This window comes from Malaclemys terrapin, chromosome 5 (genome assembly GCF_027887155.1).
Source record: "Malaclemys terrapin pileata isolate rMalTer1 chromosome 5, rMalTer1.hap1, whole genome shotgun sequence".
NCBI lineage: Eukaryota > Metazoa > Chordata > Testudines > Emydidae > Malaclemys > Malaclemys terrapin.
The window spans coordinates 36158472-36276020 of NC_071509.1; the positions used below are offsets into that span (position 1 = coordinate 36158472).

The 117549-nt window shown below is 40.7% G+C and overlaps 1 protein-coding gene across 4 annotated transcripts; it reads left to right on the top strand.

Annotated features, from left to right (window-relative positions):
* Nucleotides 1-34695: 34695 nt before the first annotated feature.
* Nucleotides 34696-113457, top strand: RBPJ (recombination signal binding protein for immunoglobulin kappa J region). 4 transcript variants are annotated; one of them, XM_054030012.1, is made up of 11 exons: nt 34696-35257; nt 82428-82466; nt 88105-88200; nt 97259-97424; nt 98082-98256; nt 101828-101914; nt 102169-102281; nt 104656-104796; nt 110973-111128; nt 112154-112257; nt 112440-113457. In XM_054030012.1, exons 1-11 carry the CDS (start codon nt 35097-35099, stop codon nt 112753-112755), a joined length of 1554 nt encoding a protein of 517 aa, XP_053885987.1. In that variant the 5' UTR covers nt 34696-35096; the 3' UTR covers nt 112756-113457. The 4 variants fall into 4 exon arrangements, with proteins under 4 accessions (XP_053885987.1, XP_053885986.1, XP_053885988.1 ...); XM_054030011.1 differs by having other exon boundaries at nt 34698-35257; nt 101828-101965; XM_054030013.1 differs by lacking the exon at nt 34696-35257 and adding an exon at nt 66395-66413 and having other exon boundaries at nt 101828-101965.
* Nucleotides 113458-117549: the final 4092 nt, after the last annotated feature.

The window sequence follows — 117549 nt, forward strand, 5'->3', positions numbered from 1 at the left end:
GAGCCACTGTTCTAGGCAGCTTGCAAAAATATTTCATCCAAAGCCACATGGCATATCAGTGGTGGAGCCATGGACAGGATTCAAGACCTCATGGCTCTTGGGCCCATGCACATTCCACAGGTCATGCTGCCCCATGTACTAATGAGATTTTCCCATTTGCTGTTTCTTTACATAATCCTCATCACAAAACCATGCTTTTTACATGTGTACTTTTCACTTATTTTTAAATCTAGCATGCTATAAGATGTTTCTGTAAAAGCCTTCAAACTGTCTGCTTTACTCCATAAGGTAAGAGTAGAGAAAAGTCAGTAAAGTTAGCCTGTTTTCATTTAATTTCTGCAAACTGACTCATACTCTCCAATCCCTTCCCCTTAGGGAAGATACAAGGAAATGATGTAATTCTTTTTGGATTTTTCGTGCTTTGAACTTTTTCTTTTGGCATAAGCTGTACGGGGCCTGTTTTGTAATTAGTCTGTGCTAAACTAAAATGCAGCCCTTTCTCTCCCTCTCTGTACACACAAACACACACACACACACACACACACACGTGTAAATGAAGCACACAATGTTTGTGATAAAAAAGCATTGATTTTAATGACTTATTGGATCACCCATTCATTGTACGCCCACTTTACAAATCTAACTTTAATAAACTGGCTACGGCCTACATGTAACATACAGCTATTGTAGGTCTTGCAATTGTGATGTGATTATTGCAGTTTAGAGACATTTTACCCTTTTCTGTTTTGTTGACTAGAGAGAAGCACAAATCAAACTACAGATCCAAACACTCAGCCAGATTGCAGGTATTCCAGATCTGGATCTGAATTTTGCTAACAGCCCCCTTGCCTTTTATTGGGTTGAAGTGAAACAGCAGATCTGCACTGTGAACCATCTGAAATCCAGATCCAAAGTGTGGCTTGAGGCTGTATCTAGTGTTTGATTCTGGGTGCATGTCAGTGGGTATGGAGGTCTTACATGAACTTTTCTCAATGTTTTTGGACTAGAAATTAGGCTGGGAATGTCAGAAGAACAGGTTTTGGCAGGGAAAGAAATATTCTTCTCTCCTGATATCTAGGTAATAATAATAAGCCATAAAAGCACATTGGTTCCAATCCTGCTCACAGTGGGGTACATGGCCAAGCTCTCAGTGACTTCAATGGGAGCATGTGACTGAGTGCTATCAGCAGCACCCTGATCACTGACATTGCTGCAGCCAGTCAAGGCCAATTATATGCTGTCTGTTGGGGGTGTCTGGGATTGTGAGCACCTGGGTGACAATCACAGGGCTAACAAGGTTGTTGGGGAGAATATAAGGGGAAGAAACAGGAAGTAAGGGGGCAGTTCAAGAGGTGCTCACAGGGTGAGCTGGGGAGTGAGGACTGCAGGGAAGCCAATCCTTGCTGTAAGTCTGTGTTGTTATGTAAGAGGGAAATAAATGCACATCTTGGTGAAGGATAAACAGTCCAGTTTGCATTTGTGACTGTGAAACCATTTGAACTGGCCAGGCAGTGAGGTCACTGAGTAGCGACAGAGGCGCCCTCTGACATGTGGGGGCTTCTCCAGGATCAGTAAGTCCCTCCGCAGAAGAGGATACATGAGGGGGGACCTGCATGAAGGCAGATCTGGACTGGCTAGTGGAGCAACAAAAGGAGATTCAGCAGACCCAGCAGGCAGAGAGGCAAGTACTCCTGAATTGACAGGCAGAGCAACAATAAATGCTGCAGGAATTCATCGAAGGGCAAGCCCAGGTACAGCAATAGCTCCTGCAGAGGCTGGTGAATGCCAGTGAGGGGACTGGGAATTGAACAATGGGCCTGGAACTATGTAAAACTATGTAAAATGGTGCCAGGGGATGACCATTATGCCTTTTTATTAACTTTTGAGCGGTGGCTAATAGCACCGGATGGCACAAGGGTGCATGGGCACTTCGGCTGGCTCCTTATCTGGCCAGTGAGGCTCAAGCAGCCTATATGGCCCTGAGTGAACATCAGGCGAAAGACTATGATACACCAAAAGCTGCTATTTTGGACAAGGTCAGCCTGTCAGCTGAGAAATGCCGCCAAAAGATCAGGGCGGCCAGATGGGATGATGGGATACGCCCCAGAGCCTTTGTGCAAAAATTGTTGGACTGGGCAACTCGATGGTTGCAGCCAAATAAAGACGACATTGAAACCCCAATGGACTCCATTATTCTGGAGCAGTTTATACAGAGTATTCCCAAGACTACAAGGATCTGGGTTTGGAGGCAGCAGCCAGATTGACTTGGTGCGGCCATGAAATTAACGGAGTACATGGAGGTGAGCTTTCCACGAAAAGAGCTCTGTCCTCTGATGACTAAGGGTGGGGGAGAGAAGGCTGAAGAACCCCAGACAGCAAAGCCCAGGAAGGAGATGCAGGGGGCAAAAGAGGGTGCCCCAGCTGCCCAAGTGGTAGTCTGCTACCTGGCAAAGGTCACATAAGGCAGGACTGTCCCTATATGGACTGTGAGTTTGTGGAGTTCTGAGGGTGTAAAAGGGTGCTAGGGAGAAAAATGATTACGATCTTTAGGGACCCTGACTGGTGGATCCGCTTGAAGGGCCGATGAGTACAGACAGAGCAGTATCAAACTCATTAATGAATCCTTACAACAGCTTTGTGAGAACGTTAAGTATGAATAGCTATAAGAGCTGAGCAAATACTGCAAAACTACTTTTTGCAAACTTGTTTGAATTTTTAAACAAATTCACTTTGGCTGAGTTTTTGCACCCTTTTTGTGTTTGCTGTGTGCAAACATGTGGGCACTCGAGCTTTAAAACCACAAATACTTGTGGAAAGCAAATGTGATGACCACACCCTCAAGTATTCACTGACACTGAATTTTAAACTTCTTTCCATGAACAATTGCACTAGAAAACTATTTGAGTTATGGTCATCCAGTCAGAGAACTTAAATGGCACTTCCTGACTTGTGTGACCAATCACAATAAAGCTACTCAATTCAAAGAGTAAGCCATCAAGAAGATGAAATTCAGGACAAATTTTTAATACATTAATGAAAGAAAATCAGAATTTATTCAAATATATTCTATGGAGAGAAAGAGGCAAAATGAGTTAAATTGTTAATTATTCTCTCCCTTCCTGGAAGCATTAATATCTCTGTTTCTCAGATGGGGGGGACCGAGTCATAGAAAATTGAAATAACTTGTCCAAGGCCACAGAGCAACCCATTGGCAAAGCCAGAATAGGCATTCGGGTGTTCCTGATTTCTAGACCCAGGCTCAATGACTGTACTTACTCTGCCCTGTGCTGTGCTCTCACAGACTGTCACCTCAGTTTCACTTCCTATCAGCCCCTCTTCTCCCCAGCCCTCCTTGCCTCCTGCTTTACCCTTTTCTTCCCATTTTAATTAATCCTCTGCTCACTAAACCCACCCTCCCAATACATAAATACATTTTAAAAAATTGTAGAACTAACATGATGTTTGCTTCCATACTACTGACTGCTCTACCCTTGTGTTCTACCCTTCCACGCCACCTTGTGCCTGTCCTAGTTACATTGTAAGCTCTTTGGGGCAGTGACTGTCTATTATTGCGTGTTTGTACAGTTCCTAGTACAATGGGGCCCTGCTTTTGGTTGGGCCTTAGGCACTACCATAATAAACACGTTAAATAATAATTTATTAGTGCACACTCTTTTCCAAGCATATGGTACCTGCATTTCTAATAGTACCTGAAATTGCCACTGGTAGAGATGAGTAAAAACAAATGAAGAGTTAACCACACTTCTTTTTTTCTCCTGACTTCAAATTCTGATTTGGGTCAATTCAAATTTTGAATGATGGCTTTGGCTAATTAATATTTTTTTCGGAACCCTTTTATTGACACATGACACATTTTACACTGTTTAACTTACACTCTTCATGAGCTTTAGAATACCTCAACTTGCTTTTCAGAATCAAACACCAGGCTAAGTTGGTGTATTACAGGAAACGCCCTGTTTTGTTCAGCTTCTAAAATTTGTTTACATGGTGTTTTCATTACTTAAAACCATAAATAAAACCAGAAGCCTGTGATAAAATCTAAGATGTGAAACAGAAACCTTGATCCAAGCAACAAAGAGAACTCTTCATGCAGGTGAATTTTTAAATGTCAACCTTTTATAAAACTCAAGTATTATCATTATTAGAGGTACTTGTGCAGATTTTTTCTGAAGATTGCCCTTAATAGGGCAATAGGTAATAGGTGCAGATTTTCAGCTGATGCAAATTGTCATAGCTCCATTGAAGTCAATAAAGTATCTGTGGATTCTCCCCAAAATTTTTTGCTTCTAAAACTGGCCAAATCAAATTTTATATTTCCCTGAAGAAATAAAAGAAACATCAGACTGAGAGGGGCAAGTGTGTGGTATTTACTGAATTTAACATTCCTTTACTTGAATACTGAAGGTTTTTCATACAAATTGTTTTCATTAAGTTTACATAATATTAGATTTTTTTTCTTCTCCTCTCCCTCTGTCTCTTTGAAATCTCATTTTCTGATGAAAGACAGTTATTCACATTTCCTCATTGGCAAACCTTTTTTTTTTTTTTTTTTTTTAATTTGGGTAAAACTTCCTCAATCAACACTGCAGTTTCCTCACGAAACAGCTTGATCGGAAAATAGCTTTTTATATTTAATTATATAAGGACCCCACTAGCTACCACTTTATAAAATACAAGTTACTTTTTTAAACTGCCCATTGAAGTACATGTTTAGGACCTCCATGACTACGTGATGATTCAGTATAGATGGTCTAGCTCAGGGGTGAGCAAACTACGGCCCGGGGGCCACATCCGGCCCATCGGGCATTTTAATACGGCCCTCAAGCTCCCGTGGGGGAGCGGGATCTGGGGCTTGACCTGCTCCAGCTGGGGAGCGGGGTCTGGGGCTTGACCCGCTCCAGCTGGGGAGCGGGGTCAGGGGCTTGCCCCGCTCTGTGCGTGCCATAGATCCGCGCGGCTCCCAAAAGCAGTGGCATGTTCCCCCTCCGGCTCCAATGCATAGGGGCAGCCAGGGGGCTCCGCACACTGCCCCGCCCCAAGCGCTGTCCCCGTAACTCCCATTGGCTGGGAACCACAGCCAGTGGGAGAGGCAGGGTCGGCACCTGCGGAGGAGCAGCGCGCAGAGCTGCCTGGCCGCGCCTCCATGTAGGAGCCGGTGGAGGGACATGCCACTGTTTACGGGAGCTGCTTGAGGTAAGCACTGCCCGGAGCCTGCACCCCGACCCCCTCCCACATCCCAACCCCCTGCCCCAGTCCTGATCCCCCCCTGCCCTCTGAACCCCTCGGTCCCAGCCTGGAGCACCCTCCTGCACCCCCAACCCCTCATCCCCTGCCCCAGCCCAGAGCCCCCTCCCACATACTGAACTCCTCATTTCTGGCCCCACCCCAGAGTCCACTCCCCCTGTCAGATCCCTCCCCCCACCCCAACCCCCAATTTCGTGAGCATTCATGGCCCACCATACAATTTCCATACCCAGATGTGGTCCACGGGCCAAAAAGTTTGCCCACCCCAGTCTAGCTGGGCCTTGGCAGTCATTAAGTATGAAGAACTTTCCAGAGTTTGCTGGCCGGTAAGGAATACAAGCCAAAAAATAAATTCATGAAAACTTATTTTTGCAATTTGGAAAAATCAAAACACAAAACAAACAAAAGATAATAAATGCTGATGACTCCAAAATGCCATTATGAAGCCATTCGACAAATACGTGATGCAAAGGAAAACCCCCAAAAGAATCAAAGGTTTTAGCACCTACGTTTTTGAGAAACTTCTCAATAGATTTGTGTTTATCATGTTGACAATTTTTCTGCTCCCCATGCTCCACATAGGTTTATTTTCTTCTCATAATGAGCAGAAGTGGGTGGCACTCTACATTAATGTAATCATTACATATTAGAGTTACTAACAAGTCAGAAGGACAGGACCTGAAATGCTTGTGGATAAATGTACTAACTGATAAATCACATAACAGAATACTGGCAGAGGTCTGCCATAGCCAAGGCATCAAGATGAGCAAATCCTGAAATATCTATGTACAATGTGCAGAAAGAAAAAATGCATTTTATTGGGGGATTTCAGTCTGGGGGACATATGCAGAAAGTCTCATGCTGTCACTGGTAAAAATCCTTGGAGTTTTTAAAAATGATAGAAAATAACTTTCTAACATTAAAAAGTATTGCAACCATCTTGGTAACGCTACATTAGATTCTCATTCTGACAAATAAAGATGAACTGATCATTGAAATAAACATTGATGTTACCTAGGTATAAGTGATGACTATGTACTTTAACTTGCTATGTACAAACAGAATATATCCCAAACTAGTTATACATATATAATATGTGGTGCTTTAAAAAGGATACTTTCCCAAAGCTGAAAACAATCATGAACAAAGTTGACTGGGGGGAAATATTTGTCACATTTTTATGTTTAATCAAGATTTTTTTCAGAATGCTTTATTAGCTGCCTAAGAAACCACAATCATGAACGAAGGCTTCTTTGGTTTAAATAAAATCTTGGTTCAGAGAGCCAAAGGCAGAATTTTTTAAAAATATATGAAACCCCACACCAAATAAAAAAATGGAGAAACTGAAAGAAACAAGTACAAGTACAAATTGACAGGAAATGCAGACATTTGATAAGGGCAGCTACAGGTATCAATGAACACTCTATGGCCAGTATGATTAAGGACAATAAGAAGCATTTCTTTAAATATATCACCAAAATTCTAGCAATGGTATAGTCTCAATACTAGACAAGTATAGTAAAATTATCAATCCAGATGTAGAAAAGGTAGAAACATTCAACAGATTTCTGTTCTGTATTCAGAAAGAAGCAGGATGATGAATCCTTATCTTACAGTGACAAAAAAATATGTTCTTACTTCTATCAGTAATTAGGGAGGATGTTAACAGCAACTATTAAAGTTAAACAGATCATTTGCATTCTAGAGTATTAAAAGAATTGGCTGAAGAACTCTCTGAACCATTAATGCTGATTTTTTTAAAAGAAATATTGGAATGGTGGGGTGATTCCAGAGGACTGGGGACAGGGGGAGCTAATGTTGTACTAACAGCGGCGGCTCCAGGAACCAGCGCTCCAAGCGCGTGCCTGGGGCGGCAAGCCGCGGGGGGCGGCCTGCCGGTCGCTGTGAGGGTAACAGTGAGGCAGCCTTCAGCGGCATGCCTACGGGAGGTCTGCCGGTCCCGTGGCTTTGGTGGCAATTCGGCGGCGGGTATGCCGAATTCGCGGGACCGGCGGACCTCCCAGAGGCATGCTGCCGAAGGCAGACTGCCTGCCATGCTTGGGGCAGCAAAAAATCTAGAGCCGCCCCTGTGTACTAATATTTTAAAAGGGTAATTGGGGTGGTCCAGGAAGCTATAGGTCAACTAGCCTGACATCAGTCCTGGGCAAAATCACAGAAAAGTTGATACAGGACACAATCACAAAACAATTAAAAGATTGTAGGATGATTAATGCCACTCAACATAGTTTATGGTATTCTAATAGAGGGGTTTCTATAGTGAGGTCCCACAGGGACCTGTTCTCAGCACAGTCCTATTCAATATCTTTACCAATGACCTAGAAAAAATGGGTACCTACCTTTCGTAACTGTTGTTCTTCAAGATGTGTTGCTCATGTCCATTCCATTCTAGGTGTGCGTGCGCCTGCATGCACAGGGCCAGATTAACCTTTCGTGGATCCAGCGTCAAACATATCTGTAGGCCCCCATGGAGGCAATGGTGCATAGCATGGGGAGGTTGGTCCCCAGAGTGAGGGGCCAGTCAAGGCAATGGGGCATGACATGGCAGGGCAGCCCCGCTCTGCCAAGCCCAGTGCAGGGTACTGTGTACAAACTGGCAGTTGCCAGACGCACAGTGTCCAGCCCGGCCCTGTGCTGCCAGCATGCCCCTTGCCCTTGGGGGCGGGCCCATGCCATGCCACACAGCCCCCTTCTTCCCCCACAACATCCTATCTGTGCCAACTCCATGAGTGCTCTGGGGCTGGAGCACCCACAGAAAAAAAAGTGTGTGCTGAGCACTCACCAGCAGCCCCACCTATCAGCTCCTCCCCCTTGCCCCCAGCACCTCCTGCCCACTGCTGATCAGCTGTTCAGCGGTGGGCAGGAAATGCTGGATGGGAGGGGGAGGGGAAGGAGCAGGGGCAGGAAGAGGCAGAGCGGGCGGCGCTCGGGGGAGGGTGCAAAAGAGGCGGGGTGGGATTGGGGTGGTAAGAGGCAGGGCGGGGTGGGGTCTTGGGGGACAGGTGGGGTGGGGGCAGGGCCTGGGGCAGGGCGGGGTGGGGCCTTGGGGGAAAGGGTGGAGTGGGGGCGGGGCCTGGGACAGAGCAGGGGTCAAGGACACCTGGGGAAAGCAGAAAGTTGGAGACTTTTTGCCTTAGCGGTATCCATAGGGTCAGCTGTAGCACCCTCTTGAGTGCCAGTCCCAGGCGTTGGTATATTAGGCGCTAAGCCCTCTCAGTTCCTTTTTGCCAGCAACTCTGACAGAGGGACAGGCGGGCGGGTAATGGAATGGACATGAGCAACATATCTCGAAGAACAACAGTTACGAAAGGTAGGTAACCATTTTTTCTTCTTCGAGTGCTTGCTCATGTTGCTTCCATTCTAGCTGATTCACAAGCAATATCCCAGGTGGCAGGCTCGGAGTTCACAGTCATGTGGCTTGCAACACTGCTCTGCCAAAGCCAGCATCGTCTTGGGCTTACTGGGTGAGCGCATAATGAGACGTAACGTGTGCATAGACGACCAAGTAGGGGCCCTGCAGATAGCCTGAATCAGTACTGGGCAGGATGGCTGCTGATGAAGCCTGCGCCCTAATCAAGTGGGCAGTCATGGTCGCCAGTCGAGGCACTTTTGACAGGTCATAGCAGTATTGGATGCAGGCCGTGATCCAGGACGAAATCCTCTGCACAGACACTGGGCGACCTTTCATCCTGTCTGCCACCGCAACGAACAACTGCATTGACTTACGAAACGGCTTGGTCCTGTCAATGTAGAGGGCAAGCACCCTCCTGACATCCAGGGTGTGCAATTTGCATTCCTCTTTTGATTTATGGGGCTTCGGAAAAAAGACAGGTAAGCATATGTCTTGGCCAGTATGAAACTGTGAAACTGCCTTGGGCAGGAATGCTGGATGCAGCCACAGCTGCACCTTGTCCTTCTGGAACACCATATAGGGCGGCTCTAAAGTAAGCGCCCTCATCTCAGAGACCCTACAGGCGGACGTTATTGCAACCAGGAAATAAACTTTCCAGGAGAGGAGGAGAAGGGAACAGGAACGTAGAGGCTTGAAGGGAGGACCCAGGAGCCACAACAGCATGAGATTCAGGTCCCAGAGGGGGACAGGATCCCTGATGAGTGGGTAGAGATGCTCCAGACCTTTCAAAAACTGGACCATCATGTCGTGAGTGAAGACCGACCTACCCTGGAGTGGAGGATTGAAGGCCGAAATAGTGGTCAAGTGGACTTTGATAGATGACAAGGACAAGCCCTGGAGTTTGAGGTGCAGAAGATAGTCCAGGATCACCTGCAGCGAGGCCTGCTCAGCCCAGATACCCCGTTCTGAGGCCCAGCACATGAACCTCTTCCACTTGGCCAGGTAGGTTGCTCTGGTGGAGGGCTTTCTGCTACCCAACAAGACCTGTTGGACCTGAGCCGAGCATTCCCATTCTGCATTTAGCCATACAGAAGCCACACTGTCAAGTGCAGCGCCGCCAGGTTCAGATACAGAAGACTGCCATGGTTCTGGGACAGCAGGTCCAACCAGAGAGGCAGCTACAGTGGGGCAGCTACTGAAAGGTCCATCAGCATGCTGAACCAGTGCTGCTGAGGCCATGCAGGAGCTATCAGGATCACCTTTGCCTTGTCCTGTTTGATCTTCATAAGGACCTTGTGGATTAGTGGCACTGGCGGGAAGGCAATCATCAGAGCTCCCGACCACGGGAGCAGAAAGACGTCTGACAGGGAGCCCCTGTCCAATCCCCAGAACGAGCAGACCATGTGGCATTTCCAGTTCTGATGGGATGTGAAAAGGTCCACCTGGGGAGTCCCCCACTTCCAGAAAATCACACTGACCGCCTCCAGGGGGAGCGAGCACTCATGGCAAGATGAGAACATCCTGTTGAGGTGATCTGCTAACACTTTCTTGGCCCCAGGCAGATGTGTGGCCACCAGATGGTTGGCATGCCGCACACAGAAACCCCAAAGGCGGAGAGCTTCTTGGCAAAGGGCCAATGACCTGGCTCTGCCATGCCTGTTTATGTAATACATCTCTGCAGTATTGTCTGTCAGGACTTGCACCACCTTGCCCTTCACGTGGGGCAGGAAAGCCTGGCAGGCCAGGCAAACCGCATTGAGCTCCCTGATGTTTATGTGGAGGGACAGATCGTCCCGTGACCAGTGGCCTTCCATGCTGAGCTCACCCAGGTGGGATCCCCAACCCAGGTCTGAGGCATTGGAAATCAGGGACAGAGCCGTGAAGGGAACTCCCTCCAACGCCAATTCGGGGCTCAACCTCCAATCCAGGGATGATCGGATGTGAACTGGCACCCTAGCCACCTGGTCTAGATCATAGATTCATAGATTATAGGACTGGAAGGGACCTCGAGAGGTCATCGAGTCCAGTCCCCTGCCCGCATGGCAGGACCAAATACTGTCTAGACCATCCCTGATAGACATTTATCTAACCTACTCTTAAATATCTCCAGAGACGGAGATTCCACAACCTCCCTAGGCAATTTGTTCCAGTGTTTAACCACCCTGACAGTTAGGAACTTTTTCCTAATGTCCAACCTAGACCTCCCTTGCTGCAGTTTAAACCCATTGTTTCTGGTTCTATCCTTAGAGGCTAAGGTGAACAAGTTCTCTCCCTCCTCCTTATGACACCCTTTTAGATACCTGAAAACTGCTATCATGTCCCCTCTCAGTCTTCTCTTTTCCAAACTAAACAAACCCAGTTCTTTCAGCCTTCCTTCATAGGTCATGTTCTCAAGACCTTTAATCATTCTTGTTGCTCTTCTTTGGACCCTTTCCAATTTCTCCACATCTTTTTTAAAATGCGGCGCCCAGAACTGGACACAATACTCCAGCTGAGGCCTAACCAGAGCAGAGTAGAGCGGAAGAATGACTTCTCGTGTCTTGCTCACAACACACCTGTTAATGCATCCCAGAATCATGTTTGCTTTTTTTGCAACAGCATCACACTGTTGACTCATATTTAGCTTGTGGTCCACTATAACCCCTAGATCCCTTTCTGCCATACTCCTTCCTAGACAGTCTTTTCCCATTCTGTATGTGTGAAATTGATTTTTCCTTCCTAAGTGGAGCACTTTGCATTTGTCTTTGTTAAACTTCATCCTGTTTAACTCAGACCATTTCTCCAATTTGTCCAGATCATTTTGAATTATGACCCTGTCCTCCAAAGTAGTTGCAATCCCTCCCAGTTTGGTATCATCCGCAAACTTAATAAGCGTACTTTCTATGCCAATATCTAAGTCGTTGATGAAGATATTGAACAGAGCCGGTCCCAAAACAGACCCCTGTGGTACCCCACTTGTTACGCCTTTCCAGCAGGATTGGGAACCATTAATAACAACTCTCTGAGTACGGTTATCCAGCCAGTTATGCACCCACCTTATAGTAGCCCCATCTAATTTGTATTTGCCTAGTTTATCGATAAGAATATCATGCGAGACCGTATCAAATGCCTTACTAAAGTCTAGGTATACCACATCCACCGCTTCACCCTTATCCACAAGGCTCGTTATCCTATCAAAGAAAGCTATCAGATTGGTTTGACATGATTTGTTCTTCACAAATCCATGCTGGCTGTTCCCTATCACCTTACCACCATCCAAGTGTTTGCAGATGATTTCCTTAATTACTTGCTCCATTATCTTCCCTGGCACAGAAGTTAAACTAACTGGTCTGTAGTTACCTGGGTTGTTTTTATTTCCCTTTTTATAGATGGGCACTATATTTGCCCTTTTCCAGTCTTCTGGAATCTCTCCCGTCTCCCATGACTTTCCAAAGATAATAGCTAGAGGCTCAGATACCTCCTCTATTAGCTCCTTGAGTATTCTAGGATGCATTTCATCAGGCCCAGGTGACTTGCAGGCATCTAACTTTTCTAAGTGATTTTTAACTTGTTCTTTTTTTATTTTATCCGCTAAACCTACCCCCTTCCCATTAGTATTCACTATGTTAGGCATTCCTTCAGACTTCTCGGTGAAGACCGAAACAAAGAAGTCATTAAGCATCTCTGCCATTTCCAAGTTTCCTGTTACTGTTTCTTCCTCTTCACTAAGCAGTGGGCCTACCCTGTCTTTGGTCTTCCTCTTGCTTCTAATGTATTGATAAAAAGTCTTCTTGTTTCCTTTTATTCCCATAGCTAGTTTGAGCTCATTTTGTGCCTTTGCCTTTCTAATCTTGCCCCTGCATTCCTGTGTTGTTTGCCTATATTCATCCTTTGTAATCTGTCCTAGTTTCCATTTTTTATATGACTCCTTTTTATTTTTTAGATCGTGCAAGATCTCGTGGTTAAGCCAAGGTGGTCTTTTGCCACATTTTCTATCTTTCCTAACCAGCGGAATAGCTTGCTTTTGGGCCCTTAATAGTGTCCCTTTGAAAAACTGCCAACTCTCCTCAGTTGTTTTTCCCCTCAGTCTTGATTCCCATGGGACCTTACCTATCAGCTCTCTGAGCTTCCCAAAATCTGCCTTCCTGAAATCCATTGTCTCTATTTTGCTGTTCTCCCTTCTACCATTCCTTAGAATTGCAAACTCTATGATTTCATGATCACTTTCACCCAGGCTGCCTTCTACTTTCACATTCTCAACGAGTTCCTCCCTATTTGTTAAAATCAAGTCTAGAACAGCTTCCCCCCTAGTAGCTTTTTCAACCTTCTGAAATAAAAAGTTGTCTCCAATGCAGTCCAAGAATTTGTTGGATAGTCTGTGCCCCGCTGTGTTATTTTCCCAACATATATCCGGATAGTTGAAGTCCCCCATCACCACCAAATCTTGGGCTTTGGATGATTTTGTTAGTTGCTTGAAAAAAGCCTCATCCACCTCTTCCACCTGGTTAGGTGGCCTGTAGTAGACTCCTAGCATGACATCTCCCTTGTTTTTTGCCCCTTTAAGCCTAACCCAGAGACTCTCAACACTTCCGTCTCCTATGTCCATCTCTACCTCAGTCCAAGTGTGTACATTTTTAATATATAAGGCAACATCTCCTCCCTTTTTCCCCTGTCTATCCTTCCTGAGCAAGCTGTACCCATCCACACCAACATTCCAATCATGTGTATTATCCCACCAAGTTTCAGTGATGCCAACAATGTCATAGTTGTATTTATTTATTAGCACTTCCAGTTCTTCCTGCTTATTCCCCATACTTCTCGCATTTGTATATAGGCATCTAAGATACTGGTTTGATCTTTCCTCCCAGTTTTGTCCTGACTCTCCTTTCTCTCTGCCAATATAGCCCACACTCCCTCTCGTTTCCGACCCATCTCCCCGGTCTCCATGTTCCCCACTTACCTGTGGGCTTTGCTCACCTGTCCCCGTCGAACCTAGTTTAAAGCCCTCCTCACTAGGTTAGCCAGTCTGTGTCCGAATAGGGTCTTTCCTCTCCTCGAAAGGTGAACGCCATCTCTGCCTAGCAGTCCTTCCTCGAATAGCATCCCGTGGTCTAGGAAGCCAAAGCCCTCCTGGCGACACCATCTTCGCAGCCAGGCATTCACCTCCATGATGCATCTGTCTCTGCCCGGGCCCCTACCTTTGACAGGAAGAATTGAAGAGAATACCACCTGCGCTCCAAACTCCTTCACCCGTACTCCCAGAGCCCTGTAGTCACTCTTGATCCGCTCAGTGTCACACCGCGCAGTATCATTTGTGCCCACATGGATGAGTAGCATGGGGTAGTAGTCAGAGGGCTGGATAATCCTCGACAATGCCTCCGTAACGTCTCGGATACGGGCCCCCGGCAGGCAGCATACCTCCCGAGATGAAATGTCAGGGCGACAGATGGGCGCCTCCGTCCCCCTCAGCAGAGAGTCTCCGACCACCACTACCCTACGTTTCCTATTCGCAGTGGTGGCAGCAGACTTTCCAGCCTTAGGGGTACGAGGCTTCTCCTCCTTTACTGTAGGGAGTGATTCCTTCTTTCCTGTATCAAGAAGAGCATAACGGTTACCTATAACCACGGCAGGAGGGTTCGGAGCAAGGGTGGAGCACTGCCTGCTGCCAGAAGTAACCAGCTGCCAGTGTCCACCCTGAGCCATCTCCTCCTCCACCAGTGGTGTATCAGCAGTCCTGTGTACTGGGACAGCTACCTCAGCTGTCTCCACATGGACACTGTCGAGGAATTGCTCGTGGATACGGATGCTCCTCAACCTAGCCACCTCCTCCTGTAGCTCTCCCACCTGCTGCCTGAGAGATTCCACCAGCAGGCACCTCTCACATTGGATGGTCCCCCCAGCCTGGATATCAGTAAGTGGAAATTGCAAGTTACAGTCTTTGCAAAACCACACCAGGATCTGGGTAGAGGCATCCATGCTTAGGCACTCTGTCTGGCTACAGGCACAGGTGGAGGAGACAGTAGCAGTGCTGGCACAGGTGTTGCGGGTCTTCCTAACCATCGTAAGCCTCCCTCTGTCAAACTCCCGTCTGCAGCCCCCTGTCAGCTGAAAGGGTTGTTTAAGCAAAAAGTTATGAATGTAGTTGCTTTATAGGTATTAAGGGGAATCAAGAGAAAACAGATGGAACTGGCAAGGGACCCTCGCCCCCTTCCTGCTCCCCTTCCAAACTCCCTTGCGAAACTCCCTGTTAGCAGCCCCTGGTCGCAAAGCTCCCTGGTCGCTTGTGCGCTGCTTTATAAAGCCCTGGCCTGTATGAATGCCCCGCCCACTGATGAAGGCTCAGCCACTTATCAGAGGCTTCTAGCTTTCAAACCTTCCAACTGCCAGCCACAGCACACGGTCCTTCAAACAACCAAACCCATCATGTCTGTTGGGGATGTAGACCAACACCAACCATGCTTGCAGTGGCCAGAGATGGAGCCGGGCATGCTGGACCACATATTTACATGCAGCCTAACAACCACAGGCAAGTGTGAGCAGTGGTGAGCAAGTAGTTTTTCACATGGGAGATCAGGTCCGACATGGCCTGGAAATGCGCCTCCAGAAGGAAGGCTCTGGCTTGTGTGGAGTTGAGAACCTCCCCAATGAACTCTATTTGTTGCACCAGCCTTAAGGTCAATTTCTTTTCATTTATCAACAGGCCCAGGTCATGGCAGATGGAACATGCCAGATTGAGGGCCTTTGCACCTGTTCCGGAGATCTGCCCTTGATGAGCCAATCATCAAGTTACGTGGTGCAGGTGGTGCTGGTAGAGGCCTCTGCTCTCTGGGCGCCAGGAGAGCCTTGGAAAGCATTGGCACTGCCACCTGTCTGCCACCCGTCTGAGTCCCCTACCACTCCCTGGAGTCGGTGGTGGATCCCTCATGGAGCTTGGGGGCAACATCAGGAAGACATCCCCATGTGGCTCCGATGTGGGCTGTTGTCTTGAACTGGGTCCTTTTCCCTTCTTGCTCGGTGCCGGGGTATCACTCTTCTTCGACCTCTTCTTAGGCACCGGTGACAGGAAGCAGTGATGGGCGGAGCCTGGTGACAGGGATGAGCTGTGCACCGAGGCTGAAGTGCTCGGGGCAGAGTCTGGCAAGGAAGGCTCGGACGCATACTTACTAACTAACTACTGTAAACAAACTATTTACAAGGCCTTAAGGCTCAAAGACTGAAGTAGAAGAACCGCTAGCCCTTGCAAGGCAAGGGAAAGGTGCTCCAACTAGCCGCCACAGGCGGTAAGAAGGAACTGAGAGGCGTAGGGCCAGTGGCGCCTAATATACCGACGCATGGGCGTGGCACTCAAAAGGGCGCTACAGCCAACCCTACGGATACCGCTATGGCAAAAAATCTCCGATGGCCGCACGTGTGCGTGTGCGTACACCTAGAATGGAATCAACATGAGCAAGCACTCGAAGAAGAAAAAATATATGCTAAATATATTGGTAAAATTTGCAGATGGCACAAAATGAGGAAAATGGTAGTCTGGTAAAAAATTAGGACAGGGTAGTTATACAGACCACCCTGGATTGCTTGGTAAAGTGAGCTCATTGAACATGTGTTTAACACAGCCAATTGTAAGGTCATATATCTAGGGACAAAGAATCTACATAGAAATCATACTTAGAAGATGGCGGGTATACCCTGCAAAGCAGAAAGCAGTTATTCTGAAAAGGACTTGAGGGATGATGGTGGGTAACCAATTGAACATGGACTCCCAGTGTGATGCTATAGCTAAGAGGATGGATGTGATCCTTGGATGTATATGTGGGGAATATCAAATAGGAGTCAGGAGGTGGTATTACCTCTGTATGGGAATGCCTACACTGCAGCTGGGAGCAAGCCTCCTAGTGCAGGTAGACAGACTCTCGCTAGTGAGGCTTGAGCTAGTGTGCTAAAAATAGCAGCATGGACAATGTGGCTCAGACTCTCAAGCCCACTCAACCCCCTGAGTCCGAACTCGGGTAGCTGGAGTCCACCAGAGCCTAGATGTGTCCACACTGCTCTTTTCAGTGCCCTAGCTCAAGCCTCACTAATATGAGTGTAGACCAGAGGTCCCCAAATTGTGGGGTGCGCTCCCCTAGGGGGGCATGGAGGAACATTTGGGGTGGCACAGAGGGCCCATGCCACCCACCAAAGGGGGGCATGGACGGAGCGCTGCCCAGCCCTGCCTGTCCCCAGCTCTGCTCCTGCCCCACCCCCAGCTGTGGCCTGGCCCTAGCACCAGTCTCGGTCATGGGCCCAGCTGCCAGCCCCCAGCCCCTGGCTGCAGCTCCATTCCTGACCCCAGACCCACTCCCAGCTGAGGCCCAAGCCTCAGCCGCCTTACCTCGGCCAAATTTCCTCTTCTGGAGCTGAAGCCCCAGTTCCAGGGTAGGGTGCAGGGGCACAGATGGGGTCGGGGAGGGTGCAACCCTCAAAAGTTTGTGGACCACTGGTGTAGACCCTCCCAGCTGCAGTGTAGACATACCCTATATGGCCCTACTGAGACAATTTCTTGAATATTGATCCCAGCTGTAGTATCTACATTTCATGACAAAAAATTGGAGAGGGTTCAGGAAAGAACTACAAGAATGATTTGAAGTCTGGAAAGTGTGCCATATAGTAAAGAAGTTCAATCTGTTTAATTTATCTGATAGAAGGTTAATGGCCAACTTGATCACTGTCTGCAAGTATCTACATGGTGAAAAGATTTTTGATAGGTGGCTCTTTAATCTAGCAGAAAAAGGCATAACAAGATCCATTGGCTGGAAGCTGAAGTTAGATAAATTCAGGCTAAAAATAAGGTGCACGTTTTTAACAGTGAGGGTAATTATCCATTGAAACAACTTACATAAGGATATGGTGGAGTCTCCATCACTTGAAATCTTTAAATCAAGCTGGATATCTTCTTAAAAGATACATAGCTTAAACAGAAGTTGTGGGCTTTATGCAGAAATTATTAGGTGATGTATCTCATCTTGTGTTATGTAGAAGGTCAGATTAGATGATCGTAATGGCCCCTGTGATCTTAAAGTCTATGAAGTCGTATACTTGTATGAAGCATAACACCCACCAGAAGAACACTGCATCTACAGGTTTCACTGCCTATTGGAACCAGCCCTAACCTGATTTTCAATTTACGGGTTTACATAGCTCTCAACACCATCTTATTGGAGTGCCTCAGAATCAGTAATTAATTTTAATCTCGCCACACCCCTGGGAATTAGGGAAGTATTATCCCCAATATACAGATGAACAGAAACACTGTGAAACTTGCTCAAAAAAACCTATAGCAGAGCCAGGAATTGAACATAAATGTCCTGAGTCCCCATCCATTGCCTTAATCCTTTCTCCAAGTGGTTCCCTGCTTCACCAGGCCATTTCTTTATTTGCTATATTTTCATGGAAGGAGGGTGTGGCAGAATATACCCCTGTGTTCACACCCTGCACGCTATTGTAGTTTTTTTTTGTATAAAGCATGTCTTGTAAGGTCTCACTTGAAAATTCATAATTTGCGGATCCATATTGCACTGAAAAAATGTGTGGCAACATTGTATGTACTGTTATAGGATTTCCCTGTATCATATTAACACATGTTCCAAACCCCACAGTGCTGCCCAAACAGAAGTCTGCAAACAGGTCAGTCCTAAACAAAGGAATGTGAGCTTCCTATAATTTGTATTTAAGCAGCAAATAGTCATGAAGCAGGGAGGGAAACAAAGACAGCTCAAACAGGTGAGGAAAAAGCCAGCAGGGAACATCCTTCCATATAGAATCTTTGTTCCCTAGTACCCAGCTAGAAATGTTTTTCAAGAGGGAGACTGAAACTATAAAAAGGAGGGACAAACACCCCAAGGCACCCTCCCTCTCTCCCCGCCTCTAGCATTCACTACATCTGAAGAGACACAGGAAGTAGGTGTTGGGCTTTGGGGGAGGGGTCCTGACCTGAAAGTTTGATTAGTAATCTGCTGGAGTACATGGTAAGAAACTTTGGTGGAATCTAATATAGTTTGTTAAGCATTGGTAAATATCTCATCTTTATTTTTCTTGTAACTGTTTTCTGACTTTTATACCTCCTTACTTGTTCTCACTTTAAAATCTATCTCACTGTAGTTAAACTTCTTTTACTGTTTCATCTAATCCAGTGTCTTTTAAACTGGTGTGTCTGAATAACTATTTGAGATAATAAACTGGCATATTATTCCCTTAAAGGAATAATGGATTTAAAATATCTGAACTGTCCACGGGAGGGCTGGGCAACACAGGACATACCTTTCTGGGGGGAAATCTAAGACTGGGGGTGTGTTGGGGTGGCCCTGCAGTATAACCAAGGCTGATGGGAGCCAGAGTGTAACCCAAGTGTGGCTGGCAGGCTGCAGTTACACACCAACATTCAGGGTGTGGCTTGCATGCTGGAAGGCTGTTCATGAGTGGCCCACATGGGAGTTCCTTCTGCAAGGCATCATGAGGCACCCAAGGTTGCAGGGCAGGTATGACACAGTCCCCCACTGGTCTGCACTGTACCCTGGTATGTCACAAAGGATGAGTCTATTTTGAATGTCTCAAAGCTGTTTGCGACGCTTTGGGGTTCAACCCAGAGCAGTAAGGGGTTGTCACCATCTGCCCTGCAACTCTGGGTGCCTTAAATGGTATGCTGTAGCTCACAGCCCTGACACCAACAGCCAGCCTACAAGAATGCAAGTCACACCCTAGCTTCCACCGTCCAGTTGCTTTTTGCAGGGTGACCCCAACACCCTCCACAAAACTATATCCCTACTGCACACTTATAGAAATTGTAAACGTTGTTGTTCCTTAAAGAAATGATACACTGCAGCCTGTTAACTTAAATGGGATTAACACACACTTTCCTTTAGTCAGTGCACTGAACTGGCTTACAGTAAAAGTAAAACAAGTTTATTTAACAAAAGGACATAGGGTTAAGTGATACCAAGGATAAGGAATAAAGAGAGAAAGGGTTACAAGCAAACAAAAGTAAAAATACATTTCTAAAACTAAAACCTGATTTAACAAATTAGACACTCTTGTGTCTCCTTTACAGTATGGCTGACCAAACTCTCTGGCCATGCCGCTTCACAGATCTCAAAGTGCTTGGTTCCTTTGTCTCTTTAGGTGAAGGAAGCCAAAATGGCTTTTTCTCTCTGCTTATATCTTCCCAAAGTTCATAGACCCTGCTTCAAGAGGCAGCAAGGCCTCCTGGGGTTGCAGTCTCCATCCCACATTGAGATTAGGTGGTCATCTTCCCACCTTGCTCTTCTGATGGCTTTATTTACCTCACATGTAAATGTGCTTTTCTTTGTCTTTGGGTCACACCTTGCTTAACTTACATTGGCGACAGGCACACAGCTGCATTCACTGCTGTCTGGGAGAGAACAAGTTTCTCCCTTTGTTTGGTCATAGAATATCAGGGTTGGAAGGGACATTAGGAGGTCATCTAGTCCAACCCCCTGCTCAAAGCAGGACCAATCCCGCACTAAATCCCCAAATGGCCCCTTCAAGGATTGAACTCACAACCCTGGGTTTAGCAGGCCAATGCTCAAAACACTGAGCTATCCCTCCCCCAAAAAACTGGTCACAACCTTTAAAGCTTAATATCAGTGAATAGCCATAATTCCTCCTATAATGTTAATACATACATTTCACAATGATATTAATCACCAGTGTGTCATCAGTTTTCAAATGATATATTACATGCCACATTTTAGATACAGATAATGACATCAGTGTGTTAGGTGTAGTGAGTATCTCAGGCCTGACAAGAGTTGCTGATACAGAGTTGTGACTAACCAATGGGCTTCTGTATCACAGAAGCAGACTCCTTTGTGTCTTCATAGCCAAGTTCTCCTCTCAACGGCGCCCATGCAGCCCCATTGATTTTAAAGGCGCTTTACTAGTGTAACTCATAGGAGAATTTGGCCTTAATCATACGTGGAAAAATAATCCAACTAAACAGCTGAAACTTGTGGAAAACTTGGCATGCCAATTGTTATGTTTATATTTTAAAAATCTCAACTGTGTGCTCTGGCATTACACAGCATCAGTTTCTGGAGAGTGTTGGGAGGTGGAAAGTTTGCTTCTATGTATTCAGCCAATTCAGACTTGGATAGACATGTACAGCTCCCATTGAAGTAAATGGGTGCATTTCTACTTCTATCTGTTTCTGATTTTTGTTGCAAGCGTCTCTTGACCCCTCCAAGAAGTGCTGAAGGACCCAGTAAAAACTGTAGAAATACAACACTTTATCAAGCAGTATTAACTCCTCTGTGTGCTCTGATCCCATCTTAGAAGGCTCACAGAGCAGAGAGCACCCAGGCAGCCAGTGGCAATATAGCTACTTATCTAGCCATGCTGCTGTAGTTGGTAGAGGAGATGGAGTCCCTCTGGATGGCTTTGCAATGTTGGGGCTTGGTCTATCTGTAATTCCCTGGCCTCTGCTGCTTTTGCTTACCCTGTTGACATTCTGGTCCCGCTTCCTATGACTGGGGAGGGAAGGTGAGAATGAGCCAATTCCATGGCCTTGTTTTCTGTTAGTTTGTTCCTCTCTGCACTTTTCTATGCAGGAGGGGCATATATTGGTCTTTGTGTTTCATAGATTTCTTCAATTATTTCTGCTTCTCTCTGGAACTAGACAATGTGTGCGGCGTGCGGCTAGAAGCTGGGAATTCCTACATTCTATTCCTGTCATTGACTCACTATGTGGCCTGGGGTAAGTCACTTAATTGCTTTGTGTTCCTTTTCCCCATGTGTAAAGTGGTGATTATAATACATATTCGCCTATGTTGCAGAGGTGCAGTGAGGATGACCGTCTGTAAAGCATTGCATTAAAGGTGAACTTCCTTATTATGATTATTTAATTTTATTAAGTTTAGGGCAATTCTTTTTCTTCTGACTGTGCTCTTTTACGTTGTTTCCTCCCACACTCCCATTTCATCTTCCCCCTCTATTCTTCTCTCTGCCTCTCTCAGGTCTCTTTCATTGTCACATTCTGTTCCCTCAAATGCAGCACACACTTTGTCAATGGTGCTTCTGTCATGGCTTGAAACTAACAAGACAGTGAACTGCTGCTTGCCTGGCAATAAGAGACCAGCTTTTTTGTCAGTTTTCAGCTGCTCTGGAGACAGTGTCCGTTAGTTTCTCTCTCTGCTACAGAAAAGACTGGCACATGGGGGGTAACAAATTCTGGCCTGTTTTCAGAGCAGAGACTGGAACCAATTTAATGCTGTCTCCTCAGCCAACCCCCATACTGTTTATTGCAGTGACAGTCTCTCACTCTACCTTTCCACCTCCTTTTCTTTCCTGTCTCTCCATTTTTCTCCTATAACATCTCTTCCCTCTCACTAGATTGTCGCCCCTTCCATCACTGCTGCTCTAAAATAGCCACTGTTTTTGTAGGACTTTAAAAACAATATTTTCTTTTCTTATGCTCCTGCAATAAAATGTAAACAGATGATGAGCAAACTCTATTCCATAGCTGTCTGTGTTCATACTAACAGCAGTTAACGTGGTGCGTGAATAAGGAAGTAAATAAACTAGTATTGGCGTCTTTTCCACTTTTACATAAAGGGAAAAAGCAAATGTTACAAAACTGATCAAAACAAAACAGCTAGAGTTTTTTCCCCAAAAGGATTCTACAAACAATGAAGGATAAAAAATATGGAAAATAAGAGGATAAAACTATGTCAAGGTGTTGATTGGGGAATGGCTGTTTAGTATGTTTAATACTCTACAACCTTTTTTTCCTTCCAGTGTTTTATTTATTTATTTATTTTTAGTATCCTGAAACCCCAGTCACGATGGCGGACTCTTTGGGCCAAGTGTTGTGCAGACATACAAAGTAAGAGGTGGTACCTGTCCTGAAAAGCTTTCCATTTAATTAAGACAAGATGCAACAAGTGGGTGTAATACTCAGTTGGAAAGAACAAGCAATAGTAGCACGTGGTTACATATTATACACAAAGTGTGCTCTTAGCTGGTTTTGAATCATTCAGAATTGTCTGTTTTTAAAATTACAAGATACCCATATGATTTTTCATTTGTTTTGTTATTTCAGTATTCCCTACTGGCCATTCACCAAGCCATTACCTGATGACATTCTTCTGTAGGCATTGTGGTAGAAGTGGGTCTTGCAAAGGGATTTGAAGGACAGAGTAGTGACATTTTGAATTAGTTCAGGGAGGGTGCAAAAGTATTGGCATAAGAGCAGCAAAAGGTGGTTGGGGAAAGAATGTGTGATCAAGGCTGATGCTGGCAAAACAATGAGGCAATACAAATTCCGGGCCAGATTTTCAAAAATGCACAACATGCACACTTTATGCTAGATTTTTTTTAAACGCCTCAGCTCCCATTTAGGTGCCTAAATGAATTGTTTTCAATGGGACTGCTGAGAACTGAGCTCTTTTGAAAATCTGATTACTTCATTTAGGTGTCTATGTGGAGCTCTTCTGAAAATCCATCCCTAGATTTATAAAATGGAGCCCTATCATATGGTTCAGCCACAACATGAAACTTTGTAAGTGATTTTTATTTAGATTCGTTTTAAGAGCAGACAAAGATGGAAGAGAACTTCACTGAAAACCTCATAAAAGAAAAAAATAGAACAGTTTAACAGGAGTGCACACAAACATCCCCACACACACCTGTGCATGAGAACGCACACATACTTTGTTTATTGTTTGCAGATATTTCAATTTTTATATGTAAAATTATTTTATGAAGCCAGAATGCATTCTTGCGTTAGCTTGTTTTGTTAGTTAATTTAGCACTCATGAAGTATTCCTGGATTGTTAAGTCCTACATTTATCTGAAGAACAGGTAACAGTAATCCTTGTTTCCCACAACATTGTCTGTCTGACAAATGTGCCTGAACTCTGTTCAGGAGGCATCACTTATGGGGGTGAGAATGTGATCTGTTCTCCACGCTCATTCAGTCCTTGGCCTCTCCGCTGAGGCTGCCAATAAGAGTGCAAGTGAGTGCCAAATGGGATGATTTCCATGACGTGGACACCTGTCTTCTAGGAACTAGACTGAGAGAACAACAAATAATGTCTCATAGGCTACTGGACAGTTATCAGATGGTCATGACTTTCAGTCTCTCACACTTCGACCAGATTTAGATCACTGACCTAGAGGTGAAAGGCTCTTCCTCCCTTTATCCCATTAGTAGTCCTCTGAAACATCCAGTCTGTCAGCTTTTTGTTGTTGTTGTTTTAATTTAAGGGGCACTCAAATTATTTACACTTTAAATGTTCAGCACTATCATATACAATCTATAAATGAACTACTGTTCTGACTCCATGTAGCTTTTATTTTTAAAATCAGTCCTTATAACATTGATTTTTTTTTTTTAAACAAATCCTGTCTTTAGCTCTGGCTACTAACATAAAAGCTACATGAATAGAACATGAACTTTGTGGAGCCCAATTCAGGACTGAGATATGCAGGTGCTTCATCGGTGCATCTCCTGAGCTAGTGCCAACGTACACTGCTTCTGGTGAAATTTTGCAGAGTGGAGTAAGTGTTTCTCCACATTCAGCAAAAGGCTGCAGAACCAGCTTCAGAGCTCCTGCACCATCTGGTGTGTACTACTGCATGTTAAGCCAACTGGGTGGAGTTTGGCAGGAAAGTAGGTGCAGCCAGCTTGAAGGTCTACTGCTACATATTATGTTCCAGGCAAAAATAGCGCACAGTGGAAACAGCAGGCACCACCAACCTTATAGCTGTTGCATAGGTGTAACCAGGGCCGGTTCCAGGCACCATCCCACCAAGCTTGTGCTTGGGGCGGCACCTGGAGGGGGGCGGCGCGGTGCGGTGCTCTGGCTCCGGCCGCCGGGGAGAGCGGGGCCACGGCCGGGCTCGCCGCCCTCCCCCCAGGGCTCTGGCCGCCCTCCCCCCCGCGCCCTCCCCTGCCGCGCTGGGGTGTGCGGCCGGAGGCTTTTTTGCCTGGGGCGGCAAAAGAGCCAGAGCCGGCCCTGGGTGTAACAGGCGTATGTGGACTTACCTCTGCCAAGGCTCAGGCAGGTGCAGCGAAGGAGGATTCCATCAGTATCTGGCCTGCATGGGTCCAGGCTAACGATTTGCTAACAAGACCATGCAGCTCAGATGAAATGTCAAGGTGGAATGTGAAAAACACTGTGTAGCAACACAAGACAGACTACAACTATTCCCACAGGCAAGGCTGTATATTCTCAAAGGATGGATATGTGGGTGTTATAGTTTTTGTACTGGGGCACTGGAAAGCCCTGTGTGTATGTTTTGCAACGATCACCATTATGCTATCTAGTGAGCCATGTTGCCACTCCTGCATCAGAGAGGTTTTTTTTTTTAGGTGAAAGTCAGTTTCTCACTGGCTGCCTTTGGGGCTGAACAACGGTTTAGGCTATGGCTACATTAAAGAGCTTAGAGCAGCACAGCTGCTCAGATGCAGATGCACTGCTGTAAGCACTCTAATGTAGCCGTTCTAAGCCAAAGGGGGAGAGCTCTCCCGTCGGCTTAATTACTTCAGCCCCCATTAGCAGCAATAGCTATGTCGGTGGGTGAAGCTGTCCTACTAGGTTGGTACTTAAGTCGGCATAAGTTATGTGTCTCAGGGGAGTGGCTAAATTATGTCGACTTAAGCTGTCGTGTAGCCATAGCCTTAAACTCTTAGATTCCTCAGAAGTACCCTGGTTGAAAAGCCTGACATGAAAAGCAGAGACACCTGGCCAGACTGAGGGGCATCACTCTAACACAAGAGAAGAAGTTATTTGTTTTCCCCCTCAGCCATCTCTGCTTTATGAGACATTTATTACACTCCCTGCTGGAAACCGAACTAAACTCAGCTTGGAAAGGCAGGCGAAAGGAAATTGTTAGTGAGAGCTAAACTCTGAGTTCACTCTGTGCAAAGCAGATTGTAAACTAGGAAGCTCAAAGGATCCTCTAGATAACATGCATTGCCACACAAAAATTCTGTTACTCCATTAGTTACTGGAGCTTGTTAAAGTGTGAAATAAGCAAAAATCCATCTAGTTAGAGACTGTTTGTGCACTTAAAGAAAGAGTCACAGATTGAACTATACAGACATACATGCAGATCAATGCACAGAAAGATATAGAGATGCATGAAAAGGTCTCGTTCTTTTTTTAAATTATGGAGAGCTTTCTGCCCGAGGCATCTTTTTCAAGGTCTCATGTCTCTGAATCCTTTACTATGTCTGACACAAATACACTGCTACGATCACTATTTTTTCAGCTGACTGGTGACTGTTTCACTCCACCCCCATTTGTGTTAGCAGCCTGAAATTACAAAGATGAGATCCCCAGTACGTCTTTTGTGATGCATATCAACTTTTGTTGTGTTCCTTTGTTTGGAATGTGACACAGTATTGTGTTGCCTGTGTCTAGGGAGCAGGTTTGCTTTATTGTTCTTGTAAATATGTACTGCCGGGTGCAGCTCAGTGGTAAGCATTTAGTTTGTGCATGACTGACGCCGACCCGGACAACTGCTCTGACCCCAAGCAGATGGTGGTGCAGGGACTCCAGTGATCTGGAACGAATAGCATGTGCCATTTCTTTTTGTTTTGAGCAGACAGCCAGGCCTTACATTTCCCTCCCCTATGCAGCAACAGCTGTATATACAGTACAAGCTGGCAAAACCCTAACTGTCACTTCAGTGCTCCTCCTCTGTCATTAATCATAGGTCCTAGGGTGATGAAACTTCATCAAAATGAACACTGCATGTACACAGCATGGCTCTTTCTACCATTAATAAAAATGATGTGAGCTGGAGGAGAATTCAGACCTCTAGCTGCCCATTTCAATTGAAATTTTCCTGGAAAAAGAAGTAAAATGGGTAATAAATATAAAAATCCTGCATAGGAAATAACACTCCAACTTTCATATATATCCTTAAAAGGACAGAGAAGTGGGTCAGGATTAATTATACCATTTGATTTTTCCAGCATGCAAACAAGAGACACTAAGATTTCATTAATTTTTCATCTCCATTTATTGTTTTTGTCAATGGGTCAAAATGAAGGACTATTTTGAAAATGATACATAGAACTGATGAAAGTCTCCAAACTGAAGTTTCTTTCCAGGGCCACAGAGGATTTATTTCTTCCAAATGACAGCAAAGCAGTGGTGTCTGTTTTTATAAATGAGGAGCTGCATTTTATATAAACTAGTGTCATTCATAGTGTGCAGGGCATCTTGTAGGCATGCAAACAACCTCCCTTCCTCTCCTTCCCCATTCCACATCCCTCCCCACCCCGACAGGTTTATAGCTCATTCAAGGCTTGATAGACAGGGTCCAATTTATGTTTGCCCAATGGTGTAAAGGGGTAATAGTTCTGGTATAACTGGACATCAGGGAATTCCTCTGGTGTGGGAGGACTCCTGCCTCAGTGTAGGGGTCTGGACTAGATGACTTCTCAAGCTCCCTTCCATCCCTACATTTCTATAATTCTATGACTACCTGGATCATACAGAGAAAGAGTAACCGCTCCCTGCTACTCCCCAATATAAGCAGGTATTTCAGAGAAAGGTTTATGGCTGAAGTGCAGCTGCACTCTAAATATTTCTGGCTGCCGCAATGTCTCCCTGGGGCCCTTGACAGCCAGGCAGAGGTAAAGCAGATCCTCAAGCTGCTCTAATTTTGCTAGGGGTCTATATAAATATTGTCGAGCCCCAGGATTTGGGAGATGCAAAGGTGATGTGACGTGACCTTTCCACCCCCTCACGTTGGAGTCAGCCTCAGCTCAGGCAATACTGATGAACTGGATCCTATGGATGACAAAATTAAAAATAAAGAAACCTGTTCCATACTCATAAACAGGGGAAGAAGGTAGCGTAGCTGAAAAGCAGACTAACGTTAAATTCAAGTGATAATGTCCATTTATAGGGAACTATAGACCTTATCCTTAAAGATGCTGAGCACCTGTAACTCCCATTGGAACTGAAAGTGCTCCCCATCTATCAGGATTAGGCCCAAGAGAAATTGTGTGAATGTATCTACATGTGAATGGCAAAGAAGATGATTCTGCTCAGTCTGAACTCCTTCCAGGAAAGGTTTCACAATCTTGACTAAATAAAGGTCGCCAGTGATACCGGCCCAAACCTGCAGACACTTAACCACGTAAGTAGCTTTACTCCTGAGACTAGTCCCATTAGTTTCAATAGGGTCTACTCACTTGAGTAAAATGATGCATGTGACTTAACTGCTAGCAGGATCTGGGCCAGAAATGAGCAGAAAAGAAAGCTGACAATTAAGCAATGAGTAATATGGGTGGCAGTCTACAAGATGCTGTAGAAAGGAGTATAGCTTGCTAGGCCATTTAAAAACTGAAAAGACAGAGTTAAGTGTAAAGAGCAAATAATGTTAGGTTAATTCTGAAACAAATATTGAGATAAACATTCACTAGAATTTCATTTAAAACTAATCAAAATTAATGACCTTTCCACTCACTTCAGCAATAAATATAAAGTCAGTACCTCAGCCACTAATGTGTTAGACAGTTACCAAATCATATTTCAGTCACTCCCCAAAGGGTTATTTTAATCATGAATGTCATAAACATTGCATAAAAGCAGTAAGATAATCTTATGTGTTTTGGAATTTACTTCCACTAATAGCTATTTCAGAGTCCAGTGGATTATCATTGATACACATTTTGTTGGGATGGGATGTAAGCAAAAGCGATACCGAAAAATAGAGATTCAAAATGAAAAAGTTATGGCATAGAAGTTAGATAGGCCCTGGAAAGGTCAAATTCGTACAACTATCCCTTCCACTACAAATAATCCAAAATGACATTGACTTGGCAGTATCACACACTAATTTTCTTCAGAATGAAGTTTCCTCAACAATGTCTTCAATTTATTCCCTTCTGATTAAAACAAACAAACAAACAAACAAAAAACTTCATTCGGCATGTATAACTTTCCCATTTTTTGCTCTAACTATAAAACCAAACTAATAGCAAAAATTGTCCTCCTAGACTGGGGACAAGGACAGTTTCTCTTATGTCACTGAGCACATCAGGTTAAATTTGCCCCTGTGCAGAGGACCAGCACAATGCCTCTACATCACATGTGTGACAAAGTAGGGTTTAAGTGGGACTAAAGTGGTTCTTCCACCTTGTCCTGCCTCCCGGCAAAGGGGTGAATGTCCTGGTTCTGCTCTGAAGTCATTATTGGGAAAATTCCTGTGTGCACATGTAACCCACACACCTTCTGGGTGTGGTGTTCTGTCCCATCTAGTAGCACTGAGACCACTTAGAGAGATTGATAAAATGAGTCTGCTCCACAGCCTTAGCTAAGAGCAAGTTGGCTTTTAGCTCATGCACTAAGTTCCAAAGTTCCCCAGTTCAATCCCGCCTGCTGACGACTGGGGTCTGTTGGCATTACACACATACAGTGGTAATAGTTTGTAGAATGGCAGGTTAAGAATTTCTGTTGGTATTTTATCCCATTCCTCATAGTATCTGCTTATGGTTGGGGCCCAGACTTTGCTACTATATAGTAAAATGGGTTGAATTATGTCAAAGAGTTTCAGCTGTAGTTTTATCAAGGGATTGTATGTGTCTAGTAACTTTTTTATGGGGTAGGTCTGCAGAAGTCTTCGTTGTAATATTTTTATAGCCAGTTTGAAACTCCCTCATGCACTAACTATGAGACCAAAGTATGTACAGTCAAGAGTGTGGTCTGCCTTTCCATCTGTAAAAATCAAATTTGAGTTATGGTTATTTCAGGGCTTTTCCTAGAAAATCGTGATTTTGAGCTTTTCCATGTTGACCTGCAGACTTCATGTGCTGAAATATGTAAGCATGCATTATTTCAAAGGATGTCTTTAATAGCAAGCATTTTAACTCACTTATTTAGGGACAGTCCTGGGTGTGAGATTTGGTCCAGCATGCAGGTAGGTCACTATTGTACATGATAAAAAGATTAGAGCTGAGGCAGCACCTCTGGTTAACTACTTTTTCCTGCATGAAGGCATCTGTTTTAAGTGTAGTTTATTTTTACCTTATAGGTGATAGATTGGTACATAGATTTAATTGTCATCTGTTTTCACATCAGTTCAAAATTGTAGCTGTTACAGATTCAATCCAGAGTGCAATTTTAATTATAGATAAAAAGCAAATGTCTTTTTTCTGGGATGCATTTTTTCTATGTTTATTATTAAGCATTCATAAAGATGTAATTCCATTAAAAATAAAATAAAAATGGACCAGTTAAATTTCTGTTGTAACGCCGTTGATTTTAGTTAGGTTAAATCAGAAATGAACTTGCTCCTATTAAACTATTCTCATCATCTCAGAAGCAATCCTATATGTAGAATAAAGAATGGCAAGCAGGGACACAGACAATATATCATCTCACTTTTCTCTAGCATATTTTGAAAGATTGGGGGAGATGCTACGGAATAAAATTCCAGAGGATATTTGTTATTTCTCTTTTCAGTACATTATTTTGTAATCATATCTAGTGTTTTCTTACTACTAGAACAGGTTGGGTGTGTATTACATATTTACCACTGCACGAAGCAAGTACTCTAGGAGCCACAGCCCCAATAGCTCCCTAAACTCCCAATAACACCAGGGCAGGGCCTTTACAATCTCAAGAGCCCTGAAAATGTCAGCAGTTCTGAACTTTGATTGTTGGGGGTGTGAGAGACGTAATGGGCACCCCATAGATGCACCTTCACAGTACTGGAATTCAATGAGTATGTCTACCCTGCAATTAAATACTTGTAGCTAGGTGGTGATGTGGGGGACAAATGGTAATACAGTATGAGGGATTGTGGTTTGATAGGGAATTTTTAAAATGATGCTAAAAAAAAGTAAGTGATTCAGAGCCATCAGGCTGTGCACACTGTTAACCTACATAACCACATGATATTAATACTGTTAACCTCATCCTCCCTCCCCCTCTTCCTTCCTATTGTTTGTTATGCTCACTTGTTGCATTTTGTCTTTAGATTGTGAGCTCTTTGGGCTGGGACTATCAACCTGGTTGGTTTTCTTTTTGCAGTGTGTAGCACAATGCAACCCCAACCTGACTCTAACTTTTGGGAGCTACCATAATAATAGTAAAATAATATATAGTAAGATATAACCTATTAGCATTAAGCTTTAGACAGATTATAGTTTTTTTCTTTTCTTTTTTTTGTCCCAGTGGCCTACTTGAGAATACAACACACAAGTGTAAACTGTTTAATTTCAAAAACATACCTTTTTGAGATTGCTAGTAATAACTATTCTTATTGATTAAAAGGAGATACTGTAATATCTCCTTCTTTTCTTTCAGCTATGCTGAATAAGAACTTCCATTTTAAACAGCAAAGGCACTTCTGAGATCTAGCTGTTATTCAGTTAGCAGTTTAAGTGATAACTTTTGTTGGCGTATACACACAAGCTTAGATGTAAGATATACTCTGTGGGCAACTGTATTTATTTTCTTTCCTAGAAAAGTGGTTAAACCATATTGCACATCCTGTGCTTATAAAATTCCAGAAAGGCTATATCATAGTAAGTACTAGTAGTTTATGTGATTTACATCCAGAAATGTAAACTGAAACATTGTGAGATGAAATGTGAGGTACTGGCATATATGTTGCTTGTTAGGGTGAGTATCTTTTATAAAGCAGCTAGGGCTTAAAAATACAATTATTAACTATTCTTATGTTTATTAAAGCAGTGCCTAAGGACCAACCAAGAATGGGACCCATTGTACTAGGCACTGTACAAACAGTAGTAGTAGTAGACAGTAGTTGCCACAAAGAGTTTATAAACTAGGTTAAAAACAGTACTTCCTTATTTAGTCACTTTTGAAAATTTTAATCCTACTGTTTTCAGGTGCCCAACTTGACACCTTGAAAGGGGGCTAAATTTTAAAGGACGGGTGATCAGCACTTTCTGAAATCAGTCCCCTTTGTGTCTCAAGTTGGGCTCCCAAAATGTAATCCCTAATACCCGATTTAGAACTCTTTCCGTTGAGTTCAATAGGGGCTGGTTAGATACAAGATTGTATACTGGATTGGCACAGACTAGCTAAAGCACTGACTTGTATAACAAATAAATCCAAAGTCCTTACTGCCCTATACTGTATTTAAAGTTATTCTTATTCCTCAAATCTGGTACTGTCTTCCATTAAGGATCAGACTTTAGGGCCCTGTCTCATGAAGTGCTGGGTGCTCTCAACTCCCATTGAAATCAATAGGAATTAAATACTCAGCACTTTGTGAAATAACAAAAAAATGGTCAGTACTAGCAATACTTTAAAAAAAATCCATACAAAAATTTAAATTTGCCTGAGGTTTATTTTCTTTCCAGAGACTGCCTTGTCTCCGATTTTATGAGTTGTGTTCCTGATTTTTAATTCTGGACTCTGAGGGTGAGTGACCTTTTACGCTACTACAGAATCCTTATAATTTTTTAAAAATAGTTTAATATGTATCCTGGGGTTTTTAAAAATGCATCTGAATCAGTGATAGGAAGCACTTTTCTCAAATTATTAATGATTAATCCTTGGAAACAATATACCTTCTTGGAATCCGATATTTTAAATAAAAATATGTCCTCTTTGGAAAATATTAAAGTGTTGACATATGGTACACAAGAATATTTTTAGATTTTCTAGTTTGATTCAAAACACACACAAAAAAGAAGAGGCCCTACAAAGTGACCATTTACAGACAAACTAGGGCAAAAATCCAGAAACCATTCTTACTGCAATGGAACTACCATGAACTGAGATCATTCATCAGTCCTGGAAAAAAAGATGTTTTCAGGAAGAGCTTTTTAAAAGGGGATTGTGAGTTACTGCTCCACAAACAATACAGAGGATTTGCAGTATGCATTGTGCTTCAGATGAGGAGCGTGCCTGTAAGGAACCAATCAAAATCCTTTTGGAACTAATGAGGTGGCAGAAATCATGGTGGGAAAAGAGTATTCGTAATGATAACTAACACTAGTTGTTTGTACAACTACAGCAAACTCTGTGGCAAAGCAGTCTTTTAAAATGCACAAGTTTAGTGTAGTTTGTCTAGGAAGGTGTTCTCCATTGCATTTTATTAGCATTAGCAGTACAGAGTGAGCTGAAGCAGACCAAAAATCATATAATGACAGAAAATTCAATCTTTTGTAACCATGTGAGCCAGACCTCCCAAAGTAGAGTGATAAGAATGAAGTAAACTTTAGAATCTCATTCTCATATTGCATTTTTTTTATTAATATGGAGGATTTGAGTGTTAAGCTAGATGAGTTACTGATACCACAGAAGCAGCAAAAGGAAGCTGAAGGGGTGAAAGAAGAGCTAGTAGTGAACTTGCACGCCAGCAGTCTACTTTTCAAATGTAGTCGACATCTGATGGATTTTCCAGTTCAGGGTCTGGATGTCTTAGTGCAGTTATGCAAATGACCTTTTAGGCTCCTAAATGCCAATTTCAGGGCCCCAAAGCAGGATTTCCCACTTCCTCTTCAATCCCTACTGCCAAGACTATTTTAGACTATAAGTTGGATAGAAAGCTAGCTAGATTGTCAGGCTCAATGGGTAGTGATCAACGGCTCGATGTCTAGTTGGCAGCTGGTATCAAGCGGAGTGTCCCAAGGGTCGGTCCTGGGGCCGGTTTTATTCAACATCTTTATTAATGATCTGGATTATGAGATTAATTGCACCCTCAGCAAATCTGCAGATGACACTAAAATGGGGGGAGAGGTAGATATGCTGGAGGGTAGGGATAAGGTCCAGAGTGACCTAGACAAATTGGAGGATTGGTCAAAAGAAATCTGATGAGGTTCAACAAGGACAAGTGCAGAGTTCTGCACTTAGGAAGGAAGAATCCCATGCACCGCTACAGGCTGGGGACCGACTGGCTAAGCAGCAGTTCTGCAGAAAAGGACCTGGGGATTACAGTGACGAGAAACTGGATATGAGTCAGCAGTGTGCCCTTGTTGCCAAGAAGGCCAATGGCACATTGGGCTGTATTAGTAGGAGCATTGCCAGTAGATCGAGGGAAGTGATTATTCCCTCTATTTGGCACTGGTGAGGCCACACCTGGAGTATTGCGTCAAGTTTTGGTCCCCCCACTACGGAAAGGATGTGGACAGATTGGAGCGAGTCCAGCGGAGGGCAACAAAAATGATTAGGGGGCTGGGGCACATGACTTCTGAGGAGAGGCTGAGGGAACTGGCTTATTTAGTCTGCAGAAGAGAAGGATGAGAAGGGATTCGATAGCAGCCTTCAACTAGCTGAAGCGGGGTTCCAAAGAGGATAGAGCTCGGCTGTTCTCAGTGGTGGCAGATGACAGAACAAGGAGTAATGGTCTCAAGTTGCAATGGGTGGGGGGGGGGTATCTAGTTTGGATATTAGGAAAAACAATTTCACTAGGATGGTGGTGAAGCACTGGAATGGGTTACCTAGGGAGGTAGTGAACTCTCCATCCTTGGAGGTTTTTAAGGCCCGGCTTGACAAAGCCTTGGCTGGGATGATTTAGTTGGTGTTGGTCCTGCTTTGAGCAGGGGACTGGTCTAGATGACCGCCAGAGGTCTCTTCCAACCCTAATCTTCTATGATTCTAAGAAGTTTGTCCATGTGAAGATCATTTAATATCCTGGTTACTGACATCGCTTCTCTTGCCTGCTCATTCTCCCGTCTACCTTTCCAGTGCAGCCAAAAGGCAGTTGCCAAGTTAACTGTATTGAACGAAGTGAGGCCCATGCTCACCACCAGGGCAGTTCTCTACTTATCTGTGTGTAACGGAGCGGGGGAAATGGGGATGTATGCAGAGCCCCTGGCGAGTTGGGGTGCGCTGATAACCCAGCATGGGGGGGGGTCCCATGGAGGCCCGGGAGGGGATGGGAGAATGGGGGAGTCTAGTGTGGAAGGAGGAAGGACGCACAGCCACTAGCAGAGGGTGGGTTTCAGCGAGTCACTGAAATGGAGGGGGATGGAAGGGGACGGGCGGGGAGCCTGGCGGGCCGCTAGGACATCAGCGGTTACCCAGCGTGCAATCCCCTACGGCGAGCGGCTGCCCGAGCCGGGCTGGGCCGTCCCGCCCCGCGGAGAGGGAGGCGCTGGAGGGAAGGCCGTGACTGCTCCCGCGACTCCTGCTCCCGCCGCGCCGGCTCCACGCCCCGCAGGAGCGCTCCCAGCCCCGCGGCCGGGCAAGAGGCAGAGAACCGCGCCGCTCCTGCCCTGTGGGAAGAGCCTGACCGCCTCCCGCACCTCTCCCCCGACTGGTTTGTTCCTCGCCTGCCGCCGGCTCAGGGACAGCCAGAGAAACAAGGACTACAAACGCGCAGCGCGGCAGCGAGAGAATCCCCCACCCTCTCCCTTCACTTTGTTCTCGCGATACTCATCTGGCTTCTCCCTTAGTGCCTGGCAGGCCGCTGCTGGAGTTCTCGCGAGTCTTGGGCAGATTCCCACGCCTGCTGCCGCTGTTGTGTCTAAGGGGAGAACCCGGGAATGAGGGGGCGGCGCGCTCCCCCATTCTCTCCCCTTCGCGACCGCGTGTGTGTTTCACGGGCCCGCGCACGCGCGCGCTCGGCCAGGGGAGGAGGAGACAGTTCTCGCGAGAGTAGGAGTTTTGGCGAGAGTTTGTGGAAGATGGCGCCTGTTGTGACAGGGTAAGTGCGGGGGGTTCGCAGCGCCGGGCTGGGAGTGATCCCTTTCTATGGGCACTGGGGCCCACCCACCGTCGTCCCCCGGTCCTGCTGCTTCCCCATCCCCCGTCCGGGGAGGCAGGAGCTCCTAGCCGGGCGATCCGGGGGAGGCCCCGAGATACAGTCCCTCAGGGGCTGGGACCCCCCAGGTGGCTGCACTGGAGAAGGGCCCCGGGCGATAGGCCGGGATCCCCAGGTGGATAGTCTGGGGGGCGGGTACGGGGCGGGCCGAGATCCCCAAACCCCAGGCGGGACGGGGGGAGGTGGGCTTAGTGCCGGACCCACTCCGTCGCCCCCCCACCCCCAGGAGGTGGGTACTGTTCGTGGGGTTTCCCAGCCCGGGTCCGGGCGGGGATCCCCTCAGTCACCGGCCCTGGGGCACCAGACAAAGGCTTCTGTCTGGTTGTGGGAAAGCCGACTGGTGCCTTCCTCCTTTCTGGCGGGGCGCAATGAGAGGAAGCAGAACACTCCTTCCCCGCGCGCCGTGCTGCGCTGAATTCACCAGGCTCTAGGTCCCATTCAGTAGGACCAGCCTCCTCCCAAGCAAGACCCCTGCTGCCTTGCAGAAGTGAGTGGAGTTCCCCTTTTCCTGCCTGGTCACCATTCTCTGGGTTACAAATGAATATTCTTAGCTGCCTCTCTCCCAACAGAAGAATAGCAGCCTTCCCACTCCATCTGCTCCACATTGACTCAGCATGAAAACTACTTGCCATCCCCATTAACGCCACTGGGTCATACTGAATAATGGCCTTCTACCTGTAAACTGTGTCATGGTAAACAGTGACATACTCCTAATCAGCTGCTGTTAAGTAATAATGGTAGATTCACTAGTGGTAGGGTGCATCAGCAGCTGTTTTGCACATCTCTACCACATCTTAAGTTACACTGCACGTAGCAGGCACCATGGGTCTTGGGTCACACTGAGTAGTTGCATCCACTCCACTGAACACACACTTGAGGAATGGTTCTGCAAGTACAATAGCAGGCCTTGTCTGCTCACCACCTGTTCGTTCAAAACAAAATCCTGGTTGGTAAAAATATTGCTGGGTATCTTTACATGGTGGACTTAGTTTGATATTTTCACAGTAAATGTCACAGACACACTAAGTATTCTTTTCCCGTGAGATTACTCTGTCTCCAGCCATGGCTATGTAGTTAGAGAGACCATCAGCCTGTTTGGAGGGTGGGGTTGGTGGTGGTTGCTTTTGTTCTCTTGGCAAAAGTGGCATTGTTTCATTTTGGCCTCGATGGACGTTCCATTTTTTCTCTTGATTGTTGAAAACAAGATCTAAGCTGCTGCCTGGATGTTGCCTGGTTTCTTTCATGTTCAAATGGAGCTTGCTGCTGTTGCTTGTTTTTCCTATTTAACATTCTTTAAGGCAGCAGGTGTTTGTTTCAGTTTCTGGCTGGAACTATTTAGATTCCTAAGGTTGGGGGAACAAGACAAAAAAGTGCTTTAAAATGTTTGTTTTAAACGTTGCTGTGGTGTTAGTTATAGATTAATTGTATTCCAGTTTATGTTCATTTTGTTTAATTGATCATTTGACAGTTATTTTCTTTGCTTGTTCATTAGCAAACTGCTGTCAATAATGCTCTAGGTCTGTGTCATCCTGTCTCTTCTTAAGAGAGATATACTACACTTTGACTAATTCATAATTCTAGAAAATTTCTTATGAATGATAAAACCATGCTAACAGTAGGAGAGAAGAAAATATGTTGTGCTTTAACATGAGAACAGAAAAGACTGTGTGTGCTTGAGGATTCTAAAATTGGTTGTATTGGTCAAAACCTGTATAAATGTACTAATTCCTATTAAAGGAGGGAGTTCATTGTTACTCCCTGAAACCCTGAATCATAATACTTAATAAAGGTGGGAGTTCATTTGTTACTACTTGAGACCCTGAATCATTTATTATTATGGATAATCACTTCAAACATATTTCTATCACACAGGTAAACTTTAAAGACATGCTAAAATGTATTAACAGGTGTGGCTTTATTGTGTTGAGGATTATATGTTAGTATATTGAATGATGGGTCTCTGGACCTGCTATCTGGTAGAACCTTGCTAAATGCAGATGACTAAATTTTGACAGGTGTAGTTTAGTTTGCCATGATTTATAATATTTCATATTATAAAGTGGAATGAGCTGATTGGTTTTTGTGAGAATTATCAGGTTTGTGGGTTAGCAATATTATACTCTAGTTTTGAATTAGCATTGTTATACTAATGTTATGCAATGTTATATCCTGTTTTCATTGGGGATATGTTAAAATTAAAATCTGATGTGTCCTTCAGTAAGTGAAAATTTTTCAGTGGTGGCTTGCAATTTCTATTCACACTGAGATTGCTAGACAAAGTATGTAAGTGATTGTTTTCTAGTCAATGCAAGTTGAATGTCTTTCTATAAAAACAATCTTTCTATGAAAACTGTGAATGCTAAAACTTTAAATTACAGTAAATAAACCTGCAAGCATCCATTCACTTGTGCCAGTAACTTATTCATGAAATAGCGAGGTTAGCACTTCACCACAGAAGTTGTTTTTTCGGTATGGCCAAAACATACCTGGTTTCTTATCTACACAAAGTTATATACTATACCATTTTATTTCAAATAAATTTTTATCAGAATAGGGAAGTATACATTCATTATTATGATTGAACCTAAATTACTCACTTTAAGGGCAGAGAGAGGGATAACGAAAAATATTTTGGAAATGTAGCAGACAAGTAACTGAAAATGTCTTATTCCCAGAAATATTTTACTAATGGAAATGGATAATTTAGGGACAGAATATGGTAAGCTTTTCTGTATGTGAATGATTGGGAAAACTTTAATCACTTTGAGGCTATGAAGTATTAATGAAAATGTCAACTACTAGAGATGCATAGATTCAATAGGAAACCTTCATTCTGATCAATTTTGTGTTATGCAAGTACCTAAAGGCCCCAGTTAGGTCAGGAACCCATTGTGATAAGCCTCCTACAAATATATGACATAATGAAAGACAGTTCCTGCACTAAAGAGCTTACAGTTTTGTTTAAAAAAAGATGAAACAGAAGGGTGGTATAAGCAAACGGGTGGATGGGGTAACAGTAATATGAACTTGTTTTTTCATAGACTTAGCTGTGTGAATAATGTATGGTTATACAGTTTTTAATTATACTTGTAAAATTATCAGATTTATTATGGTTTGTTACTGTAGTGCTTAGGAGCACTAGTTATTGTACTTGGGTGCTGTACACACACAGAACAAAGAGACGGTCCCTGCTTCAAAGAGCTTACATTTTAAATATAAGACAAGATGGCTATAAACAGACAGATGAGACAGTATCGGTCAGCATGATAGGCAGTGATATTAGTACATCAGCAGCATTTCCATTGTCAAGTTTTTTTGTAGGTATCACAAAAACGGTGTGACACAAACACACACACACACACTATGTGTATTTACAGAGGGAGAGTGTGCACATGACCACGTGTGAGCAAGACAAGCTTTTAAAAAACAAACCAATGCCAAAACAGCTAAATGGTCTTGAGCCAGTAAGTGGCCACTGAGTCAGCAGTGTTCACTATGGGAAGACCTCTGGGGAACCCAACACAAAAAGTGAAGCCATCCTGCACAGCATTAAAGGTACACAGATGGCTGTCCTTGATGCCCTAGTCATGGTCTGTCTTAGCATAGCGAACCATGCCACACCTAGACCTATTAAACTGTCTCCAAAGGTGGCATGGGAGCTCAAAGCCAGGTTGCTGTTCATCCAGCCTGGTGATGTGAGATTTACAGGTGGTGGGAGAGTTTCTCTCTTAATTCTGATCACCACGGTGAGCTGAGGATATCATTAGTTGGATAGAGAGTGTGCAGCACTGTCCAGATAAGATTTCTGCTATGCATTTGATGATGGGGTACATCCCATATATTCCTGAACGGTGGCAAGTATGGCATTTGCTATATCTTGATGTCTTGATAAAGGTACCTGGCACCCTGATCAGTTTATTGGCTATATTCTGATGCCAGCTGTTAGGTTGAGGATTTTTGGCTAGGATTGGTAACCATACAAGTTTTGTTGCCTTCAGTATGCCTGTAATAATTCTCATGGTATGATTGAGTTGTTTGTCTGATAGTGTAGCACGTGCAGAGCTTAACCAAACTGGCACAACATTCTCCAACTCAGTAGCATATGGTGAGCCCCAAACCACATAGTGCATTGACTCCCCAAGAGAAAACTACTAGTTTGTTCAGAAGACAGTTTCTGCTCTTGATCTTTAGTGAGGTGGCATTTGTATAGAAGTGTGTGACTTAGAGTGACCCCTTCATACACTGGTTTTAGAACATGTGCCAACCTCTGACCATTCAAAAACATATTTAAGCTCAAGTTGGCTCTGAGCATGATGTAAGAGGAAGCATGTTGATGCCGTGTTTCATGTACTTGGTTGGTCTCCATTTCTTACATTAGTCACCTTTGGCAGCAATATCACTGTTCAGGTTCTCTTCAGTCTTTTGGAAGTTACAGTCCTTTGAGCCAAGCAGGTATCATGGGACTACATGAATCTCCTGGAGATGGTGTATGGCAAATTGTTGGTGAATGCATAAAATAAATTTGATTCCAGCATGAAGCCTTTCTAGAGTCTATTCTTCTGGAATCTTCAAGTGCTGGTTTTATGGCCCAGAGCCACTTGCACATGTCTACCTTGGAGCAATAGCTCAGTTGCCGTGGCAACCCATCTAGGAAGAATTTTTGACATCTTGCACAGCAAACCTGTGTGCCAGATGGTGTCATAGGCTGCTGACCAAAAGAGAGTGTAGAGGAGGATGAGTGAGTTTTTGCACATGTTTACAGGGAGTTCCTCTCAAGCATGAGGGACAGCATATGAGAAGGCATCAAAGGTGTTTTAAAAATTGAACAAGTGCGTGATAGTGGCTGGCATCATGAATTGCTTGGAGGTAGGAGTTGATGTCTGTGTGGCATATATGAGTTAATAGGTAGGGAGGAGACAGACAATGAAGGGCCTTGAAAGTGAAGACAAGCAGCTAATGTTTGATTCAGTAGAGAAGAAGAGAGCCTGTTGAGGAATGCAGAGAGAGGGGTGACATGTTCGAAGTGCCGTGCTAGGAGAATGGTCTTTGCAGCAACATTCTGAATTAATATGAGTGGGGCAAAATTGCATTTGTCAAGGCCAGAGAGTAGGATAATGCAGTAATTGGGATGCTGGATGAAAGTTTTAGCTCTGTGGATGAATAGAATAGATTATATCTTAGAGATCTTATGCAGAAGCAATCAGCAAGATTTAGACATAACCTGGAGGTCAAAGACGACAGGTTATGAGCCTGAGTGACAGGCAGGATGGTGGTGGTGTCCATTGTAGCTAGGAAAGAAAGTAGCAGGGGGACTGTTGGGAGAGACTAGAAGCTTTGTTTTAGCCATGTTGAGGCTGTGGAGATGTTAGCGAGAGAGGCTGAGATTTTAGTGTAGACAAAAGGCATTTAGGGGAGAAAGAGAGGAGTAGAGAAGAAGCTGTGTGAATTGTCAGCATGGAGATGGTAGTGAATTTGTGTTTGTGAATGAGATTACCCAGAGACAAGATGTAGAAGGAAAAGAGAAGGGGGGGACCAAGAACAGAGCTCCGGGGAACTGCCATTGAAAGTTGGAGGGTGGATAAGGATATGCAAAAGGAGTGATTAGAGAAGTAGCAGAGGCAGCAGAGGACAGTCATGGAAACCAAGGGAGAACAATATTTCAATTAAGAGCATGTCAAAGGCAGCTGACAGGTCAAGGAGTACTGGTTCTGAGCTTTAGCTAGGAAGAGGTCATTAAAGACTTTGGCAAGAGCAATTTCAATGGAGTGTAAGGCACAGAAGATGGACTAGAGGGGGTCTAGGAAGGAATTGGAGGAAAGCAACTCCAGACAGCAATTGTAAACAGCTATGCAATGAGCTTAGTGGTGAAAGGGAGGAGGGAGATGTGCCTGTCACTCTAGGTTTAAACTTTATGGTTAAGATTTGAGAATAGTAAAACTATGGATGTTTATACTGTATGCACACATATACATAGTCTAGAAAGTTGTTTTTATAAGATCACACAAGCAGGAAGTATTAACATATAAATCATTAGCAAGGAGTATTACTGGTCTAAATTTGGCTATTGAGAAACCTTTTGGGAATCCTTGAAAATCTTTGAGATAGTTCTAAACACATTTTTTTCATGGTTTTATTAAGGATTGTTGTATGAAAATATTATCTTTGATTTTTAATGTGTTTGCATTTGCTCCTTATTCATTACCCTAAGTCCTCTATGACCGTTATTTAATTGCTGCGAAAAGGACTGCAGTGTCCAATGCAGGAGTAGAGTGACTTAAAAACAAATATCTTGTTTTTATTCAGATTATGGTTCTATGTAGAACTTCACTAATCTGTACATATTTTATTTGACACACACCAAAAAAATTTGCTCTCTCCATTTCTTAGCAAAATATTTTAGAATATTATAATGAAGTCTTAGAGATATGACTTATTTTTACAAAATATACTGTAGTACATTATGAAGTATAATAAATTATTTAAAGGAAATTGCACTTGTCAAAATAAGAACAGAGTACTTTTTTCAAATTAGCAATAGAACAATTAATTCACTATAGTGTTCTTCTACATTAGTAAAAATTAACAAGATGCTATTGTACTAAAAAGAGAAATATAGAAAGAAGGAGAAATATCTCTAGCTGGGTTGGCTTACAAAGATATTGGGTCTTCATGGTCAAAGTTTTAGTACAAAACTATATAGTCAATAATAATTAACTTTTACTCTTCTTTGGTAGAGAGCAGGGATTGAAGGGGGAAGAAAGAAAGAAGCTGTGCTTTTAGATGTCCTAACATGTAAATTATATAAACATCATAAATATTTTGGTTTATACAATACATTCTTATATCTCTGGGGGTGTAATTTACCCAGTACATAATTTTGATTTCATCTTTAGTAGAAAACTGTGCGAAGCAGAACTTTATGTAGGCTTTTATCAGTAAATGTTAGTAAATGTCAATTTCATTGTACACACACACAAACTGATGAAAAAATATTTCCATTGATGATGATCAAAATTTACATATAGGCAAAGTAAGAAAACTGCTGCTTGAGAACTTATTAGTGTGTGATTTCAAGGATATTTACTCTGTATATTTTGACATGTAATGTTGACCGTTTGTTTTTAATGTTTGTAAAGCTTAAATTTTTTTTAATCTGTGTCTACAGTCACTTAGTAATTGTCAGCCCCCAAATAATTTCCCACAACTTTGAAAATTTAAATAGATTAAAAACAGAAAAAAAAGCTTAAAAATAAACATTGATATTATCTGTCTTAAAAAAAAAAAAATCAGATTTTCCAAGCCTAACTCTATGGTTGCAGTACGCTGTTACTCTGTTATAGTACTCTTCATCCCAAGTCTTTTGAAATTAATTATAAGCACTTCATTAATTGACCTACATGTTACTATAATATATTAAATTGTTGGCTCCCAAGAAGCATTTTACAGGAAAGGCATAGTTGAACATGCAAGTGAGTTTTTAATTAAAAAAAAAATACTTTGATTACATTAGCTGAATTAAAGAAACAGTTGTAATGTTTATTAACTTAAATATAACCAGTGCAAGTGTTTATATTCTAATAAAGCTGTACATTTTTCCAACATAAAATTGACCTCTTACTTGAATTTCCTGAGTGATTGATGTTTCACTGTGGAAGGTCATCATACAATAATAAGAAATTCACAGTAAGGTTTCATATGTGTACCAAGACATGGCTAATATTGATTCTTACACATAATTTCAATAAGTAAGTTTATATGATGCTGGGGAATAGGCTATAAAATAGGCTAACAAGAAAAGAGCACCTGTCCAACAGCTGATCCATTTATTTAAGGATGAAATTAAGAGTAGCAGTTCGAAAATCATTATACTGTTATTAAATCTAAGAACAGTAAATTTCAAACCTAGATCTGTAAATTTCAAACCTGGTTTTGTCAAAAAATAAGCAGAAAGGGATCGAAATACACACAAGATGACAAATCTGTAATTATTTAAGGTGATATCATACCATTTCATACGAACACACAAGGCGTGCGTTAACAGTAAACTAGCTTGCTGCACACTAAGTCTCTGTGTGGACCCTACTGCTGGGCACTAAAAGTTCCATAGTGTACTTTGACCTCCTGCTATTTGGAACGAAAGTTCTACTAAATTTTTAGTGAAAGGCAGTAGGTCAGCTTAGTGCATGGAAGGCTAGTGTGATGAACTGTTACAACCTGACTTGCCTTTTGCTAAGTCTCTATGTAGACAAGCCCTAAGTTTACACCTGTGCTACAACTCCTGTGTGCAGCAATTTTGCAGACCATGAACATCAAACTCAGAATGAAATTTGACAAAAGCCTAGTCAGTTTTATATACCCACCTTAAGTTTGGGAAAAGGCACTGCATAAAATGGGGAGGGGTAACTGGCAAGCTGGGGGACACATTTGGCTTGCCAAATCATTTTATTTGGTCTGCCTAGAGGCGGCTGGTGAAAATATTCTTGTGCGTGGGAGGCTGAGCAGGGTTGAGCCCCAGCCTACCCAATTAGCTCCTAGGCTCACCCAATCTGAGCACCAGACACAGTGCTTAAAGTATGGGGTGTGGTGGAGCAGAGCCTAGAACTGGGAGCAGGAGCCCAGGCACTCGGTCGCAGTGCCGCTCACTGGCCCAACCACCCCAGTTTCACGCATACAGGGAAGGGGCTTCTCTCCAAGCCACCTGGCTCTAACTGCTTCTCATTGGCTCCCAGCTCCCACGGCCAGTCTGATTGGGGCCAGCCTATCTCCCCCCTACTCTCCAGGCTGTGGATGAGTCGGGGCATATGTCTGCCAATGGGGAAGCAGTAACCAGAATTGGGTAGTGTAATGGCAAATATCTTCCTGGTTGGTATGTTGGAGGAGTGTTTGGGCCAGATTTAAATGGTGTGACCTCACACATGGCATTCTGCTTCACTCTGCTGCACCATGCTACACAGCTCTGGTTACTTCCTTCCCATTGATGGGTGGATAGGGGAAATGTGGTTCTCATTTCCTAACAGTCAGCCAATGGGGCGGTAACTGGAGCTGGATGGCATGGGGTAAAGTCGGAGCCTGTGCTGTTGGGGAAGTGGAGCGTAGCGATATGAGGCAACAGCAGCTTTTCTAAAAGACTGTGCCCCTTAGCTACCTGGTGCAATCTTTTTGAAAAACAAACAAACAAAAAACCCTATATGGCTGCCAAAGGGGTTTAGTGGATTTTGTGGCCTAGTCTACGTTAAAGTTGCTCATCTGTGGCATAGAAAATTGCTCAGCAGGGCACTGTGTGAAACTTACTAAACATGTCAATTTCTCTCTGGTGGGCAGCTGCTTCTACTTTTGGGTAGTTCTAATATGTACTAATTTTGTTATCTGCAGGGAACTTTAAAATGGGGGTTGGAGAACGGAGGGGATATTTTCAAGCCCACTCTGAATTTATGCCATTGTATGTAAGTTCCAAGATCTGCACTAACAGAATATATAATACTTGGCTCTTATTCAGTGATTCTCAGCCATAGATCTGAAAGCACTTTTGATACATGGGGAAATTGAGGCAGAGAGAGGTTGAAAATTCTCCAAGGTCATGCAGAGTCAGTGGGTCTCCTGATTCTCTGAACTGTGTTCCAGCTGCTGGGCCATGCTCCCTTTCAGGTGTTCTGTTATTGACAAGTGGAAGCAGGGTTTTATCTCACCTACCAGAAATGTGTTAGAATCATAATACTGAGGGAAGACATCAGAATTACGTAGTTTTTTGTCTTGTTCAGTGAAAAACAATATGGAAAGAAAAACCAAAAAGTAGTAATCATTTGCATGGTTAATCAGTTTTAATAGCTTTAATTGCTATTAGCGTGGAACTACAGTGGCAACAGAAGGGATGCTACTCCCTTCATGTAAGTTCTTAAGGGGCAGAACAATCAGACAGATATGGTGTCAAGAAAAGTGCAATTGTAGAGCTCTCAGCAGAGCAGGCATGAAACCTTCCAGGGCCATCTCTTTATTTCTCTATACAAGTTAACCTGCATAGATGATTCGGTTTTTCTTTTATGTAATACTTCTTTCCAGCTTACCAAACAAAAGTAAGAGAACTGTAGTGAGCTGGAGGGATGAAAATAGGGCAAAATCAGTTATATCGGGGGGACAGATTTTTCCCCTTCTACTTTTTGATAGATAGATCAACTAGTCAATTCTTTATATATGTTGTGATGTCTTCCAATGATAAGTTCTGATACTTCTTCCTCCTTTGACCAAATCTCCTGTGGCCAACTGCTTTCTGAGCCAAAATTTTTTTTCTTCCATGATGTTGAGCACTTCTGCCAACATTTAGTCTTTTTGCATTCAAGATTTTTTCTAACATTCTATGGTTGGTGAAGGTGAACTGGGAATTCTCCAGCTAACTTTTTTGGGTGTGTACTCAAATAACTTTCCTAATCACAACTCTGCTTTTAAAAGCAAACTGTATTTTATCTCAGGACTGTAGAGAGGTAGTAGAGTAGTTAACCAAAATAATTAATTGGGACCATGACTCTCTGTGTGTGAAATTAATTTACAAATATTTTCCAGCCATTTCATATGAATGATTAAGATATTAACCCGCTATTTCTCCCCGCCACACACACACTCTTCTGGAGTTTCACAGTCACTGCTGATAGCTACCTAGCAAAGCAGATACACGTTCTTTCGCATACAGATCTTTCTCAGCTTTAAGTTCTAAACACAACTGATAAGTTTTTTTTTTTAACAGAGAGATTTTTTTCTATTTACACCAACTCTTAAACAATTGTAACTGTTTTTATAGAATATAAAGGAGATAATTACATCCCTGCCTTGTTCGAGTATTTATAATGTTGACAAGTTCAGGATATGTTTAGGGCCATATGTATTCTATGATTCTGTAGCTGAAGAGTTGCACTGCAGAACTTAACCTTCTAGCCCTTGTGGGATGAAAGAAAATCTTCTAAATATGAATCTGTCCATTGTCTTCCTGATACTACAGTGAGCCAGTGACAAGTTTGAGACATGGACTGTCTCAGTTCAGCTCAAGTGATCATATCTGTGCATCCCAATGACTTAACTGATATTTAGCTCTATATAACACCTCCAGAGATTCAATACACTTTACAAAGGAGGCCATAAATGCTAATATTAATACTATCATTGCTGATTAACAGAAACTTATAGCTTACTATGCTTATCTTACTGGATGAGATGAAAAAAATACTTGGGATAGGTGACAGTGGGACAGTTGGTTACTGTAAATTACTCTTGGGGATGGTGTGATCAGGCCTGGGGTCTGTCGCCCAGTGGTTATGGTCTATGGCAGTTCCCCTGCCCCCAGTGGTTACGGTCTATGGCAGTTCCCCCTGCCTAATGGTTACAGTTGAAAAACTAGGGGAATGTGGGCTTCCCGCTCCACCGAGTTCTGACCTATGTCCCCGTGAGGCACGCCCACCAGCCTTCCTTTGGATTGCCTCTAGTCAGCCTCCCTGGGCCACTTCCTACCTCCATCTCATCTTCAGCAGTCTGTCCTGGTGAATGCTGTCCTGGTGGTTGCCTATCCCCTCTCTGTCCTGCAAAGGCTGCTGCTCTCCAACATGCCTTCACTCAATTTGTATCTGGCTGCCTTCTGCTCTGGAGCTCCCAGAGTCAATCCTCCTCCCTGCTCTGTCCACCCTTAATTGAACATCTCCCTTGTAGATCGTGCCTCCAAGCGGAGCATGCTCGGCATGGGCCCTCCTCTGCCCAGATCTATTCTTTAACTCCTTGCTGTCTAGTGATGGGTTTATACACCATGTCACAGATGGCAAGCTAGGAATTTAATTTCAAGTAACCTTTGACCCTGCCCATAAGAGTCTTCAAAAAGGGAAAATTTAAAAACTATATAGAATGTTGTTGTAATGTAAAAATATTGTACTGACTAAACTGAATATATAAGGGACTAATACAATAAAATCTCCATTGGAGCAGAGTCATGTTTGCTGCGCTCTTCTTGAGATGGAGAATGGCATTTAACACTGACAACACTAGTTTAAACAAATGTCAGAGTTGCTCTGTAACACAAGTCTCCTATGTTTTGCCTATTAAACTATGATAATGCGCAAGTATTTTCTTTCTGAATGTAATTTGAACGTTCTTGCTAGCTATATTAAGATTGAGAGTTCCCATTATAAAATCCTTATTTTGTTTGAACAAGTTTACCCATGTCTACTAACCTGGATGAAAAATACCTGTGCTACTGTACCACCTTCCTTCCCCTTCATTTCTTAAGCTATGTCTACATTACAGACCTTACAGCAGCATAGATGTACTGCTGCAGCTGCGTAGCTGTTCTATGCTGACAGCTCTTCCATCGGCATAATTAAACCACCCCCAATGAGCGGCAGTAGCTATTTTGGCGGAAGAGCATCTCCAGCAGATATAGTGCTGTCCACACTGGTGCTTTCGTCAGTGAAACTTATGTCGGTCAGGGGTGTGGTTTTTTTCACACCCCTGACCAAAGAAAGTTTTACTGACAAAAATCCTAGTGTAGACATAGCCTAAGAAACACCCATTGCAGTCTGAGGGAAGTTCCGTATTGTTTGTTGTGCTCTGTACTTAATTATAGCATCGTTGATCAGCTGTCTATTTAATTTAAAATGTTATAATCTTCCTGTGGTTTTGATTATGCTTCCTTTCCTTTCTGACTTCATTGCACACTTTTTCTGCTTTTCTGTCATAGGTCCTGGCTAAGGCTAATTATTTTTTGTCATGACAAAAAAGTTTAAAAATGAAGAAAAGGGTTAGTCTCAGAAAAATGCAGAAGTCACAAGTTTATAGAGAAGTGCAAAAGTAATGGTCCACATTTTTTTTTTTTTTTAGAAAATTAGCCCTTTTACAATAAGTATTTAAAATTATTTATTTAATAAATAGCATTTAAACATCCTCATTCTGATATATTGGACACAGAGATACATTTGCAAAAAACAATGGAAGAGTGTTGGTGAGTAGTAGGTAGACTGGAGTGACGAGCACAGCTTTCTGTTGTAACTCGTGTGGAAACTGCCTCCACATAAGGTACAATAGGCTGCTGGAAAGTAGAGGATGAATCTTGGGTTATGGCTACACTACAGCTTAAGTCAATATAAGTTATGTCACTCAGGGGTGTGAATTAACCCTACATAATTATGGCAACTTAAGTGTCACTAAAGGGGGCTGGAGTAATTAAAACAATGGGAGAGCTCTCTCCCGTTAGCTTACAGCAGCTTACTGCACCGCTGTAAGCTCTCTAATGTAGCCATAGCCTTTGTTTCCTTTTTTTTTTCTTCTTTTTTTTGGAAGGGTGCAGGAAGTGGAGTCATCCTTCCTTGACTGAATAGCTCTGGTGCCTGTCTCTAGTGCAGGGGTGGCCAACCTGAGCCTGAGAAGGAGCCAGAATTTACCAATGTACATTGCCAAAGAACCACAGTAATACGTTAGCAGCCCCCCAGCAGTTCCCCCACCCCGCTCCCAGTGCCTCCCACCCACCGGCAGCCTTGCCCATCAGCACCCCCCTCCCACCCTGCACTTCCCGATCAGCTGTTTCGTGGTGTGCAAGAGGCTCTGGGGGGGAAGGGGAGGAGCGAGGGCACTGCAGGCTGAGGGGAGGGCATGGGGAGAAGTGGAGTGGGGGGCAGGGCCTGTGGCAGAGCCAGGAGTTGAGCAGTGAGCACTCCCCGGCACTTTGGAAAGTTGGCGCCTGTAGCTTCAGCCCCAGAGTTGGTGCCTATACAAGGAGCCTCATATTAACTTCTGAAGAGCCACATGTGGCTCCGGAGCCATATGTTGGCTACCCCTGCTCTAGTGCCTTGTGAAGCTACTCACTAAGGCCCAATTCAGGGAAGCATCTGTATTCAGGATAGCACTTCAGCATGTGTTTAAGTACTCCCATGAATTGGAGCCTGAATTCTGACTAGCAGTAGTGAAATTTAGTAAAGTCTTGTTAATTTCACACTATTGCAGTTTAACAGGTGTAGCAGGAGAGGAACTATAACCATCAGTCTGCAGACTCAGAAAGATGACACTGCGTCATCAGATTTAAAAGCTTATCTTTTCAGTTGTAATACATTTTTTAAAAAAAATTAAAGCTTTCTATAGAAATTGATAGTTGATAAGCATGAAGTATCTAAAGAAAGAGGCTCTTCCACTCACAAGGGAAAGCTTCCATCTTGATTCTGGTGTTTGAAAATTTCAGGCACTGAATTTTATTATTCTAAGGGTATGTCTACACTTGCAGAGTTTCTGCGCTGTCAGTTTCAGCGGAGATAGGGAACCGGTGAAAGAAAAGTGCTGGTTTGTGTACTCACTTAATTCCTCAGGCGTCAGAGTGTGTTTAAAGTAGCAGCACTTCCATCACTGATGAGAGCAGTGCTGTATCCCTCTCTCGATAGGTCTTGTGGGAAGAAGAGGGTGAGCGGAAGGCATTCTGGGTCCCTGCTCAGTGCCCCGTGATGCACTGCTTCATGTCCCAGCAGCCCCATTACTTCCTTGTTTCTTTTGTGGCATTTTTTTTTAACTCCCCTGCTGTCTGGCTGCTTTCCCCGCCATATCTACAAGCAAAGGGAAAGGGAGTTTCAAACCTCCCGGGGTTTACAGGGGGAGGGGCAGATGTCCGTTTACCGGGCGTCAGAGCAGCGGAGATGCTGGCCAGAGTGGTCACTTTTGGAACTGTGGGATATCCTCCGGAGGCCAAACGGTGTTTACACAGGTTGAACGTGTCTTCACTTTCACAACAGCGCAGAAAGAACAGCAGAAGGAGTTGTATGCCTCTCATGAAGGTGGTTTTCTTTTTGCAGTGACACTTCTGAGTGTCACCGCCAAAAGTCATTAACAAGTGTAGATGCTCCTGCGGTTTTAGCACAAAAAAAGGACTTTTTGTGCTTTAGATGACAAGTGTAGACATAGCCTAAGCCTTTTTTACATACAGATTACACCACTTGAACTAAACCATAATCCCATCCCATCTCCATTGTTTACACTCCTGTTCTCAATTTCTTTTCTATTCAACCTCTCACTTTTCTCAGGCTCCTTCACCTCACAATACTATCGTGTTTTAGACTCTTCCATCTTAGAAAACCAAGCAAACAAAAAGTGACCCCACTTGTTTTTCTAGCTACTGCCCTATCTCCCTTCTTTCTTTAATTGCTAAATTCATTGAATGCATCATTTATGACTGCTGTCTTGAGTTTCTTTCCTCTAATTCCATCCAGTTCTGCTTCAACCCTTGCACTCCACTTAAATGACTCTGAAAGTCTCCAATAACCTCTTGGCCAAAAACTTAGAACCAATTATACTCATTCTTCTTGATCCTGCCTTAAACATAGTTGACCATGATCATCTTCTTGAAACCTTGTCCTCCCTTGGATTTTGTGACTTTGTTCTTACTTCATTCTCCTTCTGCCTCTCTAATTGTTCATTCAGGGTATGTCTACAAAGCAAAGAAAAACCCATGGCTGACCCATGCAGGCTGACTTGTGATCATGGGGCTTGTGCTGCAGGGCTGTTTCATTGCTTTGTAGACTTCTGGGCTGGAGTCCAAGCTCTGGGACCCTGAGAGGTGTGTGGGTCCTAGAGCTCGGGCTCCAGCCCAAGTCCAGAATGAAAACACAGCAATGAAACAGCCCAACCCCAGTGAGCCTAAGTCAGCAGGCACGGGCCAGCCGTGGGTTTTTCTTTGCTATGTAGACATACCCTCAGTGTTTCACTTGGAGGAGCCTTCTTAGCCTACCTCCAGTTTGCTGTGTGGGTTCCACAAGGCTCTGTCTTCTATATTTTGTCTCTGGCCAGTCTAATTTGCAAATACTTGTTCAACTATCCTCTATGTGGATCGCTCACAGATTTCCTTCCCTACTCCACAGGGCCAACGTGTTAGTCAAGCAACAGCATATTGCAATTCAAGCCCAAATGTGGATCTTTGCTTCTGGGACTAGGAGCTTTGATGAGCCAATCCACTTGGTCCTTGGAAGAGAGTACATGTCAGAAACACTAGAGAAAGCCATTCCTATTTCTCAGGCAAGAAGTGAGTTGCTATAGTCCACATCAAAACGTAGGGCAGGGTGGATTGATTTAAATCTCCAAGCAGAAAGCCTTGATTTAAATAATCAATTTTAATCAACTCTTCCATTTGTAGTTCAATTATTTTCCAAAGAAAGATGCATTCTCGCTGGTAGATGTAAATCAACATGTTCTAAGGGCTTGTCTACACTTATCGGAGGATTGACGCTTTGGCGATCGATGCATCGGCGGTCAATTTAGCGAGTCTGGTGAAGACCCACTAAATCGACCGCTGATTGCTCTCCTGTCGACTCCTGTACTCCATCTGATCTAGAAGAGTAAGGGAAGTCGACGGGAGAGCGTCTCCTGCTGACGTCGCCTAGTGTGGACTCCACGGTAAGTAGATCTAAGCTACATCGATTTGAGTTACGCTATTCACGTAACTCAAATTGCATAGCTTAGATTGACTTTTCCCTGTAGTGTAGACAAGGCCTAATGGTTATGACTAAGTAGAGCCTTTAAACTAGATTTGGTACATCTTTTTGCTATTTAGGAGGGTACACTAAAACTATACACATTTATTTAAGCAATTACATAGCATAATATTTTTAGGTCCTTATTAATTGTACATTTTTTGTATGTTAGAAAACAGTGAATGATGTATTGCTTATTTACTAGATAATTAACCTTTTGCTCATGATTTGTGTCAAGCTGCATTAGGATGGTAACTGGAATTTAAACAAGCACCCAAAATATTGTTTAAAATTTATTTTTATTAAGTAAAACAACCTTAAATGTTTTGGGTACATAAACTTCTCTTATCAAAATGTTTCACATTTACAACTAAATGATTTATTAAACAGAAGGATTAGCTGTAGTCGGTGGATTAAACTGATTATTTCAGATCTGACTGGGAAAAATATGCCTAAGTGAAAGTGACTGGAGCTTAATTCCCTACTTGCCTAACGCTCTTGAAAATGAGATGAGTTTCCTAGGGGTATATGTACACTGCAGTTAAAAACCTGAGGCTGGCCTTTGCCAGCTGACTCAGGATCACAGGGCTCGGGCTGGAGTCTGAGCTCTGGGACCCTACCATCTTACAGGGTCCTAGAGCCCGGATGACAGCCTGAGCCCTGTGAGTCTGAGTCAGCTGGCATAGGGCAGCCGGGGTTTTTTAACTGCAATGTAGACGTACCCTCAGTTACTTAAGCTGTCCTTCAGACTTTTAAAACTAGTTGATCTCATCCCCTCCCTTCTTGTTTTTATTCATAGGCTGGAAAAGAAAGACAAGTTTTCCTGCTTTTTCAGGTCCCAGTCGATTTCTCAACTTCGGATGATTTAGTCCAAAAATAAAGTAAATATTCTTTCTGTATCTGCAAAAAAGGCTCCTGCTGTCAAAAGCTGATTTGCACTTCAACAAACTCTGGTTGCAGGTGCTTAGCCAGTAACTTCTACTGGTTCAGTGATGTGACTTTTTCTAAAACATCAGCAAACTTCGAATGGTTTGCCTCCAGCTCTGAAATTTATTATGGTTGGCATGATTTATGGGTGACTACCAGATGCCCATGTGATAGCAGCATCTTCTTAAGCAGTTAGGCATCTAGCCTGGTACTTTGGGATGAGAATATTGCCAAGAAAATGAGGTGGAGTCAGGGCTTGATCCATCTGCCTGCAATTTAACTTTGTTGTTGGCTATTTCTTTTTTCAGTGTCTCTTGGTGTTCTTTCCAAATTTCAACAGCATTAGCAATACAGCTGCAATATTCTGCAGTTTGTCCAAGACTATGGAAATAGGCTTCAGGATATTCAGCATATCTTCTACATTTCTGTTTAGTCTGATGTTGACTACTTTGGCTGTGAAAGTTCCACCTCTTTTGTCTTTGGCTAAAAGATGCATCGAATGAGCACTGCACCCATATGTTACAAGTTAGAGGTTCCCTTCATTATCTTCTTCTAAATTTTTTTCATCTTTGCTACATTTGCTCCATTATCTATGACATAGCTATGCACATAACACTTGAATTTCTGTTCAGAGTTTGTAATAGCTTTTACTGCTGCTACTTTTAAGTATTCTGCTGTTTGGGCATTTTCGGATGTCTGTTTTACAGAAACAATTGATAGAACCCCATCTTTTGTTGTCACATAAGCACATATTACTGGATTATTGTGTACTTTGCTCCATCCATATCTTGCCAATGTTTTTTGGACACTGTTCGGTTTGCTTCTCAAATACTCTGTCCAGCAACTTTCTAGTGATGTCTGTTCTGCTAGGTGGAGCATAACCTGATCATAATGATTGAACCATGTCAATGAAATATTTATTCTGAATGACGTGAAAGAGAGAATTTTGTGTGATAAAAGAAATAAGCAATCTTTTTATCTTGCTGGAATTTGCTAGTCCTGATTGTGAACTCATACATGGCTTTATTGGATGATGAAGAATGTTCTTTTTTGATACAGGTAATTTACTGTCCGAAGTATATTTAGTTGCAGCATTGTTGGTATCAGTAAATGACAGAAGTTGTAGACACAGTAGATGACGGACATTCTTAACCCCTTATGTCTAAAGTGGACCCTGACATAAAATGGTAAAAATATCACTCTCGCTCACTATTACTGAGTGCATTTCTGCTTTAAAAAAAATGAGATTGGAAATGAAAGATTCCTCCTACTGTAGCTGTTTGTACCACTGTTGAAATGGTATAATTTATTCTAAATAAAAGAAGCGGTGAGAGACAAAAAGGCATCCTTTAAAAAGTGGAAGTTAAATTCTAGTGAAGAAAATAGAAAGGAGCATAAACTCTGGCAAATGAAGTGTAAAAATATAATTAGAAAGGCCAAAAAAGAATTTGAAGAACAACTAGCCAAAGACTCAAAAGAAATAGCAAAAAAATTTTTTTAAGTACGTCAGAAGCAGGAAGCCTGCTAAACAACCAGTGGGGCCACTGGATGACTGAGATGCTAAAAGAGCACTCAAGGACAATAAGGCCATTGTGGAGAAACTAAATGAATTCTTTGTATCAGTCTTCACGGCTAAGGATGTGAGGGAGATTCCCAAACCTGAGCCATTCTTCTTAGGTGACAAATCTGAGAAACTGTCCCAGATTGAGGTATCATTAGAGGAGGTTTTAGAACAAATCAATAAACTAAACAGTAATAAGTCACCAGGACCAGATGGTATTCACCCAAGAGTTCTGAAGGAACTCAGATGTGTAATTGCAGAACTACTAACTGCAATTTGTAACCTATCATTTAAATCCGCTTCTGTACCAAATGACTGGAGGATAGCTAATGTGATGCCAATTTTTAAAAAGGGTTCCAGAGGTGATCCTGGCAATTACAGGCCGGTAAGCCTGCCTTCAGTACCGGGCAAACTTGTTGAAACTATAGTAAAGAACAAAATTGTCAGACACATAGATGAACATAATTTATTGGGAGGAAAGTCAACATGGTTTTTGTAAAGGGAAATCATGCCTCACCAATCTACTAGAATTCTTTTAAGGGGGGTCAACAAGCATGTGGACAAGGAGGATCCAGTGAATATAGTGTACTTAGGTTTTCAGAAAGCCTTTGACAAGGCCCCTCACCAAAGGCTCTTAAGCAATGTAAACTGCCATAGGATAAGAGGGAAGGTCTTCTCATGGATTGTTAACTGGTTAAAAGATAGGAAACAAAGGGTAGGTATAAATGGTCAGTTTTCAGAATGGAGAGAGGTAAATAGTGATGTCCTCCAGGAGTCTGTACTGAGACCAGTCCTATTCAGTATGTTCATAAATGATCTGGAATAAGGAGCAAACATTGAGGTGGCAAAATTAGCAGATGATTCAAAACAACTCAAGATAGTTAAGTCCCAGGCAGACTGCGAAGAGCTACACAGGGATTTCACAAAACTGGGTGACTGGACAACAAAATGGCAGATGATGCACATTGGAAAACATAATCCCAACTATACATATAAAATGATGGTGTCTAAATTAGCTGTTACCATGCAAAAAAAAGATCTTGAAGTCATTGTGGATAGTTCTCTGAACATCCACTCAGTGTACAGCGGCAGTCAAAAAAGTGAACAGAATGTTGGGAATCATTAAGAAAGGGATAGATAATAAGACCGAAAATATCATATTGCCTCTATATAAATCCATGGTATGCCCACATCTTGAACACTGTGTGTAGATGTGGTTGCACCATCTCAAAAAAGATATATTGGAATTGGTTCAGAAAAGGGCAACAAAAATGATTAGGGGTATGGAACAGCTTCCATATGAGGAGAGATTAATAAGACTGGGATTTTCAGCTTGGAAGAGAGACGACTAAGGGGGAATATGATAAAGGTCTATAAAATCATGAATCGTGTGGAGAAAGTAAATAAGGAAGTGTTATTTACTCCTTCTCATAACACAAAATCTAGGGTTCACCAAAGGAAATTAATAGGCAGCAGGCTTAAAAGAAACAAAGCGAAGTATTTCTTCACACAATGCACAGTCAACCTGTGGAACTCTTTGTCAGAGGACATTGTGAAGGCCAAGAGTGTAACAGGGTTCAAAAAAGAATTAGATAAGTTCGTGGAGGATAGGTCCATAAATGGATATTAGCCAGGATGGGCAAGCATAGTGTCCCTCTCCTGTTTGCCAGATGCTGGGAATGGGCGACAGGGGATGGGTCACTTGAGGATTACCTATTCTGTTCATTCCCTCTGGGGCACTTGGCATTGGCCACTGTCCGAAGACAGGATACAGGTCTAGATAGACCTTTGGTCTGACCCAGTATGGCCATTCTTGTTTGCTAAAACCAGTTTCATAAGGAAAATAATAAATCATACGGTTAGCTAAATCAGTTTAAATCATGATCTCTAGCAACATACCAAACATTTTGGGAGGGAAAATGTTAAAATTAATAATGCCTAATAAAATTTTACTTTTTAAACAGGAAATCCTCACCTAGTCTGTTTGATTGTATTGGGCAATAAAAAAATCATTTCAGAAGTCCAACAGTAACAGTAAAAATTTAATTGATAAGTACTCCAACAACAAACTAACATACCAATTATTTTGAACATTTTGAAATTCATAAGTAATCCACATGGTAGGCAGTCCATAAGAATTGTACAAAAAAAAGTTTACTAACCAGTTGATCCAAGTTGTTCAGGCATATGTCCACAGCCACATCTTCCTAGTCATTGACTTCTGAGGAACATTTTTTCATAATTTTTCATTTTGACAACCAGGTTTTGCATCTTTGTTGCCCTGTTTACATTGGGATGTATTCCTTTGTTTTACCTGAGATACAGAAATTTCTTGAAAATACTCCCAAAGAGGGTCTGTTTTGTAACCTGCAGCCATGGTAGGATTTTTTCCCTTCAGTTCCCCGGTGTTAAAATCAACAGTAGAGACTGCTCTCTGAAGAATTTTGTCCCTTCTTCCAAGTGTCTTGCTTTGACACCAGAGTTGCTTCTTTCTGGTTGCACACTCTGCTCCTTCTCCCTTGTAACATAACTTCTTTGCCGCACCCCACTCCCAACTAATGGTCCAAGACTACTTCTTGTGTAACCCACATGCCTTTTGCACTGTACTATTTTATCTTTTTGGAGAGAGAAGGAGGAGGTTGAGAAATTAATTGATTTCTGTGTGTTTGTATCTCTATGCACACATGCAAGGAAAATAGAGCAAGACCATTTACTTGAAGTGCCCAGGACCATCCAGAAACAGGCTGGTAGTTACTGGGCCGGTAAGTGTTTTCCTGTGAGCCAGCGAGTATACATGGTGGGTGGAGTCATAAATAGTCATGATTTAAGAACTGAGCCAATTGGAGCTCAGGTATTGAGAAGCTGTAAAATAGGAGTAAAATACCCCTCAGGTGGGCTTAATGAATGATCCTGATGAGATAAATAATGATGTCTCCTGGAGTCAGGGGCCTTGTCCCAACATTTATGATGACTTTGCCAGTTTCTTGCAGTCATTAGCAGAACCCCTGGGTCCTCCACAGTATCAAACCCTCAATACAGTACAAGACCTACTGTGCCATATTTATAAAGCCTGACCTCAAAAGTTAGATTTTTTCCCCCCAATTGTTTCTTTATATAGAAAAACTCAGTTTTTGATAGACACTCATGGATTCAGCATATTTATTTTTTATTTAAGTGTTTTAAGTGGTTCTCAACATTTCCAGACTACTGTTCCCCTTTCAGGAGGCTGATTTGTCTTGCATACCCCCCAAGTTTCACCTCACTTAAAAAGTAGTAGCTTACAAAATCAGATATAAAAATACAAAAGTGTCAAGCATACTGTTGCTGAAAAATTGCTTACTTTCTCATTTTTGCCATATAATTATAAAACAAATCATGACCCCCTGGTTGAGAAACACTGATATAGTATATAGAACGATATAAAGAAATCATTGTATGAACTTTTAGTTTGTACTGACTTAGCTAGTGCTTTTCATGTAGACTGTTGTAAAACTAGGCAAATATCTAGATGAGTTGATGTATCACCTGGAAGACCTCTGCATGCCCCAGAGGTTTGCGTATCCCTGGTTGAGAACCCCTGTTTTAAGAGATTATTATAAGGTTAGGCCAATAACATTTTTTGTATTTAATTCAGATTTCATTGTAAACCGGTTTCATTTTAAAAAGAAAACCTTGTTATTTAAATAATATCAAAGATCGATTTAAATGGGAAAAAAATCCAATTTAAATAAAAAGTCTCTTTCCCTCCCTCCCTCCTCCCCCAAAATCATTGACATTTAGCCATTCTTGTTTTGAGTAAGTCAGATTAGAGTGGTGGGAGATTCCAAATACCCTTTGGGGAAGAAAAAAAGATGAGACTGAAATAAAGAGAAGGGAATGAAAGAGAGCTAAAAATTCAGGGTGCAGCTAGTTGAGGGAAGGGAAATGGGCAGGAGAGGAACAGAGAGTAAGAGCTTCATTATAGGGGAATTTTTCTTTCTTAGTTTCTTTTGGCTTTCTCTCTCCCCTCAAATTTTGTTGTTCTTTCATAGTTTTAAAAGTGTGTGGGAAGCTATGGCTGTCTAATGAGTTGAGTGCTTAGCTGTCGTTTGTGCCTTTGAAACACCCCCCCACCCTGATACCTTGTTTGTTTTTAGTCCATTGAGTTTGTGAACCAGCTAGGAAGAACTTATTTTCATTTTTTAAAATAGAATTCTTTACAGTATATAAGTAAGTGTAGTGTGACTGACTGGCACTATAAACTATTTTAAAAAAAATATTTTCACTACATTTTCTACTCTGCAGGATACTAATTACTAGGTTAGGACACAGTTGCATAGCTGTTGTAGGTCTTCTGTTGCGCAAGCATTCACAGTAAATGCTTGTGGTTTTATAGAGACCCTATTAGAATAAAGACTAAAAAAAACAGCAGGACATCTTCTTAAACTTTTTTTATAGTGGCACGTTTACAAGGGAATGAAACTTTTCTGGAGGAGGGAGGATTAAGATAGTGTTTTGACCTGCTGAAAATAAAAAAAACAGCATTTCTGAATGCTGAAATTTATAGCTAATTAGTGCCTAAAATAAAATACCTGACTTAAATTTTAAAATCATTTACTATGCAGAAGGAGTTTTCTTGTGACTGTATCTGTGGTTAGGACAGCATTGAAAACCTGCTATTTAAAACCATAATGGTTCTTTTGTTACATTAAACTTTTGAACATGTGCTATTCCAGCCACAATATGAAAAAATATTGCATTCTTGTTACATTAACTTTTTGAATATGAGCTATTCTAGCCACAGTATGAAAGAATTAATTTGTTGCAGTGCTTTGATATGATATCTTCTCTTTCTGATAGAATCCACTTCCATTATTGTAAGTGTCATACATTTGTCATGTATGACACTTATTTCTAAAAGTTAACTCCGGGAAGATAGTCCTATAAGTGTGTGACACAATAGTGCTACTTCCTTGGAATCTGTCGTGCTGTTAATTTAGACCTTTGATTTAAATTAAGAAAATTCATCTTCTGTGGTATACAAAAATCCAAAACAAGCAATAGCTCCATAAAGAAGCCAGTCTTTGTCCTCTTTGGGTCATAACGGTTTTTCAAGGGTCTGAGCAATCTTGCTCACACCCGGTATTGGAAGCCCAGACCCCGGGCCCTGGAAAAGAAAGCTAGCACTTAGTTTACATCACCAGTTCTTTATGTTCCCTTTGTCCATAGCCTTTTTCTTTACTCTGTTAGTCTCAGCTTTGCTCCTGGGACTTGACTGCTTTTGGGTATTTAGCTTAAAATCATTTCTGTCCTCCCCAGTTCCCCTACCTTCCCCTGCTCCCTCCCCCCCATCCCCAAGGTTTGTAACAGAGTCCGTAGAATTTTCTTCTCTTGTTCTTTGTCCACCTGCCTCCTAGGCTAGCTTCCCAGACCTGTCATCTCCTTAGTCCTTCTATGTTTCCTCCACAGGAGAACCTCTTCCCTCAGGTGTCTCCAAAGAACATGAGGAACATAAAACATAAGAATGGCCGTACTGGGTCAGACCAAAAGTCCATCCAGCCCAGTATCCTGTCTACCGACAGTGGCCAATGCCAGGTGCCCCAGAGGGCGTGGACCTAACAGGTAATGATCAAGTGATCTCTGTCCCGCCGTCCATCTCCATGGCTGGTGCTTCATCATCATAGGTACTACAGAATTGGCATTCTGTTAGTGTCCTTGCAGACGGTCAGGTGTGCAAACCTGGAAAATTTTTAACTCTCCTTTATTTAAATTCTCATTCTTATGTTTGCATTAGGAAGTTGGTCTTCCCTCCCACAGAGGGAATTTCCTGTGTACATGAAAAAGTACAAAACAGAAGTGAAAAGTACCTCAAGCTTCCGAACCTGTCCCCCACCCCTCACTTCCCCCATCACAGACAGTCTTGCAGCTCTTTCTACACCCCCACACAGTGACATCATCTACTCAAAGAGTAATACCTATAAATTAATAACAGCATCTTGAAAATCACTAGGGAAAGACAAAATTAAATATCTCTCACACACACACAAAATATTTCCCTGTGTATTATTAAATTGCCAGTTTTCTATTAGACATTCTCCGGATTAGTATGCAGTTGGTCCCTGCTCTAAGAAACTTTAAGATAAAGTTAGTATTCATCCCATAATTTTTTTTTCTTCAATTTGTATGAGTCCATTTCAGGCAGGGACTCTAGAATTGTGTGTAATTTTAGAATTAAGTTGTGATACGTACTTAATAACTTAGAATTCTGGAAAATCCTCTATTTATAACCCTACGGTTGGACAAGGAATTGCCCTTAGTTAGGCGTGGGTGAGCAGTATATGTTCATATTATGAGAGGGATACCATGTGTATCATGGCAAACTGAAAAGCCATGTAAGATGAAGCCTTGATGTTATATCCAACTACATATCCTTGTTTTCTTACAAAAGGGGTTTAAAATTGCCAAGATTCACCTAAATAAAGGTTTCAGAGTAGCAGCCGTGTTAGTCTGAATCCGCAAAAAGAACAGGAGTACTTGTGGCACCTTAGAGACTAACAAATTTATTAGAGCATAAGCTTTCATGGGCTACAGCCCACTTCTTCAGATGCATATGATAAATTCGTTAGTCTCTAAGGTGCCACAAGTACTCCTGTTCTTTTCACCTAAATAAAGAAAATCAGAGGGATAAATACGAGAGAGAGAGAGGAGATATTTAAATTCAGCACCAGTGTAGACACAAGAACAAGTGACTATAAACTGGCCATCAATAAGTGTTGGCCAGTGAAATTAGGCAAAGGTTTCTAACCATCAGAGAAGTAAAGTTCTGGAACAGCCTTCCAAGGGGAGCAGTGGGGGTTAAAAACCTAACTGGCTGAGCTTGATAAGTTTATGGAAGGGATGGTATGATGAGATTGCCTACACTGGTATGTGGTCCATTGTCGACTGCCAGTAGCATAAATCCCCAACTGCTGGAGACATGACACTAGATGGGGAGGTACCTGAGTTACTACAGAGAGTCTTTGCTAGGTATCTTGCGCACATGCTCAGGGTATAACTGATCATAAGAATGGCCCTACTGGGTCAGACCAAAGGTCCATGTAGCCCAGTATCCTGTCTTCCGACAGTGGCCAGTGCCAGGTGCCCCAGAGGGAATGAACAAAACAGGTAATTATCAAGTGATCCATCCCCTGTCTCTCATTCCCAGCTTCTGGCAAACAGAGGCTAGGGACACATTCCTGTCCATCCTGACTAATAGCCGTTGATGGACCTATCGTCCATGAATTTAGTTCTTTTTTGAACCCTGTTATGGTCTTGGCCTTTACAACATACTCTGGCAAAGAGTTCCACAGGTTGACTGTGTGTTGTGTGAAGAAATACTTCCTTTTATTTGATCGCCATATTTGGGGTCAGGAAGGAATTTTCCCCAGGGACAGATTGGCAGAGATCCAAGGGGGTTTTCGCCTTCTTTTATAGCATGGGACACGAGTCACTTGCAGGTTTAAATTAGTGTAAATGGTGAATTCTTTGTAACTTGAAGTTCTTAAATCTGATTTGAGGACTTCTGTAACTCAGCCAGAGGCTTGGGGTCTGTTTCAGGAGTGGATGAGGTTCTGTGGCCGGCAATATGCAGGAGGCCAGACTAGATCACAATGATCCTTTCTGACCTTAAAGTCTGAGTCTAATTAAAACCGTTTAAAATGGACATTCTGAATTCTTTTTCATCATCAATCTAGAGAGTAATTTTTCAGCATTACTTGTTGACTACAGAGGGTTTCCCTTGTGATTTAGATAAGACAGTCTTTTCTTGGTGTAACCATGGCTCTTCTTCATGCCATTATCATAGTGTAACGCTGACAGACCCCGGTTGTTGGCGGACCGGATCAAACCTGGGACTTCTGGAGCTTAGTGCATGAGCCTCTACCGCATGAGCTAAAAGCCAACTGGCTGTTAGCTAAGGCTGTAGAGCAGACTCATTTTATCTCTTTCTTTAAGTGGTCTTGGTGCCACTAGATGAGACAGACAACGCACCCAGAAGGTTTGTGGGTTACAATAGCACACATCACATTATCCATATTTCCAATGAAAGATTGATACCCTGAAGGAAGACACTAGAATCTAATATCTGAACTTTAATTTCTCAGATAAACAGATTATCCCCTGATGTTTAAGTTGTGACTATTTCTGTCCATCTGTCTTAGCTCTAGAAGAATCTTTGCGGCAACTCCACACTTTTTTCATGGACGATCTAAGGTCTCCCACCTGGTAAGCTGTGTTGTTGGCTCCAGTTCAGTGCATCTGTTGAAGTTGCCTTCTTCAATGCTGTTTCTTGGAGAGACCATCTACTCTCTATCATCATGTGGGAAGTGGCAATTCCAGAATTCTTTCCCAATGAATCCTTGTATCAGCCATGTACCATAGCTTCCTCTGACCCTGTATGTTCAGCAATCCTTAATAAGTGGTTAATAAAACATCTAGCATCAGATATTCAACTTTAAAAATCTTTTTGCTATTTAGAAAATGTAAATGTCTGATTTTTCTCCACAAAAATAATTAACACAAATTATATGTCAGTTGTTGCTAACCCTTTTCTGCAGAGGGCAGACTCAATTCTATGAAGTGATTTCACTTAGGAAATAGCCAGAGTAGAAAGCAATGGCTTAGTTTTGCCTGGAGATTAATTTAACAAAATAATGAAACTTTTAAGCCATTTTAAATTATTTTAATTGTTCATAAAATTATGACCTTTTAAAACATAAAAATTACTTGGCTGCCATAATACACAGAAAAAAGTTGGTAACTCTCTTCTCAATTTTCAGCATTATCATCTTTTTTCCAACATGTGTATGCACTGCTGATGTTTGTATATTCATGGGATGGTGTGTTGTTGGGTATATTGTCTCATAGTATTGCTTATTTAAGATTAATTCTAGGCCATGACACTCAATTGAACGTTTTGTAACCACGTATGTCTTGGGTGATGTAATTGATCACTTTGAAATCTAAGAAACCCTATAATTTTGTAAAACTTACTGTTACTAAACATGATTTCATTAAAACACACAGAAAGCAGACTGGCAAAACTTGTGCATTCACACATTTCCTCACATTGCTTTTGTCTAGTGAAGAAGAAAATGCTTTTAGGGAAGTTAGGAAATGGCCCCAATGAATAACTACCAACGAGTTTATTATGGCTTGATTTCATCCTCTGCCTAAATACTGTTGATGGTTATAATCTGTCATTTTCTGAATTCAGGACCAACAGGTGGAGCACTCTCTCCCTTGGAACATCTTTTATCACTCTAGCGATCCTTTCTTACTGCATTAATGGCCTTACTAAGTAGTAGAGGTAGCTGCAACCATTCCTTGGTGGAAGGGAAGTTTAATGTGATGCCCTTGAAGGGGGAGACATGAAGTAAAAGGGAGAGGGAGATATAAACATCGTACACCCACTTGCATCAAAAAGGTTCTCAAACACAAAATGAAGAGTCTGACTCTCTTGCCCAAAAATTGTGTGGTGGGGTAGGGAGTAGAGGGGTTACAAACAGAATTGAAAGAAAACAATTTTTTTGAATGTCCTCTTCCCCTCTATTGTTGGTTATGCACACAGCCTCATGTGGTACACAGAAGCTTTCTTTTGTAATAGAGCTTTCCTCACTGGTATCTGATTATTTTACTACATGGTTTCAAGGGCTTGCCTTTCAAGCACCCACATAGTACCAGACAGGTTGATTTTGGAGTGTCAGGTTTTTTTTCTTGTGTCAGTTTGTCAGGGAAATAGAAAAGATTGGGATAAGGCTGAAGTCTTTCTTCAGGATAATTTTCTGAGTAAACCCACTCCCCACATGTTGGTTATCAATGGTAGTAAGATTTTTATTTCTGCTGGGAAGTGTTTTTTTTGTTTTATGTCCTTACCTACAGCATGGTAGGGGAAGGTAAGAGGGTTCCAAAAGTTACTTAGGGCAATGATTCTAAAACGGTCATAATATCCCTCCCAAACACCGTCTTCTTGGTCCTTCCACTGAAACTTTAGAAAATTATATGTAAATAGAGTAGCCTGTTCAAATTTCATTTTTTTATTTTTAAAGAGGTGTTTTGGTCCTAGCTATTTCGATTGGGGAAAAGCAGAATTATTGATTGACTACTAAGTTGAAGTTGATTATTTTATTAAATGGTTCTACTTTTGAAGAATTCTAGGTAGAAAGAATGTCATGTCCCTCTTGCTTTCACTTGCAGAGGGTTTGGTGTCCTTTCACATATGGTTATAGTCAGAAGAGTGACAGTGTATGAAAATGACACCTTCATATTCAACAGTTGTGCTCTCTCAGTGTAGTCAGTCTCTCTATCTATCTTATCTTGGTGACAAAAATATTTGAAACTATTTACCACACCTATAGGAGAATGATCTAGATTCTGCTTTGGCTCATGCATCATAAACAGAATTGTTAATTAAATTCCAGCTGCAAGATCTTTATTAAATTTAATGATGGATGAGCCAGAAGGAACACAGCTTGTCTTTGAAATTTCAGTTTGAGTTTGCAGTACTGGCTCTTGCAAGGGGGTGGGGAGGAACTCTCTCAGGAAGTTACTGTAAAAAATAGAGTTGTATTTCCACCTTGATAGTTTAATTTTACCTCCGTCACAGAGAGAATTTAAGACTTCACTATACTTGCAAGGGTAATCAGTTATATAATCATATTTTCACATATTCTCAAGTTTTCTAGATATTATACCTGGGATGTCACTGCCCTTTTTTGAGGTTGTCTTTAGTAGACTAGTTCTGCCTTCTTTAAAGTGCAGAACTTTATTTGTTATTGTTTTAGTATTTCAATACAAATGCGAGATAGACAAATGATACTTTAGCTCCAAGTTATATTCAAACAATATAACGTTATTACACTAGGTGTAAATATCACAAGGGTTAACACATTTCACTGCCACATAGCTTTGTGTTCTGTAATCCCCATATATTTTAAATGTCTGTCCAAAGTTGGGAGGAAAGCAGCAAAACAGAGTCTAGTCAGGCAAGTCACCAACACACTGAAACAATACAGCTAAAGTACTCCTAACTTCTAGCAGAATAAAACTTTATTATCCAGATTTTACTCCTACAAGACACTTGCTTAAAAGCTGCAGATTCATTGTTCTTGTTAATCTTAGGCCTGGTCTACACTTACTGTTAGGCTGACCATAGCTACAGCACTCAAATGTGAAAAATTCACATGTTCAGCTGACCTAACTCCTGATGTGTTCTTCCATTGACCTAGTTACTGCCTCATGGGGAGGTGGATTACCTAAATCTGTGGAAAACCCCCTTCCATTGCTATAGCAAGTATCTGCATTACAGTGCTACAGCGACATAGCTGTGGTGCTATAGCGGTGCTGCTGAAGCACCCATAGAAATGGCCTTAGTTAACAATTGATCATTTTTTTGTTTTTCGTTTTTTTGCAACACCAATCTAAGATTTATAGCAAACTTGTAGCTACTTTCTTCTTGGAAAGCTCTTCCTCACCTTCTCCAGCTCTGTTGTGAGAGACTGTGTGGAAATATCGAACAAATTTTTTGTTTCCTTCAAATGTTAAGTCTCTCTTTTGAGATGCTGCTAAGATTCTCTGTCTTCTCTTTCTTTGAAATTGTAGCAATAACTGTATTTTATTTTGTTTGCTGTAACTGATCCGTTGGTAGGGAAGTAGTGGTTGCAGTAGTGGTGATGAAATTCCCTGTTGTGGGGCGTAGGTAAGCATAAGAGCACAAAAGAATGATCACCCTTTCCTACTTAGTTGAGCAGTGGGTAGAAGTCTCTCAAAAGTGGATTGTGAGCATCCTGATCCAGAGCCTAAAAGATTGTTTAAGAGGGTCAGAAATGCTCAGGAAAAAAAAAAGTCCTTTTAAGGTTAGCAAGATTGGTTTAGTCTTGCAAAAGCCTTCCTCCTTGGTAATGACACTATTGCAAGCTCAGTTTAGTCCTTTACCACTTCCTTGTTGGGTCATTCATAGTTTCTCTTCATAGTGTGTAGTGCTGGCATTGCATGGAATGATGGCAGTTAAAAGAAATTCATTATGGCTCAGGATTTTGTGTGATTCGTACGAGACACCTTCCATGTGAGTATAAGATTAAAGTCTATTACTGTCTTCCACTTCAGGGATGGAAGGTATAGTTAAGAACAGGAACCTCTGTCCTGTGAAAACAGGAGTGGTTCGGACATTGAAAACAAGATAGAACAAAACCTCATATTACACTGTAGAGAACAACCAATCCCACACTGGCAGGAAAGTTGCCTAAATAGCCTAATAGTAGGTCTCTTTCATTTCTAACTTCTGTCAGTTTGACTCTTTAGTAGTATAGCAACAGAAGCAAACACATAATATATTGAGAAGGTTTATTTAATTTAAATTAACTCCTACTGCAATTTAGAAATTGCTGCTATAGTCTGAACTCCACTATGCAGTTTTGGTCAGAAAACGACTGTAAAAAATGGTCCTTCTGACTCAGTCTGTCTGCTTCTTCTTTATATTCACAGTTTCATCGTCTGAAAAATAAGTTTTTACTCCAGCTAGCACTGTAGAGTTAGTACAGCTTTGGGAGAGTGAGCAGGATTATTTTCCGAGAAATAACTAAATTCACTTGCAAAATCTCTTACTGATTGTGATATGTGGATCAGGCCATATCTACATTATAGGTGGTACAGTAGCACTGCTATTCCACTTAGGTGATGTAGTATAGACTGTTCCTACAGCGATGGAAGGGGTTTTTCGACCTCTCCAAGTAGCTAGGTTAATGGAAGCATTCTTCTATTGATCTATCTACACTGGTGATTAGGTCAGCATAGCTACAGCGTTCAGGAGTGTAAATTTTTCACACCCCTGAGTACTGTAACTATGTCAACCTAACTTTTAAATGTGGACCAGGCCTCAAGAGAGAACAGAACATGACTTTGAGGTCCCAGAGGAAGTTTACAGGGCTGGCAGTTAGAAAAAACATCAACTTGTAAGTTGAGCAAATTAGGTAGCAGTCATTGAGATCCATTAAATACGTAACACTATGATATCACTCCAGAGTATGACCAACTGTTAAATTCACTGATCATTTCAATGGCTAATTTTCTGAACTATTTGTATACATTTTACCTCTTGCTATTTCTATTTCGTCCCTTTTTTGGTGGATAAAGATATTTCAGACTAGAGCCTTACATTGAACATTCCCAGTGTAATCACAATAGCTGAGCCAAATTATATTGTGTTTTAGGGACTGAGATTCTGTTGGCATGCTGATTTTTCAAGCTGATATCTCTTTCAGTTGCTGAGGTAAGTGTCTGAAAGTCTGCAGTTTGCACTGAGCTTTTCAGTCAGCCTTAAGTATCAGGGGGTAGCCGTGTTAGTCTGTATCTACAAAAACAACAAGGAGTCTGTTAGTCTTTAAGGTGCCATCAGACTCCTTGTTGTTTCAGTCAGCCTTATTAATTCATGAGGGGTTAATACAAAATGCAGTAGCATTTCTGATAAAAAGGTATCTTTAAAAATTACTCCTTTTATAGCGTGTTAGAATAAACATGTTAAATTCTGGTTTTCATTGCATTCTGTTTTTTTGTATTTATATTCATTTTATATTAACCTTTCATAGATTTGAGATAATTAGAATAGTGCAGCCTATAACAGCAGAAAACTACGGTACCATTTGAATACATGAAAAGTATCTTCAGATTTATGGTCAGGCACATTGTTGTCCTTAGACAAGTTATCATACTGGCTTTCTTGGTTTCTTTATTTATCCTTGTGGCAGAATTGCATGAGTTTTAGTTGGATTAAAATGCTAACCGCTTTAGGTTGGACTGTAGCTTGTGTTCCTTGGAATTAGGTAGCAAAGTTGTGATAACTTACTAGCTGAGTTTTTCTTCCAAATGCAAAATGACACTTTTGTATAAGTGAGCTTGTTTACTCTTGTAAACTGTTTAAAAGTTAACCTACTTATTAAAACAGAACAACAATGCAGCATTGCAACTGTGGCTGCCTCTGTTTTCTTTCTGTGGGGATTGGAAAAGAGAGAAGACAGCGATGAAAGAACGGTGGGAGGATGAAAGAGGGTAAGAAAAGGGAGAGAGAGAGTTTCTAATTGAACAAGTGATTTCCAGTGAGAGGGCGTGACTAAGTGAACCAGCGCTCTCCTCTTGTATTTATGTGAGCTTTATTTGGTATAGTGCCAAAAGTGTGTATAGTGCTGTACAATAGGAGACTTGTTTCAAACAAGTAGCACGTTCTCTGTTTTGAGGACTTGCCGTCTGTGAACATAGTCTGGTATACTACAGGACCATGCCATACAAAGATATAATGGTGCATGGTCAGTGGGATTCATCATGGAACAGGTGGGTTTTTAAGAAAGTTTTGAAGGACAGTTGAGGAATTTTCTGTATATTGATTTGCGGGGGAGGAAGGACTGTTTTATTCTTTTACTTCTGGACTTCCCAAAGAATCATGTTGAAGTTAGGCCGTCCAGCACTCCTCCTCCAAAGGGGGAAGAGCAGCTGAAGTGACATTGGAGCACAGGGGTAGGAGATGTCATGCCTTTATTCACTTTCAGTTACTCAGATACCATTAGGTTGGTGCAGTTTTTTAATTCTTGTATCTGTTTCTGTAGCTTGGGCAGCAAAGAGTGTATTTCAGGTCAGCAGTAATGAAGCAAGCTAGCTGCAGTATGAGCGTGGGTGCAGATGTTGCAGTTCATTTTAAAAGTGGCTGAGGCTAACTAATGACGTGCCTTTGACATTGTCTGTATTTGTTATCGTTTGTCTTGACTGTTGCTAAATGTGTTTATATGACTACTAGAGCAGTGGGGCCCCAATCCAGATCGCAGCCTCTAAATGCTTGCAGCATATAAATAATAAATGTCTGCAGTGTCATGGTGGCTGAAAGCGATTTTATCAGGGTATGCGCATACCTTGCATGGGCTGAGGCAGGAGGGGTGACCTTGTGAACTCTTAGATTTGTGTTGACTGACAGACCCAGACCCTAAAGGCTGTGCTTATGATATAATTGTACTGGCAGGGGCTAGGGCAGCAAGATCATTTTTTCCAAGAACAGTGCCAATTCTTCAGATGCAAAGTACCTTTGCAACACCGTTTATTTTATCAGGCTGTCTGTCAGCATAAGCAGGCATTTTGTGAAAAGAAAACTTTTCATTTTGCAGAGACTCTACCGAGCATTTTAAACAAATGAGCCCTTTTAAAAATATTCATTACTGTGGTACAGTGGATCTGCATAATTTTCTGTGGTTTCTGCATAGAACTGAGCTGCTGCTCCAGCAGCATTTTTATTGAGGAAATGACACAGAGACAACTTTTGAAGCCATATTTAAGTGAGAGGAAGCAGCAAAGGGCATCCTAAAATGTTTAGGATGTGAGCAAGCTGAGGAATTTTAAGATTCCTTTCCCTCAGAGGTTACCCAGACTAATAAGCAGGAGTTGGAAACTTTCACAGCTTTTATTAACTTAGGCTGCAATGGCCTCTAAAGTTCTGACAATCAGTAAAAGTTAACTTAAGAGGGAAGGTTGGGGATGAGAGCAGCCAGTGCACTTAAAAATTCTAAAGAATTGATTTATGGAATCATTGAAATTAGAGAGAAAAGACCCATCAAATAATCTAGTCTCTCTCTTTCTCAGTGCAGGATTGTTCCCTAAAGTAATACATGTTTCTGGTATTTTGTCCAGTTTAGCATCAGATGTCCCTATCAATGTAGCTTCCACCATATCCCTTAGGGAAGCTCCTCTATAGTATAATAATATTAAAATTTTTCTGGTTATTCAACTTACATTTTCCTTTTTAGAAACTAGGATTTTTCTATTGAAGGTGCCTTCTATTCCCTGAATTTTAGAAAATTCTAACAAATTGTAATACCAATGAACATTTAATTGAGTGTCAAAGCACTTGATTGTCAATTATCCTTTTGCTCCATGTCTCATGCAACATTTGGAATAATAAAGTATGAAATGCCTTAATATTTCAATTAAAAAAATTCAAAATATGCATATTGGGGCATATGGCATCTTAATAGGTTTTGTTTATTTGCATATTAAGTGACAACAAATCTCAAATATCAACTGGCTCCCTAGTTCCTGGGATAGCTTCTAAAAAATAACCTGCTTCCATTTTTTTAACTGCGTTGGTTGCAGTTTGTTTGTTTTTAAGCCTGAAGTGCATGGCTTTTATGTGTGGTAGATTTTTAGCTTTGGGAAACTGCAGAACGCTACCTGCTCAAATACAGATCTCAAATCAGGGTCTCAACAGCACATTGCATGTTATTTGATGTTTCTTGACACCTGGGTCAGGTGTCTAGTCTAAAATCTAGTCTAGTACAAACCAAATACCCAATTCAATCAACATCATCTGACAACAATCAAATATTGAAAACTGTGAGTCAACAACTCAGGTTAAATACACAATTGTGACACTGAGTTTCATAGAAATGATTGTGGTGTTATACAAGAGGTCAGACTTGATGATCACAATGGTTTTAAATCCATGAAAATCATTCATGAATATGCACCCACAGAATGGAAAAAAATCATGAATGGATAAGGTTGTCTCTTAGGAGATTTTGTTTTTGTTTCTGAGGACATCACTACATGGGAGGATTACAGTTGTTTTGGTGATGTGCAGACAGCAATGTTACCAGTGTTTACGGTCACGTAGATCTTCACAGCCTTAAACAACATAGGAAAATATATACTTTACAAATTATTAATTTAATTACAGGATAGAGAAATCCCAGATGCTTAAGATTCATGTTTCTATCTTTGGTTCCTGTCACCATGGTTCCCTAGCACCTAAGTCACTGATGTGTTAAGTACCAGTATATGCACATCTGTAAGTACAGAACTAGTATACTATATATCTATATAGTGTGTATATCTATATATACTATATAGATATTAAGCTTCTGAAGCCTGGATCATACTCCATATTTAAGGTTTTTACATATTGCTTCCAAGTTCTTATGAAAAGTATAACCAAGGGAACATAGGAGGATGGCAGTGTTATGGTCATTACACTATACATTGGCATTTACAAATTTAAGATGTTGACAACTATATATGCAAACCTCTTAGAGCCCTTAAAGTCCTTGATCCAAAATTAAACAACTTAGGGGGCCTCATCTGCATACCATTGGCATTGGCTATGCAAACTTCTGCAGTATCAGGCCCTAATTGTGAACTATAGTAAAAAAAAGATTTGAGGCTGATGTCTCTATAGGGTTAGAGTTAAGGTTATTTTAGTTTTGCAGACAGTTTTTGCACTCAGGATATATGTAAAGTTTGATTTAATTAAAAGTCTTGTTAAGCAGAAATTAGTTTTTAATATTTGCTTTTTCAGTGATGTGTGTTGAGTGATGTGTTCGGTGTGGAATTGCAAGTAGAAAAACTTGACTACAAGTTAAACTTTTTCTGCATTATACCATTTGTCTATCCTTGCTAGTGTTTGCAACCCCTCCCAATTTTGTATAACCAGGAATTTAATGAGTATACTCCTATTTTCAGAAGTACTAATATTTTAATAACTAGCTGAACTCTGATGGCAAAACATAGTCCCCTCTCTAACACCTCCATTCCTTTTCAGTTTGATACATTGCGCTTTATTATTAGCCAGTTTTAATTCCACATGATGATGTCACATCCAGACTAATTTGAATATATTTTCAGGATTTCATGGGACTCTGTCCATTATTAAAATCCATATATATTACATCTGTTGCATTCCCATATTCAGTAATTCTGTAATTATATATTTTTATAAAAAAATGGCACTCCTCTTACTCAGTGATAATTAAATTTTACCTGAGAGAGACCAGAAGAAAGACAAAATATGTAAAGGAGAAGTAGAGTCCCAATATGGCTGTTTGAAAAATAAAGATTCCAGCAGATGCAGCTTTTGCTCAAGGCAATTATTTGGTGAAAAAAATATTACTTCCCATACAAGTTTCATAAATATAATACTGACTAGGCAACTGTGAATTTCATTCTCTGCATTTCTTTTTAATTGAACCTTGTGCCAGTAGCAGTACTTTAAGCAAAATTTATAAAAATACTATTAGTAAAGTGAATTTTACCATTGCAAATGTGAATATGTAGGGTACAAGGGTCATCAATAGACAAGAACAGGACTCAGAACAACATAGCAACACAATATATACTTTTTAAAAATATGTTTTGTTTATATTGTGGTAGCGCTGGTAGGTCCAAGTCAGGATCAAGGCCTCATTGTGCTAGGTGCTGTACAAACATACAAGAAGACATGATGCCTGTCCAAAGATCTTACAATCTAAAAAAACCCACAAGTGACTTATAAAACGTTGTGGGGAGAGAGAAAACATGAAAGTACAGTGGTCAGACTGATTTTGTTAGTTCCTTTAAAAAAGTAATAATAGAAACTTCCCTCCAACTGCTCTCAACCAAGCTGAAGTTATTTATTATTGTTTCACTTTTTCAAATTTAACTGTGACAATGTTTGTGTCATATGGTTTATAAAATAATCACACCTGTCAGCTGAGAAACTTGGTTTTTAAATGAAGGATTAAAAGTCATCTTGTATGCTAAAGCAGTAACCAGAACGTCACCCAAAGTTCATTGGAATGCCAGTCCCCATAGTTTCCCTTTAGGTTTCCCTCGGTGTACTACCCATTTGCAGAAATGAGCAAAAAATGCTCTATTTTCATGCTCCCAAGTCTGCGAAGTTGCCTTCCTGCTTACCCTTGCTGCTCTGGTAGATGCCAGAAATTCTATTACTTCCTTCTTTGCTGATCCCCCATAGAGTGTATCAAAACTCCTCCACTAATTTTTATGAAAATCTAGAATCCTGTTCAAGGTTCTCTGTCTTTCAAGCGTTACTCTCCTCTAGCAGTTAAAACCAATACCTTCTTTATCCCTATGTCCTCCACGTAGGGTCTAGTTCTTTTAGCTGCCTTGCTCCAGTAATGAGTACACACTTCACAGGGCTCACCTTCTGTAACTCCTGAGTAGAGTGGAATCAGTCCCCTACTCCATGCAATTGATTGACATCTAATAGAGTGAGAATCCTCACTTGATAAACACATTTAGGAATTGTCATATTGAATCATCTAAGTCTAGTATCTTATTTCTGACAATCACCAGTGCCAAATGCTTTAGAAGAAGGTGCAAGAAACCTTGCACTAGGCAACAGGATAACCTTTCTCAAGAGAAGTTTCCTCCTAACCCCAAATCTGAAGGGTAATGCCATCTCTAAGCATCTGTCTGAAATATTGCAAAAATCTCTCTTTGGCTCATGAAAAGTTGTTTGAACCCGCTAAAGATGTTCTGTAGTATAGACAATCCCTGCAATACTAGCCACGTTTTAATGCGTCGGTGGTTTGAGATTTTTACAGTTAAAACAAGAGTTCATTTCACTATTCAGTGGCTTATATAGTGAATTAGATTGAACCTAATTTGTCCCTAATTTGATCTGATTTGTGCCTGAAGTTTAATTGCTAGCGCAAAATTTTCTGCTGTTCAATTTTGTGGATGAAAATTTTGTGGGCAGAAATTGTACCAGTCATATTCTGTGCCTTTTTGAACATCTGCTTCATGCTTTCTGTGTAGAGCTGATTGCACATTTTTCATCAGCATGTTTTTTTCTTACAAAAATGTCATTTTTGTAGAAAATTTCAATTTTGCCAAAAATTTCAGGGTTGTTTTTTTTTCATTGGGGAAAATCAAAACTACTGCCTGCCTGGAAGACTCTCGTTAATTTCACATTCTGCAAGTGAAATTGACAAAAGCTGTCCCTGAGGGCTGGTGTGGCAGAGACCCCAGTGCTCTGCCTCCACCCATGAAATTGATGAGAGCACACACACACACACCCTTGTTCAGATAGTTGAATTTTCCAGGCAGGTGGCCAAAAAAAATAGTTTTGGTTCTCCCAAAAATGGATTTAAAAAAAAAACATTTCCAGTGAGTAATTCTGCTTTTTTGACATTTTGTACTAGTTTAGGGCAATTTTTTTCTTTCGAGAAAAAAAAAAAAACAACAAATTTTTCATGGAATGGGATTTCCATGTTTTGGCCAGCTTTACTTCTGGGAAGGAAGCAGGGCTTTTTCCTTTTGAATTCTCTTCACAAGGATATTCAGAGATTTTTACAGCCACTAGAAAATATTTGCATAATCTGGTTTGATCTCTTTAATAACACAGGCCAAAGAAATTAGTAACCCAGTAATTTCTGCATCAAGCCCCTTAACTTTGTTCGACCTACAGCATATCTTTTAGAAAGAGGTCTAGATATTTGCTATAATATGTTTCTGGCTCCTTTGTGGGAAGACAAGACATTTTGTTCTATTTTACTTCAGAGTTTCTGCATTGTTATATTTTGTGTTTTGTTTTTTGTTTTGTTTTTTCCCAGTAAGATGGGCTGTTTTCTCATTTTTAACTGTGCCTTTATCAGACATTTATTGGGGCTTATTAACTTAGTAGGCTGCATGTGTGAATTTTGTTTTGTGGTTTCTACCATGCAACTTCCTACACATTATAATATCTAAAATATAAAGTGACAGTATATTTCAGCCCGTGTTCATCAGCAGGAAACTTTATGGGAGTCGTTCTTTGTGTCTTGAACTGGGAAGACATAGCAAGTTATTTGTTCGAAATTTGTCTTAGTCTCTCAGGAAGTCTTACTGTATCTATGTATTGGAGAACTAGGACTTGTACATGTGAGGGTCCAAGGAACTCTGGATATGCTAAAACAAGTGAAAATAGATGTTGGTAATGGTATCTCATCACTGGGGTACTGTTCCAGCTCTGTGACATGAAAGTGAGTATAAACCATAAAGAATAGCAGGAATGGGAACGAATAAAGCAGTTAAGCATTGGTGTTCACGTTTTTGTTACGTCCAGATTGCCCTCGATAAGCTACTAATTTGTGGTACCATTATAATTAGGAATCTTGTTGGAATTCATACATGTGACAAAATTTATTTTCTGTAGTATATCAAAGTTACATGGGGGAATGTAATTACAACATACCCATTTAATTTTTATTCATTTTAATTCTTAAACCTGGAGCAGTATAAATGAATAAATTAAATATTGGTTTAAGGACAATTAATGTTGCACTTTGAAGAAGATATGTTTACAATAACATTTCAAATTCCTGAAATCCTCATTTAGTATAATTTAAGGAAAAGTGTAAATATACTGGGGTTATTTCAATACTGAGCTAATTTTCATAGCAGTGTAGGACACATGCCATTACTGGTAAGGGGGGGCCGTGGGAGGAAAATTTTGGGTACCACTGGTCCAAAGGGGGTGGGAAACTTTGCCAGTCGGTTTCACAGATAGTTGCGGACAGCAGAGGGGGAATGGTGAGAATCAAGAATCTTGGGTTCCATTCCAGGCTTTGGAGACAAGTGTATTCTAGTGTGCATGGTCTCTTCTGCCCATTCCCCCCAAGCATTACCACATCTGTCGTGTCCCCTTCAACCTGACCTGTCCCAGTTCTGCCTTCTCCCCACCCTGACTCCTAGTTCCATTCATGTTCTCCTCACCTAGCCAGTCTTAGTCATCACTCTTCAGGATTCTGATCCCAAACTTCATGTCCTTGTTCAGCAAGTCCTAGTCTTACCCCTCCAGACTCCCAGTCCCAGTTTTCTTGCCCACCAGTCCCAGTCTAACCCCCCAACCACCCAGTTCCTTCTTCCTCCCCCTCACAAGGGAGTTGCCTTACCAAGTGGGGGGTCAGTACTAGCATTTTCCCATCTTTTCATGTGCTGTGTATTTATACCTGCCTACTGTATTTTCCATTCCATGCATCTGATAAAGTAGGTTTTAGCCCACGAAAAGCTTATGCCCAAATATATTTGTTAGTCTCTAAGGTGCTACAAGGACTCCTCGGTTGTTGTTTTTAGAGATGGGTTAAGGCAAGGCAATCTTTGAGGCTCTAAGCACACAGCACAGGATAACTCACCAATAACTATTGCATCTGCACCAGTAACCCCAACACCCACTGGAGTGTCAGTAGCACAGAGCCCCCCTTAGAAGTGTGACAGCAGCGGGGGCCCATAAGGGGTGGAGCTTTACCTAGCTATCATATACTGTCTCCAGAAGTTGAGTGGTGTTTGTATAGGGATTCTCAATATTCAGACTTATTGGGGAACTTTTGCCCTTATCTAGAGATCCCAAAGAAGATGTTACTTCACATCAGCTACACATTATGAAAAATCAGCAAATTAATATAATTAATATTGCAATGCAGTTATGTGTTACCTGCTGTGGAACTGAAGAGTACCTGCAGCAGAATTCGGGTCCATTGTGCTGCTGAGTGCATGGAGCCCTTTATGTTGTTCACTGAACACCAACAGTCTGCTAAGCAGCATATGTGTCCTTACTACCAGTTAGATACAAACAGTATTTGTTCACATTGCTTTCCATGCATAAGGCATCCCAAAAGATGTTGCAGACAGTAAATTATATATTAATATTGCTGTGACTGTGACCATTTGTGCATACAAAGCTTTGGACTTTAGAACCTGTTTGTAGTGAGAAGAATATTGGTCAGGACGTAGAGGATAGCATTCTCTTTTCCATTTGAAAAATGCCCTATGACATTCACCTGTCCATGGACTGCAGGGGACTGAGAACACAGTTGTAGAAAAAGCAACTCGATTTAATATAGGCAGTCACAATTTGGGCTTACAGTAAACAAACATGCACCTACAACCCCAAAAAGTATTTGTATTTTAAAAAGATAGCAGCTTAGAGAGTTAATAGTTTGTTCTCTCAGGCTTGATTTTAGCTTTATGTGCTTAGAAAAACCTCCTTTAAGTAGAGGCAGTACCTGTACAAGGTCACACATCTGTTTCAACAAAATCTGTAACTTTCATCAGGAAGTGTACAAAGTGAGGTTGGTTTTGGGATTGACTCAGAATATTGGGGATCAATTCCTGGCTCTACCACAGATCTGTGTGGCCTTGGGCAACTCACTTAATCTCTCTGTGCTTCAGTTCGCTATCTGTAAAATGTGGATGATAATACTTTTTGTCTTATCTAATTAGGCCCTGTTTAGACAAGAAAATTATACCCATTTAAATAGGTTGAGAAACTTAGTTAAATCAGTGGAACTACCTGGTGTGGACACTCCAATATAAGGTGTGTCTTGGAAAGTTCTTCCCCATATTATTATATCATCTGTGTACACTTGTGTGCCATATATATTTTCAAAAATATTTTGTATTGCTTTGTGAAATGCCTCTGGAGCTGAACATAATCCAAAAGGTGATCTTTTAAAACAGTAACATACAAAAGATGTATTAAATGTGAATAGCAATTGACTTTCTTACTCCAGTACTATTTGCCAAAATCTGTTCAAAGCATCTAAAGAAGAAAAGTACAGTATTTTGTTCCTGATATTTGTCCAAATATTTCTTCCCTGGTAGATATTTTAAAATGTTCCCTTTTAACATATTAATTTAAGTCTTTGGAATCTAAACATAACCATAAGAATCCATCTTTGTTTTCTACTATTACTAATGAATTCGCCCACTCAGCTGGCTCTCACACTCTTTTAATTATATTTAAATTAACTAACCTTTACAATTCCTTGTGTACCCTATTTCTTAAAGCTAAGGGTATTTTTCTAATTGCATATATGATTGGTTTCTTTGTTTCATTTAACTATTTTATGCATTGTATCTAATTTACCAATGCTAGTGAATAACTCTGTAAATTGATATTATATTTCCAATGTTTCAGAATCCTGAATAGTTTGAATTCTACCAATTAGATTTAGTGCTAAACATGTTTCTAAACCTAAAATAAAAATAACTAGTCCCTTAACTACTACAAAAAACTTATATTTTCTAAATTATCTTTAACTATGACTTGTAATTCACAAATACCCATAACAAGAATTTTTTCGCCACTGTAAGTTTGCAAATAAATGTGTAGTTCATTTAATACAGGTTTTTACTTTTAGATATTTTATAATTTCTTCTGAAGTTATATTAACTAGTGCACCTGTATCTGTTACATATGAAATAAATGTACCATTAGTAGATAGTGTACTGTCCAATCCTTCTTGTAGTTCACAGAATGACGCTGTTTCAAAATACCCAGAAACAAATTGTCTTCATGTGTACTATAAACTCTGTATTCCTTATTCAGCATCTTCACTGAGACTTTTGAATTTTGAACTAAGTGTATATTTCTATTTTTTTTTCTACTTTTATGTTTACAAACTTTTGCAAAATAATTTTGTTTCTTGCAGATATGACAGGTTTGACCATATGCTGGATGTTGTTTAGGTTGGTGTCTTCTTCCATATCTAGAACATTCTTTCATATGCTCATATTTTTCAACTTTAATATTTTCACTGTTTTCCGCCATAGACTTTTTCTTATTAAGTGTATATTCACACCAGTTTGTTTTCTTTCTAAAATGTGATTTAATTGTTGATTAGATTCAGCAGTTTGGCAAATTCTCACTGCTTTTTCCAGATTTAGATCTGACTCTTCTAACAGTCTTTTTCTTACACTCGTATCTGTTATACCCATCACAATTTGACTGCTTATCATTGACTCATATAGATTCTTGGAAATTACGTTTGTGACTTCTTATCTTTAGATCTGTTAAAAGTGATGCAGAAGTCTCTTCCTACTTTTGATTTCTTGAGTGAAATTGAAATCTTTCGAATGTTTAATTTCTTTTTGGTAAATGGTATTCCTAACATTTTTTAAGACAAACTCATAGTGAGCTCGTTCTCTAACATTAAGCTCAAATGAATTATATAATGAAATTCTTTCAGTACCTGCAGTATTCAAAAAGATGGCAGTCTTTTGTTCATCTTCTTTATGATTAGATCCCTATGTCCTCAAAAATCCATCAAATACTTGTTGAAACCTTTTCCAGTTTTCCACAGCATTTCTCGACATTTTTAGAAATGTGGGAATTCTTAATTGATCCATCTTAGTTCAATCAAACTTGTTTTTCAATTCTCTAACTTTTACTGTAGGTAGTTTTTTAGCATCTTTCATTGCTAGCACCTTAACTGTTCTTTTTATTAGCTACATAGCTAACATATATACAAAGCATCTTAACTCAGGTCCATCTATCAGTCTAACCTAAAACCAACTTCTTCCTCCCACTGTTAGCTCCCACACGCTGGAGATTCTATTCATTCTCTTAAAGCCACAGTAACACCACATAAGACTCTCTTAAACTGAAATAAGAGAGTCTCTGCAAGGGAGTTGCACTGATTTAACTCAGAAAAAACTTGTGTGTGTGTATAGAGAAGGCCTTAGATTGTGATTAGTTAGGGTCAGGAACTTTTCCTTTCTTTGAATAGTACAGCCTCTTGTACAATAAGATCCTGATCAAGATTGCAGTCTGCAAGTGCTACTGTAATATAAATAAATAAATGAAAGTTTAATAACTGATCTGGTCAGAATATAAATAAATATAAAAATTTGAAATCCACTTTTCTCACCCAGCATTGGACCCTAATCAGGTGATCTTAGTGAGTTGCACTATATAGGTAGCATTGCAACAGAGAACACACTTCTCCACAATGTCATACTGCTTACTCAACTTTCAGGTTCTGCTTCTGTTGGTCAGATGGCATTGGCTAGAGATCGTTCACTACCTGGTCAGTGAGAGTCTCAGGCAGGTGAATCGTCAGTTTTTTTTCACCCTATTTATTCTTTATATATAACTATTCTCATAAGACTCCAAAGGAGTAAATAGATGTTAGTGCAGCTTATATTCTTGTTAAAATCACACACACACACACACACACACACACACTCTTTTACATTCCAGATAGAAGCATATAAGTTCTTATAACATTCAAAGGCCAAACAGTTCAGCATTGCACTAACACATAAGAAATAAAGTGAAAGCAGCTACATACTGATCATAAAAATAAGTGAAATTGAGCAATCTGCATTCATTATTCAAGCTGAGAAGAAGGTAAACAAGAAACAAAGCATAAATAATGACAAGTAAAATCAATTTTTACACACTTTTTAGGTTTTAGGCCAACAATCAGAAAAATGACAAGTAATGTTGGGTACTTCAATTTTGGGGTGCCCAAATTGAGATACTTCAAAGAGACCTGATTTTCAGAGAGTGGATGGTTGTCATCTGCTCAGAGCTAAATGCAAAATCCTTCACTCACGCTTGTGGATTCATTTAAAACAGACATGTCATCCAAAACACTAAGGTCTGATCTACACAGAAAGTTGAACTGGTTTAATATTTCAGGTGTGTTTTTAAATTGATTTAATCACCTTAAGTTAATGCTGCTGCCTGTCCCCTATAGTTTTTCTCTTTTGGTGGTCTACTAAGCAGGATGGTATTCCTCTGTTACAATGCAAATTAAATTATATGCATTAATTGTATATTTTCACTTTGTGGTGCATTTCTGGAATTACTTAAATAAAATTTAAGTGTATTGAATAATTGTATAATCAGTTGTATTTGCTTTGCTACAAAGTTCAGTGCAGATCTGCTCCATAAATTAGGGGATCTCTTGTCATGTAATTTTAGGTCTCATGCTCCTTATTGCAATAGGGAGCCTCAAATATTGTACAGCGCTATTATAGATGGATTTTTCATTGTTCATGAAGCATAAAGGGAAAGATATATCTGTTTGATATACCGTACCAAGAACATTGCCATTCTGAAGTGTATTTTCCACTAATGGCTGCATATTCATTGCATGGCTGACTTCCCTGTCTCATATAATTTATTTTTAGGTAGAAGGGTGTTGAGCTAGCTGCTACATGTTTCTTGTTCTCATTTTAGCTTGTGATTGTACTTCCTTTAAGAGATTGAACATAGGAACAGACGTGTTGTGAGGCAGAGGAGCAATATCCTCGCCTTCCGTTTCTCAAATCTTCTTGACGATTCTGACTTAATCTTTTTGGTTTGCTTTGTATTACTGAAGAGGATGTTTCTATACAACTGCATGTGCGCATCTTCTTACATACTTTAACATTTTTAGGAAGATTTAGCTTAAAGTTTGTGGTGAGGTAGTATTACCTCACAATGCTAATGGATTATTAGATGTTTTTGAATCACCCTCTCTCTACGTGTTCAGCTGAGAACCTAATTTTCCTTGAGTCTCGAGACCATTGTATATAATAATCTTCGTCAAGCCTACTGTAAGAAGTTACTGAGGGGGGGAAAACCCCCAGTTTCTTAGAAAAGTGATTCTAAAGTGCAGTATTTATAGTGCAATGTATTTGCCAACTCAGAATCAGACAACTGATGGTCACAATATTAGTAATGTTGTTGTCATTGTGTTGATGGTAACAGTTCTTACTGACACTTCTAGTAGCTGGTAATAGCAGATAATCTCTGATTTTTGATGTAGTTAAGAAACTTGGACTTTTAAAGTAAACTTCAGAAAAATGAGGCAAATGTGACCTTTGCAGAAGGCATAGTAAACAAAGACATTAGTAAGAATTGTACTACATTTTCCCCCCTAACTGGACAATAATGAATGATTTCATTTGCCAGGCCTTTTGGTACATGAAGAACAATTTCACAGTGAAGGGCTTTTTTTCATTTTAGTTAAAATTTGAATAACATATGTAATTTTTCTGATTTATTTGAGTAAGAAATGTCTTTAGTATTTCAGAAAAACTCTGTAAAGGAGTGGTTTGCTTTAAAAAAATAGAAATGGAACATACACCTCTACCCTGATATAACGCGACCCGATATAACACGAATTTGGATATAATGCGGTAAAGCAGCGCTATGGGGAGGTGGGGTGGGGCTGCACGCTCTAGCGGATCAAAGCAAGTTCGATATAATGCAGTTTCACCTATAACACAGTAAGATTTTTTGACTCCCAAGGACAGCGTTATATCGGGGTAGAGGTGTACTAAATTGAAAACATTCTGAATCATAAATGAGTTATCAGTACTTGTACTGTGTTTTTAAATGTGTGTGTGTGTGTGTGTGTGTGTGTGTGAAATATACACACATGCTTTATTATGTCAGCATAAAAAATAAAGAAAAATAATCAAGGAAATAAGATACAGCAAATTCTAATATTTAAGTGTAAAAATCTATCACAGAATGTTTGTTTTAAATTACTGGTTTCTTGTTTGTTTACAGGAAATTTGGTGAGCGACCTCAACCTAAACGTCTTACCAGGTAAGCATAGAATAGTTTATCATTTTATCTAAACTTATTTTTTCCTTTAAAAAATTTCAAAGATAAATAACAAATTGTAGCTTGTCAGCCTTTAATTTCAGTGCTGAAGGATAATCATTTGGCAGAGAGTCATAGTACATTTCGAAATGTTGGTTTAAAATCTTTTCCCAAAAATGGAAAGCTTTAACAAACACTTTATCAACCAGAAATAATACTCTGAACATTGAGCTTTCATTTCATTTCTCTGTTTAATCTGAAATTCAAAATTCTTTGCAGAAATCGCTTGGCTTTTATGTAGTCAAATGTTTATTATTTGTAGAGCATTGTAGTAGGTATTAATCTGCTCAGGTCTAAGTTTCCAGAGATGACTTCAAACGTCTCCTCATTGACAAGTATATATATTCTATCCCTATATTCTGTATTCATTGATAAGTGTGACTAATGAAATCACGTCAAATGCCAAAGCTCTTTTACTGGCAGAATTTAAATATTGTATTTGAGGGCCTTTGCGCTGCAATGTATATCACAATCAAGAATGCTGTCAGGGATCGATCTTAACCTAAAAGTTTTGTGAATAGTACCACATTCTCAAGGGAAGCTGTTCATGAAAGGCTGTGAGAAGGGCTGTAAAATATTATATCTGAGTTATTCCTGTTCCGTTTTGGAATAACTTACTGTAGAATCCATAAAATAGTCACCATTTGCCAATTGTTACCACACAGTTACTATAAATACTGATTCTGTGGAGAGGGGAAAACTGTAGTAATGGATACTGTGTGTGGCAACTGTAGGCAAATGTTTACTTAATTGATGGCTACTGTGTTTGCCTGATGTGCACAAAAACTACACTTTTTTAATAGCGCTGTTTGTGAACAATAGTATTTGGGGGCATAACACACCCACTGTTACCCTGGCCTACTTCCTTTTACGTGAGGGAGCAGGATGCTTTATGCAAAACAAGAAGAAACATGTTTTATGTCATGTCAGGTTTGGGGTACCTTTCAGCAGGAATGCATTTTCAGATATACTCTAGCTTTGTGATCAACTTGCTTCATATTTAGGCTGTGAGTACTTATAACTCAGACCAGAGTTTATCCCACAATAGTTTTAAATAAGCTCAACAAGTAATTTTCCATTTTCCCATATGACTTGTACAATTATTATCTATACCTATTTGTGGATTTTTTTTAAAAAAGGTTAGGTTTAAAATCATGAAGTATTTTCCCCTCTTGGAAGTTAATCACTTTTGGAATTTTCTGCTTCTGAAGTTATTGGTAGAATCCACCTTCCTGAGATTAATTAAAAATAGAAAATTGAATGAACATCCTGTAGTATATCAGGGCATAAACTGTATTATTGTATGCTTAACTTTGATGAATCTAGGTTTCATGCACAGGGTTCAGCTACTTGGTTAGTAAAGTATCTTCCTCCTGGGATATTGACAGGGATCCTGGGAACCATTTCCCATGTGTGAGAGTGGGTGGTTCTAATTATTTTTTACATACCAAGACCTCATGTTCTGAAAATGTAGTAAAATGTTTAAGAACTTCCATCCCATAAAATCTAGACAAACCAATGCCCTCCCCTATCCCCTACCTACCAAGACTTCCCAATGCCTCTCGTGGTCTTGACCTCTATATTGAGAATCCATGCTTAAAGAATTGAGTAGAGAACATATTTTAGGATCTTGTAGATGTATCCCAGAAGATAGATTTCTTGTGAGTATAGGAGGGCAAAGAGGGTGAAACTGGTGAATTGGAGTCCTTTCTTATCTCTCTTTTCCCTTTGAATTAGCAATCCTATACTGAATACATAATAGATTATGTAAGTAAGAATATGATCCATTCAGATAGTCTGAAGAATATACCATTATGTTAAAACTCAAATGCTCTTTTAACTAAATTATTTTCTATATATGAAAAGTCCTATATGACTAATAGAATATCAGGGTTGAAAGGGACCTCAGGAGGTCTTCTAGTCCAACCACCTGCTCAAAGCAGGACCAATCCCCAACTAAATCATCCCAGCCAGGGGGCTCTGTCAAGCCTGACCGTAAAAACCTCTAAGGAAGGAGATTCCACCACTTCCCTAGGTAACCCATTCCAGTGCTTCACCACCCTCCTAGTGAAAAAGTTTTTCTTAATACCCAATCTAAACCTCCCCCACTGCAACTTGAGACCATTACTCCTTGTTCTGTCATCTGCTACCACTGAGAACAGTTCCATCCTCTTTGGAACCCCCTTTCAGGTAGTTGAAAGCAGCTATCAAATCCCCCCTCATTCTTCTCTTCTGCAGACTAAATAATCCCAGTTCCCTCAGCCTCTCCTCATAAGTCATGTGCTCGAGCCCCCTAATCATTTTTGTTGCCCTCCGCTGGACTCTTTCCAATTTTTCCACATCCTTCTTGTAGCGTGGGGCCCAAAACTGGACACAGTACTCCAGATGAGGCCTCGCCAATGCTGAATAGAGGGGAATGATCACATCCCTCTATCTTCTGGCAATGCTCCTACTTGTACAGCCCAAAATGCCATTAGCCTTCTTGGCAACAAGGGCACACTGTCGACTCTCATCCAGTTTCTCGTCCACTGTAACCCCTAGGTCCTTTTCTGCAGAATTGGTGCCTAGCCACTCGGTCCCTAGTCAGTAGCAGTGCATGGGATTCTTCCATCCTAAGTGCAGGACTCTGCACTTGTCCTTGTTGAACCTCATCGGATTTCTGTTGGCCCAATTCTCTAGTTTGTCTAGGTATCCTATCCCTACCCTCCAGCGTATCTACCGCTCCTCCCAGTTTAGTGTCATCTGCAAACTTGCTGAGGGTGCAGTCCACGCCATCCTCCAGATCACTAATGAAGATATTGAACAAAAGCGGCCCCAGGACTGACCCTTGGGGCACTCTGCTTGATACCGGCTGCCAACTAGACATGGAGCCATTGATCACTACCCGTTGAGCCCGATGATCTAGCCATCTTTCTATCCACCTTATAATCCATTCATCCAGCCCATACTACTTTAATTTGCTGGCAAGAATACTGTGGGAGACCGTGTCAAAAGCTTTGCTAAAGTCAAGGAATAACACGTCCACTGCTTTCCCCTAATCCACAGAGCCAGTTATCTCCTCATAGAAGGCAATTAGGTTAGTAAGGCATGACTTGTCCTTGGTGAATCCATGCTGACTGTTCTTGATCACTTTCCTCTCCTCTAAGTGATTCCTTGAGGACCTGTTTCATGATTTTTCCAGGGACTGAGGTGAGGCTGACTGGCCTGTAGTTCCCTGGATCCTCCTTCATCCCTTTTTTAAAGATGGTCACTACATTAGCCTTTTTCCAGTCATCCGGGACCTCCCCGATCGCCATGAGTTTTCAAAGATAATGGCCAATGGCTCTGCAATCACATCCGCCAACTCCTTTAGCACCCTCGGATGCAGCTTATCCATCCCCATGGACTTGTGCTCGTCCAGCTTTTCTAAATAGTCTTGAACCACTTCTTTCTCCACAGAGGGCTGGTCACTTCCTCGCCATGCTGTGCTGTCCAGTGCAGCAGTCTGGGAGCTGATCTTGTTCGTGAAGACAGGCAAAAAAAGCATTGAGTACATTAGCTTTTTCCACATCCTCTGTCACGAGGTTGCCTCCCCCATTCTGTAAGGGGCCCACACTTTCACTGACCTTCTTCTTGTTGCTAACATACCTGTAGAAACCCTGTTGCACCTGCTTGCCATCTCCAGTTGGAGAATAACTTTTTTTTTCAGATACATGTTCTTCAGCAATTCTTTTCCTCTTCATTGCTTAAGTTCTTTGAAGGAATAAAAATATCTCTCAGCAACTTCTATTCTATTGTGCTACTTGCTTTTGCAGTTATATATAAAATGTAATATATAGTTGTGATGGGTAATGTTGCTTACCTCCTTAAAGTGCTTTGAGATCTACTGATCAAAATGGCTATGTAAAAGGTAGGTATTCTTGTTCCTATTGAACATTTTCTTGATAAGCCGTAGAGAAAGAAGGATAGTCTTTCTATTCTTAGGAGGTTAGGTCTATGTGGCAACTGTGATTTTATGAATACAGCCTTTAGAGCAGAAGAAAGAGGCAGAGATAATTTGATCCTGACACAATGCTTAATATACACTAGAATTGACAGCACATGGACATTCTTTACTATATTTGTAACAGTCTCTTTGAGAGATTGTTTAACATGAGTACTGTAGATATTCATGGGCATTACATAATGCACTCTGCAACTTGAACATATGTTTGACTAAGTTAAATGAAGCTAAAATGGAGAATTTTGTGTCGTACTGAAATACATAAATATAATTCATTGAGAAAATATTAATCTTTGGTTTGGTAGTTATAAAGTACTGAACATCTGAATACCTATATAAACAGTCTCAGATAGTATATGTAAATATACTTGAGAGAAACAGTTTTTTATTGTCTATGCCTTATTGTTTATACTTTATGCCTATATGCAGCATAGTATTAGTGTTACTGATTATTAGCCAGATTTAGCGAGATCAAGGTAATGCACATTTAAAATTGTAATTTGGCCCATATTTCTGTATTGGTGTATCATCTACTTATATACATATTTCTGGTGCACAGTTACCATGATATCTATGTGCCAAGTACAAGAATTTAAATTGAAATGTCATCACAGTTGGATTATGTTCTGTCCCCCACTCTCTTGGGTGAGTTTGTAGTCCATAGGCTCTCTTTATCTGAGGGGTCTTTCTATTTATTGGAAACAGATCTTGTCAATGAGGAATATTGTTTCCTTAGTTGAGTAAAGTTCTGGGTCAACAAATGTCTTGGTGCCATTAAAGAACTATCCAAATGTTGGTTGAGTTTGATCTCCTGGGTGTCTGCCTTTAGGTGGATGGCCTTCACCAAAAATGTCCTGAAAACCTTTCCATAGAGTTTTAGCTCTACTTCTGTCAGTTTCAGTAGGTAGTTTTCAGTATTTGTACTTACCTAGTTATGGGCTTTGAAAGTAAGGACCAGGGGACCTTGAATTGGTTTTAGTAATTTATGGAGGGCTGGTGTAATATGCAGAAAACCAGAAAAATGTCATCCTCTACCTATTCAACTCAAGAGATGGTTGTCTTTGTTTTTAAGCAAAACAGCTTCTGTCTGGCTTCTGTTGTCATTGTATGGTTAAATGTTAGAAAACCAACATGGACCATGTATGTCATGTAAGCACATCAGTGTGGAAAACTCGGATAAAACTAAGGAAGGAGACCTTGAATTAACTAAATGTGTTTGAACAAATATGGGTAGCAAGATATTGTAAATAGTAACAACAAGACCTCAAAACATCCCTCCTGGTGTGAATGAATGTATTGAAATAAATACTGTCCTTCTACAGCACCCCAAAGTTTCCCTGTGGTGGAAAACTTTGTGATGATAGTATAACTTACAGTTCTGAGGTGCAAATTGAATACTGTTTTTTTGCCCCCAAAATTATCTTTTAAAACATCTCGTTTAAACCCAACTCTATATTGTTAATGTGCTGCATATCCCCCTATTTTATCGTCTTTTCACATCAGCTGTATTTTTTTCTTAAAGTTCTATTTGAATTATTATAACTACAAAGCTTAAAAAAAACTTTCAAAACTTATTTTCTCTTTACATTTAATTTTTAGGGAAGCTATGCGGAATTATCTAAAGGAGCGGGGTGATCAAACAGTACTAATTCTCCATGCAAAAGTTGCACAGAAGTCCTATGGAAATGAAAAAAGGTAAGCTCTCTCTCTCTCTCTTTCTTCCCTCCCTCCTTCTCCCCCCCCTCCCCAATCGAGGAAAAAAAAATCATCATCTGGCGTGTCGTTAATTTTAGCATAGTACCTAACAAAATTGCCTTAAATTAAAAACACCATAATCTGACTCTAAATAAATGTATTAATGAAATATATCAAGTGTATTGCCAACATCAAGACAGGTGTTTGTATAGTGAATGTTGGAAAACTGCTGCTTTTAGTACATAGATGTTTGCGTCTGTTTCTGCTGGTAGTTTCAGTCCCCAGGTTCACTTCACCCTGGGATTTCTTTCTTTTATCTAGCTCACGTGGTTGGGAGAGCAGTGAGGTTCTATAGATCCTCATGTCCTTTGCGGGTGTTCTCCCCTGCACAGTTTGATTTCTGTGGGGAGAGGGATATCCTTAGCCTGGGCATCACTTCTCCTCCTCACCCCAATAACGTTGTTGTATCTGCTGCAGCTGCTTCTGTGTCTCTTCATGCCAGCTGAGTTAACTAGTTCTCCAGTTACTTGTGGAGCATTCTCAGGTAGACAATATTTCAATGTTTAATTTAAAAAAAAGCAACCAAGTAGAATGAGAACCTTTACCGAAATAAAAAGTGACATAAACCCTCTTTTGGTCACTTTTAAGGGGATCAGCAATTGAGATTATAGTGAAAATTAGCCGTAGAAAAATGGGAGAAAGTCTTAGTAAGACTTTCCTATTAGTATAAATTATTTTTCCATGGTAAAGTGTCTGTTTAAAGTATTTTGTTTGGAGGAAGTGGTGGTGGTGGGAAGGTTAGCTCTTTTCTTTCAGTAATTTTAAATAAAGATATACATGGCCCCAATTCAGGACAGCACTTAAGCATGTGCTGTCCTGAATCAGGCCTGTAATTGCAATAAGACATATCAAGATGTATCATTAAAATTAGTATAAAGTATGTCTTGTTATAATAACTTCTTGCCAAAGATAGGTCAATATATAAGTAGTAAGATGCTATCTATTTGATCCTATTTGTATAGATTTTTATACTGCAGCTATCAACAACATATCTGATCACTGCATTTCCAGGCAATTGTAGTACGCTTCAGGTAGTTTTTAAGGCACGAGACTGCAGAAGAAGCATTTTGGGAAGGCTTGTTAGTGAATATGTTTTATGAATAAGTTGTGTGTAGCCTCTTCCGCACTGTTCTGCTGGTGCACTTAAATTCTGACTTGCAGCACCAATCAGAAAAAGCTCTCTTATGTCTAGATTTCTAATTATCTTATAATGCACGACTGTTACTGTAAGATGTACATAACAAATTTCAAAAGTTAAATTGTTGAGCTAAAAATATTGGACTAGAGCAGATGAGGTTTCAGACACAGATGTTATCTATATGCAGTAGCCACAAAACAGCCACAGGTTCTGCATGTATTGTTACCTTTGATGCTTAATATTTCTTTCTCTACCTCGGTCCACATCCTGTTGTATCATATTGCTTGTAAAATTTCCTGAGGTTTGAGATATTAAACATCTCAATGTACAAAAATTATTCAAAATCAGAGTCCACCAGAAAATTGCCTGCAGAGTTCTGAGATGTAATCCACTAATACAAATGGATTTATTTCCTATCGTTGGGCCTCTGTTGTTCATGAAAAGGCCACTGTTGGCTGTTCTTCACACTTCTGTGCCTAGTTACTGGTACATCAGTGCATTTCCACTCTCCTGAGAAGACCTGCACAGCTTGCAGTCTTTGCTAAGCTTCTCTTCTGGGCAGTTTCCAGGTTCAGAAGTTCCATTGAATTGTTAAGGATTTTTTAGATCTGTTTAGAGCCTTGCATTTCTTATTGAGAATCAAATAGGAAACTCAATGAGGGGGACAAAAGGACACAAGTGCACTGTGTGTACATGATGCAACTATGCAGCCCTCTGTTGCCGACTGCAACATTTTTAGACACATAGCAAGGGGGTTACAATTCAAGGCAGAGTAGCAGTAAGCAGTACCTGCTGCTTCACAAAGGAGGATTTTACAGCCATCAAGATTCATCATGACTGAACAGCAGGAACACATGGTTAACTTCCCAGATCACATCCTATTCAAAAATAACGTGGTTAAGGAGTACAGCGTACTGAATTAATTTAACCCCTTTGTATGCCTCCATCGGTAGGAAAACACATTTCTAAAGAGCTTTCCTCTGTCAGACAGAAATCTGTTCCTTCTCTTGGGCCCAAAGTACTTCAGGAGTAGGAGTCGTCCACCATCCAATCCTTTTAGGGATAGATTTACTCTTTTCCTGTTTGGATTGCAGTAAAGGAAAGGGGGAGGGCTCATTTTATTTGAAGATTAAAACTCATCATTTGTGTTAGGAAAATGTGTGAAGTCCCCCCCCCCTTCCTCCCCAAAATGACCCTGAGAAATGTGAGGTGATACTTTCAAGGTGGATCTTTGTTCCTAGTAATTTCCAAATATTCCCATGTGCCTTTGAAAGGTAATATTTCCCTAAACAATTCCTTGGATAAAATACAGAGTAGAGCTTCAGGCATTCTTGATGTGGCTTGCTGATTTTCATGAGTATATGTTACTAATGTTAGTAAAACCACTATGGCATGCATACAAGTATGCTTTCCCAACTCCTGAGAATGCTGTCCTTATGCCAACTAGTAATCACAAGATGCAATCAGAATGACATTAATACTGCATAAATACAAAATGCCAAATGTTAAAACACCAGAGCTCTTCTGAGGGGGCACTGTTTTGGGGTGTTTTTTACTGGGTCCTCATCATCTGGTACCAAAAATTTTACATCACTTTTCAGGGATGTCATGGCCACCATTAGTGGCTCAGAAACTGAACTGTAATCAGATATTGATTAAAATAGATACATATGTTTTTGCATAGCATGTTCCTCCACCACTCTATAGACATTGTGGAGGTAGGTCCATCCTCTATTGAGTATAGTTGGAGTTTTTCTTCACACCAGTTACTTTGAATTCTTGTCCTAGTGATAGACTTACTAAATGATTACAGATTTCTTTTTAGTCCTTCAGAGTTTCAGGAAGAGAGAGCTCAAGGGTGACAGTGGCTGGGAGTTTAGTATAAGATTATAGCATCATTTCCAAACTGATTTAATACTGATTTAGTTATTACAAGAAAAATTGTTTAATATTTAAACAAAATGTATAGTTCTAAATATTCCAATCTAATTTTTATTCTCCTTCTCAAACCGGTATTTAAACCAGCGCAGAAGATGCATTACAGTATTACACTAGACTTCCAAACTTCTGGCGTCACAAATAATAACTATTATGATTATTATTTATTAACTAAATTGCTGGTATCAACAGAAGGCTCAGAAGTGCCAGTTTTAGTTAAATCTTTGGATTCCCTTCTGCCCCACATACTTTGTGCAAATGAGTGCAGATTTAGGTCCTTGATTTTCAAATTCATTTTACTTTACTCATAGTGAGACATGCCTTATTCCTTTCTTATTGCTGGGCTAAGCAAAGTTAACAAAGTTTTTAAGGCTATTTTATTATAATGATTAACCAAGTTCATGGGACATTAGTTTTATCCATTTTTTTCTTGCATTTCCAAAGAGAGAGGTTTTTAATTGAACCATTACTGATTGTGCCTACGGTTACATTGTATTTTAAACTTCATGGAAGGATCTCTCCATGGTTTTTTTTTGTCCTGGACTTTAGTGTGATAAGGAAGTATCTTGGCTCACTTTAGATGTGTAGAGAATAATCCATCTTTACTTGACAGGTTTCTAAATTTTCAGAAATTGGGGCTTCTTTTGTAATTCCAGTTTCCAATCATAGAGACTGTGTAATCTAGAGGCTACAGAAACTCCTCATTTCCGTTCCCAGTTGTCTCTTGGTTTGCTATGAGGCCTTGGGGGAAAAAAAATTAACCTTTCTGTGTGCAGTTTATCCATCTGTAAATGAGGGTAATAATTACCTTGCAGGTGTTTTGATGAGGCTTAATCAATAGTATGACATTCTTGGTGGAAAGGAACCATATGATGTGCAAATGTTGTGTAGTGTGGTTTTGTTTAAAAATCTTAGGAAGAGGCTTAGTCCCCAAGTACCTGGCAATGTCTTTGTTTACTTGTCTGTACACTGATCTTTGGGGTTCCTAGATGTTGATGTAATAGAAATAATAATAGACAGGTCTGTTGCTCTTCTAAGATGAGAGCATATTTAGTAATAATAGCCTTTGGAATGGCAAGGGTGATAGAAATTTAACAGAAGAAATTTGCAGGTGAACCATTTGGCAGTGGCATGTGTACATTAGTTATTGTTTACATTCTCAGATGTTGCATTCAGCATAGTTGTCTGGGTTCCTTCTGGGTACTTTAATTGTAGATTAGATTTGTGCTAGTTATATTTCTGTAAAGATACTATCCACCAGGATTTTCACTCCTGGTTCTCAGCTTCCTGGCATGAGACACGCACAGCTCCCCAAGCTATTGAAGTTTTTTCGGTCTCAAAAGATGCTTACTAATGGGACTATGAGCCAGCCCCCCTACTAATGGTCACATACTACTATGTGAGTTTGTTCAGTATCCTTGGAATGTTCTAGTTAGCAATTTCTTGACAGCTGTTAGTGAAAGAACTCTTTGCAGAAGCTGCACCTCACAGTTATTGCTCAGACTTTTCTCTGCAATGTATTGTTGAGTATGCTCTACTATGTGCCTACTAAGTCCTGGTTGTTATTGCTAAAATTGTTTTGTCATTGAGTGCTTTGCCTTGTTCAAGGCTTGCCACGTGGCTCCGATGCCTATTTTTAGCACTCTGGCGCCTAATTATTTTTCATGTTTGTTTTTTTTCTTGTTGCATTGTATTCTTCAGTGGATGTTGTCAGTTTCTTCAGCCCCTAAGAAGGAAAGAAGACTGCTGAGTGGTTTCATGCTCAGAACAATGTGGGTAATTGACAAACATATCTTCTGCCTTGACTGTCTCCAAGTCGACCACCAGGTACAAGGAGAAATATTGTCACGCAAATGTCACCTCGAACGGTGGTGTATTTCTCCAAACCCACATCAAGGGAACCTATGAAGACTTCTTTGAGACCAGCACAGGGCTAGGCCAGAGTGTTTCAAAAGGTAAATCCTTGAAGCAGAAGCCAGAGTTGAACAAGAGTGCTGAGTGCCAGGACTCAGTAGCGTTGGTACAAACCCATTTTTCCCTGGTAAGCTTAGTTAGGATAGTTTCACCACTGAAGCACCATGTTTTCCCAAATTCATTGGCCTTAGTGGTGCCATACCTACAGGGGCTAGGAGTGCACATGTACTCTTACTTGGGGAATTGGCTGGTCAAGGACACCGCTATGGAGGGAGTCAAAAAGCAGTCTGTTCGCTTTTCCATGTCATCACAAGGGTTTTGGAGTCAGTAAGATTCGAAGTCTCTACTTTTCCACAGCAGACATTTGGAGTTGTATGTGAGTTCTGCTAGGCATGGATCTGCTTGGTCTTTCTGCTGCAGAACAGGATTCAACACATGACCAATCTGATGGAGAGGATTTGTCAGATCAGATGGATGATAGCATAGGCCATACTATGAATACATTTGAGTTTTGATGGCCTCAACTGAATTAGGAGTACCATGGCTTTTCTTCTCATGAGACCAACTCAGTGGACCTTGAGATCACAGTGGAAGCAAGCACTATAGGGGGACTTGCATTTCTTCTGGATGATGGACAACCTCTGGGCTTTTCTGTCTAAGTGCCAGTCCAAAGTTGAACTTGAATTATTTAGTTCAAACTCCAGCCATTCAAATTGTAGTGACCACAGATTCGTCCAACATGACATGAGGTACATACAGAGAAGGTGCCCCCACCTCACCCACTCAAGGAATTTAGTCTTTCTATAGGAACAACAACAGAACATTTTATGTACAGCAGCTGAGTGGTTCTAAATACAAGTACCTTCAGAGACCTGATATGCCAAAAGGTGGCCCTGCTTCACACATACAATAGGGTCACTGTGCTTGTACATCAAGAAGCAGGAAGGGACCAAATTTTGCATCTTACGTTGCAAAGCTTGGCAAATATGGGAATGAGCTTTCCCAGAAGACACTTCTGATCGCCATATATTTAGCAGGGAAGAAGAACTAACAGAAAGAGCTGATCCATGACAGATCTTCACAAGTGGTCTCTGGAGCAAGTAGTGGCATACCTACTTCACAGAGGAACATTGGAGGTAAATTTCTCCATCCCTTACTTGAAAAAGAAGGTACCAATCTTCTGCTCATGGCATAGCGGAAAAAAATTAACAACGGAATATCTTATGTATCAAATGGATAAAGGGACTCCTGTATGCCTTTTCACTAGTACCTCTTATAGTCAGGGTTCTAGCAAAGGTTTGGAGGATCAGAGGCAATCGTTTTTTTTTTTTTTTTTTATCATTTTGTTTTTTTTGTTGGTCAGATTACTTCTTTGGGAACTTCCACCTCCCACCCAATTAGAAGCTTATGGCCTTGTGGTTAATATAGAGGACTAGAAGTTAGAAAACCCTATAAATTAAAGATGAATGGGAAAGCAGTTTTCTTTGTTCCATAGCATCTAGTCCCACTCTATTTCTAATTGTGAACTCTGGAAATTGTTGAAAACTAAAAATAGTCGAAGGAATTTTTTTTCTCTTTTCATATGTAGCTGAAAATCAGCCCATCACCAAAACTTAGAAATTCTCATTTATTACTTTAACCCATTTCTTCCAAATGCTTTTTCTCCAAGTTATTTTAAACTAATCAAAGACTGGGGCTTCTTTTGTCCCATGTTAAATGAGAAATAACTGCATCAGTGGTGTACATGCGCACTTTACTGTACATACAATAGAACCTCAGAGTTACAAACACCAGAGTTACAAATGGACCAGTCAACCACACACCTCATTTGGAACCGGAAGTATGCAATCAGGCAGCAGCAGAGACCAAAAAAAGCCAACAACCCCAAATACAGTACAGTGCTGTGTTAAACGTAAACTACTAAAAAAATAGAGGGAAAGCAGCATTTTTCTTCTACATAGTAAAGTTTCAAAGCTGTATTAACTCAATGTTCAGTTGTAAACTTTTGAAAGAACAACCATAACATTTTGTTCAGAGTTACGAACAACCTCTATTCCCGAGGTGTTCATAACTCTGAGGTTCTACTGTATTTTACGCAATATAGTTGAACTCTTCTTTACAGGAGATCATGGGATTGTCTGTATAGAGTTAGAAATTGAAAAACCAATACTTGCCTCCATCTGGAGGTAGAGGCTAACTCTTAAGTCTAGACCAATAAGGGAACCAGTCAAGCAGGTCTAATAATTATGATTATTTCTCTTTTACTTGTTTGCAGTGTTGTAGCCTTGATGGTCCCACAAAATGAGAGAGACAAGGTGGGGTCAGGTAATCGGTATTGCCGTTTATTGGACCAACTTCTTTTTGTGGAAGACACACACTTTTGAGCTCCACGGAGCTCAGACCTGAGAATAGCTCTGTAAAGCTCAAAAGCTTCTCTCTTTCACCAACAGAAGTTGGTCCAGTAAAAGATATTACTTCACCCACCTTGTCTCTCTCTCTTTGATTTGACAGTTTGAAATCAGTTTTTTAAAACTTAGTAAGCCAAGAGTCTGTATGATTTTGATTTACAATATAATTCAGTATTTTTGATGCCCTTATCGTAAGTTTTAGTTTAAAAGAAAGTTGAATTGCTGCAGCCACTTTGTTCTTAAAATGGGTTATAACTTGTTTTCTGGTGGACTTTATCGCCTCCTAGTGTCCTTTGGCAAAAGCTTTTCTGTACAACGTAACTGGAAGTACTTGCATTTGGAAATATGTAAACACCAGCATTTGCTCAGTTGTAAAGACTGAAAATAATATAGATATACTTAATGCAGTGCATGACATTGTAACATATTTTCAAAGCTTGAATTGAGTTAAAGATGCTTTCGCCCTGTTTCTGTATATAATTTAGAAAGCAGTACTCTTTTAAGTCATTACAATTTGAGGGCTCACTGGGGTAGCCTATTATTTGTATTTATTTAAATGATTTTAATAAAATATAGTAAGTTTTGTCCTTACCATAGTTTTGTCATAATTTCAAATTTAATTTTACACAGGTTTATTTTAAAAAAGAAAGAAATATTTAATTTAGATTTTAAAAAATCTGATATAAAAATATTTTTGAAGAAAATCAGATTTTTATCCACATTGTCAGAAAACAAGTCTTGTCTTCATTTGTCATTGATGAAAGGATGTAAATATAACAGTAAATACTAAATTAATATTTTAGAGTGGTTTCTCTGAAAGGCTTATGTTTTTATTATTTTATCTGTCAGTCAAAGCTCTTAGTATCTCTACACTAACTTTACTGTCCTTAGAGCAGTAGTAGGCAGCCTGCAGCCCATCGGGGTAATCTGATTGCGGGCTGCGAGACATTTTGCTGATGTTGACCGTCCTCAGGCACGGCCCCCCTGCAGCTCCCGGTGGCCGCGGTTTGCCGTTCCCAGGAAGCTACACACACAAAGATGACAGTTCCCAGGATAAATTGCTTAAAGGAACCATGTTTGTTTAATTTTGATTCATAAACTAACAGATTCACTTGAGAAAATCCTTAAAATTCAGTTTAGTCACAGATTATATGCTGTAAAGTTGGAGGAAGATACAATATACTTTTTATGCAAAACAGAGTTTGCATCCTGGCTTAAAGTGAAACTCTCAGCACAACCTTAACTGAGGGGTTGCAGTTGTGTGTGTGTGTGTGTGTGTGTGTGTGTGTGTGTGAAATATATGTAACCTACGAACACCCACTCAGTGTCATTTTAAGTACTTACCAGTGCTCTATTTAAAAGCTCTGAATATCTCCTTTCCAAGAGTGTAAAGCTCCTGATTTTGCTCTGTAAGTTTGCAAGATGCCAAATCTTTAACCTGTTTCCCTCTTTATGCTGCAATGGAGGGCTTTTGTTCCAGTATCAAATGCTAATTTGGCTAGGAAGACTTTGTATTTGCCAGGACAAGACTCAGTTTTGACGCTTGTATGCAAAGATTTTTATAAAAGCTGTATGTAATCTGTAAATTGTTCATTTTCAGGTTTTTTTGTCCCCCTCCATGTGTGTACCTTATGGGCAGTGGATGGAAGAAAAAAAAAGAACAAATGGAACGGGATGGTTGCTCTGAACAAGAGTCACAACCATGTGCTTTCATTGGAATAGGAAACAGCGACCAAGAAATGCAACAGCTGAATTTGGAAGGAAAGGTAGAGCCCATATAATAATTACTCTTGCAATTTACAGCATGGGACATTCTAACCACTACTGTCTCTTTCAGCAAATACGTTCATGTTGTTTTTATTTTCTGATCACTAACTAGTTATTGTGGCCCATAAGACATTAGGGTGGGGAAGGTTTGTCAATTGGCAAAGAGAATGAAATGATCAAGTTTCTAAGCAGGTATAACAAATGTTTAAAAGGAGGGAATAAAAATACTTTTAAAAGAATTGTTATAGTATTTTGCTAAATGTAGAGATATGTTTTACAATAATGCAAATTATTATGGGATGTTTTTTGTGCCATCAATGAACTAAGATAGCTAGAATAAAACTGACCATGCATAGGTTTCTGTTGTTTGTAGGTGTTGCAAGCACTATTTCAGTTACCTTGTATTTGCAATGTAGTTCCTTCACTGATGCTATAAATATCTATTTTACAATGTTCTTCACAATGTATGCTTTAAATAATTGGAGCAGAACGTTGTGTTTTCAGGGAATTGGTAAAGAAAAATATTTGGGTAGGCGTTTTTAAAGATGAATCCCGCCCATGTCATATTTTCTGATTATTTAATGTGGTAAGTGTTTCTGCTATCTTCAACTAAAAGTTTATCTGAAAAAGAAACAATAGTTTATTCTAATCTACAGAACTATTGCACAGCCAAAACATTATACATCTCTGACTCAGACAAGAGAAAGCACTTCATGTTATCAGTAAAAATGTTCTATGGCAATAGTGACGACATCGGTGTGTTCCTCAGTAAACGGATCAAAGTCATCTCCAAACCTTCTAAAAAGAAACAGTCACTGAAAAATGCAGACTGTAAGTATTTAGTGTGTAGGTCTTTACTTTATGTGGTGATATGTTTGACCTCGTATGACTTTCTTCTTGTATGTTTGAGGTTTGATTGCAACTAAAAATAAATACAGTGCAATTTTCCAGATTTACTGTAATGTATTTAAGACCTCTGTACACTGATGTATTTTGCAATATTCTCCTTTATTTACCTGGTTATGCTCTAAGTGAATTGAATATGGTTAGCATTCACAATATAGATTGATAGGGTTAAAAAAATTCCTTCAGCAGATTTCCAATCATGGGTCTGTATACTTATACACAGGCTTGTCAAGAACTTCCTTATCTCAGAGTTCTAAGCTGTTGATTCTAGCGGGTGAGGACCCTTCCTGCTGAGGTACTTAAGCTACCTCCACTAGTCAACAGCAAAGACATTGCTTTAGGAACATTAGTGATTTAGCTCCATATCACCCCAACCAACTCTGCACTTCTCTGCATCACTCTCAATCTCTCACTATCTTTTCTCTCATTGACGTCAGTTTTATTTATAAATTTATTTTGTGAGATTATCTTCAAGGTATTGACTTTTATTGGAGTTTGGGACTCTTCATGTTGTTGATCTCAGGCTTTAAGCTCAATTTGTTTGCTCATTCTGGAACACCTGTTTTTTGTGTTTGAGCTCTAGAATTCTTGGGTACTGAAGCACTCCAAGCTTTAATCACCCTTGCTTCTTCCCCTTAGAGTTTTGCTTGTCCACAATTGATGCACGTCAGGCATTGTGTGTTCCTTTTTTCTTGATCCATGAGATTCTATCGTATTCAGATATTGTAGTCTAATCTTCTCCAATCTCAGAATCCTGCACTGGGATTTCCAGACTAGTTCATTGGGGCGCAAGGCTCAGGAGAGGGAATCGATGTAAGTGGGGAAAGCTGAAAGACCCCAGTCCCCAGAACCGACTTGCAAATGTGCAGTTAAAGTAGCAGATGACTTCTTGAAAACTCCCTACCTTCCCTCTTGGTTGTCTTTGTGGCCTAGTGTAGTTGGAGGAGCAGTTCATAAGTAGAGATCTGCAGATGAAGGCAGTTGTTTGCCAGCCTAAGTGTCTCTTCTCTGCTCATGTGGAACTCATCTTAGTCTTAGATGCACCAGTGGACATCCCTCAATACTAAAAGCATTCACTTTTCTGATAAGTGGGGGAATGGAGAAGGTTAATTGAGCTGTCAGAAAGGAAAACAAAAGAGGTTGCTGGATGAGAGGAAAAGTGCAAAAAACATACAGAAGAACAAAAAAAAAGGAATTGCGGGGGGGGGGGGGCGGAGAACAAAACATACAGGAAAGGAAGGAAAAGAAATGAAGAGAAGTAAGGGGAAAGGGAGAAATCGTAGACTCTGTGTCAGAGCATTGTGGAAAGGAGCATGAAGATGGAAGGTGCCCACTGCTCACAACAACAAAAATGACTGGAAATGACTACTATAATCATTTCTCAGCACATAAGTCAACACATGAGGTTGCACTGTGTTTTTCTTTTTTTTCCATTCCCTTTTTTGCTCAAACGTGGAGAAGTGACCCAGTAGCTTTAAAAAATACTCTGAAATGCAATTTGATTGCTGCACTAATGGGGAGGCACAGCTACTTTTCTGTGCCTTGATAGGACTGTGATTTATGGCTCCAGAGACCATCACAAGCCAGAGGTACCAGAATGTTTACTTTATAGCCCTCTTGGTCCTTTCCAACAGTTCTATTGTGATTGTCTATTGTCTGTTGTGAAACTGGGCTAGGAAGCCTTAAATGATATGTCTACACCGCAATTAAAAACCTGCAGCTGGCCCATGCCAGTTGCCTTGGGCCTGTGGGGCTTGGGCTAAGGGGCTGCTTAATTGTGGGGCAGATATTTGGGCTTGGGCAGGAGCCCGGGCTCTAGGACCCTGCAAGGTGGGTCTACACCTCAATTAAACATCCCTACAGCCCAAGTCCCGCAAGCCCAAATCAGCAGGCACGGGACAACTGCAGGTGTCTAACTGCAGTGTAGACATACCCAAAGACTTCAGCCCCAAGAGGCAGGGTTGACACCAGTCTTGGCTCAAGGCCCCTATAGTTCAACCTGCACACTAACAAAACATTCATCTAGGCCAGCTGTATTGTTCTGGTGCCCATTACACTGTTGAGTTGGGACCCATCGTCTGGACCCTCAAGTGCAATTAGAAATAGCCTTGTTGTTGTATGAGTCTCACCAGTGGGCTAACAATATGCATTGTTGACTTATGTTCTTGTAGCCAGTCTTGCAATTCTGGCAGCTTGTATTGAGCTTTCTTTGATGGCAAATACTGTGTAGAACAGGGGTGGGCAAACTATGGCCCACACCATGTGGGGCACTGGGTCGGGGGCCAAATCACACGGCTTGGCTCCTCTCCAGCCAGGGCGCAGGGTTGGGGCCCCACCACACGGCTCCCAGAAGCTGCGGCATGGCCCCGCTCCAGCTCCTACGTGCTCCAATGGGAGCTGCAGGGGCAGTGCCTGCAGAGGTGGAGCGTGCAGAGCCGCCTGGCCACGCCTCCGCATAGGATCCGGAGAAGGGACATGCCACTGTTTCCGGGAGCCACTTGAGGGAAGCGCCGCTTGGAGTCTGCACCCTCTGAGCCGGTCCCCATGCCCCAACCTCCTGCCCCAGCCCTGATCCCCCTTCTGCTCTCCAAACCCCTCGATCTCAGCCCGGAGCACCCTCCTGCACTCCAAACCTCTCATCCCCAACGCCACCCCAGAGTCTGCACCCCCAGCCGGAACCTGCACCCCATCCTGCACCCCTGCCCCAGTCCTGATCCCCCTCCTGCCCTCCAAACCCATCAGTCCCAACCCAGAACACCCTCCGACACCCCAAACTCCTCAGCCCCACCCCAGAGTCCGCACCCCCTCCCACACCTCAACCCCAATTTTGTGAGCATTCATGGCCCACCATACAATTTCTATTCCCTGATATGGCCCTTGTGCCAGAAATTTTGCCCACCCCTGGTGTAGAAGAAAGATTGCATTTAGGTGGACTTTGGCCTCAAAGAAATCTGAAGAGTTCAGTAAGCAGGTTTGTGAGGGATTATACTCTGCCAGACTCTCTGAACCTTTTGTACTTTCAAGCGAGAGAGATCTGAAGTTTCTGTAATTTTGGACGGTTTTCTTTTTCTTCCTTTTTTTAACTGGTCATTACAGGAACATCTTTTCCTTATTCTTGAAAGGAACTGGGCACTCAGAGTAGCCTAAGTATTTCAATGGGGTGGGGCAATGCAGCCTCTGAGTCCAGTGGTTTAGAACTATGAGCTAAGGGACTTCCCACTCAAAGACAGATGCACTTGTCCAAGAGTGGCAAACTGACAAGAATTTATAGTATCTTCAGAGAACAGCAATTACAGATAAACAATTAACTTTTGTAACTGTGACTGTTTTCCCGAGTGCCACAAATGTGTTCAGTTTACAAACCACGTAATTACAGATTGATGAGGGAATTACTGTCTGAACCAGTCTATTATGCATCTGTTTGTTGATTTTATTAATGTTGCATTATTAAAAAACATTTTTACAATATTAAGTAAGTCTTTATTTTTTCTTGCAGTATGTATTGCGTCAGGAACAAAAGTGGCACTATTTAATAGACTTCGATCCCAAACAGTTAGCACCAGATACTTGCACGTAGAAGGAGGTAATTTCCATGCCAGTTCACAACAGTGGGGAGCATTTTACATTCATCTCTGTAAGTAAAAATAACAAAAAAACAAAAACACCCCCCAAAATACAAACCTCCAGTTTTATTCCCTTTTAATCAATTTTCAAAGTAAAGATTCAGTCTTAGTGCGTGTATATATTTGTGTGTAATACAGTACCATTTTATGCCCTTGCCATCAAGAGAGAAATGAGTTCAACAATTTAACATAGAACTTTGTCTGCTTTATGCAGTGGATGATGATGAATCAGAGGGAGAGGAATTCACAGTGCGAGATGGCTACATTCATTATGGACAGACTGTCAAACTTGTGTGTTCAGTTACTGGCATGGCACTCCCAAGACTGGTACAGTTTAACTTCTCCAATGCTATACTAATTAGAGTACCTGGATTGTTTTAAATGCAAGTTCATGTGTTGATTAGCACTTATTTGTTTTTAGAAGAACTGCCAAATTGGCTTTGACTTTTAAAAACTTTAAAAATGCTATTCATTTTAATGATATTTTATCTTTATTTCTGTTTTGCTGTAGAATTATTCTTTTAGTTAAGGATAAGGTGTGTAAGTATAAACTAAACAGAAGGCATGATTCACAGATCAATCAAAATGCTAAATGTAGGTTACCCCGTGACCTTTTCAAAAAGATAGATCGAGCTTAGCAATGACAACAAAGGCACCAGGGTATTAAAGCACGTAAGCTTGTGATTAATTTCAAGCATGCGAGTAGTCTCATTCAATCCAGTGGCACTTCTGTTGTGCTTAAAGCTTTGCTAGAATCGGATCTAAAATCGTTCTGTATACTTATGTGCCCTCTTACAGGCATGTAGAATATCAGTATACTATACAAAGTAATTTTGGATGATTACTGGCACTGAACTTATTTAAGTATATATAACAATAAAAATGCATATAATAAAAAATTGCACATCATCATTACTTTGTGCCTATAAACAAAAGGAAAATTGTGTTTTGGTTCTGTAAGCTTACATGATAGTAATCAATTCTGCCTCAGTGATTGAGAAAGGTATTGTAACTATTTAGGACTTTTTTAACAGGCTAATTATAGATATATGTGCACTGAATGCCCCCAAATAGCCAGCCTGGCAGGCATTAGTACCTAACTGATTATAAACCTTCCCTTTATTTAAGTGTCCTAAAACCATTAATCATTAGCCTATTAGAGACTTCACTATTACCAGTCTCTTCTATCTGTAATCTACTCAGATACGATGATGGTGACAGCATAAAACTCTGACAGATTTAATTCCTGCCCTATAAGATATCCCAGCATGACTATGTTGAGAATTTCTCTCTACAACCAAATTCAGTTGGAGGATGGAAATGGTCTGCTGAGGGCAAAACTTTTGTTTATTTTATCTACTGAAATGGTATAAAATAATAAAACCCCACTTTGTTAAGCTGTTGTATCAATTAATAGAAAATTCCATCATTTACCGAGTTTCTAGGGATTTGATCCAGTATACATGGAAATCAGGGAAAGATTCCCTTTGACCCTAATGGGTTCCATATTGAGATATGACATCATCAGTAGCGTGATTGCTGGGCCAGGCACCAGTTGGAAAGGCGCCATCATCTGCAATTCCAGAGACCTCTAACGGGGAAGGGGAAGTAAATTTGCATTTAGCATGACATTTTATTTTTTACCCTTGCAGTTGGGAACATTCAGGATACACCCTTACAACTGTTTTTATAAAATATGTTTGCAGGTCACCTTTAATTTTATTATATTGGCTGTAGGATTTTAGGCGAGAAACTACATTTTTTTCATAAAATTTCTGAAGAAAAATGTAAACCTTGAAAATAATGTTGCTAATAATTCCATTTATCATCGTTAGAAATCCCAGAGGACATGGTTGGCTTTCTGATTCGTGGCTTAGAAATCTTCAAGCACTATGGCTGCTGCTTCTGCTGATGTTGCATAAAATGAAGTACTAAACTTTTTTTCTAGAAGTTGAGTTAAAATTCCAAGCTTCAGATTTCCATCGTCTGTAAGGGAATAATTATATCTTTTTTTTTTTTTTTTTAATTTTTAAAAATCAAATACTATAACTCTTTAGAATTACAACACTAAGTATTTTTATGCTGGATTGTCAAATGTAGGAAACAGCTATCCTTTACAGGTGTACTGTACAGTCATGTCTTAACTAATATTCATCATGGCTAGCTGTCAAGAGATACACTATTATAGTGTTGCATTTGCAAAACTATAGATAAGGATGTGTTAATACATTTACCATAAATTCCTGTTTTTAAAGGTTTAAATCCAGTAAGTGGCCTATTATGCTGCAGTTTGGCTATATGAGTTGTCAAACCTGGAGGCATTTGCCTCTGTAAAATTGTGTATTGATACTTGACCAGCTGCTCTTTTGCATCAGGAGACCAAACAAAAGAAATCAGATTTTGCTGGTTTCTGATCCTTTTTTCCTCTCTTCTAGCAAAAAAGTTGAAATATATGCATGCAGCACGCACTCACTTAGGACTCTGAAAAGTAGAGAAGCCTTCAGATCTATCCTTGTTTTAGAAATTGCAGGGAGTTTTTAATCAAATGTTTAATTTTAAACTTGCAAATGTGTGTGTTAAAATGTCTCTTGTTACCATACCATTCATGTAAATTGCCAGAAGTAAATGTATAATCTCTGATGTAAATAAAACATAGATTCCATTGTTCTAAGTGTATTTCTTTGTGCATTTTTTACCATAGATCATTCGAAAAGTGGATAAACAGACAGCGTTACTGGATGCAGATGATCCAGTATCGCAGCTCCATAAATGTGCATTCTACCTTAAAGATACTGAAAGAATGTACTTGTGCCTTTCCCAGGAGAGAATAATCCAGTTTCAAGTGAGTTATTTAAACAGATTGTATTAAATGAGAAATGTAATCATCAAGTTTGTTTCAAAAATATCTGGGAACAACATTTTTGGCCTCAGCAGTCTGTTTTTAAAAGAAACTGCTGTAGGAAGTACCAAACTTTACTCTTCCCAATCTGTTAAATTTTCTTTTCTTTCTCAAGTCTTCTGTATCAGACTAGACTCTTGAGCTTTCGTTCCTCCCGGTCAACAAATGGAAACAGAACATTAAGACTATAGATTATGTCATACTCTCACATATAGGTGTCTACCATCTCTGTCTTCAATTATTCATTTCTCCAGTAGGTGGAGAAAATTATTCCTAGCAAGCTTCTGCACCACGAGTGAAAAAGCAGACATTGGAGGCCTAACAGGAGCCTGGTTACATACCATGTGTGCAGCTGATCAGGCAGCACAAATGACACACTGACATGATCCCTCAATCTCTTCCGATATGGTGGACCACTCTTAGCAGGCGTTTAGTGTGGCTGTCCCCTTCAAGGGAACAAGATTGGGGCCAAATTTTAACTCAGCTGAACATTTCTGGACCTGAGCCCAAACTCAGAGGTGATGAGCAGAAAAAAGTGTCCCTCTGTGGAGCTTGGTCAAAGTAGGGGTCACCATATAGAGCCCTCTATTTCATGGGTTTGCCCTATTTGGGCAAGACAGGATCCAGGGCTCCTCCCCAGGATAAGGAAGATAGGAGTAAAGGACGAGCCAAGGCGTGCCTCTACCATGCCTTGGACAAAAACTTCCTTCCAGTATAAGGAGGGAGCAAGAAGATTCAGTCCTGGCTTTGCCTCAGTGAAGGCTCGATCCTTGCCCTGAAGAGAGACAGTGGTCCCAGGAAAGAACCTAAAGTAGCTGGGAGAAGTCCCCTCGAGTGTCTGGAAGTATCCCCAGCACGAACTATGGCTCAACCTTAAAATGTGTCCGCTAGGCAGGAACAGTTGTAACCTCAGATCTTATCCATTAGGAAAACACATCCTCCATCAGGGAACAGAAAGCCAAGAAACACCAGGAATGCTTAAGCACCAGCAGCTCTGAGAATCAGCTACCTGATTGTAACTCCCCTCGCAGAGCAGCCTGGGGAGTCGAGAGAAAAAGCAGGTCCTGCTGCTCTGGAAGTTGCTTTAGAGTGCTGTACATTCAGCCTCCCTGAAAAATGCTTGTGGGGACTCAGAGGTACTCTACCACTGTAACTATTCTTGCAGCACTCATCAAGCCCAGTCAGATCAGAGCCAGCTCTTCGCAGGGGTAGGAACAAGATTAAAGAACAAAACCATCAACTCTTCTAATTTCTCCCTGAAGAATGGAGGGGGGAGAACAAAGGAAAGGCTGCCATCTGCTTCCCCTCCCCACTGATTAAATCCAGCTCAGGCTGCACATGGGCCTCTTCCCATTTTCATAAGAACATAAAGGCTGTCATACTGGGTCAGACCATGGTCCATCTTGCCCAGTATCCTGTCTTTGACAGTGGCCTGTACCAGAGCTTCAGGGGGGATGTACAGAACAGGGCAGTTATGGAGTGTTCCTCCCTTGTCTTTCACTCCCAACTTCTGATAGTCAGAGGTATGGGGTTGTGTTCCTGCCCATCTTGGCTAATGGCCATTGGTGGATCTATCCTCCATGAACTTATCCAATTCTTATTTGAACCCAGTTATACTTGTGGCCATCACAACATATGATGGCAATGAGTTCTGCAGGTGTTAGGTATGTGAAAAAGTACATTCACTAGTTTGTATTAAACCTGCTGTCTATTAATTTCATTAAGTGACCCCTGGTTTTTGTACTATCTAAAAGGGTCAATAACACTTATCTGTTTTCTTTCTCCACACTATTCATGATTTTGCAGACCTCTATCAGATCCCCGCCGCCCTTAGGCATCTCTTTTCTAATCTGAACAGCCCTAATCTTTTTAGTCTCTCCTCATATGGAAGCCATTCCTTTCCCTTGATCATCTTTGTTTCCTTTCTCTGAACCTTTTCCAGCTCCCTCTATCCCTTCTGAAATGTGACCAGAACTGGACGCAGTATTCATGGCGTGGGCCCACCATGTCTTTATATAGTGGTACTATGATCCTTTCTCTTATTTTCTATCCCTTGTCTAATAGTTCTTAACATACTGTCAGACCTTTTGACTGCTGCAGTGCATTGAGTGGAAGTTTTCCTAGCACTATCTACAGTGTCTCTCAGATCTCTTTCCTAGGTGGTAAAAGCTAATTTAGACCCCATCATTGTAAGTGGATAGTTGGGTTTATTTTTTGCACTTATCAGGGTTGAACTTCATCTGGCATTTTGTTGTTCAGTCACCCAATTTAATGAGATCTCTCTGTTACTCTTTGCAGTCTGCTCCGGGCTTTACTATCTTGAACAATTTTGTATCATCTGCAAACTTTGCCACTTCACTGTCCACCCCCTTTTCCAGATTATTTGTGGAACAGCACACTATCTTCTTGCGGACAAAGGCTCTGTGGAAAAGAAGCTTCTACATTTATTGCTAGAGGCAGAGTCTCATCTTCACCTGCTTCTTCCTACACAATCAAGCGTGCGTACCAGGCTGCTTATTCCAGAACTACAACCCAGATTCTATGGAATCTTTGGAACTCTACCTTCTATAGTTTAAGAACAAGCAGAGATGAAGGGAACATCTTAGCTCCTTCTACCTGCCCATTACAGAGGGGAAATCACTGAGCATGTGCTTTTGAATACCCATCAGTGGACATCAGCCTATCCAAACACCAGCCAGCATATAAGATCCCACCTGTGGAAGAGGGCAACTAGCGGCAGAGTGAAGATAGCCAGGAGGAGAAAGAGAGAGAGGACAAAGGAAAGGAGACTATGGAAAATTAGCAGATCAGTCTGGATCCCTAAGCGCAAGAGAAGGGTGAACTTTGCATATTTAAGCAGGACCTGCCAATGCTCTTAATGAGGATGGCACATACTCTGGAGCTGCAGGAACTGTTGGCTAGAACTTCTTCCAGGGAATTTTCCTAATCTAATAGGACCCTGCAGCTGCTGACCATCCACCCCTATTTCAGAAAGAAGACTGACAATCCGCGGACCCTAAGCATGGCATTAAAGGCTCTCTGTCCTCTCTAACGTTAACATACATTGCATGTATTGCAGGCAAGGCAGAGGCCTTTTATTTGGCTGAGAGGCCAAAGCCGAAGCCCAAGGGCTTCAGCCCCAGGCAGGGGGCCTGTAACCTGAGCCCTACTGCCCAGAGCTGAAGCCCTTGGGCTTGGGCTCCAGGCTCCAACAAATCTAAGCCAGCCCTGGGGACCCCATTTTAAAATGGGGTCACAACCTACTTTGGGGTCCCAACCCACAGTTTGAGAACCACTGCCCTACGAGTTCTAGGATTACAGTCCAACAGTAACAAATACAGCACGACTAATACCTATAATTAGGGCCCTACCAAATTCATGATCAGTTTGGGTCAATTTCATGGTCATAGGATTTTAAAAATTGTAAATGTCATGATTTCAGCTATTTAAATCTGAAATGTCATAGTGTGGTAATTGTAGGGGTCCTGACCCAAAAAAGGAGTTGCGGGGAGGGGTTGCAGTACTGCTATCCTTACTTCTGTGCTTCTGCTGGTGGTGGCGCTGCCCTCAGAGCTGGGCTCCGGGTCAGCAGCAGCTGATGGCAGCAGCACTGATGGCAGCACACAGAAATAAGGGTGACATGGTATGGTACTTCTGGCTGCGGCTGGTGGGGCACTGCCTTCCGAGTTGGGTGCCCGGCCAACAACCATCACTCTCAGGCTGCCCAACTCTGAAGGCCGTGCAGAAGTAAGCGATCCCCCTAAAATAATCTTGTGACCCTTCTGTGACTCCCTTTTGGGTCAGGACCTCCAATTTGAGAAATGCTGGTCTCCCCTGTGAAATCTGTATAGTGTAGGGTAAAATCATACAAAACACCAGATTTCAAGGGGGGAGACCAGATTTCACAGTCCATGACGTGTTTTTCATAGCCATGAATTTGATAGGGCCCTACCTATAATTCAGGAAAAGGGAGGCAGAATCACAGTAAAAAGATAGGCTTGAACCAGAGAAGAAGTAACAAACATCACGGGTAGGCCCTTCAGGTTTTGAGCAGTCAGGCTGAAGATGCAAGGACTGGCCACAGAATCCCAGGGAAGAAAGCCGAGGAGCTACTACTATACCTGGGACTGACCAATATTTCTAGGTTCTTGAAGGCAGCAGATAAAGTGAGATTTGTAGTTAGCCTCATGGTTCTTAGCTAAGACTTGAAACTAGTGCTAACTAACCATTTTGAACCTTCTGAGAAGTATTTTGATGAGACTTCTGTTCTTAAGTCCTGTTCTTGATAAAAGCATGGTTATATCATGCCTCACACAATGGGGTTCTGATCTGGTTAAGACTCTGAGCGCTAACTTTAATAATAATAGGAGCAAGAGGAGTTGGGGAGTTCTAGGCCTTTTCTGCAAGCAGTCATATGATTTTTCACCTGGGTGTGGTCATGCTGACAACTCTGCCTGAATTCAGGCTCAAGACATCATCAGTCTTTCACCTGAATTGGGAAATCACTCTACCACATTTGGCCCTAGAATCATAAAGAGGGAAGGCTACATTGGCTGGGCTCTCTAGACTCAATAGAAAGAATAACAAAATTTAAGCAGTAATAAAAGTGTTTCGTCCCACACCAAAATGTAAAGGTCATCATGTACCTCTGAATTCCTTATCAGATGATGGATTAGGGAATTGGTCGGAGTGTCTTTATGTTGCAGCAGGAAAAAAAAAACACTAGAATCTTTTAAAGCTCTCTTTATCTGGTCAGTAGAATCTTCATGGGCAGAAAGGTGGAATCTCCTTCCTTAAAGGTTTTTAAGATGAGGCTTGACAAAGCCCTGGCTGGGATGATTTAGTTGGGGATTGGTCCTGCTTTGAGCAGGGGGTTGGACTAGATGACCTCCTGAGGTCTCTTCTAACCCTGATATTCTGTGATTCTATGAAAGAGCCAAAGCCTCTTTAATAGAGATTTGCAAGGCTGCCTCAGGGCTTCTGCACACCTCTTTGTGAAAACATTGGAGAATAAGATTGCATTCACAGCCTTTGTTACAAGGTTGTTGCTGGCACTAGTAGTTTAATGATAGTCCCATCCATACTAAAATGATGAACTGCTTTGGAAAGTTCCAAGCTCCTGGACTGGTACAGAAGATCATAGAAGGGGAAATTTTATTATCTTTTTGGAATCTTCTAGATCAGTTCAGCCCCCACCTCCCTTGTTTGGCCGTCTACCTCATTACTGAGAGGTTTAATGCCATTACTGAGTCAATCCCATGTTAAGATTGCTTCTTCTACTTACTGAACTTGTTTGTTAATGGTTATTGAATAACATCAATCCAATTTTTTGTCTGGTACTTCTTTCAATGAATTCAAGAGGAGGTTGACAAACTGTCAAATCTTGTATGTCACGGGTGTGATATCAAAAGTTTTAATGTTCTGTCTCCATCTGTTGGTTGGGAGGAACTATAACCCAAGGCTCTAAAGTGGATCAAATAAAGTAAATTTACAGATTAGTAAAATTTCTCCTTTTGTCACATCTTTTGGATGCCTTGCATTGAACCTGACACTGCAATGCAGCCACCTCCCCCCGCCCACTCACGCACACAAATTAACAAAGCATTAACACAGAACACTTAAGCATATGAACTGACATTTTTCAGCTCTGTATTTCATTCAGTAATTGTCCTCGTTCTAGTGCAGTGGTTATCAATCTTTTCCATACCATGACCCCATGTCATAAGAGGGGAAAAAAATCAAGATTTTCCTTCCTATTCAATCATTAAAAATAGTGAAGGGTGTTCCTCCTGGACCTGTTCACATTTCCCATATTTAGAACCCATCTTTCTGTCTGAATATTGTTGTTGTTTATTTTGTGTCTTGTATGCCTTGTAAGGCTCTTGATGACTATTTTAGCACAGGAGGATGTGTTGCAAATTTCAATCCATTCCACATTGTACAAGGGGTTGTTCCTTGACTACATTCTGTTATAGGAAGAGCCACAGGGAAACTAAGTTGCATAACTTTGAAATGAGACATTGTGACCCACTTCCTCTTACCAATTCTAATTACTCGTTATTCTGGTGTGAATATCAAACCAATATACAGATCAAACTTCTAACCATTCTTTCTTAAAGGCCACTCCATGCCCAAAAGAACCAAATAAAGAGATGATTAATGATGGAGCTTCTTGGACAATCATTAGTACAGATAAGGCAGAATATACATTTTATGAGGGGATGGGACCAGTCCATGCTCCAGTAACACCTGTGCCTGTTGTAGAAAGTCTTCAAGTAAGTCAGTTGTTTACTTTTTCTGTTCTTGTTAATAAACTTTGCACTTACTATAGGGCTTCTCATCTGAGCATCTTTAAATACTTCATAGTCTTTAATTAAACTTCCTAGTACTCCTGTGAGATGCTGTAGGTAAGTATTATGTAACCAGTTTTATAGATGGGTAAACTGAGTCAAAGAGAACTTTAATGATTTGCCCAAGGTCACTCGTGAGTCAGTGGCAGAGTTGGGAGTAAAAGCAAAGAATTCTGATTCCCAGTCTCTCCCTCTCTGATCAATAGACTGCGTTCTCACACTTAGAAAGCGTCTTACAAACTCTCTTAAGCAGAACAATTCTGAACTAGTCCTACATTATATATCTGCATCCACAAGAGAGTGTTTTGCTAACTTAAGGAAAAATACTGTTTATATTTCCATAAAATTTTAGCTACATTTTTCAACTGTTCTACAAGACAAGAACACATGCTCGATAAAGAGAACATGGAGTTTGTGTATTTCTTAAGAATTGTTGAACTTCTTAAAATTGCCCTCTGTAATAAATCCTCGAAGATCTTTATTTTTGTTTATTTAGAAATTTATATTGACTCCTTATCAATAACAACTAATTACCAATTAACACACTATGACCGAACCCTTCCTTGTTAACAACAACCCTCGTTCTGTTTGAAAGAGGACTCAAAAGGTTGGCTATACAAAAAGTCATATCCTGTGTCCTGAAGTTCTTACTACTTGGGCTTTGGTGAACTACCAAATGGTGAAGACAGTGCAGGCTCTTTACTCATAGATGCCTGCTTGCTGGCTATTTATATTTTGTGAAATAAATGGTCTTTCTTCAAGCATTGCCATTCACTTCAGAACACCAAACCAGTGGGAGCTATCTATCATGTGATGTCTTTTATTGAGTTGAATTTGTTTGCTGCTTTTATCAATTAGAAAAGAAGTAATAAACCAATATTTATGGTACTCATATGTACTACAAGAGTAATTCCTTCTGATTTTGTATGTCTGGTTTATTTTCTCTCTAGTTAAATGGTGGTGGAGATGTAGCAATGCTGGAACTTACAGGTCAGAATTTCACTCCAAATTTACGTGTCTGGTTTGGGGACGTGGAAGCTGAAACCATGTACAGGTGCAATATTATTTTCCACTTCTTTTTTTGGTGGGTGGAGTTCTGTTTACAGTTGGTGTTGAAGTTCTGGCAAGTGTAAATTGATTTTTGTTGTTTGTTACATATCTCTTCGTTTTCTGAGTTACTACCTTTTTTTACTGAATACCTGCTTGGTAGCTAACGTGTATCATTTCTCTTGTCAGATGTGCAGAAAGTATGCTGTGTGTTGTTCCAGACATTTCTGCATTCCGAGAGGGTTGGAGGTGGGTCCGTCAGCCAGTCCAGGTTCCAGTAACTTTGGTCCGTAATGATGGCATAATCTACTCCACTAGCCTTACCTTTACATATACACCGGAGCCAGGCCCACGACCACACTGCAGTGCTGCGGGAGCAATTCTCAGAGCCAACTCAAGCCTCATGGCTTCCAGTGAAACAAATACAAACAGCGAGGGAAGTTACACAAATGTCAGCACAAATCCAACCAATGTCACATCATCTACAGCAACAGTAGTTTCCTAACTACAGTGTTTGCTTGGACTTTAACAGACTTTCAAGTGCTACAGACAAGACAACTGAACAATTTTGTGGTTTCATGGGAAAACACCTTTCCATTCTAAGTGATATTATTTGAACCTTGTTACCTGCAAGTGCTGATCTTAAAAATAGAAGCCACAATAAAAAAAAATCCAAAATGTATAAACTTTATTAAAATCTATTTTTCAGCTATTTTTTTTTTTTAAATGGGCAAGAAATTGAAATGTGGCTGGGATACAAGTTAAGCAAACTAGAAAACATGAACGTGACATAATTTTTACGGACCAAGGAACTTGTATAAGCTTTAGTATAAAAGGTACATTTTCACCATACCTTTTTTGTATCACAACATATAGTACACTTTTGTTACCAAATAGTTTCTATTTTTTTTCCTCTGAGCTTTTGCTCTGAAGTATATTCAGGTTCCAAGCCTGACCATGCTTGTATAATCTAATTACCATACTCTTCCAGTTTTAAAAAATATATATATTTTTGGTCTGTGGCTGGAACTGTTCCTTTTTTTAAACTGAAGTCTTATGACTTTTTATGAACTGAAATTGTTTTTATTTCAGCAAGTAGAACCTTGTAAAGGCCAGCATATTTTTTTTTAAGATTATATGAAGTCTGTGCAAAAGCTTTAAAATAAAATGCCTCTGCCTTGCCTGCAATACATGCAATGTATGTTAACGTTAGTGCTCTGTTTTCAGTCATTGTTAATAGTTATTTCTATGTTTTCCTTTTTTAAAAATATGTATTTATAGTGATAATTCATGAGGGTCTAACATTACATGAGTTTAAAATATGTGACATCTCAAACAGTCATGTTTATGATTGGTCATGTCACAGGAATACGTTGGTGTTTTGAAGGGTGGTTTTTGCCCCCTTCCCTCCTAAAAGTCAGAAATGTATCATAAAGTGTTTCAGGATCCATTCAGGTTTTTTCTAATCTTGTACATAATTTGTATGAAGTGTAACTTAAACATTTTATTTCAAAAGTGGAATGTTCCCAATGACTTCATTTGGCAGCATGTCTTCTGTCTTGTTGGCATGTGACTAAGATATCATGAGAAGTATTTGCTACAAATGGGATTGGTAGGTGATGCCCATCATTATACAATGAGAGAAATCACAAAAAGCATGGGTTTTTTTCCTACTGTTCAGTAAATTAGGCCAAATGTTGGTGTAATCCTTGTATTGAGATGTGCTTTCATTGTGAAGTGATCATACCATAATAGTTAAAAATAAATTTTAGTACTTAGAAATGGGCAATTATAAGATTACAAAAGCACTGTAATGAAGTCAACTCCCATCTCTATTTCCAGGGGGTTTTCTCTTTCCCTGCGAACAATTAGTGCAATGTTCAAGCCTTCTCTCCACCATAAATTTAAGGCTCAGTTTGACTCAGTTGATTTGTGTTACTCTCATTCTGAACTTGCCTTTTTTTATCCCTCTCTATGTAATTGATCGCTTCAACTATATTTGAAAATATATCCCAGTGGTTCATTTGCAATCTCAGAACCAGGGATAGGCTTATAGGATGTAGTGTAACCTTACCCTTCAAGGACAAGAATATAAGCTCTATGAATTGCTCAACCTTTACCATCCCATGAAACAAGAGCCACAACTACTGTGTACATGTGAACCTGTAGTTTACTACAGAGCATGGCCTGCAGGCTTACCCATTGACTATTTGAATAGATTTCTATTGACCACTTTACAAGTTTCCAATTTCAGCACCAGCACCATTTTAAAGCATGGCTTCTCTGCAATATGTTTGTCTTCTCTGATGCTCTGTTCTATGTGTTTGCCTCAGCTGCTTGATGAACATGTTGGTTTTGCATTCATTGAAGACTGAAGACAATGTGGTTAAGGGAAGAAATCAGTTGTAAAACATATTCAGTTAGTTGTTAAACCAGTGCCACTGTCCTTTTAAAATGTGCTTGTATTCTACCACAGGCCTTCTTATTTGCCATTTTATACTATGTAACCTTCCCTTTAACATTGTTACAAATACTGCCTCATCTCTATTTCAGTGGCCAAGGGCAGACTTCATTGTGGCCTTATCTCTGTTTTAAGCTGTTTACTGGCATTTATTTGCAAATCTGTTTACTTGTCTGTGTGCTATTTAATTTTCTCTTGGTTGTGTTGACAGAAATAATTTCACAATGTTTTTGCTAGAAGTATGTTTTATACAGTACTGTTTAACTTATGGGCCTCAGGTTTTCTTCACTTATTAGCTTGAGGATTAAAGGAAGTGGTTAGTAATGGATTTACTATACTATTAAAGAACAAACCATTACATACACAGCAGATAAAACCATAACAAGCTTTTTAACTTTCAAGGAATATTTTTAAATAGCTTTTCAAACCATAAGAGGCACCTGCTTTTATATACATTATTTTAAAATGTTTTTACATGTAAATGCAATAGACTTTTGTATTCAGTTTCTTTCCTTGCAGTAAGTTTGCCCAATGGAGTATACACAATATTCCTGGACTTTTAAAGAATCTAACAAACATGATGCATTTGGCCTAATTTCTGCCACTCTACATACCACAGGCTAGTGGGTGAAAAAGTACATTAAATTCCATTTCAGCAGTATCTGCTCATGTACAATTTTTAAAGCTCTTTTTGTTGGCTTTTTCCTGGACTTGTGGCTCCATTGTCTTTAGTAGATAATTAGTAACACAGGAATTGTCTTCCAGATCCACACTGTCACTAAGAAAGATGCTCAGTTGTAATTTAAGTTCGAGTAACTAATTTTCTTGAACTCTTTCCTGTGAGTGGCTTTGTTACTTTTAATGGCATCAAGAGCTGTTGATCATCTTTCATGATACTAATAATATCCCAAGAATGCTAAAAATTTCTGTTAAACTACTTATAGAATGTTTCAATATGAAACTATAGAACTGTTCTACTGTAGCTGTTAAGTCTTGTCTTATCTTATTATTTCTAAAAGTATACATAGAAATTGAGTCTGTTCAGAATGTTTTTATAGTTCCAACTAATAGGATGAGAAAGCAAGTTAAATGCTCAAAGCTACCTATGTTCTGTTTTTGTTTAGAACCGCACTTCAGAATTCAACACTAGTATAATATAACCTGCTGCTGACATTTTCCTAATTTTATCTGAAGGCTCCCTGCATCTGTCTTTTTGTTAATTCTGATATACACTATTTCACTTCTGTCTTCATTGCACAGACTTATAAGGTATCATACTGGTTACCTGAAAAGACATGAACCTAAAGTAATAAAACCATAAAAACCCCTAATACAAATCAGACACAAATGAAACAAGTGAGTTACCCACTTTAGACCAAATGACTATAGAGGTGTCAATTTTGAAACAAAATGCTCTGTAATTATTAACCATGTTATTTACGTTTTACTTTCAAAAGCAGCTGTGTTTATGACGAGTACTGAAAAAATGTGTGTACTTTCCTGTGCCAGACGGTTGACTTTGTTTTCAAGCACTGTACTGTGGGGTTGAGTGGCAGCTTTGTTAGAAACAGTAATATATTAGGGTTTCTACCTAACCCTTTTAGGACTGAACTGTTTCCTCCCTTCATAAAGTTACAAAATGGATGAATAGTTCCAACTTTGTAAACATTTGCCTACAGTCAGTACTGCATTTGTTCAGCTGTAGGTGCTATGCTTAGTTTTAGTTTGTTTCTTGAATCTTGCAGCAAGAATATGGATTCAGTCCTTTAAGGGTTATATTTTACAAACTGTGCACCTGTAAAATTTCTTAGCAATAAGGTAGAAAATTGAGCAAGTTTTTACCATAATTTTGTAGAAAATTTGAATTGCTCAGTTCCATATTTCATCAAAAAAATCTGCAATATGGGCAGTTTCAAGGAATAAATAAAAATGAAATGTAAACTACATAAGTGTTTTGTCCAGTGTGTGTAAGCGCATATAATATTTCGTTTCAATTTTTTTCTATAAGGTTTTAGTCACGGTGAAATGTCATGTTACTACTCCTGTGACAAACTTATTTTAACAGCTGTATGATGATACTATATAGGGAGTAATATAATTTAATCACCATTTGTTGAAAATTGCTACATTTTTGCTGACAATGTTAAACAAGAAATCAGGTTTTTTTGGCTTGTAAACAGCGAGGTCATCTGTGGAACCAGAGAAGCAGAAGACCAAGCCCAGGAGAGGAAAAGTCATCAGTAGATCTGAGAGCAGGCACCCTGGCCTCCACTTAAACTGGATACGGAAAGTCCGCGTTAAAAAAAACTTGTTTCAAACCTAAACCTGTTTCTCTACAGCTTGTATAATTGCTGAAGTTAGACAAGTGACAGTTGTTTTTCCAGTAATGTAAAATAAGAACCGGTTCACTTTTTTGATATTATTTATTAAATAAGAAAAAAATGAACTGTGTTTAATTGTTTAAATGTAGCAGCCTTACTACTATAATTACTTAACCTGTTTTATTTTTCATCCCAGTCTGTAGTTGCATTCTGTCTGAGTGAACATTTTTCAGATGTTGGTTAATAGCTAGGCTCCGTTTTCATCCTTGAATATATAACAAGCTAGTTTCTGCCTTGGTTTTAGGGAGAACATGAACCACCAAGTCCAAATGCTACAGCTGATTGAGGTTATCTCCTGTTTGGGCTGCCATCACACAGGATTAATTCCATTATATACATAAAGATACAAAACTCTTGAAAGGAGATGGGGAATAGATGTGGCATACTGGAAAATGGTTAGGAATGGCAGGAGTGGCAGACATTGCACTCATTAACAGTAGTGAGATTGTGGGATGCA

Excerpts from the sequence above, each read along its gene's own strand:
- RBPJ (XM_054030011.1), top strand. The coding sequence starts at position 35,097 with ATGAGGGGGCGGCGCGCTCCCCCATTCTCTCCCCTTCGCGACCGCGTG. Across the intron at positions 102,282-104,655 it reads GCATGGCACTCCCAAGACTG|ATCATTCGAAAAGTGGATAA; the intron begins GTACAGTTTAAC and ends TTTTTACCATAG. Across the intron at positions 104,797-110,972 it reads AGAGAATAATCCAGTTTCAA|GCCACTCCATGCCCAAAAGA; the intron begins GTGAGTTATTTA and ends TCTTTCTTAAAG.